General features: G+C 38.9%; 1 protein-coding gene across 5 annotated transcripts; it reads right to left on the bottom strand.

Moving 5' to 3' along the window:
* Positions 1–2353: 2353 nt before the first annotated feature.
* Positions 2354–121942, bottom strand: LHFPL2 (LHFPL tetraspan subfamily member 2). 5 transcript variants are annotated; one of them, XM_063180492.1, is made up of 5 exons: positions 121802–121862; positions 61301–61353; positions 24987–25096; positions 20228–21008; positions 2354–6814 (listed from the first exon to the last, which is right to left on the bottom strand). In XM_063180492.1, exons 4-5 carry the CDS (start codon positions 20655–20657, stop codon positions 6558–6560), a joined length of 687 nt encoding a protein of 228 aa, XP_063036562.1. In that variant the 5' UTR covers positions 20658–21008; positions 24987–25096; positions 61301–61353; positions 121802–121862; the 3' UTR covers positions 2354–6557. The 5 variants fall into 5 exon arrangements, with proteins under 5 accessions (XP_063036562.1, XP_063036561.1, XP_063036565.1 ...); XM_063180491.1 differs by lacking the exons at positions 24987–25096; positions 121802–121862 and adding an exon at positions 121882–121942; XM_063180495.1 differs by lacking the exon at positions 24987–25096 and having other exon boundaries at positions 2354–6775; positions 121802–121873.
* Positions 121943–122160: the final 218 nt, after the last annotated feature.

Here is a 122160-nt window from a genome sequence, read left to right as displayed (position 1 = left end):
CTCTGGTTTGCTTAGGTTACTTCCCTCAAGAAGTTGTAAGCATGGAGTTGGAAAAGCATCCACACACTGACAGAAAAGCATGGGTCAAGAGAACTGTACTTAAAAATACTCAGTGATACTTCTGGGAAGATATTTCTGCCCAAGGAAAAGGCACACACCTAAAAAGTAATATTCTGGTTATTAATCTGTAGTATGGCACAGTAGGTCACATAATTAATTAGGTTTTTCATTAAAACATGTATGCATTAGTTTGTACTTTTTTCCTACAAATTAATTTTATGTCTGCAAGTAGCTTTTATTTTCATAATTAGAAAAATCAGGAAAATTGGCAAACGTAGTAGTGCAGATCTAGCTCAGCAGCAAAAGCCAGTGAAACTTTATACAAGGATTAAACTAGGTACGATGTCACATGATACTGACGGGAAAAGAAAAAAGGCATTGATAGGGATGTGTAACTTGTGGCTCATGCTGCCATACATTTTGTTCTGGAAAAAAAAAAAATTCCAGCGGTTTAACGGAAGAATATACTGCTCAACTAAAATAATGCTTTTTGTTGGATGAAAGTGATTACATGGAACAGTTGTGGTTTCAATAGTCTCTCAATACACTTGGAGCTTCCTGTTGACTAAGAAATGAGTGTATGTGTATATATATATATATATAAAAATAAGTGTACTGTCCTGCTTTTGGTGAGTGCTCCTTCATGTTCCTGTTACATTACACTCAGATGTGAAGGAAAATACTTCAATACAGAGGAGCTGCTCTTCACAGCATCGAGAATACCAGGTTGTACTTTATATCCATGATTTAAGAAGGGAAACCTCCAGCTTGAGAGGAGAGATGGGAAGTATTTGGGACTGATTTTTATTAATAAAGTTTGAGGCTGTATTAGTCAAAACAGGGCTGGTGCAGGCCTGGAAGACAGACTGGCGTCAGTTACTTGTGGCCCTGCACTCGGCTTTTCTGCTCTGTGACCCTGTACAGCTGGAGTTGGGTAGGCAATACTGGCTGGAGCCCAGACCACTGTACAGAACAGCTGCCTCTGACCTCTGGTGCCTCTGTGGCATCAGCTGCTCTGCCACTGTTCCAGCTGGCAATGCTGCTAGTAAATTTTATCATGTTTCTAGCCTAATTAAAGAATTGTGTACGTCTGAGCTGTAGTCATTGTACACATGCCAAAACATGGTTGCTGTTTTGTAGTGCAGAAGTGTTGTCTTTGCTGTGGCTGTATTTTTTAGAAGAATGCATGATGTTCTTTTTAGAGGAGCACATGATGTTTTCAAAGAAAAAATACATATCCTGGGTTGGGCAGTGGGGTGACACTTTTTGCCCAAGTTAAGAGAACAACCAGAAGTTGTCAGAATACAGAATCATGGAATCAATTAGGATAGAAAAGACCTAAATATTCCTGAGATCATTGACCCCAGCCTAAGACCTATGTGATTAAATCTGGCATTCTTTTTCTTTTACCTTGGTCAGACCATGTTACTGATCCCACCACATCTGAATGATACTTTAAGCCAGATATGATTCCTACGCTCTCATAATTTCACTGATATGAAGATATTCCAAGTAAAAGGCATTTGTTTGAAAACGAGCTTTCAGTGAACTGCAGAACAAGACAACACCACATCTTTATATTCCTGTCAATCTGATAATAGACATCCACTTAGTGATTACTCCACTATTCTAAACCCAGCTGGAGCTTGGAGAATAAGTTACAAGAATACGGAAAAGTGTAACAATACACACAACTGGAGACCTGGACTCTGTGCTACTGCCAACTCCATTAACTTCACTGAAAAAGGAAAGTAATATTTTTAGCTGTTCAGGTCAGTACTTCATAATTTCTTTAAGCAGTGTTTTATATTTGGAGACTAAGTGCTCTATCTATACCTGTTTTGAAATTCATAAATTGATGGTGGTAGTGGTGCATTCAGTGGCATCTATCCCCTAACTTCTGGACTATAGGTTTCTAGATGTTCCAAGCCGTAACTAAGAGCTACTTCTCAGAAGTAAGGAACTGTTGGAAGTGTAATTAAACTACACATGAATAATTATATATAAATTTAATAGAAGTGGACCTTTGCAACTGACAAATAAGTGACATGCTAACTTTTCTTTAAACTACTGAAAGCCGTGCTCCTGGTCCTGCTATTGACTGGCTTTGTAACACTTTCTCTTGTGTTAGTCACTTCACAACTGAAAGCCAAAACACATTGTGGCAAACATAATTTTAAAAATCTGTGTGTGATGAAGCAATATTTGTTTTAGAACTGTTACTACCTTTTTTCATGAAAAAGGAAATGCAGTGCTTTAGTTGCAAAATGAAACACATTTTGTCAGAGCTATATTCAATTAGAAAGTCTCTTTAATGCAACTGTATTGTATAACACATAGTTACAATTTCAGATCACATACTTCTTATCAGTAAGCAATAATAAATGTTTAAGTCAGATGGGAATCTGAAATACATCATTGGACTGGGATTTTAAATGCTATTAAAGCTACAATCAAAGCTCACCTTGGCTCAACTTGTCCAATATGTTTGCATTAAGGTAGTCAGACTCCTGTTAAAAATTCAAAAACTCACATTTAATTGAAATTTAGATTAAAAAGCAGACATTAGGTACATCATTCATGCTAACAAATATACATAGTGGTGAGTCAAGAACAGAAAAACAGTACCACAAATAAACCATGGCTCAAAACCTACTCTAGCTGGATCGCTGCAGCCACTCTTCCTATACCGAGGAGCTGTGTATGCGTTGCTGCCCTGCTCTGCTGTTGCTGGACTCTGTCCTTTCCTTGAGGTGTAGACACCAGTGCCCATGGCTTTCAAGGAAGGCCTGAACTCATCTCCATTTACCACTAGGATATGGGAAACTTCAGTGGGGGGGGGGGGACGGGGCGGTAAAAATGCAAAATGGAAATTATTTGGCTGAAAAAAAATTTCTCAGAATCCAGAGAACTTTATTGAGTAAAATAGATACAGAGGTGATATAGACAACCCAGAAACAGCTCAGTAGCAATGTTTTCTGCAGTGCCACATTACAAATAAAGCACACTAAGAAACCTTGCTGAGCTTTTTCAGCTTTTTGAGTGTTAATGGCAAGAGGTGGACACAGCTTCCCACTGAAAGTGGGACTCTCTATTCTGAGTAATTCAAATCAATCTAGAAGATATTTTTGTTAAATCTTCAAGCTGCTGTTACTACTGTTGTATTGATCTTCAACATCAGTGATTTTATTGCATTAGGCAATATCCACACCATCAAACTCCAGACACTTCTTCCCTGGGAAGTCCCTTTTCCAATCACTTGTTTAAAAGCAAAAACTAAAAAAAAAAAAAACAACAAACAAACAAACAAAAAGAAACCAAAAAAACCCCCAAACCAGCAAAATAACAAAAAAAACCCCCAAAACCCATTCCTTGTATTGCACATCTCACACAAGTCTGTGTATATATATATATATATATATTTAAATATGCTACAATTTAAAAAATGGTCTATGGCACTTTATTGGATATAAGTTTAAGAAGTTGATGAAACCACAGATGTTTGAAGAAATCTTCAATACCACAAAACAAAGTTAAACTGAACTAATTGGCACACAGGTTTTAAAGAATCCACAGAACATTCCTCTAGATCCTATGCAGTGCATGTACATTAAGAAGCAGTTACACTCTACAGCCCCCTCATGAAATCAATTAAATTAGCTTTAAGCTGATTTTGGTTTTTTTTTCCCAGAGTGCCTTTAAAAGCTGCTGCTGAGGTGAACTTCAGGAGCAATTTAAACAGCTGTGAAATTTAATGAGTGCACCCTGCACCTGAAAACCTCATCCAGGAAAAAAAATCACTATATATACCACCTTATCACTTGCTAGAAAAACAGAACCCTGAGAAAAGAAATTCTCATTATTTCTCCTCTGTATTTCTTCCCAGCCTGTCTTCTATCTGTACTACATGAACATGGATATTCTTGCAAGTTAGGTAATTATGCTGTTGCAGAGCAAGCTGATAATATACCAGCAACAAGCAGAAAAGCTGGTTCTTCTTGGTTACGAATGCAAACAAAAGCAAAATGTGCCACTGAAAATCTCTTTAATACTTAAAAAAGCAAACCCAAACAAAATGTACTATTGAATTTTTTTAAGCATCATGTGGATCACAGCAGATGTCAGCTAGTAACATGAAGGAAGGTTGTTCATTGTTTACTTCTCGAGCAGAGTATGCTCTCTCAACCTTTGTAAGGACTAACCTGACCTGATTCTGGCTAATCAAGTGCTTAAGCCAGTGCAGCATTTTTCACCCTAATACTGTGTCAAGACTTGTTGGCAGTGGTGACCTGGACTTTGGATTGCTACCTACCTAAGGAAGCTAAAACCATACATCTGTTTGGTAATTAATTTTTAGCTGGTTTATATGGTACTCATACAACTGCTTACCCCCTCTTTTCCAACTGCAGGGCCCCGAGGGCAGGGCAGAGCTGAGCTGGTGGCCCAGGTTCAGTGCATGCTCCAGAAGGGGCTCAGGAGGGATGCCTGGAGGAAGCCTTGCTGAACCCCAGGTACAAGCCCAGTGCATGTCCTTCAAGTGTGGGGGATGTGTATGGGGCAACACCAATGAGGACACAGGTCTGGACAGGGTGTGTCGGCTCTGATTTTCACCCTCAAGCATCACTTTGTGCTGGTAATTTTGCTTCATTAAAATCTTGATTTTTGCAGGCAGTTGGTCCCAGACCATAACTTTTGGAGGGGATTTAAATTCAATATTTAAAAGAACAGTGAGTTCCCTGTTTTAAAGTAGAAGATGGTGGATGGGGGTTGCAGGAGCAGGTGAATGCAAGAAGAGGCTGGGTTAAAACAATCCCTTTTTGAATAAAGGCGGAAGTTGACCTTGTTGCACTGCATCTCCGAGGTCACCTGTGTATCTGTCCAGCGCACAGGAGGCAGGTGCCATGCGCACAGAGGCACAGGCTGCAGCTGCTCTCTCACTGTGGTGGGCAGTAGGTGCTGGAAGGGGACCCCAGCTCTGTTTGCCAATCCTCCAGGCAGCCCCGGGCCCGCCACCAGGACTGCTGAACAGCTCTTGTCTTGTGAAGCACATCAGCAGTGCCTTGAAAGCAGCTACCTACCTGGACAGTAAAGATTTTAATAATAACTAATGACACATTTTAAGGGACTGACCAGGCAAAACCAAGAATCTCCGTTCTGTGTAATAGTGAAGCAACATTGTCACTAGATGATGTTAAACTACCAAGAAATAAGAAAAGGAGCCTAAAATTCACCTAGTATTCAATTAGAACTACTCAGATCAGTTATCCCCAATGCTCCTATGGTACAGTTGCATCATTCCTTAGTTTGTTAAAATACCTTACAAACTTGGTATCAGAAGTAGTTCTAGTAAGTGAAGAACCACCACAAATAACACGAGCTGGCTTTGAGAAAAAATGGCATTTGTGGCAACGTCTGTTTAATTTCTGCTGATTTAGTTGGGAAAAGTTCTACTACTACACAAACAAAAAAAAAAAAGAAAAAAAAAAAGAAAAAAAATTCTTCCCAGCCATCTAGAATTTGTAAAGTCTTCCTGAAAATTTTAAATTTCCTAAAGACTCATGTGTGTCTGGGTCATGAGACAGACTGATCTGTAGGCTGGGAATGACGTTTCACTGACGAGAGAAAAGGTACAATGTTGAATTACAATGTGGAATCCACAGTTGTAGGAGAGGCTGCAGCCCAGATAAGGCTGGTGCTGTGGGGAGCTGTTATCTGCTTGAGATTTCAGAAGTTTTAATAAAGGCTGTAGAAATATTTCAGTTTTATCTGAATCAGGTGAGAGCCAGTCTAATAACAGCTTCTCTGTCTAGTCAGTGGAAACTATATTTACCTGCTAAGTAATAAGTTGCACACAGCTTGTGCTTTAAGTTTCAAGAGAGAGAAACCTGGCAAGGACTTGACTGTCTAAATGCCTTGAGATTGGTGTAAATGTCAGCTTTGCTCTCTCAACATAGAATTAATATCAAAGAAGGCACTGTACTTCTAGGAAGTTCAGTACCAAAAAGCACCTCCGTGAAAATGGTACCAAACCAGATGATGGTGAAGAAATACACACCAGTGAAGGGAGCCCTTGGAAACAAAGCCTCATTAAAATAGGCTTCTCTTTTGCTTAAGAAAAAAAAAATGTGCTGGCTTTTATTACTCCTCAAAGTGACCAAGGAGGGTTAGGCAATCCGATTAATCACAATTTTTCAGTTTTAACAACATTCCTGCTATATACATGTGATTACTCACATCCCCAGTCGGATTAATATATTCCACTGTGTCCTGATCACAGAATGAAACTAAAAATATCCCCAAGTATTTACATTCTGCTTTCCTGGGATCCTTTCTCTGATCCTCACTGCCCAGCAAAGAAGAAAGACCCTTTCAGTAGTTCAGGGTTGGAATGCATGGGGCTCAATCACACAAATGTTAAAAACAGGTAAATAGATCTGCTTGCCCAGTCAATGGAAAGCAGATAAAGATCCAGGTGCTGGTATTTTTCCCCACTGGAGTTAAAGGAGGCAGATAAGGCTTTTTCCTTCTTCTATTTCTTCTTGCACTTTGTCACTGGATGTGGCTATTTCAGCTTGCGCCGAGAAGACCGCGCAGATGAAGGTCAGAACGGTGCCGCCGATGGCTGTGTAGAAAGCCCAGCCCAAGGAGCAGTCTCCCAGTTTGTAAGCAGAAGCATAAGGTCCACAATAGCTTATCGCCTTCTGGCATCCCCAACCTGCAGGGTAAAGTATCAAGCCTAAGATAAGGAAGAGCCCTAGAAATAAAAACAGAAAGAAGTTTTACAAACAATCAGTCTAACACCAGATGCAGCACATCTAGTAATTGTTATTATGGTCACTAATATTCATAATTTACCAGGATTAGGAGAAAACTGCCATCTCATCCATCCAATCTTCCTTTACTGATTGTTCTCTAGTATATGCCATGCAGGCTTTTAACTAAATCCGAAGCTACCCTATGATTTATGTTGTATGTGAAAGGCTTACTTTTTATGATAATGGGCTAATTCCTTATTTTAATCTCTGTACTCCCCGTACATCCTTTCCTCTCACACATTATTGCTACAAATACAGAGCATACAAAATATTCAAGCATCTCCACCTACTGCTTATGCTTGCACTTCTTAAAAATGTAGGAATACTTGCATTCACTTTTGATTTTGTATTTAGCTAGCCCTCATTTAGCTTTCTTTAGCCATTCACCATAAATGTATTTGCCTGTCTTCCTCTGGATTTTGCCTACATTGATTTTCTTGCCTGGAAAAAAACAAACAAACAGAAGACAACAAAAAAACCCCACTCAAAACCAAAACAAAAGAAACCCAAATAAAACCAAAACCACAAAAACCCAGATACACTTCGACTTTTTTGGCCACATTAAGACATAGCAGAGAGATAATACTGCCAGTTCACTGAGCTGTTCTCATAACAGAGGGATTCTGGAGTCAGCCTCAAACAAGCAGATCCAAGTACCCATAGCCAGTGCATATGTAGCCCTCGGATCCTCCAAACAGTTGACTAACTACTTTAGAAGGAAAGCACTTTCCCAGTAGTGACAGGGGCAAAAGCCTCAACTCCCCATCTTGCTAAGCATCCCCAAAAGTCTGGTGTGCCTCAGGCTGGGAGTGAAAAGCACAGACTAGTTGTTCTGCCCATGTGATTGTCTCTCATATTCATAGGTTTCTCTATGAGGACATCTAAACAGTGAAGGGCTTCATTAAGGAAGTTGAAAGTCACATTAGTGTCCCTGCACACGTGTCTTTGAACATGGAAAGGAAATTTAATCAGAATGCCTAAATATGGTAGTGGCTACAGTGCTTTCTTATGGGCACTAAAAAAATCACAATGAATTAAACACATACCTCGCTCCTACAAGGAATGTAAGAAGGAGCTAAGCATAAGAACAGCTCACAGTATCAAAATTTGCTTTCTGTTTACCTTAAAAATCTACTTAAAAGAAAAAGAAAATTGTGAAAAACAATTTTTGTTTAAATACAGTCAGTTTATCCAGAAAATTAATATAGCTTTCCAGTTCCCATAAATATTTCTGATTTACATTTCAGGCTCTTTAGAGCCCTTTATTTAACCTGGTATGCTGATGAAAACAGCTGCTAAAAGTGCTGTCACCTTCTAGAAGTAGGCTAAAAGTTGTGCACTAAAACCAGTCTTTTTTTTTTCTTTCTTGTAACCAAGAGATTACAAAGAACAGGTTTAACGACTTGTTTTCATCATCTTCCATTCAGTCAGACTAGCAGTTAGACTTCTCTGCAGTATGTTAGGGCTCCTTAATTGTTTGTTCAACGAAATTTGGCCAGATGCATGACATTTTCCTCACTAACAATGTGGGTCCTAGTTAGTAAGCAGTTAATTTACACAAAATGCAAAAACCATCATCCAACTGTCTAAAATTAATGTCTGTGAATGCCAGACATTTCACAAAAGAAAGTCCTTCCTCCAGCGTTTTTCTAATGATGACACAACACCATGGGCATGAATGACCTAAATGTCGTTACTCTTTGGGGCGGCAAAATCCATTAGTGAGTGATATCCGTTCTCTGTGGAGGGATTTCATCACTGCTTACATTTAAGAACCAGTGACAAATTTCATGCAGTGTTTCCTGGCTGGTTGGCCAAACACATTAAGTATAAAGTATTGCTTTATCTTGGACAAGCCTGGATAAGCTGTGCATTCATCCTGCTGAGCCGTGCAGCCATTTCAGACTAAACACCAGCAGTTCCTTCTCCTCTATTCATCACTAGTTTCCTGTTCTGCGCAACCAGTATGACCACACTATGTATCTTTCTGACTGCACATTGGTATGGGCCAGTTGCTGCTCTCTCTAACGATCACAAGCCCTTTGGTAGGTAAAAATCACCATCATTGAATTAAGAAGCAGGATCTGAAATGCCAGCATAGCTGCTGCCAACATGGAAGGTTTTTAAGTTTATCACTCCATCACTCACAAACCTAGGCGGCCTGTGTTTAACAGCAAACCCAGCTTATGGCTGGCTGAGTGTCACAAACAGGACCAAGAAGACACATCCATCACTTTTTATCAAAACTAGAGCACTGAGCGACTCCTGAAAGCTACTGGTTCATGGAATGTATGCCCCAAGATGAAAAGCCATTACCCAAAACTCAGGCTCTCAAAAGGCACAGCACTGCTGCCAAATGTAGTCATTAGGACCTTACTGACTTAGACCTTTTTTTTCAAAAGCAAAGAAAGTTCTTGGATATATAAATATAATAAATATATAAAAAGCCACATTTTGATAAACATCATATATTTTCTCACAGATGAAAACAAAACCTGGAGGAAAGCCTTGACTTTGGATTTGAATACAGTTAGAGTATGTACCTGATTTCAGGCAGCTAACTTTGTAACTCCTATACTGGACCAGCATAATGAAATCAAAAAAAGTAGTATTTTTGCTACCAAACCTCTTTTCTACTTCTCCATTTCAGTGCAGATAGAAAGTGTTTCATGAGCCTCTTAGCACTATCTAATATTTATCACAATTTTTTATTTCATTAATAACAGGTTCCTGCTTGACAGGAAAAGTAAATAAAGATGATTCCATTAAGTCAATTCAAAATACCCACAAGAGAAAGGCACTCCTCTGGTTCACGCTAACAGGAAGTGGAGAGGCACAGGCCTCTCATCACGTATTCAGCTCAAAGCTCCCATATCCAGAGCAATGGCTGAGCTGTGCAGGGTCCCTTCCTGACTCTCCCAGAAAGGAGTGTTCAATTGAAGAGGAGCTTTGCCTCCTGCTACCCAGTCTCTCAGAAGAGACAGCTGCAGAGCCCATCTCAATGACTCCTACAGCTTGAACAAAACATGCTCCACCACGCACTAACAGTGCAAACCATTGCCTAAATTGCCTAAAAGAGCAGACAGCGAACCAAAGTACTTAACTGTTCAACCACTTGCAGTCAGACACCCCTCAGAAAGATCCACCCCCTCTCCTCCTGGAAACATGGATGCAAAGAGACAAGGAGAAAAAACTATCTTCTGTTGACAGTTTGCCTTGAGACATGTCTATTTTTCTTAATAAATCAGTTTTTGTTTGTCCCTGTGTCTTTGAAGGGAAGCCAATACTGAAGAAAAAGAACAGAGAATAAAAATTGAGTGCTCTGTCTGAACAAGTTTTCTACAGTGAATCTTTTCAGTTCTTTGTGCTGCTGTACAATAAATGATTTTTAATTCACAGCCAACCTACCTGTGGAATTACTGCTGTTTGTTCACCCTGCTGGGAGGAACAAATTCACTCTGAAAACATAACAAGCTGTTTTCCACTGTGCTCATCTACAGGCACACCACAGAGTTCATGCTTGCACTAGATTTAACTCCCTTAACTTGTTCTAGATTTAACTCCCTCTCTGGGCACAGCTGCATTGCTGAAACTGCAGCTTCTGCTGTACACATACTGTGTACTGTTCCTACTTTTTAAGCAGCACAATCCCAGTTCTTGAAATCAGTTTGATTATTTTTCAAAATTTCCTTTTTGTTAGTTGTTGCCAGTTCTCAGTTACCTCTTCTCTGAGAAGTCCTCAAAACAGAGGTATGAAAGAATGTCACACAATGCTGCCAGATGCCTAGGCATGACAACAGAAAACTATTCAAATTACTTTTTTACCCAGAGACCTCACCTATAACTCTTTGGTGTAAGTTCTGTCAGCAGAGAACATTTTTACATCTTTCACATAACCTTTTATTATCAGGCCCTAATTACTTGCTTTTGAAAAGACGTCTTTGTGAGATTTAGATTTTAATGTTACTATTAGATTACTATGTATCTCCTGATTACAACAGCCTATTAAACATCAGGCATTCTTTACTTAAATTGTGTAAAAACAACTCCTTTCTCCTAAAACACCAAATCAAAACCTTACAGCACACTGAGAACATCAGTATCAACACAGCAGACTGCACCACTGTGCAAAAAAATTTCAGAAGACAGTTGATTAATACTTTCTCCTATAGGAGAAGACTTTTTGTATTTGTGCGCCAAGACCTTTTCTCCTTTTACAGGCCTGCAGCTGCAGCAAGGTATTGCTCCTCCTGGTTTTTATACACTGCAGCAATGCTGCCTGGTCAACCTTGTAGAAAACCAATGGATAAGCCTTTCATTGTGGGCATTTTTATGTCACATTATGAGCTGGGGTTCAGATCTGAGGAAAACATTTCTTCTTCCTTGGAAGCAACCCTTGAGACAGGAGTTAGGGCAGAGGCTTGTTCAGCCAAATGAAGGCATGCTATTTAGTTTTGACAGTCTCCTGTGCAGCTGCTGTTGTGCCATATTAAACAAGAGTGTATACTAACAAAGCCACTTTCCATTGCAAAGCCTGAAACCATCTACTCATTTCCTAGCAAAATAGTAAAAAAAGCTTTTAAATACTGCTGAAGAAACAGGAAATTAAGCAGCTGTGATCAATGAGGTGGCACTGCAATAGGCTCCTATGGAGCCGCACAACTGAGCAGCAACATTTTAAGAGAGGAAAAAAAAAGGGTAAAAGGGTAAAAGACGGAGGGACTAGCTTTGCACTGCAGTGCAGGTGGGCTGCATCCCCAGTGGCACTGATCCTGATTGTTTTAATCTTCTGCAAAACCACAGGGGAATAAGAATCAGCCCAGGGACAGTGCATCAGCCAGGCACCCTGCCTTTACTGCTCACATTTCCACGTGTGTCAATATGCCACCCGAACATTTCATGTGTTAAATATCTGTATAAATATACTAGTGTAGCTTAAGCCAAGAAGGCTTCCCCATATGCAAATTTTTCCTGACAAACCCAGCAGGGAAGCTCTCGGGTTACCTACCACTCATGCACTTTTGATCACTTTGCCCCCTGACAGACAGGTGAAGGGACAGCCTCCCACCTGGCAGCTGCACAACAAACACCTTCAGTCTGTGCAGTGATTCAGTAATACCATGTTAATCAGCTCAAGAGATGGGCTCAGGCCTGCTGACATGGTGTTTCTAGCACTGCACACTGGCTACAGGAAAAGCATGAGATGCTGAATGGAGCACTGCTTATAGTACCCACAGCACAGGGCCCCAGACCGGCCTCTGCAGCTGCTCTTCAGCCCCCTGGATGGCTGCCAGGCCCACCAAATGCAAGCAGCTGACCAGAGGCAGGTAGGTCTTTGGCCAGAAAGAAAGGAGAGATTTTGCATGCCCTAGTGTCTTGGAAATGGCCTCTGGCTCACTCATAAATGCTGCATGAGAAACAAGAGAAAAATTCATAGCATTATAATGATCAGTGCTTTAAAAGTCCTACCTGGACACCTGTACCTTGTGTTACACAGGCTAACACAAACAGGTGTGTTTTGGGGCATGTTGGAAGCATGGCTGTCGAGAGGGGCAGGGTTGCCAGCAGGCAGTGCACTGAGGCAAGTGCTCACCTTCATACCTTCAATCACTGCAGATGGCTGCTCACATATATAGATTTCAGTGTACCTGCGATACCCTACGCTGAGGCAGAAGTAGTTTAATACTACAACCAGGTGATGGTTCAAAACCCACACAGGTTTCTTTTTCCCTTTAGAATTGTCTCAGGGTGCTATAAGGGCCTGTACATACCAGAAGAAAAAAATATTTCCCTAATCACTGCCCTCCCCAAACTGAAGAAGACAATAAGGCCCCTTCTCTCATGTTTCTTCTCTCATGTATTGCACAAATAGTAGATACTTATAACCAAACCTATGCAAACCTCCCATGACATTAGTGCTGCAATCTGGAAATACAGATAGAAATACAGCACAGGGGACTACTGGTGGGACACTCAACCATTATGTTTTACTTCCCTCCCAAAAAAGCCACAAAATAACTCAGTCTGTTAGCTCAATGTTAGGAATTAGGGGGTTGTTTATTATATTGGTATGATCTTACTGCTTAGACTTCTCAGAAGTGAAGTGTGAGCCTACAGACTGCTGTTTTTAATAAAGGAGATGGTAAAGTCACCATTAGTTTTTAGTAATTTTTATGCATGTGGTGAGAGTGCCCATTACTTGGGAGGGAAGAAAATGTGTAGACTCAAAGTAAAATCAGTCCCAAGCCTTGAAGTGACACTGCTGCCTCTTTCCTGGCTGTCAGCCATGTAAAGTCACCACACTCTGGGGGCTCCCATGTGGTGGCTGTCAACCTAGGCAATTAAGGTCAAGATAAAGCATGTTATAAGGGAAAAGCCAAATGTTTAAATTTTTTCAGCAGTACAGAAGTAAACAAAGACTCTCCACTTGTTGGGCCATTGCTCAGGCACAGCCATCTCTCACATTTTACCTTAAAACCCCAAAAAGCACTGAGTGTTTTTAATCTAGGATGACCCAATAAAAGGTTCAGTCAATGGTCCTAATTGAGAAATTCAGTTTTAGGTGGTAAATTCAAGGAGGCTTCTGAATCAGGAAAGAAAGGCCATATTAAATATCTGTTCTTGAAAGACGCAGGGACCAAGATCCCATCTACTCCCTACCACTCACCATAACCTTTTTCACTGCTATTCAACCAGTGAGTGCCATTGCCTCCAAACCACCAATCACTCATGCTGCCTTAGCAGAAAGGGAATGAAATATGACTATAGCTCAGTAAGGGAGGCCAAAACAACCACCTCCCTTAGCTTAAACAGAGGTAAAAGGGCTGCAGGTTGCTTTTTTCATGGCCTTGCATTTCCTCAGCACTGATCCCATAGTACAAACAAAACTTCAGTTTGGGGGTGGGGGAGAGGAGCTGCAGAGGAACTAGGACTCAGCCTGAAGGAAAAGGCAAATGGAGATGCAGGAAGGGGAGAATTTCCTGTGGCTTCATGAGCTATTCAGCACAGTGCAGGACATCTGTACTGGGTAAGAAAGCACAACTCAAATCCACTTACTTCCTTCACCACCACATCAGGAACACCAAAGACAGAAGCTTAGCAAAAGATAGCCCCTTTTCCTGAAAGAGCTCCTTTCATCTTTCTTTCTTGTGCTTGAGTGAGAGCACAGCACTTGCTAAGTTTAAATGTTTTCTTTGTGTTTGCATTCTACATACAAATAGCAGCATCTGTCGTGGCTCTGAGGCCTAGAACCAAAAATCTGACAGAAACAGAGCCCTTGTGCCCTCCTGATATCCCCAGGGCCTCTTGGGGTCACCAGCACTCTTTCCCACACCACCAGGGCAGGGTTGTAAAGAAGTGCTCAGCATTTCACCTATGTTGGTAGAAGTAAGAGACCTGAGTGTGCACATGTACCACAGGTAAAATCTTTCTCAGTGGGTAGCATGGGAGTCTCTCTCACGCTAAGCGTTGTTTGTTGGAAGACATTTACGCTTGCCTAGATAATCAACTGCCAAACTTGATCACTGAAAGCCTGAAATTTTTGTTTATTTTTCTATTCATTTTAATCTGCTGTGTGTCTGCTGGTTTTCAAGTGCCCACCTTGATAATGCCGGAGATGAGTCGACCTCCGAATCTAACAAAACACTGAAATCTGCATTTTATTTCTTTGAAGTTACTAATGGTCTCCCTCAGGCTCAATAGCAATTTAGCACTTGAACTCAGTTTTCCTTCCCTGGCATATTCCAAGACAGCAGTCCCCTTTGTTTGAACTTTCAGCAGCCAAGTGTGTATTAGATATCATGCTGGCATTGGGCCATATAGGTTACAAGAAGCACTATAGCACATACAGCAAAAGCAGTTCAGACTGTCAGAATTTCCATCAGAAATCCCTCTCCCCTCCCTTTTTTCTTTCTTCCCACCCCAAGAATTCAGAATTCTGGCATCGGGAAAGAAAAACTCTGAGCTGAATCCAAAGAGGAAATATGCTTTTTGAAAAATGCATGCTCTGCATTTTAGAAAGACAAACAAGAAGCTTCCTTGCCTTCAAGGGCAAAATCACTCTTGCTTTGCTCTCCTGCTGCTTGGGCTCCCTGGCTGTTCAACAGCTTCCACTGCCTGCAGGCAACATCAGCTCACAAGGTGCCTTCTTCCTTATTCACCAGTTTGTCTCTTTCTCTGACAAAATAATGCCTTTGTAGAGCATGATGCCACCTATAAACAAATACTCTAAACTATGCTGCAACTACTGTAATCTTTTATTTTATGGTCTGAATATGAAAGAGCTCTAGAAGCCTCGTGCCCCTTCTACCACAGCTTGTGTCTCCTGCTTTTTCTCCCCTCGATGATGAAAGGCCTGGCTGACCTCCCACTTCCTCCCCAGCTTCCTCCTCCACAACTCCCACCGGCCTCCTCAACTTCCAGCAGCCAGGAGTCTGCAGTCGCATGGCTGCACACACCATGAGCCCACCCTCTGCGGCTGCATCCCACTTCACCCACCCCCACAAGCAGCTCCAGATCCTCGTCCCCTTCAGATGGTTCCTATCACAACTCTGCTCAGGCCACCTTCCTAATCACCCAGCCTCCCACAATGGAAACGACGCCAAGTAAATATAATAGGCTGAACAATTTCTCAGCTCAAGAGATGTAAAACAAACTCCTTCAGCAGTGAAGACAGACTTATACACACAGCTGGTTTGAAACTGAATTTCACCTCCTCATTTTAGAAAGCTGCAGAGAAGTTTCTTTACATTTGAGGGTAAAGTTGTACTCCTGGCACTGAACTGTTGCCAAGGTCCTGCAGCAGCTCCTGATGGAGGAACTCTCCAAGATACCAAGAAGGGAAAAGGAGACATGGACAGTCATAGAGAAAAATCATGAAAAGGTCAGAAGAAAGAATGCAAAAGAGCTCTTGAGACACCTGAGAAGAGAAAGTACTGTGGAAGAGCTATCATTGCTTGGGACTGAGCAGGGCAACAGTAAGGGGAAAAAACAAACCTCTCAGACCCTGGAAAAGAAGAAACTTCTGGGGTGGCAGAGAGAGGCCCAAAGCTGCAGCATCTGGGCCCAGACAGAGCAACTGGTTTTTTTCTGATGTTTTCAACTGATGTTTTCCTGATGTTTTCAACTAAGCATCCAAGGGAACTTAATGCTCTCTGACCTGCCTGCAGCAGCCTTTGAAAACACAAATCTCTTTGCTTTGGCTGACTGGACATCTACCTGTTAAAGATGCCAGTGGCACAGGCAGCAAAATACAGCCATATATTCACCTGAAAAAACCAGAGACACTCCTTGGTGTGCACCTGGGACACAGCATGTCTTCTGACAGATGCATCCCAATTTTTACATACTTCTGTCAAGCCCCATTACAGCTAGTGGACTGTGAACAGAAGAAGAGATGAGAACGGGGTGACTCATGACGGGCCTTCCAGATGAAGCCATCAGCATCCTGGAAAGATTTTAGAAAAGAGGAACTATTTTATCTTCTTTTGGTAAATGTTCCTGGCAAGGCAGCCCTGCTCCAGCACAGTAAAACAGAAGTAAAAGAAACTGAACTCCCAAACCCATTAGCCTTCGTGATGTGTCAGCTCCATTTCCCCACTGCTCTCCCCAAAGCCTTTGCAGGCACATGATGTCGAGCTCCCCACAAAAAAACACAGAGGCTTGCTCAAGTTCTGTGGATGATATAATGTTGGTGCAGCTAATTTAGCTTCCCCCCTAGTGTGCAGCCAGGGTGCTGCTGGTGCATTGCGGCTCAGCTGCAAGTCAGGCAGACACTGGCTCTGGAGAACAGGTTGTGTCTGCCCAGCCATGGCAGAGACCAAAAAAGGAAGCCAAGTTGCTGATTATGAACTTCATAAAGGAAACTATCAGAGATGAAAGCCAAACTTGGTTTAGGCTCTGTCCTAAGCTCTCCCCATCCTCCTTTGAGGCTAGGTTATGTTTATATTATATTACTTAGCAACAAAGTGAAGTACACAAGCCCAAATAAAACTTGTAAATACATAGGCAATTACACTACAGACTTACCAATATATGTCAGTACCAGATCACCAATTATTTACTTCCTATAGCTACATGATTACTGTGAAAATTTACTTTGAATTGATTCTTGTCCGCTAGAATGTAATAATATCCTTTCTCCTCCAGCCTCTGCATTTCAAGTGATTCACAGACTAAAAGTAGAACACTTTCCCTAAAAAGACATACAAATGAAAGTCTGCCTGGTCTTCCTGCTGCTGGATAGTAATTATCTATTCAATTACATGTATCCATTCTCTGCACTCTCTAATGCAGAGAAAACGTGCTTATCCAGATGAAATAATCTTCAAACATCTACAAAACCAGGGCTATTGATTATTGTTTCTACAGCTGCAGAATAAGAGGCATTGCAGCCTGAAAGTGGTAGAAGTTCTTGCTCCGTAACAAAGGAATTACAGGAGTTTAAACAACAACAGCCATATTTTCTTCCTTTATGGCCTTGTATTTCTCATTTTCTGCCACAAAAATAATAAAAGAATCCCTGATATGGTCAAGATACTTGTATGGCTTCCTCCTACTGATCTAAATGACAGTTTTCACATTTGTCCAAGGGCCATAACAGAAAAGATGTTGCTTTCTGTTCTGTAATTTCACCATAGGCATCATCCACAACTAATCTTGCTAGACTGGAAAGATATATCTGGTGTCTGTTACTGTTTTGTCATGATGAATTCCAGGAGTAAATTAGGTTGTTGTATGTTTTTAATTATATTAAATCTCTACTACAAAGATATAGAGATTTTAAGGGAGGATAAGTCTGCAAGATCCTGAGTTCCTGTAGATGACTCTACCATGTGTGCATCTCATGTTTAAAAAGGAGATGTTTGACATACTTGCAAATATTGTAGTGATATAGGCTGATTAACAAAATTATTTTGTAAATTCTTCTTGTACACTTACTTAAACCATAATTGTTCACATTAGAAAGAATGATGCTATGCTTAAAATTATTAAGTCAGGGTTATACTTGCTCTCTGGTCAGGACATTAGTTTATCTATCATAATGCCTGTCTGAATTAGCCATGCTGACAACTGCCCCTCTTGAGCAACTTGCTTAAAAAAAAAAAAAACATTTTTCAAAACTGAGGAGCTGACAAAATTTAAATTAGCAGCCACCATTAGTCAAAAGGAAAATAATTGCAACTAAGTAAGCAGATGCTGTAATATTCCTGGAACAAAAGTAGCAGTGGACCCACTAAAATTAATCTTGAGAAAACAAGCTGTGAGCCACAAGAGGCCTGGCTGTAAATACTGGCAGCAACGTTTCAGTAAGGTGACTTTTCTCTTACCCAGTTTCATGCTGTGTCATTTATCTGAATTTTAAGAAGGGAAATGCTTCTATGCTCAGTACAGCTTGAGAAGGACTGATCTATGCCCTAACACATACAAAATGCTTTGTCAACTATACTGTTCAATGTTTTAGGCTGCAAATCCTATTCTGGGTACAGCTGGATTGATAATAAAACATTAAACTGTCTTAGCATGCATTTTCTCACAAATGCAGGGTCTCCAAATCCTACTCTAAAATAAAAGTATCTTTTACTTGCTAATCCTAGGTGACAGACTAGGTATTTTGAGACGGTATCAGAGTTGTAAGTAAAGTTATCTTTTCAAAAGACCCAAATCTGACATGCCAAAGATCTATTTATGCTGCTAACCAATCTCTCCCATAAAAATGCCCCTCCGAAAGAAAACAAGTAATAACTGCATCTCCTGGAAAAACAGTCATGGATTATTCTGAAGTATAGAATAAGAAAGGAAACAATTTCCACTGGTTTAATCTGCACTGCCAAGCAGCTTCCTTGTCACACTGCCTGGGGCAAATTCTGTGTACCAGGACTGACTACAGCAAAACCTGTGATGTCCATCTGAAGGACCTGAAATGCTAATCGTATGCCATCATATGAACAGAAGCATCTTTAGCCAATCTAGGGATATAATTCTGCTCCAGAAGCACAAACCTTACATTGTGAGTGACATGAAATAAGCGTTATGCTTCCATACAGAAGATGAATGAAGTAGTCAAGAGTGAGAGCCACTGTGGTAGTGCTTCAGGAGGCAGCATCAGCCAGTGCCTGGCATGTAATGCTGGCTTTGGAGGGTTGCAGCAGGCAGTAAAGTCAGTCTTCACCTACTTCCCCATGTGTATTTAGAATAAGATTATGTTAGGTCTCAACTAAGCAAATGAAACCATCAAGCTTCAGATAAAGGTCTGAATACCTATCATTACATCTCCTGTTTAGGTATAGCCACCACAGACATGTTTGGCCACCTCAGTGGAGGTGAGAAGGGGGAAAGCTGGATTCACATTTCAAGCAAAACAAGTTAAAACCTAATTTTTTGTTGTGATTAAATAATTTTGTGAATTGAAAACATCTGCTTAAGAGCCCCCTGAGATAAAAAGAGGAGGGGGCCCTGCTCATTCCTCCCTCTTCACAGATCTCTGGGGGCTGCCAGAGGCAGGGCTGATGACCATTCTCCTCCTCCAGATGACCACACACACAGAGAGCACAAAAGATGAGATAGGTTTTCCCAGGGATCAGTGGCAACTACAGAAAAATGAATACTTCTCTAACTAAAGCTGTCCAGGGTTGGTTTACTAACAGTCATTTAATCTCTGTAAAATCTATGGGCTTAAGCAGAAACACCTAATCTCTAGAACAAATTCATCTTTTCAGGCAAAGCACAGCTGATCCTTGAACAGTAAAAAGACAAGCTCACTGGGCTGTGTAAATGCAGCTGAACAATAAGGTGGCTAAAGGAAAGGTTTATCTCAAGGTATCACTTGTCAGGCTCACAGCTTTGAAGGAGGCTGCTTCACATGAAATGCTGGAGGAACTGGGTGTGCGGCTATTACCAGTTCTTAGCCCTAAAGTGCTTTTTACTCTCACCACAGTCATGAAGCCTTTGAGACACTAAGGAAACTGCCTTCAGTCCATGGAAAAATTACTAAAGTAGCAAGAGGGAGATAGACTGCCTTAATATGAGTATTAACTTTGTTCTCTGCTGGTAGCAAAGGACAGAAGTTTTTGTAACTGAAAGAAATTCAAACAGAGGGGAAAAAAATGAACAGCAAACAAAAGAATACTGGTCAGTTCATTCTGGCACACATTATGCTGCAATTCTGCTGCCAATGTCAATGTATTACATGCTGTGTAGCTATAAATTTCAGTTATGTTTGAATAAACACCAGCATATAGAATCACTTTAGGTCTGCCTAATGCAGTTTGTCTGCAAGCAGGCCAGAATTGCTATGTTTCTTCATCTGAATCACCCCAAAATTAAAAGTTTAGTTGCTCTCAAAGTGCACATACCTGCAATCCCTTGTAGCAGCCCACAGACATTAAAAATGCTTTTCTTCATAATACTCTGCACGCACATAGTAAAGACAGACACAAATGCCACGGTGCAGAGAATCATGATTCCCATGGCTAGGAAAATAGCGGTTGCCTGCCAGAACCCACTGGCAATCTCACTGAAGTTTTCAGCGTAAGGACCACAAAGCGTGTCTCGTCTGGAGAACTGCATGTGGGAGATCCTGGTGCAGCGCCCGTAGATGCCCAGCGTTGGACGGTAGGGCTCCTGCTGTCCCCCCATTCTGTTGTCCACCTCCTCGGAGCTGGAAGGCTTTGCTTTGCCAATCAGCCAGTCTGCACTCATGAAGGCAATGAGCTCTGCAAAAGCCACCACGATACTCAGGAGAGTCCATAGCATCGACCGACACGTTACAATGACATGACACATATTGATGTCCAGTGCTTGTGATCAGTGCAGCACACTTAAAATCCAGACACAAGGGAGAAAAAATTAAATTAAAAAAGGAAAAGGACTCTAAGAATATCACTGCGGCTGCTCTGACTACTTTCCCAACTCTCTCACAAAGGCCAAGATGAAGCTTCTCAGGAGAAGAAGTGAGCAGCCTCAAGTCTTGCAAGCAGTGCAATCATTTGCTCTCTCTGTTTAGTTCCTCCTTTTTTCTTTCTGGGATGCTGAGCTCTGAAGCATGCGTTTCTTTCTTAACATTCATACTGGCACATGACACTGCAGGCTGGTGGGGGAGGCTACAAGGACTGCCCACTGTTTGATATCATACACCTACAAGAAAAGAGAAAACACATCAGCAGTGAGAAATAAGTCATTTCCACCCCCACAACAAACCAAGATCTGGCACAGATTCACATCAACATACAAAGCTCTAACAAGGGCTAGTCAAACAGAGCCTGCTGGAAACCTCCCTGATTTGTTGCAGAGCAGTAATTAATCTCCCTCCCACTTCTGCCATTACTTACAGTATCTGCTGTGCCCTATCCCATGGTGGGTGTTTGTCAAACACTGCAAGCAAAGGTCTCAGCAACACCCAGTGGTCCCACCCACTCCTACCTCCACACCCCCATCATATTCTGGTCCAAATTACCAAGGGTGCTGGCGGTCACCCAGCAAAATGTTTGGACACGTTTAAGCAGTTTCACAGATGTGCAGCTCCTGCCTTCACTTTGGGGAGGCATCACAGCCCGACTTTGGGACCAAGGCTGAGCACAGCTCCACAAGCTATGGGCACCTAGGTGCAAAGGGCAATGAAGGAACCTTGTTCCAACCTTCCGGGTTTCTGCTGACTGCAGCTGAGCCAGCCCCGCCTCAAGAAGAGGTGAACAAGATTACAGCTGCAGACAGCTCACCCTGTGATGTGGTGACCCCTTTGAAGCCTGGATTTTGCAAGGAGTGGTGCCTCCCTGGGTCTGGGATCAAGGTTTGCACCAGTGTTTCAGGAAAACAATCTGCCTGCAGGTAAGTCACACACCTCATCTTGAACTTCTGCCACCACTGGCAGCCTCTGGTGACTCACGCCACTGTGAACAGGAATCTATGGAAAAGCGCCCCAGTCACTGCCAAGGGGCCAAAAGTGCCAGTCAGAGGGGTTGCCAGCCAGCCGTGAGCCTCCCAACTCCCCTCAATTCCCCTCTTCCACAGCCCTGTGTAGGCTGCAACTGCAGCAAAATGTTCCCCAGGGCTTTCCCAAAGCCATTACACAGCCTTTCAACAGGGGCTGATGACATTCCCAGAGTTACACTTATCTTAGCACAAGAGGCAGAGATCACTATACTTCCAAGTCCTATCCAAATATCAGCCTCAAAATAACAAACAGGTCATCCCACACGCCTCTGCTCTTGAACTGAAACAGTGTTGCCTGAAAGCAAGGGTGGGAGCAGGAAATGCTCTCATGTTACCCCCTCCAGGATGAGAATGTAGCACTTTGAAGTTTTCTTCACCAAACCCCAAATACTGACATTGAACTGGAGGCAAGAGTAAAGAACCAGATCCGGACCTCACTGCTGTGCTGCTTCAGTCACCAGATGCCAGAAAAACAGGCATCCTCAATATTTTTTTTTTAGGTTTTTCATGAGGTTGGTATTTAATTTCTTAGGAGTTCTGAGTCAGGTGGTTGAATATTAGTCCCACTGAATGTAAAATGAAGCATACACATGCAGCTTCACACATTCAGAATTTCATCCAGAAATTTCTACTCCCTTCTATATTAGATATAGTGAATCATCTGCAAGATTTCATCCAGAAATTTCTACTCCCCTCATACTAGTTGTAGTGAATTGTCTAATCTGCAGATTCCTTTGGTAAAAGAGGCTTAAAGCTGATGTGCCAAAAACAGAATTTGTCTCCTGTAGTTCAGTGTTATGGCACTGCCTTAAAAAAGGGCCTTTAGACATAGTGAGCACTTCTGCTAATTTTACATTTTGGCGGGGGGGAGGGGGGGGGGCGCATTAAATTTTCAAGCAACCTGACATGCTAATGACTTGAATACACCCATTGTAATAACAGAGCTGAAGTGTCAGCCTGCCAAAGAAAGTTAATTTGCCCAGTATTTCCACTTAAAATAATGACTGGAATGTAGAAAATGTCCATTACAAACCAGTATTCTTCTGATGTCATCTGCATGATTAGAGAGAATTTAGTTGAAAATGCTTTTATTTTTTTAAAATATGCTCCAGAAAGCTCTAAAATCTGTATTTCTCTGCAAGAACTACGCCCATATGAACTCCTCATCTTTGTAATTCCAGGATTTTCAGCGAGGTGGAAGGGATGTCAGAGCTGAACACCCATAATGGCTGTTACTGTTGACTCTGTACTGCTAGCTATAAAACACCCCTTACTGAACACAGATGAAAACAAAGTTCATATTTACTTAGGTAGGTGGATATTCTAGATGAACACTGGCAGCCATAAAAATTATCATTGATAACAAACATGGAATGCTATACTAGAAGAAAAGACCAAATCATGGGGTTCTTTCCCAACTGAAATGTAAGCAAAATAAATTGCAGCAAAATTTTATGACAGTATCTCCAGAAAAGTCACTGCATGAACAAAACAGTCTGTCTAAAGCTGACATGAAGGTCATGCCAAATCTCAGGAGTTCGCTTCGCTGTTGTTCAACTAAAGGACACTTTACAGCATCTAAAAGTGAGGTAGTAGATGTCATTGAGAACAGCAATTCAATTCAAAATACTTTGGTTTGGCTTCTCCTAGGCAATGAGTACTTTATTCTGGTGCGAAACACCAAGAGTCAATACATATACCAAGGTATCCTCAACCTTGGGAGAACTTCTGCATAAGTTTTTCCGTGCACTAGTGACATAGTCAAAGAAGAGCACCACTCATCTGCAAGTCCTTTTTCGTCAGACAGACAAAAATATTTAAAGTAGGATGGCAAGCTCAGAGGAGGGGCAGAGGCATTTCTTTCTGAGACTTAGTAAGGAAAGATTGCAGATGAAGCACTGAAGACAAGTCCTAGCTCAGTCATGTTTAGATAATTAACCTTTTCCTCCCAACAACCTCTTCCCCCTTTTCCTCCCAACAACCTCCTCCCCGCTATGGCTTTCCCAATGAACCTAACCATCTCTCATGTGGCTCCAACAATATGTTTGTGCTATACATGGAAGCCTTTCCAGCTACAGGCTGTACTAAATAACTGTGCTTCATAAAGCTTCACTCTGCTCACCCCCAGCTTTTTTTTTTTCTCCATTTTTTGCTCAGCAGAAACTCAAACCAGGCCCTTGCAAGGCTGAAAACTAGCTGTTTATTCTTCCTCTCAGTTTCCCATCCCTCAACAAGTTTTTTCCATGACAGAGCCGTATGTTCTTCACAGCATGCCACTCAGCATCCACTTCTGACCGACTATCAAAATATTTGCTTTGACAACTCAAATTCAAAATACACAATGGTTCTTTAACCCTTTTGGTATTAAGTCATTCAAAGTAATTCCTGCTGAAGAAGCAGATTACAAGAAGTAGCCTCACCTCATAGTCATTTGGGACTCTCCCTATTTTTACTACTGCATTCAATCACACTGGTGTGGAAGGAGGCCACTCATGCTGGAAAACAGCCCTGCACAGAAAGTGCCCACATGAGCCACACACCACAGCAGCATGAGGGTCCTGGCAGTGCCATTCTGGCCCACCACATAACCCACATTCCTCGTCTGGACAGCACAGCTCTTGGATGGCTCAAACTAAACCTTCAGCCTCATTTACCTTGGCTACCAGAACCATGCTCATAGTCACGCTCTGCATGAAGTGAAGTTTAACACAGTGATCAGATGTCAACAAGAACATCAGATCCTCAAAGTATCCAAAGAGAATAAGAGCTCTCAAATGCAAAATTCTTTTGGTTATTTTAATCTAACAGATCAAGCCAATTTAAAACATTGCTAAAACTTTCTTTCTCTTCAGATTCAATTTTGACAATTAAGCCTCCAGTCATACTTTCACATCTCTAGCTAGGACTTTTCAACTGTTGCCTTTTACTATACAATATGTCTATGTTCAAAGTATATAAACAACACATATTTTTTCAATGAGATAAACAAAGAAAACTGCCTCCATCTTACTTACAACTGGCAAAACCAGAAAGTGAGAATCCTCTCCAAATTATAATATTTGAATTAAGGTTTTGATTTTGAAGATGTCAGGCAGATGGAAAGAAACAGCTGCAAAGTACAAATCTGAGGTTGTTTATTTTAAAAAGGTAAAGACAAGTAGTGTACAAGAGAACCACAAATACCTTGTAGAACAATGTTGCGGCCAGTCCTTCATGCTCCCCTTATGATTTAACTGAAGTCCGAGGCTTGGACTACGACTCAGCTTTTGCCCTTTCCAGTCTGGTTCTGCCAGCTCAAGAGTGAGAATAAATAATTTTTAGATAAGTGGCTTTTGGCTTGATTTAAGCAAACAGCTGAATGGAAGGCCACACAGACTGCTGAAGCCATCCCAGTTTATAGAATAAATCCAAGCATAGTTAGACATTTTCTGCCAAAGTCTGTTGGGGTCCAAAGTACAACCACATAGAGGAATTTCTAAATCTTGTTTACCATACACAAGCTTGAGCATCTCATAATGCAATATGTGCAAATCTTGGAAGCCTGTGTTCTGCTTTCTCTGAAATGTGTTTCATTAGCAGTAATAAACTCTCTGAATATGCTTTGAACTACGAGAGTGGAAGTGGCTCCTATTTGTGTTGATGTTTACTCACTATTTAAAACAAACAGAAAGAGGCTTACACACTAAGACTCAATTATCTTAAGCTGACCCCCACCCAGGCTGACATGAGCTCCCCCTTTAAAAATCTTCCATCCTTAGGTGTTACTGGACAAGCAAACTGTTCAGTTGTGAGCTCACCCAGCCTGGAAGAGTGAGGCAGCCATCAAACCATCGAGGTAAGAGGGACTGCGCTTAAGACAATGTGGTATGACCACTAGAAATTGCTCATTTTCTGGGTCAGGGATAAATGTTGGTCAATAAACTTCTCCTCCCATTCAGTCCTCTCAGCATTCTTACAAGAACTGCTGTTCAGAAGGAGATGGCAGGCTTCTGCCAACTTCCCTGCAGTCTTCAAAGGAGGAGACAGAGAGGTGCACCGCCGCATTTCTACCCCACAGACTTAGAGATGACTTGCAAATGTAAAAAGAAGTACATTAATCATACTCCCCTGTCACAAGAGAACAGCGACAAGGATTAGTACTTTGGGAAAGACCAGTTGTCCCAAATGGCTTGGTGTGGGCTCTCTTTGCAGACCAAAAGGGAGCTCTGGTGACACTGGTTTCTGATAAGCACTGCATACTCGCCACAGGAAGCACCTGGACCAAGAATAGGGAAGGACACTTCATTGTGCCTTTGTTTCATTTTCTAAATGCAACCCATTTCAAAGTGATCAAAAAGATTCAGTGTCAGATAACAAAATGGAGAAGGTGCTTTAAAGCTGAAGTGGTTGCACAGCTTCAGACAAGTAGCTGAGAATAAACAAAGGATTCTCCATTCACCTACGAATTCTCATCAAATTATTGCCAACCTAAACAACATTCCAGAACAGAGCTTTTTACTTGAAGAACAAAGAGCAAAGTTTTTATTAGTCTTCACTTGTGAATCAAAGAGAGTGACTATTTGCATATCTAATGAATATTTAACCATTATAAACCTGCACAGGCGTATTAATAAGTGCATTATTGTGACAGGTGGTTGAAAACACATCAGACTAAACAGATGAATTTTACTGGTAATGGAAAGAATGTAGACTTATGATGCATCATGTCTTATTCCTGCTGGCACAATGTAAGATGCTGGCAAAAGATATTAAATGGAAAATGAAAATATTTTTCAAAATAGTCAAAACTCACTGAAGTATCCTAATCAAAACACTATTTCCTTGTCTTTCATTTAAATTATCTCCATACCAAAGGAATGTAGATGCAAATTTTAATTAAACTATCCCTCATGTGCCCAAATATTATATACATCAAGCGAAAAAGAAATGTATAAACAAAAGAAAATAATTATGACAATGACTGTTGGTCTCCTGAAGCTGGACATGATGTTTATTCCATTTTATCTTGCAAATGCTATGGAATATGACATCTAATTACAGGTGGATTTGTTTCTAGAATACATCACTGTAAAAAAAACAAATATAAAACTTCTTTCCAACTTAAAAAAAAAAAAAGCAGCTGAAATGTACTATTCTTCTGACCTCATTAAAAGCCATGGCAAAACTCCCACTGACTTTAATGGGGCCAATACATCACTGAAAAATCACTACAAGAATGAAAGTTTCCAAATTTTCAGACCAACTGCAGGGGAGGTTTAAACACAGAATTCATTTCCCTCTTCCCTCATCCAGACAAAACTTTGCTTATTGCCCCCCCACTAAGAGGATATCAAGCCAACTCAGATTTCCAGCATTGCCTCTGAAGCGCAAATTCTCAAGCTGGAGATTTGTTCCATTGCTCTGTATTTATTGACTTACAAAATTCCTTAAATCTGCAGCCATTATGTTGTGTTTTGAAAATTTACTTGGTATCTTTTGTAATTCCAAAATTTATTAAAGCCTACAATGTTAAGAAAAGCTAATGTGTGTTATTTCTACTGTTGCTTCTCAGGAGAAAATTACACATCACATCAAAAATCATCACTAAGGGAGCAATCTTGGCTACAATTAGTGATAGTCTAACTGCTCAGGAATTTACCAACTGGGAGCAGAATCATGATTTTTCTGTCCTAGTTTGATTCCTCAGAACCTCACTGAAGTCTCAATCTTCAGAAGTTTCATCTGAAGCCCCCTTTCTTGGTTACCTACATTATCATATATGCAAGGAGAGTCAAATATTCATTGTGTTGTGATTACTTCATAAAACTCTGAACTAGAGCTCCTAAAGGAGTCTGATCAGAAAAAAAGGAGGGTTAGGAGAAAAATGGGAAGTCAGAAGGAAGGAACTACTAATATTTATAATATTTATAACAAACCCTCACTATTTTTTACTAAGGATTTTTACCTTACCAGACTATGGCAATTTAAATAGTTAATGGTGTGTGCATAAACTAGAGCATCAGACCAAAACCACATGTAATCTATGCTTATTGTAAAAAACAGTTCACCCTCATGACTTCATTGTGACAGATTTGGAACTATTCTTAATAATTTATTAACATTGTACTAAGATATTTATTATACTAATACATTGATTATTGTTTAAAATGAGACTAGTGAGAAAAACAGGCAGGAAAGGAAAGGATGACTCAGTTGTGACACTTCTCAGCAAACCCTAGGGAACTGCTTACTAAAAAGACAAAACTTGCTCAGGAAAAGACTCACAAACACAGCAGATCAAAGACCTGAGGATTGTTTAGGAAGGAACAGTCTTTCAAACTGGAGGGAAGAGAAACTGTTTTAGACAAACAAGCTTAAGAGAAAGGCACCTATGGGATGTACCTATTGAAGTTAGGCCAAAATGGAATACCATACTGGGCTCCTCATTTGCCCTTAGACAAAGCAGAACAGCCTGCAAACAGCCTTGGTTCCTTGCATGAAGGAAACACCACTTCAGTTAATTCCCGAAAGGAAACCCCTGCAGTATCTCCTTTCGCTTCTGAGGCTCTGTTAGCAGAGCAACCACAGAGGTTATGGCTCCCTAGCCTGTCTGAACAGCCAGGGGTGGGTCATTCTTCTGCTGAGACGAGACCTAAGGCTGTAGACCCAAGAACTGACCTTTCCCAGCAGGAAGGACCCAGAGTTGTTTGCACTGTTACTCACTGCAAACAAGCTTCTACATCAGTCCTTCCAGACTGCTGCCAGCTAGAAAGACACCTGGCAGGTATCGACTGCTCCCCAGGCTCATGACGTGTAACACTCTCTCAGTAAGGAAAAGACACACTTTTGGCACAACAGGATCCTTGCACTTTGGATCCAAGACACACAGCTCAAGCAAACTACCTGCTATGACAGCAGTGACTGATCAGATGGGGAACCGATCTTGAAACAAAATGCATGATCATTCTTGTTCCTCTTAATTCAAACTGAAAGTGAAGCATCGTTCAAAAACAATCAATACAGACAAGCCCCTCAACACAGTAATGCATAAAATATGTGTACATTAGAGGGAACACTTTGACTGTAACTTTTCATTGTACTTGAGCTGAGGAGAATCAGCAGTGTCTCAGGTAAGTGAAAAGGGCTGTGATGGATAAGAGCTGCCAGAGTGGCTGATCAGAGCTGCTGTTCCTGTACTGGCAAGGATGTCTGAAGTATCTGGGCACCACATATAACAGTAAACTTTAAATTGTGCATGAAACACCTTTTATCCAGGAAACGGCAAAGCACTCCGACACTGGCATATCTCTGTGCACATCAACTAAATGTATAGAGCTATAGACATTTTTAATGGTTAACCTCTTGACTGTGGCCAAAGAGAAGAACTGAAATGACATATTTTCAATACTGCATATTTCATTCATCAGTAATTACAGGATTGCAGTATTTAGTTGGGATCTCTGAAATGGAAGCTCACTGCAAAGAGCCTGGAAACACCTAGACCAATAGCTGAAATTCTGGAAACCCCATTTTAGAGCAAGAAGCAAAAATTAACAGATTATTTATTTTAGCAACTGGATTTAATTTTAATGCCAAGATTGAAGATAATTCTAGAAGTTGAGCCATGTGCAAAATTCTGGCTTGTTTTAATGCAGTTTGACTTGCTAGACTAGATAATGCTAACAGTTCTTTTCTGTCCGTAAAATGTATACAATTAATAACTAATGCATGTTTGTAGAAACTGAAAAGGGCTTTCTCAGCTTCACTTTCTCCTAAAATGCTGTCATACCTCTGTTTATGACGTCATGTGGCTTGTGTCACAGAAACACTTAATGTGCACTAAATGTGCAAACTAAAACTGGGCCTGTGTGGGGATATGCATATAGGTCTGGTGATGATTCACCTTACTGCCATATAAATACATAGGCAAAAGAAGGGAAGAAAGCATAAATAACCATTCCAGATGGGATGTTCCCTCACTCAGGTAATGAAGTCAGTAGCAATACTGTGAACTGAACCTCAATGCTACCACTAGAAACCCTACAACTCTGGAGATTTAATATATTCTGCAGTGTCTTGCACTGTGCCAAACACTTTTCTTGTCATCCTTCTAACACAAACCTCAGGTATTTTTGTGCCACTTTGAATCTCTAGCCCTGACACACCACATGCAAATGTACCTTTCCTTCTCCACAAAGGAGGACTGTAGGACTGTGGACATGGTCACGTCTCCAACAGTGACTTTGATTTTCTGCTCACTGAGAAATGGTTTAAGTATTAAACTGAAAGGTTTTTTTCCTACAGTAACCACTGCTGAATTAGGCAATTACCACAGCAACATGTCAAAACAGTTTCAAACAAACTCACTTGTAAAGAAACAAACCTAGCTCTATGACTAGCTTTCTCCACTTGTGCTTCAGAGGAAGATAAACTTACGCCTAATACCTGTAGCAGAGGATTTCCCAAACATGTACCTCATTGAAGAGAATGAAGCTACAGATACTCACGGGTCCCACTAGACTGTAGGGAGTGGACTTACACGACAGACCACCTTTTTAGTTATTGGGTTGGTTTGTTTCTTTCAGTTCTCAGTGACATTAATCCTTTTGAAAGCAAATGCAGTTTACAGAATGGTGGAAGGGTAACATCTGATTCTACTATTGCCAAAAGGCAGAAAATTCTTGATTATGTCTTTCCCATTGGAAATGCAAATGAATCAAAATGCATATCTGAAGATCTCCCAAGGAATAGGCAGGTAATTATTACTAAGAAAATGGTCCCTGCATAAGCTTTTTAAAGCTTCCATAAGCTTTATAGAAATCTGTCAGCTCTGTGAGTTTCAAACATTTAACTGAATTCTGAAAATTATCTTTAAACATAAGATTATCTATTAGATCTCCTTAATGCATTTCAAGTTTTTCATGGTAAAATTAGAAGTACAGTACAAGAAACAGTTTCATTAACTGTCCATCATGGAAGTTGCTGTTTAAAACCAATTCTAAATGGTGTACTCATTGCATTCTGTAGGTTGATACTGATTATTACTAGCATCAATTGGTTCTTTAAAATACATGGTTGCAAATTATAAATTTTATCTTCTTTTTCCTAATAAATGCTCTCCTAAAAACCAACCAATTTCATCAGAGGCAAAATTAATTAGATTTGAATAAATTATTAACATAACGTATAAAACTAAAAAATAATATGGTCATTCAGACTATACATGAATTTAAATTTATCAGAATTTTACTCAGAATTTTGTACCATGACTCCCTTGTCTGGGACAAATGTCCCAGTTTATGTTGAATATTTACCTTTATCTCAGGCAAACAGGACATGCTCTTTTGCTAGTCTTTTTCTCTTTTGTTATGCTAAGATTGCAGAATTAAAAGTTCTGATAATGCAATCACATAAGCAAAATCATTTCAGCCTAAAACAGAATATACTGGAAAAACCCGCATTTTCCCTGGTTTTTGGTTTGTTTGTTTTTTTAAAAGATGCTTAGTCCAATGTTCTCTTACTTTTCAGCAAAAGAGCTGTGAGATGTCCGAAGCATCAAGGGAGAGAAAATAATGAAAATAAATCAAAATGGACTGACTACTTAAATATAGAGAGGACAAAAACATGCAGGTAGAAAGACCAACATTATAATCTATAAAACAGGCTTGGGGATGGGAGGATTGAGTTTTTTCTCTAGTGAAGCACTGCCTAATGTACTGAAATGTTTTCCAATAACTGCTACCCCTTATTAAGCTCCAGATCTCTGACAATGTGTAACATCTTGCTATCTGACACAGTTGAAATTTTGTCTTGGGTGTATATACATGTATATATAAACACACACACATTACAAAAAGCTTGGAAACATTCTGCCCTTACAAAATAATTTTACAGTCCTCCTGAATAAAAGTTGAATCAGGAGATTTATCTATTTCAACAGATATAAGATTAAGGACACCAAAATTCCTACTTTATTTAACCAGCATAAATATTTCTATAAAAGTTAAATTTCAAAAGTTATAATCTCAAGACTTTTAGAAAAAATATAAAGTGCAACAAATTCCACAATCCATTGAATAAATCAAACAGGAAGCAAATCACCTTCAATGCACACCCAGTACCCTGACTATCTCCCAGCACTATTGGATGAACAGTGTCTACAACACTTGCAGGTCATCAATTTGGCATCTTTTGTGCCAAAATGGTACAATGGGCTCCCCTTTTTATCTTTATGTCAGAGAATACAATTCTACAGGAAACTGGAAATAAAACTCATTAATCTGTGTTCAGTGAATACCACCTTTAGAAAAAGTAAGAGATTGTTTCTCTTGAATATTGCTTATCTTTTACAATTTAATTCACTATGTAGAGTAGGAGCTGATAGATCCATCTGGTGTTCTGCACAGGATAAATTCCAAGAATACACTGGTTGGTGTACACTGCATTTTCTTCTTGTTTACTAGGGTAAACAAGAACTTTAAAAGGTAAAAACCAACACCCAAATGAAGCATCTGATTCCTTGCTTCTGTAATCACTTTTCCCCTGATCTGTCATGATGGCAGGAGTAACAGAAAAGAAGCTCTCAAAGCTTTTTGGTGCAGCCTGGTCTATTTGCAGCACAGACAGAACAAAAGATTTAACTGGACTGACTCACTATTTGGATAATGATCTCATCTGAATTGAGCTGTGAAAATACCAATTTGCTTGAGATGACATAACTGCTGTTGCAAAATCTAGATTCCTCTAGTAGTAGCTCTCCTAGAAAGAAGGCTTTGTTGTAAGACAGAAGGGAGAGGCTGTTCAAGCAGATGGTCCAGCAGGCACATGTGCACAGCCAGGTCAGAGCTGCCAGCAGTGCTGCAGCAGCCTCCTCACATCAGGCTGTCCTCTCACAGCTGCAATTGTGATCTGTGCCCTTGCAGGTTCTGCCCTTGTGGGGCTGAGCTCCACATCAAATGCTCACCTTTGTGTTTGGAAAAACTCAGCATGCACCAGGCTTTGATGGTGAAGCCGTCACCACTGGCTTCGTTGCTGGTGTCATCTGCACTGAAGGTGATCCCTGTTTTGCAGCATTATTTTAAGATGCTGTCTGAGTAATTCTGGATAGATCACAAGAAAAATTGCTTATCTTTCACCAAAATTCACAGAAAAATCCATTTCCTCTGGACTGGAAGAGACATACACAAACTGGTGCAGGAAATGCCACAATCGGTGGCAATTGTGTTTTTCTGTGCCCAAGGTGTGTGTCTTTGGCTTCAAGAACATTCACATTTGTTTACTGTGCATGTTTTTTCCAAGAAAGGAAAGAACTACTTTGTTCACTTTTTACTATAATCAAAATCTGCTATCCTATTTAGGGAAAAGGAACATAGAAAGCAGAAGATATTAGACACCAAAGTTATCCTTTTTTATTTTTCTTTCTTAATATGGCGCTGCTAAACACTTATTTTTTACAGTTTCAAAACCAAACTTAGGGTAATTCCTGCCCTATAAGCAATATTTGTATTTGCTCATCATGATCATGACCTTGGCAGTGTGATTTAAGGCTTCTGAGTGCTTGCAGCTGTACTGACCTCTCCAATGCTTTTACAAAATACTAGAATAACAAAAGAAGAACACCAGTATTAACTTAAAAATGTTTAACAAATTATCAGAAAAATTCTAAAGCCTTTAGCAGAGTCTTAGTCCTTTTACCTAGGATACATCCAGTACTTGTCTCCCCACTGCAGGCTGAAATAGAAAATTGCAGAAATTGTACATGGAGCGAAACACTGCTTGCAGCATGTGCACACCCCAATCCTCTGTATTCCACAGACACTGTCTTGTATTCAGGAGGGCTTAAAAACAGTTGAAACTACAATGAAACATGCTGAAAGAACAAGAATGCGCATAGCTCCTTTCCCCAAATGTCGAAAAACCTGTGTGAACCAGATTTCAGGTTTTTTATGACCTGTTACAACAAGATAATATACAAATGGTCTAGTTGGTTGGTTTATAAACAAACAAACATGACAGGTTAGGTTAGATTAGATGTGTGTGTCAGAAATGTCAAAATAGCATGCTGGTCACAGTCATACCCAGTAAAACAATCCTCTCCCTTGTTTTCAAACTCAGTTTTGTTTAAGGGTTGGTTTTTTAGAGGGGGGGGGGGGTTGTTTTTTTTTTTTTCCACAGGAAGCTATAAAAAGAAACAATAAGCAGAAAGTACTTAAACCACAAACAAATGCAAGGAAGAGATAAGGTGAAATACTAAAAATAAATCTGGAGCAGTTGCAAGCTGGTGAGGAAGCAAAGTAACAGTAAAACATCCATGTCTTTATGCAAATGCAGTTAAAAAGAAAATAAATAAATAGGAACCAGCTGGTGAGAGGAAGACACGGTAGAACAAAGCACACTATGGGAATGAAAACACAGGCTGTTATAATAACCTGTACAGGAAAGCTGCATGCATAAGAGAAGGTCAATGCAGTATTACTGTAATCTGAGACAACAACAGTGTGCTAAAATATGAAGAGGAACAATAGGAATGCTGGAAATTCCACTGTACCTGTGTGGAGACTGGTAGCTTGTTCACACTCTGAGAGCCTGACTGCTGACAGCCAACTCAGAGAGTCTGTGCCATTCCCCAAGAAAACCCAGCAGGCCACCTCAGCAGCACCACCCCTTCTGGGCAGCACTGGAGCAACAACAGTTGGACTGACCTGGGGAAGGTCTGACTCAAGAAGGTATCCTTGCACCTTACAGATTGTTTTCAACACCCACCAGTACAAAAAGTGACATTACCAGAAGTCTTATAATACAAATGTTAAATGATTACATAGGAAAAGTGATACTGAATTCTACAAGAAGCTGTAAAAGAATGGCAGATAATTTAAATGTGTGCAAAAGAATGGTCAATCACTGTTTAATCTTTGGAAACTCCTGGGGAATTTGTAAAAATAAGTTTAATACAAAAGACTGATATTTATCAAACAGCAGTAACATATCTGTATTGAAGAATATAATGGTGGAGGGTAAAAAATTCAACCTGTACTCAACTAAGACCAAGAAACAGGAAACCTATAAACTCTTATAAGCAACTCTCTTAAATCCATAAAGAACATGAGATTATGGAAGTAAGTCTAACCTTTAAATTGACTGTTTCTTTAGAATGACATACTAAATCCCAAAACTTAAATTACTATTCCTGTGGAAGGAGAAGACCAAGAAGGGTATTCAAGCAGGCAGTGATCCCTCTGTGCAACTTAAATTATATTTTGTCTCCTGAAAATACTATGAAAAAATGCACAGAAGAATGCTGCTAAATATGGATTCATCATCCCATTTTCAAAGTCCAAATAACCCAGTTTCCTAATGGTAGGCTACCATTGAAAGTCTTCTAAATGAGGGATCACAGCCTTCAAGAGCTCTATACAGCTGCTAAGATTAACAGCAGCTTCCCTTCACTCTGCAGAGTCATGTCCTGAAGATCATGATGAGCTAATACTAACATTGCTCGGAAAGCCGGAATTACCCTAAGCTTGTTTGAAACCATCAAAAAACAAGTGCCTAGCAACACTGAGAAAAATAATGTCAACTTGTCCATTCCCTCATTTGCTTTCTAAGACAGCAGAGGAAAAAAAAAGCATTCATTTAGGTTTGTCTGCAGTGTACTTATGTACACTTATCACTCACAAATAAGTAATTCCTTTATAAGACAAATGAAGGATGCAAACAATTAACAGAAAACCTCAATTTGTCTTTTTTTCCCTCCCTGTCTTGTAGACATAAGTTGTATTTGCATTAATAGTTAAAAACTGGGGATACTGCACATTTTTCAAAAGCACGCCATTTTAAGAATATACTATACCTTGGTTGATTAAGTGAGGTAGCATACAAAGAACATAGTTTTTAAAAATTCATTTTTAACTTGATAAAATTAGCATTAGCATGGAGCAGATTTTTAAGTCTGACAATAGTAAAACACATCAAAAGTAGTTCAAAGTCGTGCTCCGCCAGAGTTTTGCAGGGAGATACTGCTATTCCAATATGCATAAACTGTCACGGATGCCATCAAACTGATGCTCTGTAAAAACTAGACAGAGAGAAAAAGGAGAATACATCCCATCCACCTTTTCTTCCTGCCATGAAAACTAGAAATTAAGGCCCGTTTTTTTCCAACAACAAAATTCAGGCAATGCTTTTTGATGTGGAGTGATGGGAATATGTATTTTGTTTTATTTTGAAAAAAGTTGTTAGATATATTCTGCAGATGTAAAGATATATTAATGCATAATATTACTTAGCTCCTAGTCAAAATTGTTGCTTAAAGCACAAAACAAATACAGACTATGATAGTGATCTCTGAGTTGGTAAAATGCTTTCATGTACCCACCAGAATATTATGATACAAATCCCTCTGGTCAGTGACACTGTCTGAATTCAGTTCCCAGAAGACAGTAACACAGAACACCAAGGCTATAGACATGTCAGACTTCTGAACTACAGTGAAGATTTCGAAACAGTAAATAGGTTTGCACAGATTTTTTTTTCCTCCTGCAGAGAAAGATTTCATAGGATATTGTAAATGTTCAGTATAATTTAAAAATTCTAATTTAATTGCCAACAGTTTATGAACTCATCATTTCCATGAGTCTTGCCTTGCTATTTGATCACAGGAGTAAAAGCTTCTTTGGACACAAAACACACATCTACAACTGTAATCTTAGAAACTAAATAACAATGTGACTCAGTTACTATGTTTTCACTTAGATCGGCTGGTATTCAGGAAGTGAGACTCCGATTACTAATTATCTGAGAGAGCCCTTGAAATGACGAGTGACCTTTTAAAAGTTCTGAAGAATAAACATGCAACATGAAATCACTGGGAAACAGCTTCTTAAAGAAAACAGGTAATGGAGAAACTTAGTTGAGAATGAATGCATATCTGACACATCCTGACTTCGGTGTTTTGAACCCAACAAGGCTGAGCACTAGCCCTCTACGGAAAGCGGAGTTGCCTGTTCTTCCTCAGAACTAAAACCCATACTTAGATTTTATTCACATTCCCCATATATGCTGTTATCACTAGAAGACTACCCATGTCACAAAAATTCTTATGCTGTGTTGCCATATTGTGAGCTCAGACAGTAGTTACACAAAGTCCATCAAACAACCATCAGAAAATACAATTAGGGGTTTTCCAAAACTGTATTTGGAAAAGACAGTAAAAAAAAAAATAGAGTATGCTAAAAGTGATTAAACCAAAGGTAACCCTTACAACCTTTCACTGTATGCAGACATGATCATTAGTAGAGAAATCCAAGAGGCATTCATGTAGAGGAATGCAATTTATTGAAACAGAAGTCAGTAATTGGATCTGCCTGGAGTAATTGCATATCATAAACACAATGAACTTGAAGCCTTGGTGTATATCAAGGGCTATGAATTAACTAACACCAATGAGATTAACTGAAAAAAAAGGAAAAGGCCTAATAGGATACTCATGCACTTTGAAACAGCTATGCTGCTTTCTCAGCTAGAAATAGTACATGAGAAGCAGATAATCTTTTGCTATATCTCAAGAATGTATGTATGTGCTCAGATGTCCAGAGAACTGCAGACAGAGAGAGATCTGGAATTTTTCTGGCAATGGGGAAAAAAAAAAAAAAAAAAAGAGGAGGTGGGGATGGGGTGGGAAGGGGATCTTAAAGGGAGATAGGATCAGAATGAACCCTACATCAAAACTGTTCCATTCTCCCCCTGTCTGAAAGGGGACAGCAAATGAAGTTTTATTTTTATTTTTTAAAACCAATTGAAGCATCCAGGAATCTGGACATAGCATAATTCAAGTATTTCCTAAAAGTACAACATAAACTAGCATGAAATCAAAGAAGACAACATTCAATGAGGGCAAGTAGCAAGAAAGAGAAGAATATAAATACAGACTGCAGAACAGCTAGCAGTACTATAGAAAAGGAAGAGAATGTAAAATGGGTCACAACTGAGTAGGAATCAAAAGAAAAAGAGGACAAAGACAAAACTAAAATGTTCTAATTCAGAGATGTGTTCATACTCCCACCAAAACACAGAAGGCAGTGGTTACATGCACTTTCAAAGCATCCAGCTTCTTGCTTAACATTTCAGCAAAATACACAGAGATGGCAAGAGAGATCAATGGCCAGAGGTCTTAAAAATGTGACATGAGGGAAGATATAAGAAGCCTTGATTCATATGGAAGAGTAGATATGATAGTAACTGAAGTGATATTGCTAGGACCCTAGAAACAGAGTTATGGTTCACAATCAGCCCATAAACCCACCACAGATTATCATTTTGTCCAACAAACAATTTTGACCTTAAACACAAACCAGAATCCTATATGGGTAGTTGTAAAAACAACTGCAGCACTGAATAGAGCATAAGAAACATAATGGAACAGAAAAAAATTTGTGTAGGGTTACCATTAAAAAAAAACCATATAAAGATTTTCTCTACCTTTCTTCCAGTTTCAAGTTTCAGCAGGAGCTATGAAAGCAGCTGTGGTTGGGGTAAGCCTGAATGGCTGGACAGAAGTGTGGTAAGAATTTCAGGGTGAACTGAAAAGAGCTTTCTTATACAGTGCAATCAGTCAAACTTGAGGTTCATGCCCTTCACATGGCCACTCTATAAATTACAGGACAATAAATCAACCAAATCAAAACAGGATGTGCAGGGCAGTTGCAGTGTTTCTTGAACACCTCCTCTGGGATGCAGATGCAAGACACCCAAGGGGGTTTGCAGTAATTTCCAGCCCAGGTGATGCATATGCTCAAAATGGTCCAGAAATAATTATAAAACTAGATCCTATAACAGAATCTTCTGCTTGTCTTCCTGTCGACATTTACAGTGTGCTGCAGGAACCTGCAAGAATGCCTTTGTATGATATCACATTCTAAGGTAATTTTTTCCTCAAGTAATAGTTATGTTAGCCCAGAGCCTCTCCATATTCCCTGTGGTAACAGCTAAGGCTGCATAAAGTAACTATGTAAGTGCTAGAAAAATGTTCAATTGACACAGCTGTTTGATGGCAAATTTCAAGTTGGGTAAGGGCATCCCTTTACAGGAAAGTGGAATGAAAGTTGTTGCAGTTCAGGCTCAGACTTCATCACAGGTTCCCTTTATCCACCAAAATGTAAGTTCTGCCTTAGTACAAAGATTATTCAACACTTTCCACTCTTAAAATGTATTTTCATTGCTTACAACTTTGCCAAAATAGCAGTTTGGGCTGAAACTTTCCACACCAGATGCCTGCCTGAGGCTGAATTTTTTTGCACAAGTTTCAGCCAAACAATTTAGATGTTCTGGAAAATGAGGATGTGTTTTTCAGTATTAAAAGCATTTGGTGAGTTTTTCTTCAAGAAAGAAAGCTTTGTAAGTGTACATAAACTCTTCTACTCCATCAGATGGTTCATCACACTGAGGGGTGCATATCTACTCTGATTTGGCAGCTAGAGGCCTTTTGTAGGCTTGCCCAGTGACTCAAACCTCCATAGTCTGCATCCTTACTCTGTATACCTTTCTGTCAAGCTGGAGTCCTGCTGAGACCAGCAGAGCAGTCACCCACCCTGGGGGACAACACATGATTTCAATCAGCCATGGACCATGTTGGATCAGAGCTGAAATCAAAGCTCAATTCAGAGCATGCTTTTCCTTCTCCTGCCAGTGACTGAGCTATGCAAAGGGCCATGCTGGGGGGTTGCTTAAGAAGGAAACAGTGAAAGAACTTCAAAAACTAAACCCAAGAAAACAACCACCAAGCACACACAAAAAACCCAACAATAGCCACACCATACCTGGAGACTGGGTGGGCTGAAGTAATGAAGTGAGCTGGAAGAGGATGGAGAATCTGGATCAGTGAGACAGAGCTCACTAGTGAAGAAACAGTTAAGGTCTCTCCCAGGAAGCAGCCCAACCAACTTACTCAGGGATAGCAAATCAGTGGTAACAGTAACAGATGAAAAGCACCTAGAAGTGTTCAGAATTTATTTTGCACCCTCAAATCTGGCATTTCCTTACATTTTAAAACTCTGCATGACAGCATTCTCAAAGGTCCCTTGTTTTACATCTGAATCATGACTTTACAATGTCCACACACGCACTGTAATTGTGGAGTGTTTAGATGCTACAGCAGAGCCAGCCCGGCAGGGACTCGTTGGAGACCAAACACGATCCTTTTCCTCCCATTCCCTAACAGACTTTCTTCATTCCTTTTACCATTCTGGTAACCACTGGATCCCTCCATGAGGTGACTGAATCTGACAAGCCAGTAAAAAGTTAATCAAGAAGAGAAGGGTAGGGAAGAAAACCAGGAAGGAAGTACAGAGACATTTTCTCAGTGTGCGAGTTGCACTGGCTCCCAGTGAAGATGAAATGCACCCCATTGGGCAGAACCAGACCCCAGGGAGCACAGGGGAGAAAACCAAGGCCTCCCACTTCTTGTCAGATAAAGGCCTTCACCATGACAAGTTGGAGGACGTTATTACAAAAGTTACAGTGGGACATAACAATTGCTTAAATCTCCCCATTGATTGGGGCCCCTAGAAAAAAAAAACATGTCCTTCCAGAAAACATGTCAAAATGACTGGTATTTCTTCATTCAGAGTCACAAGTCAAGTCACATGCTAGAATTATTTCACTCTAGCAATGCTTCAGTGACTCACTGGCTGGTGTGCAGTATATTACCCACAGAGAACTCATCTTTATTGTTTAGCTCATATCTATGTGGTTAGAAAACAACATAGTTTTATGCAGTCAGTCTTATTTTTCTGTAGTTCAGTCACATTGGTCCAATTTTATCCAGGGGCAGCCCACCCACTTCCAGATTAAAACTAGAAAAATAGTTCTTCTGTTTTCATCAAAAGTTCTTCCTCCTTTACCCACATTACAATTGTACCCATACTCAAACAATACACTCCAGACAAGCTCTGAAGAGTTCCCTTTCTATTCTTCACACATAACAGCTCATTGACCCACCACAACACCAAATCCTGGCAACCCTTCCGGTTAAAATAAATAAATAAGCCCTTAAACCCACCTCAAAAAAGAGATGGGGTGATCCAGCTCCCAGATGCAACACTTGGTTTGAAAATTACAGCAGCAAGTGGTCTGGGAGCAGCATTTCTGCCCCTGCCCTGAACAGCCCAGCCTTTGGCTCTGACACTGAGCAGGTGGGCTGCTGTGACCAGCGTGGGTCACACAAGAAGCCTGTGGTCCCCCACATACATGTCAGAGAGTGCTAGGCAAGACTCCCCAAAGTTTCAGAGAGACCTGGGAAGAACAGCTCTCTTCACACCATGAGTTAGGAGCGAGGATGCTAATTGTAATAATGAAGCTGCTGATTCTCCTGAGCATGCAGAAAGACGTGGACGCCTTAGCTTTCCAAATTATTCCCTGCAGATCAATCCTTATTGCACAGACAGACAAATCTGGCTGTGGCCTCTCCCTTCCCCACAGTCCTCTGGACAGAGCTGGGTCTGCATCACAGATCTGCAGCATGAAATGTCCTGAAATGGGGAACGGCTTGCCACACCACTCTCCAGCTACAGACCAGCATCATTCATCACAGCAGCTGACAGGTTAGACTTGTGCACTTGGGAAAAAACGGGAAAAGCAACAAAAACCCCACCACACACTGAGCAGTCTGCAGCAAGAATCAAAGATTATTGCATCACATTCTTGTGCTGCATTCAGGGCTTTTTTGGCCTGAGCTCTCTTCCTGACATCATCTACCATGACTATCCTCCAAGTTCTGTCTCAGAGCTCATTTCCTCATGGGAGCTTAACAGAACTACAACTACACATGCACGTTAGAAAACACTAAATATACACACACTGGCCAAGTAAGCTCTCAAAGAACAAATTTCCAGTTGGTTTGCTTATCTAGTACCAGCAATCTACTTTTTTCCAGCCTTTGTTCTTACCTTCAACATACTAATTTTATTGCAGGATGCTTTTGAAATCAGAACATTAGATATGCCTTCCCAACATCGGATTAGTGACAGGAGGCCTCTGGTGGAAGCTTCTCTGGGCTCCTGGAAGGTGGAATATATTTTTTGAGAAACTCCATCTCTTTCTAGACTGTCAAGTGCTCAGTGCTTTTAATATTACATGCTTAATTGAAAACACCTTTACACTCACTCATGTAAGTTGGGTATACTAATCCTGAACACAAAATATGTCCTCTCAGAGTTTTAAATAATCAGTGTTAACATTTATATTTAAGCATTCCAACTGCAATAAATATTTAGTTTAAAAACTGTTTCAAGTGTGTATCACATAGAAAAATAAAGTACATCTGTAAGATGTCTTTAAGGACACACAGTAAAGAAACCAACAAGACTCAGCTTCCACCAAATAATAAGTACATTAATAAATTTGTACTTAAAAAAAAATCACATTTTCCTTTTTCCCTTCAGGAAGAGTGAATACTAACTTCAGTAATTTGGTTTCTAAATAACAGACAGGAAAGAATTTCTCTGAGAGAGATGAAAGGATTTAGGTAACACTGTATATGCAATTAGAATTCCCACATGTTTGTATCACTGGGAGTTCCTGTGGGTGCTGGGGAAAGATTAGGCTTGATTAAACTGCAGACTCTGTGAGTTTATAAATAAACTCAGTTGTGAAACACACAATAAAAATCTATTTGAGACAAAATTCAATTCATTTATGAAATATCTGAATTAAGTTCCTCAGTTATTTTCAACCTAAAATTCCATTGTGTTCATGTGAGCTGAAAAATAAATGAAGTCCCTTGAAAGTGTTAGATGAAGAAGTAATGGAAAGAGAAAAAACTACTTCAGTTCAAGATTTCAATGTAGATACTTCACTGCCTATTTGGACAAAACAGAGATTTCAGATGTGTTTGTCACATGATTCCACTTCCACACAATAATGATCTATTCAGTTCAACTGCCATTTATTTTCAGCAGTAATTACTCATTAGCAGTTGCATTTTGTCAAGACAAGATTTTGCTATTGTGAAAATATTTCCTGGGTAGTCAGGATGTCATACCATATTCTAAACTGTATGTCCCAAAGGCTGATTCAAAAATTGAAATTCTAAGGGAAAAACTCCCCAGCAACATATTTCAACAAACAAGTTGGAGGTCAGAGAGGGAAGGACATATAAGTTTAGCAGAAGCTTCCTTTTGGTCCATGCTTTTCTTACGAAATGTCGAGGTCAATCAGACAAACAAGCAGTCCTATTCTTAACATGGAAAATTAAGGTACTCATTACTGACAAAATAGGTTACAAACCAAATCCAATAATACTGAATATAGATTTGAAACTTGCGTAAGAGTTTACAGTCAATCTTGAAGAAGTTGTATTTAATCTGTTCAACCCACTCCCCAGAATACTTTACAGGGAGGAGCACATTCAGCCATTTTTTAGATTTCAAATCTGTCAGAGAAGTATCTGATATGTATTTGGGTTTAACCCACTTATTACACCATGCTGAAGAAGAAAGTACATTATGTTCCTAAAAGAGTTCAGACACTCCAAAAGCAAGCATTTCTTTTCAGGAACTTGGATTTAGACAGACAATCTTCAAAATGTAGGTAAAAGAATAGCAAGCTTTTGCTGCTAGCTTGGCATGTGAGAACAACAAAAACCCCAAAACAATTAAAATTACAAGTCAGAGCATGAAATATTCCCTTCTTTGATTTTTTTTTTTTTTTTTTTTTGCATTGTCTCGGTTTGTCTAGGCTTTGAGAATGTCCTACATTGCCTGTGTGCCAGAGAAATTGCCTTTTCAACCCACAACTCTAAGCACGCTTGTTTATGTGAAATACATTGCTGAGTCAGCCTTCATCCCTCAGGTCTAATCATAAATTATACTGCCAGGCAGATTTTGTAAAAGCTTTTAGCACAGATTTAGCCATGGAGATTGAAAATAGAATACCAAAATGGAAAAAAAGCAATTATTGATGGAATATTCTCTTACTTAAGCCACATATTAAGGCTCTCTAACAAAATCCTGTTTTAGTCACCTACACAAATGACAAAAGTCAGCCCTTCAGCACTTTTCACAGTGTAACAGAGGCTGAAGAATTAATTAACAAAGAAACCTTGAAAGCATTAAAGGGGCTTGCGTGGGGTAGAGCTAACTGGCAAGAAGTGTGCATAGTACATGCCAATATGGGAAATGCTCTGAGGTGGGCCAAACTGCCATTTGATGCCCAAAGTCCCAAGTTATCGCATTAGCAATAAGAGTAAGATCCTAAGTGAAACTCAAAGTTTTCACAATCTATTTGGGATATTTTCTCAGCCAGCCACCTCATTCTCCTTAACAGAAGCCTCTGACAGTAAAGAAAGTAAAACATCCTTCTTTACTTTCATTTTTGTAATGCAAACATTATTCACATAGTAGACTATAAGAATATGCTTCTTTTAAATTTCTCCTTACTTACATAATAAATATACAAATGTGCCTGGGTTTTGTGTCCACAGCAATTAATCCCAGTCTTGCAGGATTAAAGATTACTGGGGTGGGCTACTTTAAAAAACCCAGAACACAAACAACCCTTTTGAGAGAAAAACTGCTTTTTGCTATGAGGAGCTCTGCAAGTTGAATTTCAATGCTTCTAACATCCACTTGCTGAATAACACCATTCACAAAGCTGAAAACAATCCATTACTCTTCAACTGCAGCCATCAGCTAGAGCTGACAAATGTTTGAAACAAGTCTGAAAACAATATTCAAAATGTATCCAATTCCAAGAGTACTGCATTACATACATTAGAAGCTACAGAGAAAATATACTCTCTAATCTCATAGAATTAAAAGAAAATCACATAGGAAAAATATGTACAGCAGTTGAAAAAAGTTTCTTCTCTAGTGTAGTAAACTGTATTCAGCTACGAGACACCTTACTAATTGAAAATAACCTTTTAATGACCTTTAAGCTCAACATTAATTCATTCTGTTGGTAGCTGTCCTTCCAAAAAAATAAATAAAAATTAAGCTTCCTAGGTGTGGATTCAGTTGATTTTCCCGTTCTGTTTCATTGTCATTTAAATTCAGACTTCTCAATTTCTGTCTAGCTTCTTTCTATAAAGTTAATACAACATTTGGCAAAGAAAAAAGGAAGGACACTTGTATTTACCTTTCCTTCCCTGTCACTCACTTCTACCCCATGAAGTGCAATCTACAGGCTCTCCATTTGTCACTGTTGTTGCTATTATCCTAAGAGCAAGGGAAAACGTTTTATATCTTTTAAGACAAACTTTTGGCAAGTCAAAGCTAAGTCCTTACACAAGAAGCTGATGCCTGAAGTCAGATTTTTGTTTTAAGTAAGAAGCTTCTATTTAAGTAGGAAGAATGAAAGCTTAATTTAAATTTTCCTTACACTGTTTCACGGGTTGATGAAAATGGCATTTAAAGGCCAGAAGTTGGTCCTGACAAAAGGAAGAGATTTGCCATGCTCATCAAAGGTTTAAACTGCCTTCTTCAATAGCTAGCATGAGAACATTTTAACAAATAATTAAAGCAGATTAATGCAGATCCAGTTCAGAGGTCCTTAAAAAATAAGATCATACTCTTCTGTAGGGGTGTATTTGACCTTGGTCTACCAGTATAATCATAAAATGGACCACTGAACCACAATGGTAGCAAGGCAAAGCAAGAATTCCATGTGTTGCCAGTCCATGCGCTTAACGCTTTGTGTCACAGATATCCATCTGTCCCATTTTCCACACATCTCTAGGAAAAAACAAATTACCACTGCTCTATCTCCTCTTTCAAAGAAATCCTGCATTAACTTCTAGAAAATCAGCAACAAACTTCCTTAGTCTTTACCCAAAGGTATCAGCTCTTTGTAATCATCTACCTTATCCTCCAAACAAAAGCTCTGCTGCTACTGGCGGACCTGACCTTTTGCAAAACTCGCTGCATGAATGCTGTCAGACTGGAGCAGCTGCAGAAGCTCACCCTGTCACTCAGCCTGCCTGTCCTGTTGGTTGTTCTTCCCTGCCACTGTTGAGATTCATAATATTTAACTACAAATAAAAGAAGCAAATGTCTCCATTTTGGCTGGCATTAGAAGAACAAAGGAAAATTATAACAAACTAATGAGGTAAACAAGACAAATTGAGGAAACATGTCACGCCTCATGTGAAGATGGGAGAATGCATGCTGAAAACAGAAAGCATTCAAGTGAATGAAATACTGGAATATAAAGATATTAATGGCCTGAAAAGTATCATGAAGATAGCATATGTAATCATCTAGCCTTACAAAATTTTCCGTTTTTTTTTAACAAAGATAATCACAATGATTCCATGTTTGGGACTCGCAACCTTACTGAATAATGCTCTGCGTAATTGTTTTTCTCCTGTGCAAATATTTACATTGTATTAGTGGAAGAGAAACTCATACTCTTCCATCCCTGACTTAAAGCATCACCACCAAGTTACACAAGAAGTCATGGCTAACTGGAAACAGCTGCTAAGCCACTTGCATCTCTGTTGTTTTATAATACCCACTAGTAACTCAGAGAGATCACATCTTACATCTGCTTCTCTTCACTTCTACATCAAAGTCTTAAATAGATAGATTGTAAGAGAAGCTGTCATTGAAGCTAGGTCTTGAGGAGAGGCACAGAAAGTCATGCTGCAGCTGCTGCAGATGTTCCTCTGTATGTTTACTAATAGCTGCCTGCTGAGTTTTAACATATTTGGAGCCAGGATTTCCAGATGTCTCCTCCAAAATTAATACAATCAACCAGGAAGTTTACAGAAATAAGTTGATCTAAAAATTTCTCCCTTCTCACAATTTTACTTCTGATTTCTGCAGAGGAACTGTACACCACAAAACAGATTTGCTGGCCTAACATAAATATGCACAACAACAGCATATGAAATAAAAGTGCTGCAGAAGATCCCAGATCATACATCACCACTTTCATGTACCAGAGACAGTCCTTGATGCTCAGCAGCACTGGTCAAGCCACTGCATTGCCTCTTCCACATGCTGTTCATATGTTATCAGCACACCAAAATAGAAGCTAAGGGTTTGGCCTGACATTGATGCCCATCACCTCTGAGGAGACATTATCCATAAAGTCTGACAGTATAAATGAAATACAAACTCAACACACTAAAATCCAATGAAAATTCACACCAGCATAGACTTGGACAAAATGTTTCTGTCCACCCTCTCCTACACTGTCCTCAAGCAAACTCATTTAGCTTGTTTCCCAAATAAGTTATTTAAACAAAAAAGGGAAACCAAGGTATGATTAACTGCTCCAAACTTTCAAGCCATGTTTTGTTATAAAATGAATCCCTGTCAAGTCCCTTTATCAAATTTATCAAGTATTTTCCCACTCCTATTGAAGAATTAATGTGCAGCCACTCTTTCTTAAAAAAAAATTAAAATAAAACCAAACAAAAGAGACTGTACAGAGGAATCCAGCTTCAGTGTACGCTGCATCTTATTCAAGGACTCAAACTGTTTTCAGCCAGCAACCCACAACAGCCTCTGATTATGATAAAACAGGCACTTATATTTCAGTGAAAATTTTGCAAAGATGTACACATACAAAAGAGGTGTGTGTATTTACAGACTTTCTTACCTCCTGCCAGAAATTTTTCTTTAAACAAAGAACTACCCCTTTTCCTAATGGAATGGACATTTCTAAAGTCCCCAAAAATCTAGGTGCAATTAGACAATATAAATCAAACCACAGTAATGAAACATACAGATGACCCAGTTTTCTAACCAACATAGCAAGAAGTTTTTTTCAAAGTATTTTAGTGATTTTTAGCATTAATATGCAATTTTTTTTCTGCTGGACAGTTATTGTCCCTTCCTGGAAATTTTTTTCATTCTGCACTGGGAGAAAAAAAAATGTCCCCAAACCAACACCCTACCAAAACAAAGCAAAAAACAAAGCAAAACAAACAAAGAAACACTTATGCACTACAGCTAAAAGACATAGTCTATATGGGGAAGAGAAATCATTCAAACTCTCCTTCAACACAAGAGCTAATTAGATCAAACACAGATAAGACTTTCAAAATCTTTACCTAGTATGAGTGAACAAGGACACAACTCAGGACTTCTGGATGAACCGTGTCCAGTTTTGTTTGCTGTTTCAGAGAAAACTAATCTCTCTAGTTTGTGCTAACAATTCCATTTTTGTCGAAGTCTGTAATACAGACCTGTGAAAAATACTGATATCATAAAGTTTCAGGTTTTAAGAAAGTTCACAGAAAATTCTTCATGAGTTTGTTATCAGGCAGCATCAACTGGTAAATGGCAAGTTGAAACAATTGCGAACTGTTCTGGAGAACACTAAGTTAGAAGGAGATTTGATAAAAGGACATTCAAAACAGTCTTGGCTCAATATCCTTTTCCAAACAAGCATAGTATATACTTGTTATTGACCAACACTCAAACCGCTGCTATAGGAGCTTATCTATCAGCCTCCCATCTGCTCTGCATCTCTATTTTCTTTCCCTTTCTGAGCTAAAAGTCATCTTGAAAATGTGAGTAGGATAGCAGTAAGACTTTGAATCTGAGAACATCAGACTTTGTAAATAGCTAGTGTTTTCTTATTAACCCTGGGTAAGAAAAAAACCCCAATACCATCACTCACTTTCAGGAGGACCATCTTATAACTTACAGATCAAACTTCACTGTCCCCATTTTGGTCATGCATTAACACTACCAAAATGGTTGCTCTCACTAAAGGTACAGTAGCACCCTCTCTTTAGATAAAGAACTACAAATTGTCTCTCAGACCTAAAATCATTGCTTGAATACTAATTATTTTTATAAAATGTAAATGTCACCTTAGAAAAAGAAAGAACTGTATGAAGCAACTCTGCATTTCAAAGGTGGCAGCTATGGGTAAACAAAATACTGTGGTAGAATACTGCAGTGACAGAAGCTACATAATTTATAGTTTCTACAACACTGCAAACTCTGGAGTGTATTCCTACAATGGCTGAAAAGAAGCAGAAGTTAAGCAGTATGGAATGCTTTTCTTTGAATATAGCTGTAGGAAAGCTTTCCACTTACCAAAGAAAGGACTGGAATCTGCTCTTGATTCACTAATGTAAGGCATATAACTTACCAAATGTCTGTGTGATTTAGCATCTCATGATTTTTTTTTCTCCTTCTGCAAAACTCTAGCTCCCCTTAGCCTCTTCTACTTTGAAAGGACAATTCACCTACCCAAGAACTGCTCTGCACTGCTCTGCTCTGCCTTGAAACAAAGGGGCACAGTTCAATTTACCTTTCAAAAGGAGCAAGGAGGTAATTCTGTTCAGCTACAACTAACAGATATAATACTATCCAGTAATAAGTAACATCAATGCTAACATTTAAAAATCAAAGGTAGTAATAATTATCTGGGGCAATGCCTCTAATTTTATAAAAATTATAAAGCCAGTATGTTAATCAGTACAGCTGCTGTCAACCCTTATTGTGTTAGCCATCATGCACAAGTCAGCAAAATGCTTTAGCAACTGGAAAACTCTGTCTAGATCTTTATCAAGAGCTGATCAGAATAATAAGATCACAAAGACTTGTCCATTCATTTAATTAAAATAACATATTCCTTACTGCAGCATGTACTTCATTACATGTCAGCAAACCACTTCATTCCATCACTTTTAAAATAACTTTTCCATGGCAAAACCATCTATTTTGCTATAAGAAATTTATATCAAATGATACAAGTTTTACTCAACAGACTTTGTTCTAGACTGTGTCATAGAAATATCAAACTGTTAATGCCCTGAGAGAGTTCAGTCTGACTAGATCTTTTTCTTGATCCTCAAATCAAAGAATTTAAACAAATTAAGCTGTGAGTTGCAAACTATTTATAAATTAAAAAGCAGGAGAGTATCAGCCATTCACAAAAGATTCAATGGATTTTTCCATCTTAATATACTCATGTCCCAAAGATGAACAATGCTTTTGGTCCAAAAATAATTAGCACAATGACAAAAGGTCCAGTGTTTTTTATACTGTTCTCTATCTCTTGCTCTCCTCTTCTCAGACTTCTGAAATATCCATGGCTATTATCTGCAACATTTCTCTCTGAGCCTCTTTTAACCCTGTGATTTATGGACTCCCAAAGTGAAAAAAAAACTCTCAAATATAATGAGGTAGAAGAAATAAAGCTACTTAATAGTATTCTAGGAACAACTTTTTGCAGGATTTTTCAAATAACATGCGAAATTCTGTGAAGTTCTAGAGGACTGTTTTATCATGAGGTGTGTTTCAACATATACTTCACTACTAAAGGTGTAGTAGCTCTCACTGCAGCCAACTGGAATTTTACACATACCTTCAGAGAACACTGGGCAGACGTGTACCTGTGTCACTACAGATACAGATACAACCTTCCTTGTTCAAATGTAATTGCATGCACACAAACAGCACATGAATAGCTCTTGAAAAAGCCACAGCTGTTTCTCACTTCAAGTATTAAATCCAGGTGGATCATATAACGACTCTTACAGTTGTGTTGACCATTCTAAGTTTTAACATCACCAACATTTTAAAAATGTGTAAAGAAATTGGGTGGATTAGGCCACCCTGGTTGGAAAATCTGACAAAATATGTAACTTCACATAATTCTCACTGATTTAGGCATGATGCACATTGCTGGACCTATACAATAGATACTCCATCATTGCACTCTTTGCCAGTTAGCAAATGGGACTAACATACACAAACACCTGAGAATACAGAACTGATCTATAGACTAAATTCAAGCGGAAAATGGTCTCACTTTCTCTTCACCCAAGAGTCTGCTATTCTGTCTCCTGTTTCTGCTAGATAAGATTGTAAATATTCATAGGAATATCTAAAGTCCAGCTCTATGGATCTATTTTGGAACATGATCCTGTTACTAAATACATTATGTTTTATATTACATTAGCTTCCAATGAATCACACTGTAAAATTCTGTATCACATTATTGAATATATTATGTTTTGCAAATATTAAGTCAAACTTATACAGTCCCTTTGCGAAGCATTGGGTATAATTGCTTAAATAAATACTTATTATTTCATCAGCTGGCACAGAAAACAAAGTTCCATCCTCAAAATACCACTGCACAGTTCCCAGTGTTATTAATTTCTTTTTTATTAGCATGGATAATACCACAAAAATATGCTGCTAGCTGAACCTACAAGCATGATCCTGTAAAGAAATGTGCAACTATAGCCGATACCTATCGAAACCAAGTGAGCTCAAATGATTTCTAGCTCTTGTGATTTTATCATGAGTCATATCTAGTGTTTTCTTTGAGTCACACATTTAGGAGCCTCAACCATGGTGCCCATAATTACATTTTACAATTTCATTACTGCGGTGAGAAAGAGAGGAATCTGTCAGTTTACATATATGCATCAAGACACTAAGCATGCAGGCGACACCCTTGGTCTCATTCCAGACTATTTTGTATCAAATTTTGGTGATACAAGACAAAGACACAGTTACAAAAAGGTAATTTCTGAGTGAATGCCCAACAAGATCCACATACATGAATTCCAATGTGTCTCCTTTGCTGTGTAGAAATTTCAGAAATTGAAAGAACTTCCATTTTTTTCCTCACAGAGAATAAAAAGTATTTATTGGACAGCTTTTGATAGCAATGGTATGCAATTCCACCCATGTATCAGATGGAACAAGCCCAAAACTGCAGGGACATAGATGAAGTTAAATCTTATGTTTGGGTTGTTTTTTCCTCTACCAACCAAATAAAATTAATGAGTAGTATCAGTAAGTAAACAACACTGACTGGGCCTTGGTTGCTAAAAGCTGTTATTCTCTTCCATGATTTCAAAATGATTCAAATGTTATTCAAGGTACAAGTGGGCATGTAAGAATCAACCATTTATAAATCAGAAGGTGACTGAGAAAACAAGTGAAGACATAGTTTTATATTTCAAAATTCATCTCCTCTGAAAAGCCTTGAAACTCTTACTAAGTTTTTGAAAAGCCATAAACAAACTGCCTTTCAATATCCACATAAACATCTGTAAATCGGAACCATTGCTGAGAGCAGATTCTGCCACTGCAGCACTGACCAAAACAACTTAAGGCCGTAGAGGAACAAGGAAAAAAAACTTCTCCTGCCCTCATTTGCAACACGTAAAACTTCCTCTCAGGTTGCACCCAGCAGGAAGTAATTCTGATTCCGCAATGGATTAAGTAGACGAACAAACAGACCTCTGTCACATCAAACTGTTACGATATTTCATATTTAACTAACTTGCCATTTAATATGGAAAACCAAAAAGAGCCCAAAATAAACTCTCTCCACAAGACATATTCAAGCAAGCATGAACATAAGGGTTCAACAGAGCTTAATGCAGTATGGGAAATTTGCAACAAAATCAATGATGAGCTTCTAGAACATGCTGTCATTTGTTAAAATAAGTAAAAATGTGCTCTGGCTGCTATTCTTAAAAACATTCCCATCTGGCCTCATCAAACAGGAGAAAAGTCATGCAATTTTCATGGCACCCAAAGCCTCAAACCCAGACACTCATCACCTAGGTGTTAGCAAGCCCTTACACACGGCTTCTCAAATTACTGCTTCCCACCAAGACCTGAAACTGGCTCCCTTTAACATCTGTTAATCTAATTGGTTCCTACGAGCCCGTAACAATTAAACCTGTTGTTGCAAGGAGCAACAGGGAAAGGGGATTTTATATATCCACAGCTGGGCTGTTAGCAGAACAAATGGACAGCATCTTACTCAAGGGCTCTCGCCAAAATTCAGTTACTAAACTGTGAGAAAAAGAACAAGCCTCAGATGAAGCTGATGGCCTCAGCAAGTGGGCTGAGCTCAACATACTAATTAGCTGCTCTGTCACAACAGCAGTCACAAATGGGGACAAAGGCTGCCCCATTTCTCCAGTTATCAAATGCAACAAAGTTAGTAAAAGGGATGTCTATATCCATGGCAAAGATGGATTGAAGAACTCATTCAAAGAGTAAACAGGATTTTTGCAAGATCTATTATGAAGCTGACAATTTTTGGTTAGCCTGTAATAAGAAGGAAAATAATGGAACCAAAATCCTTGTTTAGATTCAAAATATTTTTTCAAAAGGGAAGTAACGCAACAGCTGAAGAAACTGAGCTCTTTACTTATGCAAAACACTTCAGTGTATTTCAAGTAGAAATAACTTTTTTCCTGTAAGAAGTGAAAATGAAACTAAGTAATAGCCAGCTCAATATCAGCCCTGGTCCCTTTTCCAGACATTTAAGTACATCTCTGTTTACTCACAGCAGATTGTCACCCTCAAAAGGAATTTTCATACATCTAAGCAATGTGAATAAAGGCTTGCAGAGCAGGAGCTGTAATATAGTCAGTATCATTAGCCTACAGAAGAAAAGGAATGAAAACTCTGTAGTAGGTTTTGCAGATGTATAAGCACAAACATCTTACACTCTGAGAAAGCAAGTAAGTCCTGTGGTTTTCTTGCAGTGTACCAGAGTAATAAAGCTTATTTCTTCTCCTTTCTACAGTCTAGTTTTAAAATGATTTAACAAAACCCCTCTCAGAAGTGTATTTGCTCTGTGCTCTCTGCTATACCTTCCACCCTAGTATTAAGCCCCAAAGCAGCTGGGCATAACACTGAATTGAGGTGACCTCATCACAACCTTCAGAAGTTTCTCAGAAGCTCCTGCAACAGTCTAACACTTTAAACACCTCACACTTGGGCACCTGAAAGTTTACTATCTCCCATCTTGGGGTGTAGGAAGAACAACTGTTATTTACTTTGAGGGAGACGGGGAATTCAGCTTTCAACCTTTGTGTCCTTGCTCTCTAGCCACTGGCTTTCATTTTTAAACTCCTTTGCTTGCTATTCATCCCTTTTTTAATCTGCTTCTCTAATTTTCATCAACCTTTGTAAAACTCCACAAAGTAAACTTTTAAAAACAGAAATGCTTTCAACAGAGGAGTTGAGACTTGATACTCAGAAGTGAATGCAGAAACTTCTCGTTTTTTCATGTGTACTATTTCCATGAGTATATTTTCCACAGTATTATAGAAGATCTATGATCTGAAAACCCTTTTCCCCTCCCACTTTATGGGTGCTTCCTTAGATCATGACAGCTACAGACAACTCCTACATTCCACAACTTCAGCCAAGAAACAATTTCTTTTCTCTGATTATTGCAATACACTTCAAACATATAATACTTTGGCCATTTTGAATTGAACTCAGGCAACATTAGAAGGTTGCTCAGGTTATGTAGAGATATCTGATGCTTTAATAGGTAAAATTATTAAAAGTGTGCCAACATAACCAGATTACTTCTAAGGATACTGAAATACCTTTAAACACACAAAACTTCTGATAGGCTTTCCGTAGGTTTAATGTTTTGAGCTGCGCCTCCAGACGCATTTGGAAAAAAGAACATAGCAGTCTTTCAGACTGCCACACAACATGCTAAAAAATATGTTTTTGCACATCTAATCCTAATTCCTATTTTCTTACTGTTAGTTGAGCACCATCCTAAAACAGAAGTGATGAATTTTTGAAATGACTTGCTGAAATGCAGCACAGATTAGTGTGCTATTATTGTTCATGCATTTCCTTTAATAAGAGGAACTATAACACAGATTAGTGATTAAAAGAAATAAAAATAAATGGGATAAAGGCTTCCCAAGTGGCATCTGGTCCACTTTCTTTTGATTCACTTAGATTACTTAACATGCAGACAAAGCATCATCCCCTCTACATGACAGTCTCAGTATGCTAGTATTAACTCTGAGGTAGAGTTGCTCCAGCTGCCAGGAAAACAATCATTAAAAAAAATACAGAAATACAGCAACAAATAAAAAGAACTTAATAACAACTATACATGAGAATGCCGGGGAGGTAGACTTAAAAAAATGCTTTAATTGCACTAAATATAATGTCTTTACATATGCCCATGCAAGAGTATTTTATTATCATACGTCCAATGGATTTGACAGTTTCAGGAAGAAATATGAGCAATAGTAGCCAATTTCATGAGAGAAATATGCTCAGCACAATCTGGAAAACTAGTTGGGCTTCAATGGATGTTTTCAACCTCCCTAATATAGAATTTCTTTTTGTTCTTCTCAGATTCAACTTTTCCAATACATGAAAAAAAAATTATCTGCAGGGAAAGATTTCTCCCTCATTTAATAAAATCCATAAATCTTTAGAGATTATAAATTTTTTTCACTGTCTACTGCATTAAATTTTACCCCCAAAAGAATCTTTAGGAAAATATTTATCTTCCTGTATGATTTCTATAAGAAGTGGATTAGAAAACAATGTGGTAAAGGACTATGGCAACCTTCTACAAGTAGACAAAATTATTTTGCTTTAGGGAAAAACAAAAGATTTAAAGAGATACAAAAGCACAAAACCAAAGAAAATAATCAGCCTACATTTGGTACAGCAGTTTTTGTTTTTTTTTTTTTTTTTAATTACAGCAATATAGAATTTTATCAGGCTTTTAAACTATAACATTTAATATTTAGAAACAATAAAACACCTATTTTAAATTTTTCATGGGCATATTGAAGTAATTTAGGAGGCATATATAGCATAAGATTGACCCACCTTTGGGTCAGGTATGTTGCCTCACCTCCTCCCATCCATTCTTCCCATCCATTACATGGCACTGAAAGTTGGTAATGTTCTCTCACTGTGATATGGGCCTTGTCTCAAGTCCTTCTGCACTACCTAGCAGGGATCTGTGACTAGTGCTCTGAGGGAAGCACTACCCCTATGCAGAACTGCAGCTGCATGATCAGACCACAGCACTCAACTGTCAGGGATACCTTACTACATACATTAGTATATGTCCTCAATTAAGTTACATCCAGTATCTCATGCTGATTTAAAAATCAGTGAAGGAATTCTGGTGATTCCCTGGCATTCGTAACAAGTTCAGCCAGCAACCTTCACTCTTTTGTAACTATCATTGAATGCTTTTTCCATCGTCTGCCTCCATAAATTATTGGGGAAAAATATATTGTATTCTTACACTCCAATTACACAATTTTAGATGCACGAATTTGAACAGTCGTCAACAGGTTATTTTCCAGCTTGCTTAGAGGCTGTAATACCTTCCTCCATTTAATTGCTTTGGGAAGTAATCTAACAGCTCCAATAGTTTAAAGCAATAAAGGCCAGAAGGATGTAAGAGAATTCCCCCAGGGGACATTGAAGAAAAATGGAAAGATAGCTTCAAGAAATGCAAAAGGAATTCATTATTTCAAGCAGCTCAGTTCTAGTTGGTAATAAAGTACTTGGCTCCACCATTGAGCTCTCTGCTCTTACTTTCTTCATAAAGTCTAGTCATCCAGGGTTGAAAGCAGGTTTCAATGAAACTGTTGCCGAGTTCTGTCACAATTTATATAGATTTCACTGACAGTTTCTCTTCAAGAATATTTCTTTTCCCAGACATCATGATGGCCCTGTTTTTAAAAGAATTATTTGCATGCACAAAGATAACACATCTGCTCATCTCCAGACACATGTTGAGCATGCAACTCACAGATCCTGTACTTGGAAACAAGTCAGTAAGCTGCAGTATGTGGTAGAAGAAAGAGGGTGGGGGGGAAGGAATAAAGGTAAAATGTAGTCTATTTAGCACATCTGAAAAATAAGCTTAAGCTCCTTCTAGTTCCAGCAGCTGCCTATAATGGAAAAAATGAAGACTGGCCGTTGCCAAAGAAGTGGGCAGTAAGAAATAACAGATGTGAAATTTCAGCAACATCATTGGCTAGGTCAGTTTCACAGATGCTTGAGAGCCAGGGTCCCTCTTGGGCTGCAGCATTCTCAGAGGCACACTTGCTTTTTCTGCTGCTGAACTGTTGTTCCTCCTGCTTAGCTGAATTCACTCAGTAACCCTGCCCATGAATGCAACTGATGGGAAACATCCATGTCCTCACAAGCATGTGTAAAGGCTCCTCACTTAAAGTTAGTCACTCCATTTTCCAAAATCATATTAATATTTCATGTCTCTCTTCCTTAGTCCTGTTCATCCCTTTTCTTGTTTAATGGAAACTTACAGTGAGTGGGGAAGACAGGTCCTTCAAGACAAGATCTTAGTACATGAGGCTCACAAAGAAAGCAAGATCAAAGAAATCAATTTAATCTGTTTTGCACATTTTTCAGAGAAAGGGCAGTGAGTGAAAAATGCCCCTCAAAGAGTCAACTCCAATTACACAAGTAATTTTCAAGGATGAATCAAGTTTCTTGATGGAGTTTAAAGGGGAAATTATGAATATAAGGTCTATAGAAACTATCACATCAAGAGCAGCTCCTGTCACCCAATTTGCAGGATTAAATTGACTTCAGTTCAAATTAAAATAAAATGAAAGGTTATATTTAGGCATCAGAAATATGGCTTGAAATTGTAATGCAGATAACAAAGATAACTGTTACTTTAGGGAAAAAAAACAATTAAAAAAGTTGTATTAGAAAAAAATACATCTAGTACCAGCAACTAATATAATCAGAACTGTAGCTAGGCTGTCACAACCATTATAAGACACTTTTCTGTTGAGTTCAAAATATGGTTGTAAAATGCAGCTCTTAATAAGCCTAGGCTTCCATGCTATGTTTCATCTGGTATATTTATTACCTGTTGCTGAAAGAAACAGCATCACTCTTCCCATCTACTTCCAGCTGCTTATTGTGGCTTTGTCCCTTTTGTTGCATCTAGTAATTTCTCACCCACAGGACAAGCCAGGCCAGCTTGTTCCTGATAGGTTCCTGATTTAGTTTTTCTTCACTGGCAGTTAGGGGTTTTTTTCTGAATCAGCTGCTTACCTTGAACTCACCTTGGGACTGGGAGCTGATGCAAGAGAGGGAAAGAACAGGCTGAAGTATCCCTTTTGGCATCAGCCTGAGTTGCACAAGACCAGATGCAATATTAAACCGTGCTGTGGAAAACATTACTAGTTTTCTTCTTGTAGAAGAAATATTCAAGTGTTTTCAGGATTCCATATAATACAGTGAGTTTCTGAGAGCTAATGGGAAACTCTCAGAGGAAAAATTGTAATACTATAGCAAATAAAGGACTCCACAGGACAACAAAGCACAGTGATAAGGACAGAGCCTCAATATGTGGACAATAGATTTTGCAATCTAAGTCGACAAGAGAAGTAAGAAATTCATTACCTTTCCTAATATGACTTAGCAGGTTAATAACAGAGGCAGAAGTCAAATGCAGGAGTTGGGACAGGCAGCTCTATGCACTACATCACACCTCTTCCTGTAGCAGCAATTGCTATTTACTCACTGCTTGTGATATGCCATCTCCATGCCAAGAACCACACTAGGTTCCATTAATAATAACACAAAAATGAACCATTGCATTTGCTAATCCATAAGCATATTATTAGTTCAATGTGGTTTACTCCACCTGAAAGTTCCCAGTGCCTTCCGAAAAACTTGAAAACGTAATATTTTTCTGAATCAGTAACATGTCCTTTATTCCCTCTAATGACAGACAAAATGAAAGAAAATGGAAAAAAGACTTCCAATTTTATTTTTGTTTCTATTAAATGGAAGTGAGGTGAAATTTGGAATTAGATTTCAGATTTTGGGTATTTGTTTTTTGTTGTTGGGCTCTACAGGGGGTTCACCGGATGGGGCAAACTTTTTTGTGATAGTTTTGTGTTAGGAAAAAGAGACACACAGGACTTTTTTGGTCTTCAGCTTTTTGTTTACTGTTATATTATCTAAAGTTTTGCATGCTGTCTAAACTAGACTCAGCATGCAGGAAAAATCTACTTTTGCTGAGTCATCTCACTGGAGTGTGGATTACCATCAGCCGTGACCTGAGGTCCTGGAAGGATCTTAGCACCCCTGCACTAAGAAATCACTTTTTTGCCTAATATTATATGGAAAACGAAAATAACTGGTGCTTTCCTGCCTAATACAATTTCAGAGTCTAACCATTATGTTTATTAAAAAAAGCATTAATAAGCTTCTATCCTACTTATATTTCAACAAAAGGAGCACACACAAGTGAGGTACTATATGAATGTTCAAAAGAGTAGGCAAAATACTGATAATTTTATTAAGAGATTAGCAGAAGGTAATCTACTCCTTTCGAGTTTTATCTTAGTTGTTTATTTATTGCTTCCAGTAAAAAATCTTATTAATTATTTTGCTACAACTGAAGATTTTTATGCAAATAAGTGCTTAACTATTTCCACATGTTTCCCCAAGACAAATTATGCAATGCCTTTGAATAAAATGCAGACAACTTGATTTTGCTGTGTTCACAAGAGAGACAACATTATTTACATATTTTGTTATGAAGGAAAAGTTATCATTTCAATTTTCATTTAAACATATTAGATCCTCGCTGTTAATCTTATCAGTTGTGCAGTTTTATCATCACCACTACACTTAACCCTGTACACTGGTTTTCCACCTGCTGCTGCTAACAGTCACTCAAGTTGTTTTTTAAATTTGGTTATTAATGCACATGCTGTGTTTCTGTTCTGCTGTAAAGTGTCATAGGACTCTCCCCTTAGCTGGTCTGAGGCACATTATTATTATATTTATATATATAATACATATAATCTGTATATAATAATATACAGATATAATCTGTATATAATAATATACAGATATATATTATCTGTAACACTATCCGAAAAGCAATTCAGAAGCATTTAATAAGATGTGTTTGAATAAGAGTCTCTTCAATTCTTAAGCATCTCGTTCTTAAACAGCATCAAAATTGGAGAAAAGAATATCTGTATTTTTTGTTGAATAAAGATTTATGAACTGACTATAATGCTTTCATTCTGTCTGTGCACTGATGATTACATGGATAGAACAGTTTAGTCGTGGTAATTGTCAGGCAGTGGAGGATGAGAGCAAGGGGCAGATTAAAATGTAGGCAAAAAAGAATTATCCATAACTAGCTGAAAAACTTTAAATTCACTTATCTAGTTTTTCTAGTTAAATGCTAGCAGAAATAAAGAGGACATAGTAAATATACACCTACATTAATGCAAATATTCTAAACTGAGATGCCTTTTCTAAGTTGTTACTAAATGCTAATTTTTGAAAGGAAGAGTAAACATACTTTTCAGAGGTCATTACAGCAGAAAAAGAAAAAAATCAAGGCAAAGGCTTCTCACTGAATTGGTCACCAAAGTAAAAAGCACATGGAACAAAATACATGGGTTCTAAACATTTGCTGCCAACAGCACTGAAATCAAACAAAATCCCTTAAATATGAAATATTTCACATAAGTTGGCTCTGCCATGGAAACCAGACAACTAGAAACATTACATTATTCCAAATAACCATCTCTTGATAAGAAAATGCAGTTGCTTTTTGGAAGTATTATTTTACTCTTCTTCCATTGGTCTCTTTCCCCAGGCAGCCAGTGACAAGAGGAAATGGCTTCAAACTGCACCAAGGGAAGGTTCAGGTTGGACATTAGAAAGGATTTTTTTACTTAAAAGGTGGTTAAGCATTGGAACGGGTTCCACAGGGATATGGTGGTCACCATCCCTGGAAGTGTTCATGAAACAACTGCATGTGGTGCTTCATGTCCTTAGCTGATATGGTGGTGTTTGGTCGAAGGTTGGACTCAATGATCCTGGAGGTCTTTTCCAATCTTAATGATTCTATGATTCTCTTCTATTATATAATTATTAAGCACAAGTAACACTGATTTTATCTGCATGTTTATAAGGCTCTCTTTGACAGCCTACACCTACAGACAAGGAAGGGCAAATAATATATTTATGAAAAGATTACAAAACTCACTTTTTAAAGTATTTTAAATTTTTAAAATTCTTTCTTAGATCCTTCTTGCATTCTTCTCTAGTCAAAATGATACATATTTGGCACACACAATGCAAAGAATCAGCAATAAGCATAAGGGATTGGGAAAATAATTTAACTTTACAAAGGATACCACAGTTTGCAGAGGTGGAGTTAAAAACTACAAACAAAGACTGCAGTTTAAAGAAAAAAAAATTTGTCTTGTAAGTTGAATTCGATAAGTAATTTATTAACTTACTTCAGGTTTCTAGAGTGATATTCTATAATGATCTATTCTAGAATGATATCTCATTTTATAATTGCTAAACATATAAATTTACATTATTCTGAAAAGCCAGTTCAGGCATCATTATTTTAATACGATAATTTTTTAAGTTACCTTCAAAAATTATCATATTAATATATTTCAACATATAATTTTTGAAGCTACCATTTCAAAAAGTACAGGTAGAACTGTTACTTTAAAGTTTTTTCAAAGTCAGGGAGATATGAGGAGAGGCTTCATTTATCAAGAGCAGCCAATGAAACCATCTCCTCCTCTCCTTCTTAAAATTTCTGCTTAAATGCTCTGGACAGGAACTTGCTGCTCAGCAGAAAATATTCAGAAGGTATAAACTACTGAACAACTTTCATCCTTCCTTTGCAACAGTAAAACTTCAGCATGTGAAAACACAGAAAATATGATCAGAATTTCATTGACTCACCACTGCTCCAAATCCTTAGGTCTTAGTCAACCACTTCAGACACCTGGCAATACCTACAGAAAAAAAATTATATAAAACATAAGAAACATACAAAGACAAAAACATCAAAACAATATTCATGATTAGTATTGGCGGCTGGAATGGGAAAAACTGTTCTTGTAAGAGATTATGTGCACATGAGTAATGTTTCACTACAAGGCCACTTTTGCTTGGCTAGAAACGCAGCTACTCTAGACATCACTCCAGACACGAAGGCACCAAGAAAAAGCACAAACCCTCGACTTCAGGAGGGTAGACTTCAGACTCTTCAGGGATCAGTCTGAAGAAGTATCCATGGGACAAAGCCCTGGCTGGGAACAAGACCAAGAAAACTCACTAATATCCAAGAATCACCTCCTCCAAGCTCAGGGACCATGCGTCCCAACAAGAAGGAAGTCAGGCAGAAATGCCAGGCCTGCATGGATGAACAAGGAGCTTGCAGACAGACATAAACCAAAGGGCAGAAGCAAGGACAGGTAGCCTGGGAGGAATGTAGAGAGAATGTCTGAGAAGCCAGGGATAAGGCTAGGAAAGCTAAAGCCCTGATAGAATTAAACCTCTCCAGAGACATGAAGGACAACAAGAAAAGCTTCTTCAACAGGTATGTTTGTGATAAAAGCAAGATGGGAAAATGTGGTCCCTCTCTGCAAGGAAACAGGAGATGTGGTTACCCAAGACGTGAAGAAAGCTGAGGTACCCTGTAATTTTTTTGCCTCAGTTTTCACTGGCAAGTGCTCCAGCTATGCTGCTTGAATTGCAGAAGGCTAAGAAAGACAAGGAACTACTGGAAAGGGTGCAGTGAAGGACTACAAAGATTATCATAGGATCATAGAATATCGTGAGTTGGATGGAACCCACAAGTAGTGTCCAGCTCCTGGCTCTGTGCAGGATAATCCCCCAAATCACTCCACATGACTGAGAGAACTGTTCAAACACTTCCTGAACTCTGTCAGGCTTGGTGCTGTGACCACGTCTCTGGGGAGCTTGTTCCAGTGTCCAGCCACCCTCAGAGTGAAGAACTTTTTTCTGATATTCAGGAAATACAGCTTCATGCTGGTTTCCCATGTCATACCACTGCTCAGCAAAGATAACAACACTTATCCATTTCAGCTTGTGAGGAAGTTGTAGACTGCAGGGTTATGGTTAGGGGACTGGAGTATTTTTCTTCTGAGGAAAGGCTGAGAGAGAAACCACACACTGTAGGACAAGATCAGGTTTGCAACCATCCTCAGGAACTGAAGGTGCACGTGTCCATGGAACCTAATGGTGCAGAAGTCCACGGGACCTGATGAGATACATTCTGAGTAAACAGGACACTATCCACCGCATTTGAGAAGTTGTGGCAGTCTGGTGAAGTTCCCATTGACTGAAAAAAGGGAATTGTAACCTCCAATTAAAAAAAAAGGGGGTAGAAGAATAAGACTACAGGCCAGTCATTCTCACCTCTGTGCCCACCAAGACAATGGAGAAGATCTTCCTGGAAACTATGCTAAGGCACATGGAAAATAAGGAGGTGACTGGTGACAGCCAGGCTTCACAAACGGCAAATCATGCCTGATGAATCTGGCCTTCTATGATGGGATTACACTGTTGTAGATGAGGAAAGAACCACTCATTTCATATACTTGGACTTGTGAAAAACATCTGACATGGTCCTTGTCTCTAGACTGGAAAGACATGTATTTGACAGATGGACCACACAGTGGATTAAGAATAGGCCGGATGGTTGCAGTCAAAGAGTTTCAGTCAAAACTCAGGTCCAAGTGGAAACCAGGGCTGGTGTTCCTCAGATGTTGGTTTTGGAACCACTAAAGCCTAACATCTTTGTCAGGGACATGGACAGTGCAACTGAGCACACCCTCAGCAAGCTTGGTGATGTCACCGGGCTGTACGTGGTCAAGACACTAGAGGGAAGGAATGACATCCAGACAGAACATGACAGGCTTGAGAGGGGGGCCTGTGCAAACCTCATCAAGCTCAAGAATGATGCATCCTAATAAGCAAGAAATTGGGCAAATGGGGCTAGGGACCTGCACAAATAAACAAGGAACTCCTGTCATTAATCAAGAATAAGCAGGAAATACACAGGAGATGGAAGCAGGATCTGGCCATTTGTAATGAATATAAAGGGAGGCTGTTAAAACTAAGTAGAAATGACACAAGGAAAGCCAAGGCCTACCTAGAATTAAATCTGGCCATTGATGTCAAAGACAAACAAGAGGGACTTCTTCAAATATATCAATAACAAAGAAAAATTAGAATTTTGTGGTCCTGTTGCTAAATGGAGGGAGGGACCTTAGTAACAGAGAATGAAGAGAAGCCAGAAGATGACATTTCACTAAATGTCTTCTTTGCTTCATTCTTCACTGACAAGACCAGCCCTCAGGGTTCTCTGACCCAGGAGACATGGGTAAGGCAATTCTGGAGTGAAGACTTTCCCTTGGTCCAGGAAGATAGGGGTAGAGACCACATAGGTAAACTTGACATCCACAAGTCCGTATGTCCTGATGGGATTCATCTACAAGTGCTGCAGACATGACTGCAAGGCTGCTCACAATGGAAGAAAGTGAATGTCAACCTAGTGTTCAACAAGGGAAAGAAGGAGGACCCTGGAAACTACCAGCCTGTCAGCCTCACCTTGATCCCCGGAAAGGTGATGGGAGCATCTCATTCAGAAAGGCTATCCACATGGGTGATCAGGAATAGTCAGCAAGGATTCACTCAATTAAATCCTCCTTGACCAACCTGATTGCCATCTTTAATGAAACCAGCACCTGGAGGGATGAAGGGAGAACAATGGATATTGTCTACTTTGACTTCAGTAGATTTCCTTACACAAACTCAGGGATGTGGGCTGGATGAGTGGACCGTGAGGTGGAGCAAGGACTGGCTGAACAACAGATCCCAGAAGGTTACAACCAGTGTCACAATCAGTGGGTCGAGTTGGAGGCCTGTCCCTAGTAGTGTCCCTCCAGGTTCAATGCTGTACTGTTTAACTTCATCCGTGAGTTGGATGAAGGGGAAGATGCCTGATCAGCAAATTCACTGATGATACCAATCTGGGCAGTGTCCAATACCTCTGAGTGCTGGACAGGCTGAGGCAGCTGGGCTTGCTCAGCCTCGAGAAGAGACAAGTGAGAGGGGACCTCATGAATATCTATCAGGATCTGAAGAGAGGTATCCAGACAATGGACCTGGCTGTTCTCAGAGGCGCTGAGTAGTAGAACAAGAGGCAATGGCCAGACACTGATGCACAGGAAATTCCAACTGAACATGAGGAAGAACTTTTTTACTCTGTGGCTGACTGAGCACTGGAACAGATTGCCCAGAGAGGCTGTGGAGTCTCCCTCATTGGACATAATTTAAGAACTGCCTGGACACAATCCTGTGCCATGTCCTCCAGGACATTCCTGCTTGTGCAGGGAGATTGGAACACAGGATCCACTGTGGTTGGCCCCTTCCAACAAAATCCATTTCATCATTCTGTGACCTTCTAGCAGACTTCCAGTACCTGAAGAGGGTCTAAAAGAAAGTGAGAGAGTGCCTTTTTACCATGTAGTGATAGAACAGGGGGAGAGGCTTTAGACTGAAAGAGGACAGGCTTAGATTAGATGTAAGAAAGAAATTCACTGAGGGATTGACACAGGCTGCCTGGAGAAGTTGTGGATGCCTCAATCCTGAAATTTCCAAAGCCACATTAGATAGGGCTTTGAGAAACCTGGCCCAGTAGAGGATGTCCCTGCCCACAACAGGGGGCTGGAAGCAGAAAACCTTTGAGATCCCTTCCAACCCAAACTACCATCCTGTGAACTTATGATTCTATGAAGCAGTGACACATAAACTAAACACATAAAAAAATCACATATTTTTCTGTTCCTCTATTCTACTAATGAAGTATACCTATCAAAATCTGAAAATACATTTAGGATTATTTGTATATTCTGTGGCAATTTATAATAACACTTTAAAATCAAGTATGACTTAGGAAGAACTCCAAAAGATCCTAAACCACTGCAATAAAAACCTGACCAACATAGCCTGGTCATTCCAAAAATGTACCTATAAACTTCTGCCATCCTATTTCATGGAATTAAGTAAGGACAAACACAAATTCTTGTACCTGAGATGGACAAATCCCTTGGAGACATTGGGCACTGGCCACGCAGGGCACACTTCCTGAAACAGAGCTGGGGTCCAGGCAGAAAGTGGTCTAAACACAAGCCAACAGTTTGCCTTGGCGACAAGGAAGGCCAAAACCATCCTGGATATGTCTACAGGCTAAGATTCCACTAATAAGCTATTATTCACCTTCAGCCAACACTTTCAGGAATATACATCTTGAACAGTTTTGAATCCCCACTAACAAAAGGCAATAAATTAAGGTGACAAAAGTAAGATTAGGTTGATTCAGCAATATTGAAATACAGAATTTCCCATGGTAATAGCAAATCCTGCACTATTTTACATTCATCAGGACAATATATATGAAGAACCTCCCCTTACATAAACAAACAAAGTGAGTCAGAAAGTCAGTTCACTCTTACAAAGGGAGATAATCTGGCCCTGGTGAAGATGGTTTAACAATAGAAAAGCTGGTGCAGAACTTCCAACAAAGTGTGCTTCTGAGGACAAAGGAAAGTGTACTAGAAGCTCTGCAAAGTCAAACATAGCTTAAAATGGCCTCTGAATTCCTGGCACATAGAATATTCCTACGGGAAAAAAAAGAAATAGCATCAAAAAACACCAACTGACTGGACCAAGCAGCTGTGATTTCTTCAGCTTTTCTATCTCAAAAACAGTTAGCACAGCAATGAAAACATAGCAGCATTAGCAGAGGCAGAGACTATTTTCAGGAACAAAAAGTGCCAAATTGTTTTACTTAAACTCAAGTACCAAAAAACACAGGATCAATTTTAAGTACACGTAAACACACCTAATTGTCTGAATAATCCATCAGGCGCTGCTTATAAGGAAAAAATCCTTGCTTGGAGTCTGAGCTCCCTAAAAAATAGTACAGTCAGGGTAAGACAGGATCAGCCCACAGAGGAAGCTGTAGAAAAGCCTCTCTTTCACAGAGCCATTCATCTGCCAACGGCACAGCAGTGTTCTTTCTCACATGCACACAAAAACTCAAAAAATACTAAAACTTTGAAAAAAAAGGAAAGTAAGTATAATATCTTAAGAGTCTCCTTTTTGTCACCACTTTTGTGACAAAGCAAACAAGAAGAAATTCCACACACCTTCCACTACCCCATCACCACACAGACTCTTCCCTTATGCTGCAAAAGGCCTAATCCTCCCAAACAAATCAAAATGAGAAAAACACATGTATGCTTTCATTCTTTCTCTCAGGAGGTCTTACAGATTTTGCAATAGCTCAGACAGATTTCTAGAACAGCTGGCAAAACCACATAAAATCTGTTTCTTCCTTTCTACTCATCTAGATGTAAGTTTGATTGCATTATCTCCACCCCTCCAAAAAAGGTGGAAACACCACATTCTTAACTTTTAGCTCCTTTCTCATTTGCAACAGATAAATGTCTTAGTGTAACTAAGAGAGAAACAGTCTCTGTAACAAGCTGAGCCATTGATTTAAAGTTCTCTTATTTATAGCCAACAGGAGAATCAAATAGACTGGATACTGCTAAGAGAACACAATGGGTTTGATAACATTCCCATGTCACATACCCTGTCTTTGTACACAGTAGGAAGTGGGTATACTTAGACTACCCAGCACAAATACAATAAAAAAAGAATACAGATATATCTGCTGTATCTTAAAACATCCTTTTCAAGTAGCTTTTTCTTCAGATATACTACTGTGTGATACTTCCATGTATTATATAATGGCAAGTACTGAAATCAAAGAAATATTTGCTTACTTCAAGAAGGTTTGTATGACCAATTATGTCACTATGAATAGAAATAATGCATTCAATGGGTTCTTTGTCTTTTGCTATCAATGCAGAACAACATAAAATGAAATTAAAAAAAAAACAAGTAGCATTTCATAGGCGTCAATAAGGCTACCTTCAGAAATAACAGCAAAACAAGAAGGACAAAGTATGCTCTTTAGGGATACTCTGATAGTAGGTTAAAAAAAACCCCTCAAGTAATAGTGCCCTCTAAATTAATGAGAATGCTAAACACCACAGGAGGATAAAAGCTAAAGATATATAATAGATTTTTTAACATTTCTTCTCAGGCTCATTATTTTCTCTTTCACACAAACATACAAAAGAAAAAAAATCCAGTTTTCCTTTTTCTATAATCTTCCTAATTTGTTCAATCTAGATCATGCTATGTATCTATCTGTATGTAATTTAAAGCAAATTTAAATGAGTCATAGAGAGCAGTCTAATTTACAAGCTGTTTCAAAGAGAACAGAAGAAAAAATCCTATTTCATACTACAAAAATATTTTCCCCTAATGCACCTGTCTTGAAGTTTACACTTAATAAAAGCCAGATGTACTTATAATACACTGATCCCTGTTCTTAATGCCAGTTTTCCCAGTGCACCACCTTTACCAAGAAAGCAGCATAGCATAATTTTATACATCATTAAAATGTTTAAACCAAATAATACATTTTTTATAATCCTAGCAATTCTCACAATACCAAGCAGAATAAATACAGAAGCATTAAGAGACCTGCACTGCAGATGAAAGATCCCTCTTAGCCTTTTACCTAATACAATAACACTGAGTGGTAAATGAATCAAATCACATTTCTTAAACAAGCCAGTCATTACCAACCAAAGCAAAAATATGCAAATTCGGCTTTAGTAAAGTTATTATGTAAAATTTGTTTTGGTTTCTAAAGTTTGTTTCAGCTAAGCATAAATCTTTATTTGAAATTTGTAATATAGAACATCAGCCATGAGCTTGATCCCACATTCACTGAAGTCAGTGGGAGTTCTCATCTTTAGCATTATCCATGAGGATAAAAGGACATAAACTGTTTATTTTAAAGGCAGTGTAAAAGCACTTAACAAGTCCACTTTACAACATGCTTCTTGAGTCACATCTCTGAATCACAGGGACTACAAAGCAAAATGGCAAGTCCCCCTTCCACAGCTGCCCCATGAGTTACACCACAGCCAGCGCTTCGATCTTCCTCGGTATAACCCTCTACCCACTCGAGGCAACCTAAGCTTTGCAGCACTAGCTCTACTAAGTACATCTACAGTCACTAAAACTGTTCTTTGGCTCCGTTTTGGTCACAGAGCTGCTCTAGGTGGCCACCACAGAGAAGAACCAGACAAGAAGTGATTCAGAAAGCAGCTTCACCCTGAGGCCAGCACTGCCTGTTGCCTGCATGCAAACGATGAGAGGAACAGGTCCCATGGGCAGCCCAGCGACCATCAGTCACAGGCAGGCTCCAGGCCAACACCACAGCAGCGGGGGCTGGAACAGGAACACTGGCAACACAGCTCTAACACGGACCGAGGGCACCAGGCTGGGCTGAAACACACTTCTGGGTCCCCAGGCAAGAGCACAGGCAGGCCCCAGGGGAGGCTGAGTCACAAGAGTGCCCTGGAGCCCTGACATGCGGTTGCTAATCAAATGCTCTAACCAGTGGCATGCTCCTTAGCAGTGAGCTAAAATCACTTGGCAAGCTCAAGCCATTCTTCCTAAATGTCAGCTGGCTTAATAAGTAACAACTTTTGAGGAGTATTTATTAGCATTTGAATTACTGCTCCCAGATTACCACACACTGGCCTGCAAAATCCTAAATTTACAAACAAAGCTGTCGTCTGGCAGAAGTGAAAGAGAATGTCACCAAGGGAGACAAGTTAGTTATCTTTTCCTGAAGGTCTAGAGGTGGCAACTGCAGAGTTTCATTACCTCATAAGCAATTAACAAATTCTTTTATTTATTCTGTACCACACATGCTCTTTAAAGCAACAGCTGCACGGTTTTCGTTGGTTTTCAACATCACACCTCCTGCTCCAGCCAAATACAGTCAGAGTATCATCACAGTGATGTGACTATTACAAATCAATGAAACAATTATTAGATGGGCCAAATTGCCTGATAACATTCCTGCATTTTCCAGTAAAGCTGCATTATGACTGAATTAGGAACCCATTTATTTTGTGGTTTCATCCTAAAAAAAAAAAAAAAAAGGCTTAAGGCACCATCCTTCTCTCCCTCCAAATAAAAACAGACCTGCTTTAACACTTGAGCTTTCCTTACATTTGGGACACAATATCTAACAAAGCAACCAAACACAGAATTAGGGCCCAACTTACTGAGACACAAGCTGTTAAGAGTTCTCAAAAGACAAATTCAAACTTCTCAATGGTGTCAGGAAAACAAAATTGTTTATGCATATGTTCTACATCGAACTAACTTCCATGCCTTCTTTGCGGTTTTCATCTACATTGAAGGAACAAAAATATATACACAAACAGTAGTTTATCAAACCAAAGCACCCAGAGGTATAACCTGTGACCTTCTTCTATTGAAAAACTGCTTTTTAAACCTGAAAGACTTCAGTGATTCATGCAATGATTTTGTTAAGTGACAAAATCTTGATCTTAGGCCATTCATAGTTTATCTGGTCATTATCCACCTAACACACCTATCATGCACTCAAGACCTTAATTCAAAGCTAAAAATATTACACATTAATCACACATTAAACTGTAGTCACATCTGCTACAGCAGATGTCCCAGAACCCTTCTTCAGTCTTGTAAAAAAACAAAACCCAAAATCCAAAACCCAAACCAAGTGTAAGTAAAACTAAATGAAGATGAGACTCTGAACAACATTACACATGCCTTTGTTGAGCATTTCAGTAAAACCATATTATAGAAATGAAAATCCTTACTCAAGGACTATCTGCCCAGTTTTCCAGCTCTGGAGGACACTCTGCATTTTCTGCAGACCTCTGAAAGCCCTGAGCCATTTCCATCCAGCATACTTTGCCACCTGGACCTTACAAACCCACTCCTCTGATGCTAACCCGAAAAGAGGAAATAAGCAAGCCACTGCCTGCTAAGTGTTAAAGGGCATATTTAATCTGCAATGGAAGAATTAACTAGCCCTGGGGATGGTGGGAATTGAAGAGCAACTAAAAAATACATTAACTGTGGTTTTGTATACCACAGTGATTTTTTTTTATGCCTTTTCAATTTTTTTCATCTTAAGCCTTTTCTGAAGCAAATTTACTTAAAACACTACTAGAGAAACAATATTTTTAGAAATGTTCTGGCAATACAAACAGAAAATCTAGGTTTAGTTTTTGCTGTAGTCAGTAACATCCGCTTCAAAGACTGTCACAGTATGCATTTTGTAAGAACTTATAAATATTATTCAAACTCCCTTAAATAATTTAAAAATTATTATTTAAGATCCATTTCTGAGTAAATCAGAGATATAAGCTCTTGACCATCTGAAAGAGCAAGATTTTGACAGCCGGAAAAAGAGCAGAGATAAGAGAACTCTCTAGTTCTATGTCAGAGGCTGATGATATGATGAAACAAATTCACAAAATTAACAAAATTAACGAATTAACAAAACATAATATGGGGAACAGTACAAGCATAATAAGTGAACAAACTTCCTTGCTAAAGGCCCGCTCATGCAAAGATCTTTTTTTGAGGTCTATTATCATACCTCCCACACACCTCTCAGCAAAAACATACTAAAGAGCCTGAAGCTGTCTCAAATCCCTCTGTCAAAACCAAGACATGCAATCTAAACCCATTTAAAATATTCTCAAAATATTACTCATCAAAAATCCTGTTTCTCATTTGAGTTTTACTAGCACCATGTAGACCTTTTATCTGTATCCCAGGCTTTTGACTATTTAAGGCAGAAGACAACTACTTTTCTACTTTTTATTAAGTCTTGATAATGTACACAATGTCTACATCGACAACATCCACTAAGTCATGTTTAAAGAACATGAAATACTTAGCCACATATTTCACTCTAGACTGAGGCTAAAAAACAAGATATGGGGGTATAAAGATGTTTATTTTGAATGTTATTATATCTTTTTTTTCTTCTGCAAAGCATATAAACAAAACAATATCAATGATAGAAAGTTATTTTGAAAGAAAACATGAAAATTTAAGGTCAAGCAGACCTCCCCAAAAACAAAGAAAAGCAAGAAATTGGTCAGTTCACAAAGAACAAGCAAAACAGCCCTAGGAAATCCATATGAAAGATTTGTTTAAAGAATATATAAACTCTGGTCTAAGCTTCATAGATCTCTCCAAAAGTCAAGCTAAGAGATAACATGGCTCTGGAACACAACAAACATTTCTGAAAGTTCATTCTGTTCTCTCCACCTCTCAAAACACTCTATTTTGCTATCTTAGTAGGAATTAACATTTTAATTGGCTTTGGCCATTTGCTCACTACCAGAATAAACATAATGATGAACCTGATGGTGAAGAGTTAAGGAACAGCTAACGACGCAGTTAGGTGGAGAACTCTGTGGGAGGCAGTAAAATGCATCATTACTAATCTCCTCAAGCCCTATTTAAAGCTTTGGGGGCAACTCTTTTGTTTTCAAGCCAAAAACCATACACAGCTGAGTTCATAGCCTTTTTAACCTTTCAATATAATACAAGGCTAAACATCTAAGGGAGTTTGAAAACTTTCAAGGATCTACCATTAACCCTGAAATGTGACATAATCTTGTCTGCTTAATCAAGTTCATCAGTTTTAAGAAGCGATAAATTTATTAGATTCTCTCTTCACACTCCCACTCCCTTTTATTTTGAAGTGTCAGTAAGGCAAATTATTTCCAGGCTACACTGGATCAAGTAACTGAAAATAATCACATGTATGTAAACTACACATTTTAATAACAGATTCAATTTGGCAGCAGCAGAAAATGCAGATTCCTATGAGGAGGTACTATTTTTCTAGACCTATACTTACTTCAAAGAGGGCAATCACACAAGGAACAAATATCAACAGTTCTTTTTCTATGAGTTTTCTTATCAAGTAGGGAAAAAAGTATTTAAAAGAAGAAGAATCCAACAATTCCTTAGGTCTGAGTGACCTTCTAATGCACTGATTCGTAATAAGAACTCTGTAAAGTTGAAGCCCTAAGCTTCAGAATCCCCAAACAGAGATCCTTCCTCCCCCAAAACTAGCCTTCTGAAGTATTTATATGAGCTGCGATTTTAAGTGATTTTTCCAATGAATGCTAAGGTTTAGAACACAACATGAGGAGGTTTTCTGACATAATTGCTTTCTTATGGTTTTCCAGCAATTGAACATGGACTTTAAATCTCTTACAGGCAAAGCTGATTGGTTTAAGTTATTGTTTTTGAGAGCACACAAATGATATGCAACTACTCCTCAGTATTCTTTACAGCATCAAAAGAGTTCTCAAATAAATGAACATTTAACATACATATACAATCTCTCTTCCAAATTCATCCACACAGTATAGGCCAGCTCCATTCAGATGGTCCCCTAAGGTTTTGGCTCTCTAGAAAGAGTTAAATATCTGAAACACACCCTTGTCATGTTCATATATTAGTACTGTTTGAAAAAGGGCTGTTCAGAGGATGAACACTGAGAACAATGCAAAATTCTCCACTCCATGCTCAACTAACAAAGCACCCAATCAGTTCCCACTGAGTTCCAGTTCATTTTGTGCCCAGATGTAAGTGATTAACAGTACATTGTTTGAAACTTAATTCCACATCTGTTCTTCTGTGGGACTTGGAAAACAGATGAAGTTTTCTGACAATTGTTTGCAGAGTAGATAATCACAAGCATGTGTAATAGTATCCCAAAGTGCAAAACACCATGAGTCTAAGAAGCTTTTTTTGCTGAATGTTTTTGTTGCTTTTCTAAGTGAGATAAAAAAGTAAGATGCTCTCGGATCAATACATTCTTTAAAAGTCATCATCTATAACTACGAAGGCAAAGCAAAATTGAGACTTTCTTCCTAAAAATCATCATTTCACATCCCAGTATTCCACCCAGTCAGCAAAAATTAATTTTATGGCCTATCAGTAACTTTTAAAAGTTATGCAGAAGTGGCAAATTCCTGCAGAACTACAACACACAAAATACATTGTTTTGTCATGGAGCACTGTAGTAGTGAGAGAATGTTCTGGGCTATAACAGTATGACAGTCAGCATCTTTTGAACAAATCTTTTTTTTATGACAGTCAGCATCTTTTATCACAAATTTAAGTGATATGGCTGAATTTTCTTTTGATCCCTAGAAAATAGATAAGCACAGAAAGGAAAACTAGATAGCAACTCTTCACTGTACTTTCCAAAATAAGTGCAGACAGCATCAAAGCATATTGGGAAATGTCAGGCTCATGAAGGCACTTCTTCTATGCAAGACACAGTTATACCGAAAAAATCTGCCACAGTTTCCTCTGGATGCTTAATTCCATATTTGCTCAAGAAATGATGGAATAAATTACAAAATAAACGATCCACTGATAGACATTAAATGTAACAAGCGCTTCCTCCAGTAAGTCCTCAAGAAGAAGAGCAGTAGAAACTATGAAAACATTAGTCCAAATTTCCTCTGTATTTTAGGCAATTGGCCTAATACTTCTACTGACCAGACAGTTCTAACTGCTTTATTTATGGTCTTATGATATCACCTTGGACCTTCATCGGACCTCCATATATAACAAACACAAGAGTTACATTATCTACACTGATTGAGAAAAATTCACAGGGAGGGCTCAAGGTAGATGAAAGACACGGTTTTTAAAAAAGATTTTCCAGTTAATTCTGGGATTAAAGTAAACTGCCAAGACTAGCTTATTTGGTTAGAGCAGTGTGACAAGGCTGTGCGTTTGACCCCCTAATGGGCCATTCACTGAAGAGTTGGACTTGATGATCCTTGTGGGTCCCCTTGCAACTCAGAATATTCTGTGATTCTGTGAACTATTAGTTAGTTATATATAAGAATGCCTCTGAGATGGGCCAAAATTTCAGTTTAGTCACACACAAAGAAACCAGATACTACTTCCAAGGGCTACCATGATACTGTAAACTTCCAAATACTTGGTGTTTTTTCAAAAGGGCACATATCTGAGAGATGGAATTAGCTCACATTGGAAAAGGTGTTTTCAAACTTTTCTATGCAATCATTATGATTAAAAATATGGATGAAAACAGAAGCTCAAAAACAAACCCAAAAAACCCCAACGCAAACAACCAAACAAAATCTTAACATTTCATTTGTAAAATAAGAAAAGTCATTATTTTGAGTTCTGTTACACACACATGTATGCACGCACACACACACACTCCCCAGTACTGGTGAAAGTGGAAACCAGGTTAAACTTGGGTAGTTCCATATGGCCAGTGTGTCACAGCAGATGAAGAACAAGAATGAGAAACAGAGAAACTTCCTAAAATCTAAACAAAGAAAAGGTGCGGAAGAAATCGAGTTCAAATAACAGAATCCATATAATTTATGTAAAAATAAGCTATTCTGGTAAGGAAAAAAAAGGTCTGTCTTCTATAGAAAAGGACTGTGATGGGTCCTAAAAGTATTCTGCTAAACACAATTGCTGACACTACTTAATTTGGACAGCCATTTAAAATGCATATGATAACTAATTACACGAATTAGAAGGCACAAAGAGGATGCACTGCATGTTATAATTATAAATTCTCATTTTCATTATGTAACTTAGAGAGTATCAGAAAGGCAAGATTTATAATGCAGAGCATGTGATCAGACAGCATTGTGCTTTCAAAGAAATGTTTCTAACAAATCTGAATTAAAGTCACTACAACACTAAAAGGATAGGCAATGTGGCTTCACTAAAGACTAAAATACAACAAATATCCTTAGTTATACAGAAAAAGTAGGCAGGTTTTGCAGATACAAATGCCATGTCCATCAACAAACTGCAAACAATAATGACTCTGAGTTTCATTCTATGATTATAAATGTGTTTATGTAAAGAAATCACTGAAGGCTTTCTGAGGCAAGTGAAGATCAGACAAGTTATTAACTGTCTGCAGAGAGTAGCAGGTGAAAAAATGAAATTCCCTGCAACACATACAATCCTGCTGATGTCAGAACAGCACCAAAGCTAAGTATCCATGCTGATGAGTTAGGCACCAGTCCCATGCAAGTCCACTTCAGCTGTTGGGAAATGTCCCAAGGAAGGGTCTTCATTCTTCCATGTGCTGTGGGCACTGAAAGAGAGGTACTTATATTTTTTTAGTTTGAGTACCCTCTGCCAACGTAATTTCCTAAAATACTACTGCATAAATATAAGATATACATGCATATGTAAAAAAAAAAAACAAAAAAACCCAAAAAGCACCACATCCCCATATTTATACCCAAACGGCTACAAGCACACCTACTTTAAAGACTGCTATAGGACTTTTCTCCAATTGTGACCAAAAAGCTAAACAAAATTCAATACACACACGAGTCCCATGGGTCCCTCCCACTTTGTCCTTCTGTAATTGTACTAAAAGCTTGTCTGGAGTCTCTCCCTCAGGCATCTGGAGTTGACACTTCTCCTATTTATCTAGCTAAAGAAAGGTCCCCTGCTTCCTCCCTGCCAATACCATGAAGAATTTAATGTATCAGCAGGGACTTGATGCTTGAAACTCGATCCACTATTTTCATAAAACGATTCACAGACTTACACTAAGTTTTTTGACTTAAGAGCAAAGGATTTCCATAGAGCAATTTGGGGCTAGTTTAAACCATTCATGTTTCCATCAGTGGGGGAGGGAGGAAGAGGACCATAACATGCAGCCAAATTGATTTTAACATCCTGAGACAGAAAAGAAATTCCTACTCAAGTCCCTTCATACCTCCTTAAAAAATCACAGCTATTCAATGACTCCTGTGAAGTAAGGGATGAACATAAAGCAATAAAAAGCAAATTGAGGAAATGAAATAAAATGGGAACCAAAAAATATTTTGTTTTTACTTTATAGGAGGGAAGACAGTGGTTTGGAACTTAATTTTACTCCATACCAATACAACGGTATGGTATGGATACATACAGTGGTATGGATAACAATAAAGAAAAATCAATGGAGAATTTGTATCAAAGGAGCATTGATGTGCAAAGCTGAACCAATTCCTCTTTTCATATCTACAAAAGATGACAGGTACTCAACACAGAAGGACAGAATATTCTATCATATATACTGAGGAACCTGTAGGCCGACTTCACTTCTATTATACCAATAAGTAAGCTGAACAACAGCAAGGCTAGTTATTCTAATTTTAGGTTTTTTTGAGAATGGAGTACTACTTTGATGGAAAAATTGCTTGCTTGTGCAAAATGGCATCTTCAGTTTCTTTGAAACTCTAAAAGTCTTCAATTAACACATCAGCCAAACATCCAAATGTGTAAAACATGGAATCAACTTATATTAAAGAGCCTTATCCCAGGCTCTCTGAAACAGATAAAAAATTTACAGCAGGTTTTCTTCCCGCTATTTAAACAAATAGAAGATGATAGCTCTCAAAGATGTGGTTCTTTTTGGCCACCAGAAATCAGAGAAAACAGCTAGTCATCTATACAGTCTTAAATAATACTAAGTCTCCAAGAATATTAAACATCTTTTTAATTGATAGGGTACCCATCATTGAGATCCTAAAATCTGTTTTCATCTTCCAAATTATGAATCAAAGTCACTAAGATATCTCAGAGAGTTGGGAATCATAAATACCATTTTTTGATTTTTAAGGAAGAAGCAGGTTGTTATAGAGACTACTCTAGAAGCACAGCAGAAAATAAATGCATCACAGGATAAAAGTCTTGGTTTACATATAACGATACATTCACAAAAATCTCAGAATCACAAAATAGTTAGAGATGGAAGGCAGCACTGGAGATCACCTTGGTCCAGCCCCCTGCCAAAGTAGGGCCACCCAGAGTATGGGACACAGGAATGCGTGGGTTTTGAATGTCCCCAGAGAGGGAGACACCATGGTCCTCGTGGGCAACCTCTTCACTGCTCAGCCACCCTCAATATAAAGAAGTTCTTCCTCATTTTGAGGTGGAACTTCTTGTGTTTATTGCCACTTGTCCTTGTGCAGTATCTGGGCACCACTGAAATGTCTGGCACCATCCTCTTGGCACCTGCCTTTAAGATATCTATTTGCACTGAGGCGATCCCATCTCAGTCTACGCTATTCTAGACTAAACAGGCCCAGCTCCTTGTAGGAGAGATGTTCCAGTTTGTGGCCTCCACTGAAGCATAAGGATTGAGGATGGACATTGGAAGTACGAGCCGCCTGTAAGAGGAAGATAGTTTTCACTAAGAGGAACTATGTGTCTTTACGAGTCATAGGCAGGATAGCCTTCACAAACACTGAATGCCCAGAAAGGATACCAATATGCTAGAATAAACACTGCCAAGTTTCTGCAACTATTTCCTATTTTCTGGAAACAAAGTTCATCCAGGTAAGGCCATTTAAGATTCTCCACCCAGGTGCAGTGTTCAAGCTCGCAAAACTGCAAGTCATTTAGAGGAAACGCTACTTTAAAAAATTCAGTCATTACACAGTATCTTCCTTTCTTTGTCTTCTGAATACGATATATCTGCAATATTTCAGCACTTACAAGGGGCTTATAAAAAAGAGGGAGAGTGACTTTTTACACAGGCACATAGTGATAGGACAAGGGGAATGGTTTTAAACTAAAAGAGAATTTTAGATTAGATGTTAGAAAGAAATTCTTTCCTGTGAAAATGGTGAGGCACTGAAGCAGGCTGCCCAGAGAGGTTGTGAATGTCCCATTCCATGAAGTGTTCAGGGATGGTGCTTTCAGCAACCTCGTCTAGTGGAAAGTGTCCCTGACCATGGCAGGGGGATTGGAAATAGATGATTTTTAAAGGACCCTTCCAACTCGAAGCATTCTGTGATATTTCTGTTAAAAATACTTTGGATGCTAAAAGTGCTTTTAGAGAGAGACTAGTCATACTCACATTGATGAAAGATTATATTTAATCTTTATAAAACTCAACTGAACTTTAAAAAGAGCCACAGAAACTAAATAATGTTAATTTCTAGGTGTGTATTTCAGGCATTTGTAACATTTGTCTCAGATATTCATGTGAATTAGCATCTCTTACAATAGGTTATATATAGTACATACATACTTATCTGCAACACATGTTCTTCTGAAAGACTGTATTTCTAAAAGGAGGACTTCATCTCTTTTTTTAACTCTTGCAGCCTAAGCTGCTTTTAATGAAAGACAAGTAGGTTTGGATGAGATGCCAGCATACATTGCTATTATGCTTGGCTCTCACATCTCTGTGCCTAATATAATGGCTTCCCACAGACTCAACAGGAGCATCCTGCTCCTGAGACAAGTTTTTTTTTTAATGAATAGAATCAAAGATTAATTAACTAAAGGCTACTTTATTTTCTGTAATCATCAACATCATTGTCTTTCTAAATAACACTCAATATTTCTGCAATCACATTACAATCAAACTCCAAAAATATTTGTATGTGATTTTAAAAGCCTAATCAGGGAATGTTCTTCCTGATCACTTCGGATTCCTCAATCATTCCTTCTCACAATATTAAAAGTCCATTAAAGTGGACCAGAAGTAAAGAACCTAAGAGTACACGGATGTAGTTTCACCTATCCTTTAGTCATCTTGGGGTTTTTCTTCATACTTTGAGTAATACTAAGATGCATATCACATTTGGCTTAAAATTTATTGCCTGCAATTATCAGCTAGCAAGAATGAAATTCAGAGGTAGCTGCTACTACTGAACAAGAAAAATAGAAACCTTCTCTTTCTGTATCTTCAAAATCAGAAACTCTGTGGAGCTTTCGTAAAATTATATTTATTTAAAATAATAATGTTAGGCTACAAAAAGCAGGTTCTTCACTAAAATAAGTTTTCATAAGTTTTCATAATTTTCAGGTTTATCTTAGCATTGCAGCCAAAATTATTTTTATTGAATTTTTGTTAATTTAAAGCTTCAATTTAATTAATAGTGTTAACTACCTAGCACTGAACAATTAAATTACTAACATTCAGTGAAACTACTATTCTGGTGTGACTTTTTTGATCAAAGACTATATTGCAACACCACGGTCAGCCTGAAAGGCAAAGCCCTGCTTACTGACAAATTTTCAGAGTTTTGTTCAATGTCCACTTGCATTCAAAGGACTGAATTGCCAAGACAATAAACTGATGAAGAAGAGTGAGCACAATGGACAGCCCGAGAGGTGCTGTCTGATGATGACCCTGGAAGATATTCGGATCTTTACACCTGTGATTCTGTGATCCAACCATATGTGGACAAGACTTAAAGAAGTTCTTAATAGCAATGAACTCGTTGCATACAAATGCAAAAATGCCTTTCAGACAGATAAAATCTAATCTGCAGTACTAAAGAGCCTGTGGCCCAACAACTCATCTCTACACCAACAGTCTGGTCATAGACAAAAATTCTGTTTATTTTTCCTTTCACCTCTATGGAAAACATCCAATTCTTTGGGAATCTGGTCCTAGACTTACAGGCTACTCCCATCCTTCTGTCTGTATGAAAAGACAACCTTGTTCAAAAATTCTTTTGAACCTTAACTTTGGAGTAAAGTTTTTCAATTTGTGGCACAGATTATTTAAAGTGAAAATGACATAAGGTTATTTAGCATTTAGAAAATTATTTAAAAAATAGAATGAGAAGGAAAAATACAGTGGCAGAATGTGTTTCATTATTTATAAAGGCAAAGAGAAGCAAAAATCCTTCTCTTTAATCGCCCATTTCATTAATATCTATATAAAACAAATTGAATGCTTTTGTCTAGATTATAAAACAACAGTCTTTGTAATAAAATTCAGCACAAGATCATAATTATGCTTAACACTTCCAGCAGAAGAATGGAACAACTTTGAGACTTGTACAGGAAAGTTGTGAGGCCAACCATGGGGCCAAAAGAAATTTTTAATATTCCTATCAAACGAACAAAAAATCTTTCATGGCATCTTGCTGTGACATATTTATGCAGCAGTCATGTATGACTTTTAAGCCACAATTAACATAAGTAATAAATCGAAAGCGCTGATACTTGAAGTTCTGAGAATAAGAAAACATGAAATTACTACTAGTGTTTTTTCATATATAAGAAAACAGCTCTTTAGTACTGAGGCTGTGTGCAGTAAAGAGACGAAAGACACTCGTCATGAGGAAGAACAAATAAACCCCTTTAGTCCTTTACAGTTTATATTGCTTATTGTATACATAGGTTGTGTAAATTACTACTACTTAAAGTAAAACATTAATTCCTAGGAAAGCAGGAAGGACACACTTCCTTCATTGAAGTGTTTTGGATAAATGATATGCTTACATTGTCCCAAACAGTTTTTAAATTAGCTATTTCTACTGCCTTTTACAAAACAAATAAATTCCTCTATTCAGTCAAAACAATATCTGTAAATTAAGAGAAGTTTCCTGGTTCAACACAATGTCAATGGGATTTCCACTTGTTTCCTGCTTGAATTTTAAGGAAGAGTTTTTCCAATAAATGTATTTTTGCTATTTCTTTGTATTACACAAAAAAAAAAAAAAAGAAAAAAATGTTAAGGATTTCTGTCTGCCAGGCAAGGTGAGACTCTCAGCCAGGTGAGTGACAGCAACTCTACTCACATACCTGACACCATGAAAATGCACCTAGCTGAGATGTTCTGATGTGCATATAGTTCATTTTATATGTTATGCAGTTTAACTTCACACCCAATTATTTTCATTTTCTTTCTTCCTATATTCAGACACAAACTATGCTGCAGCCACCAAAACCAATCACAACCAGCTGCCACAGTGATTTCAAAAGTATACTTTGCCCTGAGAAACTAGGCTAGCAAAGTAAAACTGGTTTAATAACAGTAAGCTAATGGATATCCTTCCATGGACACACATACCAGGTTAAATTTGTGATACTAGGTCAGCTTGCAGCAATTTCCTTACTCACATCCCCCCAGTACAAATGCAAAAAGCAAATGTTTAGATCAAAATGAGATCCACGGAGAGGTCTGCCACTGTTCAATGTCTAAGGCCATAAGAACTGTGTCTGCAAGAGAGATGAGATGACCACTCTGTTCTCCTCCAGTGCTAGCAACACCATCAGGGCCAACATCCCTTTCCCCACCACGCCAAGGGAGCCCAGCTCCCAGCCGGGCACTGGCACAGCTTCAGTAGCCCCAGACAGGGTGGCCACATGCTAATGACCAAGGCAGTTCCAGCCCCTCTGGCCAGGAGAGGTGGGACAATCTGAACCACCTCGAAGCAAGGACAGAAACACACCTCCACAGCCAAGTCCCCTAATGATCTCTTGACCACATACATGGGGAGCAGAACAGCTTCTTAATACTTAAGTAATGCTATTTTTTTCTTTTCCTTTGCAAAACAATAATGCAGAAATTTTTTTTCAGGAAAGGGTTACAGTGCTGGCTTCACTTCCAAGCCAGTAAAGTGTGAGATCATGTGGAAAAGGTTTCTTCCCCTCAACATCCTTGTCATGGACCATTTACTCCTCAAGGAGATGCAGAGGCTGAAACATACCTATGCATTTTCCTCCAGCATTTTAATATCTCTGTTCTATGAGGCAAGGAAGAGATCTAAATTTTAAAAATTTACTTTAAAAAGAATAGAAATACATTTGATTTTCACATTAATATTTTAGACTATACACATGTTGCTTGCAGTTCTCCCAGACCTGAATGTATCTGGTGACCAGATCAAGAAATTAATGTACAGCCAAGATGCCTCACATGCATGTACTACTTGCCTTTTAGAAGTTTTCACTCTGCTTGCAATCAGCCTCCTTCAGTTGTGTTTGGCCCCTCAGCTACAATAACTCTGCTCCTTTCAACAGCTGTTCTCTCTCTCTCTCTCCACTCTAGCAACCCACCCTCCATGACCCACTCCACCACCGTTTTTAAAGGACTGTATCAATGGCTTTTATCTTTGTTCCCTTTCCTGTGGAAACTAAAATTTCTGGAAATTTTATACCTCCAAACAGCAGCAAAGGAAACTGATTTTATCCAGTGCGTGATTCCCTTCGCTCTGCCCATCCGGAGCCACTGGATTCAGCAAGTCATATAGGCCAGCTCCTCCACCCAAGTCCCCTCACAGAATCAATATACAGAAAAGGGACGTAAAAATAGTTGCAAAGATACAAAGAGCTTATAAAAGCATAAGAGTTTTCTAACATAATCTTTAGATTGCGCATAGACAAATTCCCCAGTGCTATACAAATAGTTGTGATCAATTTTAAACCGTTACTTAAATGTATTCAACGGCTTAGTAATTTCGAGATTACAATAAAGAGAGGGAGCATAAGTGACGCTCTTTTTACTTTCATTACATAGTTTTAATCTCTGTCCTAATGTATGTTCAGAAAACAAAGAGCTTAGCTAAAGCATACATTTTCTAGAGAATTTTTTTTAGTTTGCTTAACACTGAAGGAATCCACGACAAGCTCTCCACAACATGGAACAATGTTCCCACCAGTCTCTCTGTTACAAATTAATGAAAAGCTGACTGCTCATTCTCTGCCTAAAGGCATCTACCACGCATCATAAATTTCAGTCATGGGCACTGAGGAGCAGATCAGGGTACTACCTCACCAAAGCAGTCCAAAGGAAGCTCTCCACATTCATTGCAGCAAGATGATACCTTAAGCCTTCTACACAATCAGTTCTCATGTACTCTCCTCTTTCTCTCATTACCAGATTTCTCCAAAAGCATCATACGTTCAGAAAAAAATTGACAGGCTTACTGACCCTCTTTAAAGCACAGTATTCAGGACAAGCTATGTATTTTTAACAGCCAACTCCACTGCTGAAATGTCACGTTGAATTTGAAGGAAAGAACAAGTAACAAGTATTTGCCAAATGGCATCAAAAAGACTCAACAGTGATCTTTCCATTAAAGGTCCTGCTCTAAACCAAACCTATGAAGTATTTTAGCTGTGTACTTTGGAACAATGCCTAGAAACAAGGCTACAAAGATCCCCCCACCCAAACCACTGCTCTTTGACTGGTATTTATCAACAGCAAAGGAAGTATAAAATTATAATATGAAATCACTTGCCCACACGAAAACAATAACCCAACCTCTAAAGTAACAACAAAAATGTTATATATGATAAGTAAATTTTTGGAAGTGCTAAATACTGCTTTAATTCACTGCTCCTTCTTATGTATGTGTGAATAACTTCAGGCTATTACTGGCTACTGGAGAATGACTTAATTTTGAAAGACAAAGAAAATTTAAATACTATACTAAATTCAAGGCTTATTAGCCTTTTCAGTCAGAATTCTCTGTTCCCAAAGAAAAGGAACATCTTACAATTTCAAACAGAGAAGAGTCAATGGATTGTAATACTCTTAACTTGAACACTGTGTAAATTATTAGTTAATAGTACAAGCTATTTACTAAAAAAACTGCACATTTTAGCTCATCATTTATGATCAAAGGGCTAGAAAGCATTAGTATACCCACCAAAACTCATCATTTGGTTTTGACTTCTGCAACTCGAAACAACATTGATAAATGTGCAGAGGAAAGACCCATAAAACATTTCCCCTTGACTATAAGTTTAGTTTTTTCAGAGTAGACCATATATTTGTCCCACCTTTTGCCTGCCAATCTGGCCTATTCTGCATTCTGGCAGTCTTTCCTGGAAATTCTTCAAGGTATGCAGCTCCAGGTTTACACATTATAGACCATCACAGGGTCAGCACAGACTTGGAACTTCTAGCCTGAAGCTGAAAACTGCACAACACATAGTATCTTTCATGCAACCTAGCAAGGACAGATGAATCATCTCTCCAATCCTTCTCATGCTAAGGCTCCTAATACAATATATGAAGAAATCACACAAAACAAAGAGAGCTATATTTCATCAAATTTTAGAGGAGTGAAGTCTGAATTTTTTTAGTTAAAATTTATAGTGTTTGTCTGCTAATGAAAAACTTGCATCTGAAATAAATCCTTATTTGGCAAAGATTTCCTCAGCTATGGAAACATAATTAAAGCAAGCACATCCATGAGCTCTACTACTAATGAAGCTTACTGTTGAAGATACATGCTTCACAGCTGATCAAGCTTTCAGAAATCTGCCTTTCTGCTGGTGGCTGAAGTCAATCAACTGAACAAAAAGATTACATAGAGAAAGAAGCACCTACAGATCCCAGCACAGAAATCCAGGACAATGCCTTGCATCAGGACTGCAAAATTACACTGGCAGGAAGGTCTCGCTGCGCATGCTCCTCATCCCCTGTCACCACAGAATTACGTGGTTTCCAGGCAGAAGTGAAATACTAAAGAGGACTCAGACAATTCTCCACCGTGTTCCAAGAGCTTCTCTGTTAAGTCTTCTCCCAGTGCCCACTGTCTCAGGCTCAACATGCTCACATTCAGCAGTGCTGCAACGTCCAGCCCTGCCCACTGCTCCCTGTTCCATAACCCTTTGCACTGCACAATGCTAATGCACGAGCCAAAGCTGCCACAACAAACACCCACAGTGCCCTCCCCACCACTGTATGCCAAATACACTCACCCCTTCCTGCAAGGCCACAAAGGTGCAGCGCTGCTGGATGGGGACCAATAGGGCATTTGATAGATCACAGACAGGCCCATATGAGGGTCAATAGGGAAAACAAGAGGCACAACTGGACAGCCAGGACACCTGGAGAGAGTTCTTTTACAGGCTCAACAGACTGGTCACAGTTCAGATCCAGTTCATGACCAGGTAAATGGATGATTTTCCTTGGAATGAAAGCAAGTCTTTGGTGTTCTTTTTTAATTTAATTTAGCTCCTCTTTAAATGAAATTTATCTAACTGAATTTGTATTTCAGCCTCACCAGCTGTTTGTCAACATGCTTTTCAAACAAAGTAAAATGCTATAATAAGATTGCCTTCATTATTCTCAAATTTTTACATAAAAATAAAGGGAGAAACCATAAAAATACAATTGTTGCAAGTGCTTTTGGCACCAAAAAAAGCCTGTGGAAATAACTTTCATCAAATAACAGCAGCCACTGTTAATGACTATGTACAGGATACAAAGGGAGGAACTTCAATATTGTACTACTTGTAAAAATTACCAAAATTTTCCCAATCTCGTTCCTCCTTAATTTATATATGTCACCTAACCCATAATTCATAGGATCTTAGTTAACTAAAGAAATCTTCACTCAGTTTTACCGATAACAAAGTAAAAAATTTCAGTGCTTTGGCCACCAAGTGGATGGTGGTACTTCCACAGTCTTGTGAGATTGACTCTTCATCAGAAGACTGTCAGAGCTTCCAAGCCCAAGTGGTTAGAAGTCTTCAGCAAAGAAAAATCACCAAGGAGAAGTGTACAAGAGATTGACAGAATGACTGATGCATGGAAAAATCAAAAAGGATCTATTTCTCACAACAGAAACTATAATGATAGATCTGTAACAAACTAGGAAATGCTTTTTCTTCACAATGTACACCTGAATTAGGGAATCATTGCAGCAAGACACTGGACACATATAATGCACAAACAGACTCAAAAAACCCCCTAAATTCTTGAGTGCCAGACCCACTGCTGGTTATTGAAAACACAAATGCCTGTGTTCAACCAAGGAGACTCCTAAACCACTAATTAAGGGACCTAACCATGGGAAAGAATTACTACATATACTTCATGCATTTCTTACATTTTTCTCCCTAAGCATGTTTACTAGCTGCTTACTAAATAGACACTTGGCCTGACTGGAACATGCCTAGTTGTCTGTTCTCATGAAATACAGGAAAATATGCCAAAAACCAGATGAAGGCAGACAAACCAACAAGCGCAGAATGCATGCAGACATTAGACTCTTTAATTCTCTACTGGTTCACAAACAGCATTAATCACTATTTCTGTGAACAGCATCATATAATGTAAGACACAACATATTTAGACAGAGTTATGTATAATTACTGTGAGAAACAAAAATTGCAAATAAGAAAAATTATTTTGCTTGTCTTATATGTGTGATTTTATTTGCTACTGGGAAACAAGCCATGATCCATAGCCAACTCTGAAATAGGAAAACAAATTAGGTACAGCAACTTTTAAAAGCCAAGGCTGTATTCTACAAAGAGGTTAAATTTTGGTCCAGTTTTAGAAAGATTTTTTAATTAGTGGTAATTAAGCCTGGAGAGGTGGACCTCATACCTGTGGAACAGAACAGTACACAGCTCCCAGTATAAGGGAGGAAGTAGTAATTTAAGCCAACTTCTGTTCCCTCTGTGTATTAAATGTCGCTTTTTAATATGGTTAACTACTGAACTTCCATGAGGATCAATAATCCCTTCAGATTTATCTGAACATTGGCAAACTGGCCAATCAAATCCAGTTACGTAGCAACGGGGTGGATTTGTGGGTGTTTTAGGGATTTATTTAGTGGTAGGGCTATTTATTGTGTTCTTGTAAAGCAAGAAGAATTAAGTTCACAGGAATTTTTCAAAACCTTTTCTAAAGATGAGGCTAAATCTGACATCTTTTTTATGGGGAAGACAACACACCAATCTCGATTTAATTTTGTCATCACCTGTTAATAATGAAATAGGATTTTGGTTTTTGGACAGAGTTTGTTGCCCAGATTCCATTCACTGCTATGCTCAAGAGCCATCAGAAATTACAATAACCCTTCAGCCTGGAAAACTAGCATGACTCAGACGCCTACTGTCACTGAGACTCTCTATCTCCAGTTATGTGACATGTGAGAACCTGTCCCTTCTAATAAACAAAAAGAAATGAGGTATTGAGAATATGCAAATGGATAAATCACACAGTAGACACCAAGTATTAGGCAGCTGCCACAGAAAATGGCATATCTAAGACAGTTCTTACTTTTCTATTATCCATTCAAATTATACTATTTTTTCTGCCCTACTCATAATGAAAAACAATATGTCCTATAAAGATATTAACTTTTTGTGAGAGGTTTTCCACAGCTCTCTTTTTTTTTCCTGTGGGACTAAAGAGTCACTCCCTTCAGAATCTTCTTGCACGTCATAGTATTAAAGCACTTTATTACAGCTGCTATGTGCACTACTCTACCCAAGACCTCACCAGTGCTAAACAGAAAATACCAGCTATGTCCCCTTACATGCAGCATTCCTTACTTACATATCTCAGATGCATAAACAGCTGTATTTGCCCTTTAACTATACACTTCAGATTTTCACTCACTAGAATAATTTAAATTTTTATTCCTCTTCCAGGAAGCATGCAAAACATAGCAAGCTGTGCTCACCTTTTGGAACTTCAACTCATTTTGTTTGCACTGTCTCTCCAAATTGTCAAAGCAATTGCCTTTCAGCCATCCTTTTGACCACATGAGATCCATCTAAATGGATCTAAATTTTCCAATTGAGGCACTGGAAATTTTCCTGTAGAGTGAATCTGGGCCATCTGAAAATAGGATTGCTTTTGCTACTTATATGCCATGACTACTTATATGCAACAAATGGATTCACAGAGTCTGCTCAATAGCCATTTATCATATTCTCTGTGTTCTACTAGCCAAGTACCCAACAAAAATACAGAACAAAACCAGAAGATATACTGGACCCATCCAAAATGCCTTTTCAGTAGTTAGTAAACCATTAATGACACTTGGAGACCTTTTCTCAACTTGGAGACCTTTTCTCAACCACTTGTGTGTTCATTTTACAATGATTTCATGTGGAGTTCCTCACCTTCTTCTATAAGTGACATATGAGGTAGTCAAGAATATCACACACAGTCACTGCATGAAAAAATAATAAAGTCAAGATACCTCATCTATCTACCACTCATCTTCTATCTGCTAGGTTAGCTATACTACTAAGGAAGGAAATTAAAATTGCCTGATAGAGTTGACTCTTGACAAATCTAGACTGGTTGTTTATCAATTTTATTATTCCAGAGGTGCTTTTGCTATTAAAGCAATTGTTTAATAACTTGTTTAAAAGAATGTGCAGGGATTAAGGTTTCATTGACCAACTTGTAATTCCTTTCTTCTTTCAGGTTTTATTGACTGGCTTACAATTCCCTTCATATTCCCCAGCACCTTTACAATATACATATATATATATTTATATTTATATTTTTAAAAATAAATAAAGAAGCAGGGAGTCTAGGTTCACATTTTGCCCTACTCAGTCTTCTGAAGACTCTCCTGTTTCAAAGACTTTCTGAATATCTGGACTAGTACCTGACAAAGAGGTAAATCATAATGTCGAGTTTTCAGTTTAGCAAGCTTCCAGTTCTTATCTGAGCTATTAAAATCAGTGAAAGCAAAACATAAGTCGATCACACCAGACTTTAAATATGAGAGAGGGAAAAATTATGAGATCCGGACTTCATTAAGAGTGACTCCTAGCTATCTAGGTTTAAAAAAAGAGAATTAAAAAAAAAACAAACAGACAAACTCCAACAACAAGTCACTAGTTTTAAGCACTTATAGCCCCTAAGGCAGTAAATGTTTGTGGTTGGTTGTTTAGGTTTTTTTATTTCAACTAAGATAGTAAAAAAGTGGTCTAATCCACTAACCTTACTGCTCAGCTTCAAAAGCTTGTTGAGGGGCAATAAAACAGGGTTGTTCAATACAAGTTTAAAAAAACTCCTCTGAAAAACCTACTAAGCCCCTTTGGGCAGGTTTGGCAAGTGGAGATCTAGTCAGGCAAGCATTGCCTTCATCTGCATTGCTGGGGAAGTGCAGGAAGCTGATGTCTCCACTGTTCTGGTCCAAGGTACTTCTTACTGCTACAGTAGAAGGACACTGGGCTAATGGAAGTCCCCTGCTGGCTCTCAGTTACAATCAGCACAATCACTTCCCTGTCAAGTTTTCCCAAAATATCAATGCAGCCTGCCAAGACACAGGGAATGCAGCAGGAGGGGCAAGAAGGCACTCTGTCTTTCTGCACCTGCCTTGAAGTAAATGGAAATGTCAAGTTACCTAGCAAGTGGGCTACACACTGCATTCAGCACACAAAAACATGGCTCCACTAACAGGTGTTGTTACACACTGATCAGTTAAAGTGACCTGTGGTGCTGCCAAAAACCACCCCATCCTTTGTGTACTTATTTAAATAATTTAATTATAAAAGGTCCCACTAAACTAGGCATATCAAAAAGGTGTTCTCTGTCTCTTCCCCTCTTTTGTTATTTAATAGAAGAAAAATTAAAGAGAAGGAAGTTTTTTAAAGACAAATAAAACCAAGAGTAAGAGACATGAATAAAAAAGTAGGTCCCCAGTTAAGTAAATACGATTTCTAGAATTTATGCCCTCTAGCTCTATTCTCCATCACTGTTTACTGACACTACAGATGCTGAGTTAACTCTTATGTTGTAGCTTCAGAGTTCCTTGTAGCCCAGAAAGTATAATAGTAGAGTCCCTCCTTTCACCAGTACCCCATTCACCAGTAAAATATCTATATTCCTTCTTTTCACTTGATAAGCTTTCAGACGATGATACTACTTGTGCAGTTTCTGCACAATTCCAGTTTGCTGTGTTCAGTGCATACATGAGACCTGAGAAAGTACAAACAAGGCCTCACATCTTCTGTGGGTTGCCAATATAGTGCTGTACCTCATCTGAGAGCATACCACTGGAACAGTTACGTATAGAATTTAGAAGAACTAACACATTTAGAAAAACTAACACGTTTAGAAAAACTGAAATGAATACTAACAGACTAGAGAAAAACACTGATCAGTTAATTTCTTAACCCTTATTTCTCACAGATGTCTACAGTGTCCACATTTCATTAATTAAATTTGCAATTCGATTTTTTTTTTTTTTTGGTCAGCGGTAGCTATTTACACCTTACCATTCAACAAAGACTTGAAAAATCAGCTATGTCTTAATATTAGTCATCCAGAAACATAGCTGACAAGGGATTGTCAATTCACTGGCAAAAATCAATTTAGGCAAGCAGAAATCCTTCTATTGGGATGTGGATCAAAATTCTACTGAATAGGATCAAGGTTATAGTATCTACACTGTACTTCAATTACACTGCACTGAATTGAACCAATTGTTCTTGACTTTTTAAAGTTATGTATTAGCAGAAAGAAATACCACTTTGCACAGAACATGGCAGTTGAAGAAACTGGATTGCACAGACTCCTACTAGCTTAAGAAAAAGAAAGAGGTACTGACTGTGTGACTCTGAGCGACCCTTTGTTCAGGAGCAACACGCTTGCACTGGCAGACTGCAATGTGCCCACGGGAGAGATACACCTCACACCGCCTCACACTGGCCCATCCAGCTCCTTCAAATATTCTGTAAGGAACTAAAGCCAACAGAGAGGTGAGTTGTGGCACACCTGCCTGAAGTACAGCATGAGGAAAGCCAAGCCAAGCATTTAATTAATTTGTTGTCTTTCTACTGCTTAAAAAATATGCAGTTTCTATTAACATGATAAAACATTCTGGAAAAGAAAAACTGTGTCGATCCACAGCCCATTCCATGTTTTCCCCTTCTACAATATATAGTTTTTCCTTATGTATTTCTTTCTTAAAAAAGTCCTGTGCAAAGAAATACATAAAGGATCGTTTACACAGATCCTTTAGTCTAGAAGGGTGGTTTATAGTTCCCAGTTTAAAGAACTACAGTGGTGCCTACTTGGCTATCAGATTCTCTTAGTAGACCTTAACAATTCAGAAACTTGCAGAGAAAACATCACAGAGGCAAAATTGCCAGTGTTTGTATTGAACAACGGCAAACTGAGGAGTAAGCATCAGCATCTAGTTTTACATTGTAACAGTGACCCAAATTAATTCAATTGTATTTTCCCAACAGATAGCTCAAAACCAGCAGTAATTCCATCTCCTTTTTTTAAATTCTAGGATCATTTATTTCAAGACAAAAACATATTTACCTGTGCTGAATAGAGATGAATGTTTTTAATAAGATTTTGTCAGACAAACCATTTTCAGAACCATAAAATATATTTATTACCCAATTAACACACATTAATGCTACATATTAAGACAGACTCATGTAATTGGAAAACTAATTAACATGCTTCTAATGACATGTTAATTCATGTAATTAGAAAACAAAACGTATTTCTGATTTGGACACCATGCCCTCCACACATCTCAACCAATTTAGCCTCCTTCATTACTGTTCTTTTCAGATTCCATGTGTTTGTACTGGTTGTTTATGTGACTACACTAGAAAAGCACTGTAACTTGTTTTATCTGAGGCAAAGAAAGAATATATACATACATATACATCCTACATACACATACACGTTAGATCCCTACCAAAAAAGTAAAAGTTGATAGCTCCCATTCAGAAAGACAACTTATCTGCCTTCAAAAAGAAGAAAGGAATTTACTTTTCTTGATTTCACAATACAGCCTGGCACCATATGTTTCATTTGGATTTTTCTTCTATTTTTGTTTTTCTTCCCTCTTGAAGGACTATAGCAACCTCTATTATGCATGGATTCAGAAACTACAAGTCAGCCAAAAGTCGCAGATCTCTCAGGATAGACATGTCCATCTGTCATTTCACAGCAGGAGAACAATAGCAGCTTCAATATAGACACAACAAGCTCACACAATCCTTACACAGCCAGACAGAAAATCTGCCATAGCTGATAGCTAGCTGCCTTTGAAACTCCAGACAGATGTTCCTGTGTAACACCAGGATGAATTGCTGCTTTCTTGTTTCTGTATTTTCAAATTCCTCATTTTTTCCATAGCAACCAAGAAACAGTCAGTTTACTTCTTGTAACCTCTACAGAGCTTTGGGAAAATCACACTTCAGAAGCAACAGAACCTAAGACATAGAAGCATATTCTTTAATCTGTAATTTTTCTGCTCTTGGGGCCTATTTTAAAAGTAAGTTATTCATAAAGCTTGACAGAGACTGTGCTTGTATAATGATTTTCTAGAGCTTTGCTTAACAGCCTTCAATTATCTTCTCCATGAATCTGTTTAAGAGCATACTGCATTACCTCTTAACTGTTGGGAAAAAAAATCCACTTTGATTTTTTAAAATTATTTATTTCACATCTGTAGATCTTGAAAACAAAATTTATACACAAAAAAGAAATATTTATAAAACACTCTAATTTAATCTTTGAGTGGCTATGCAGAAAAAAATTGACAAAGCATTGGTTGCAGTTCAAGTAAGAAAAGTGTTACTCCTAACATTTAACCAATTTACATGTCTGAAAATAATCTCAATAGGCCCATCTATTAAACTTTTGTTTCAGTAGTATGCCATGGAGGTTTTTCCTGATGAGTCTCATTGGGTTTTGATTACAGCAGATCTGCAACACTGGCTCCTTCACAGTTCTCATATTTTCCAGAAGTAAACAAATTAGTCCTTTCAAATAACAGAATAGTGCCTGTATCCTACTGTGAAGTTTGGTTCATTTAGAATGAGCTTCTAAAATGCTGGACTTCTAGTAACTGAGGGCACACTCAGAAGTCCATGCTGGGATTTAAAATTAACCAAACTCAAAATTAAGCAAAAGAGCATCAAAACTTATGTAACTGGACAAGATGAAAAATGACATGTTACATTATACTAGCTCACCAGTTTTTGTTTAAGAACAATACCATCTGAATTCCTTCTTTAAGGACCTCACAGTCAGAAAAAGGTAACAGTCCAGGAAAGGAAAGAAAAATAAAGAAGCTTGAGAAGAAGCAAGAATAAGATACTCAAAAGACAAAGCTAGAAGGCATGTATATGCATGTGACTGAAAGAATGTATGCTTTTTACAACATCCAAATTCCAAGGTTTCAAATCAAAAACTTACCTGTGTCTCTCAAATATTTCTGGAAATTTCACAGACACTGGATGTAAAGTTTTCCTCAGCAAAATCAATATGCTATTTGAAACTATAAGAAACTCATTTTCTTGTAACTTTCCACAAAGATGCACTTCAGTCCCACCCAATTGGCAAAGGCAATTAAGCCTGCATCAACTGTAAGTCCTTTAAAGTTTGTTGGGTAGAAACAGTATTTAAAATTGAATAAAGATCTCTCAAATATCAAGACAGAATATGTATGCCACAGCAGGGGGAAAAACTACATGGAAAACTCTTCTAGACAGACTTTGTTTTAGTTTAGTTTTTGGATGGCAGGGGTTGTTTGCTTTCTTATCTGTACTGAAGCTTGGAATAGCCTGAGGCAATGAATAGCACAAATTAAGCAGGAGTAAGAACACAGCTGGAAAAGTCAAAAGGTAAGATCAAATTGAATTCCTCACCATTAAGCAACGGGAACAATAGTTAAACCTGCCACAAAGGAAAATTAAATCTGAAATACCAGCTTTTCACTTGTAGACAAATCTGTTAACATGGTTGGTGTTTTTCCTTTTACAACACTCCTTTTTGTGAAACTGTTATAGTACATAAGCCCTGTATTTTCAATTAAGAGGTGGTTTCCTAAATAACAGATTACTTAAAGCATGCATCAATTAATTTCTCATTCTACAAAACAGGCTATGTTCTAAATACTCAACTCTAAAATCAGTTTCCATTTCTTAGCAAGATTAATTAAACTGAATTAGGTGATACAAAGTTAGTCTGTAAAGAAAACAAAGTTTCTGCTAAACATTAGAGCTTTCCTTTTCTTCCTTACATCAGGGACATGCGCCTCCAGGAAGCAGACTGGAGTGAGGAAGAGTCTGCTTGTCAAGGAAGCAAAGCAGAGCAGAGTAGAGCAGAGTGTATGTCCATCCTGGACATACAGCACACTGTAAATGTGTCTGTCTCCTGCTTTTCTCACCATACTGCATTCCTTCAGGTATTTTAGATATACCAGTAACATCTGCAGTAAATAGGGACCAAGGCTGAAAAGTAAAAGCACACAATATTTTCGTCTGTCAGACAACTAGATTCTTACTTAAGTTGTACAGCTGTTCAGGGTTGAAAATTACTAAGGAAATACAATGAAAGAGTAACAGTTTTCAAATTACACAAGAGAATGAATGGCCATGAGAGTTAGAGGAAATGGTTTAGTGAAAAAGAAACAATTCTTTTTCCTAGGAAAGTTCTTCAATTCAAACAAAATCTCAGACTAGAGATTCAGTAAACCTCATGATACAGCAAGACATTTTAGTGTAGTGTTGGGAGAAATTAAGTCACAATCTATAAATTGCAGGGCAGGAATAAAATTTGTACCTTAAGGAACCATTTCATGCTGGGATCCTTGCAGAGAATACTTCTCCTGCATGTGTTAATATTTGATATATTACCATCATACTTTTACCCTAAACTCTCATAAAAAGCCATTAAGGTTATGCTTCACGTGCTTAACATGGGATTTAACTGCCGGACTTTACAGACACCAGTGCAACACTTGTTGACATCTTTCTGGAGCCTAGCTCAGCAGTGTACCACATCATCAAAACACTCTTTTAAAGTCTACACAAATGCAGATGGAAGCCTGCTAGTCACCAGGAAACTCCCTCTGCCAAGGTGCATTTACAGAGCCTCTGAGTTTTGTTAAACAAACCCAAGAGCAAGCAGTTCTCCAGACAGAAAAGTACAAAAACAGTGTCAGGGCCACTCCCCTTCTCCTATCCTTTGTTCCATTACGGATGATCACTGAAATTTTTTAAAAATGCAGACTTAAAACACAAAAAAATTAAAAACAAAACAACCCAAACAGTTTCCACTGTGTCTTCACGTAGTGGCTGGCAGAATGGGATTATTACTAGTAGTTTCCAGATGCAAAGAGACTGGTCACAAACCCATTGGCAGGACTCTGCTATGTACTTTATCCCAGCTGCGAGAGCTGCTCTGCCCCCCAGCACTGTCACACAAGAACTGGTCCATCTTCCTTCATGTAAACACAAGAAGTGCATGGACAGTTCACAAAGCAATGGGAAACTGATTCCCCTGAAACAGGAGGATTGCCCTGCAGGTCAGGCATAACTGCAGCTTTCACAGCAAGCACAGATGAACACACCGGCACATTCCTGCTATTCCTGCAGGCAGAAGCAGTGTGACACTCAGTGAGCAGTGTGAAAGTGAAGCAGACCCTTAAATGCCCTTTGCCTCAGAAGATCCCTTCAAACAGAGAATATCTTTACTGCCTACAGATGCAGAAGTGCATGACCCCAACAGGAGATGAGGACCCAGATGGAAGACATCTAGAGTATGGCAAGTAACTCAACCAGTCTGTCTCTGCAAGACAGCAAGTATTTTGATAGATCTCAGAATGAGCAGGCTTTGTTTCTGTGATATCACTTAACTCCTCACTGCTGACAACTGTCTTCCATTTATGTTTTTCTAGGGCACTGGCTTGTACCTGGAAACATTCATCTAAGCATGGCCACTGCCACATCTGCCAGTTACTCCTCAATCCAGAGTACTATGTACAAGGGCCACAGCACCATGTCTCCTCTTTCCATAAAGCACTACCTCGACTTCCAGGAACAGAGCAGTTTATTTTCCTCTTTCCAAAACTAACATTACTGCTACTGTAATCCTGGAAAAAGAGATACCCTGGGGAGAATCAACCAGCAATAACAGAAGTTGTGAAAACAAAATGGCTTCCTTCCATCTGTGAAACACAACCACTGGGGAGGGAAAAGGCGGAATGCTTTGAACAGGAATCTCTGCAATAAGAGTTTATTTAGATGTGTCACACAGACAGTGTCCTGCTGTGCTTGTCCCCAATTATCTGGAATTAGAAATAAGATGGGGAGAAGACGGTAAACCTTTGATCTGAAGCAGAACAACGCCAGTTTCATGGTATCAGTCATGTCATACCCTTAGAGGCAGCCAAGCCTGAGATCTGTTCCTAAAACTCTCATACATCTTATCCTGTATCCACTGACCTCCTTTGATCCAAATGATGAGTAACATACACAAAATGAAAGCATTTTGTAGAAGAAGATGAGACCTGCCTGTAACCCCATGGCTGCAGCTTTGGGAGCAGCTGAACTAGTTCAAAGTTTTTTGCCAACGAAAAGGAACATCAGGACGGGCTTCCCTTCCTCCCCTCCCTTCACTCTGCCCCTATACCTCAGCAGACAGTATCGTCCCTCCTTTACATAATCACGACAGACCATCCTAAGCCTGGGTTCTTTTTATCTTGAGTTAGTCTGGGAGAGGCAGAGAGAAGGGCTGGTCAGGAGCAGAGCAAGGCGATGCCCTCTTTCAGTTCTGGGGAACCAAGACACTGGATCACCCTCAGTACTGCCCTCCTTGAATACCATTGGAAAGGTTGCCCATCTGTGTCACTTTAGAGCACCTCTAATTTGCCTCACCTGTAATATTTTTTTAATATTATTTGACTGGAGTTAGGCTCACACATTATTTTTTTCTGATTACTCCAGACATCTCTGCTTTCTATTAGGACTGCAGTACTGCACAAGCACTCAGCCCTGGCAATTGCTCATGTTTTCTGCAATCATCGCAGAAGAGAAACAGAAACTCAGATTTAGGAGAGACCTATCTAAAAATGTTATTAGCTTGCTGGTTTATTTTAAATGATGAAGGGCACAATCGTTTTAACTTAAAACCATTTTCTTATTGAGAAGGACAAACACAGTTAAGTCTGTAGCACACATTTCATTAAAATGATATATCTGTTCATTAAGTAACAGATGTTACTGTTAGCATTGTGAGTCCTAAGTATTTTAATGCACATGTTCACAGTATTTTGTGTAGTAATGTACAAATGCATATACTTTACAAATGTATGTACAACTATCCAACTTCAGGGACAAATGATATATTTCGCAGTTCAGTCAGAAAATACAGCTCTTCCACAGAATAATATATCCAGTGCCTGACACCTATCTTCACTTATTTGAGATAACTAAGTTTAAAGCATAACTGCTAATAATATACTGACCTCCCTTTTTAAGGATACTTAATGTCACAACAAAACACAAACCTTCACTTTTCACTTTCACCAGGAAAGCATTTGAGATCTCCTAGATCCGACATGTATTTTAAACAGAAGTTTAGAATTAAAAACTTGATTAAAGAACAGGAATTTAAATGGCCTAAACTCATCTATCAGTTCACAAACAAATTTATGTGGCCATATCTGAACACACACATCTAACCATTTGAACTGTGCCAAGAGATACAACACTTCCTTCCTGTGATTTTTAAACCTAGAGGGACAGTGAACTTAGAAAAAATTGTCCAAGCACCACTGTTTCGAAAATCAGCAGAGGTTTTCAATGATCAGATGACCAAAAAAGCAAACAAAAATGTTACTGCCATCTGAAAAAAGTATATATAATTTGAATACTCCTACTTAAATGAGAGTGTTATAATAATGTCAGGATAAACTTCATACCCAAGCTTCACTACCTGCAAGGGTGAACACCTACTGAAGCTAAATTGTCTCCTAAAAAAAACCATCAAGAGATGAACATTGCTGAGAAACAACTTTTATCTCTTTAAGTGGTAGCAGAATAAATTGTGACACAGGAGGAAACGTCTGTTTCAACCTAGATAAAGAAGTCTTCTTTCAGATAAGATTTCATTTGCATCTGTGTTTAGCAGCAAATTAATTCACAAGCTCATCTCTCAAGATGGTGGAGACATTGGGAAAAAACACCCAAATAAACCAAATCAACAAATCCTCCTACCCTTTAATAGAGAATTTCCAAGGTTTCAAGCACAGCACCCAGTTATCACAAATTTAGTGCAAGCTGGTAATAGAGATGAAATTGTCGTCCTAACAGATGAGCTAAAGACACAACAACCTCTGCAATTCTAGGAGTGACAAAAATGTATGTACACAAAAACGGAGAAGGGGAAGAGGAAGGGGAAGGGGATTAACTTGACTCTTCTTCCTAGCTTTTCCTCTCTGTAATAAACTCCTATTACAGGCCTTGCAGATAAAACCTGAGAGACCTATACTTTTAATTAGTCCTCATGTGGCCAGGATACTATTTTTCTACTACATACAGTGTTCAGTTTTCAGTAACTACAGGAAAACTTTGAAGCAGTCTAGAAGTTAGTCCAAATTTTAAACCCAGACACAGATGAGCTGGATTTAACTCAAATGAATGCACGTCCAAGACATATGTATCTGTGTGTCTGTGCATCTGTCATCTATATCTCTAGTAAGCAAAACCCCACAGATATTAAGTTACCTATATTAGTAACTTGGAGTATTTTCAATGGTTTGAAAAGGAAAAAAAAAAAACAAAACAAACAAAAACCCAAACACACCACAACACTTCTCTGACAACCACATGAAATAAAATGAGATCCCACTGTACTTCAGAAAAAAAATCTGTTAAACCCAAGAGTTCAGTCAACAAACATTAGCCCCTTACATCAAATGTAGCTTATAAATGATTAAGCTTTAAAAATCACACCCCACTCTAGTAGGTCAGATAAAATCTGCTGCTTCTTAATTGGCAAAATATTTCACCAGTCTGACTAATCACTTAACAGTAGTTAACCCCCTGATTCCATGTGTTTAAAGATTAATATTTACAGTGTTCAGAAAGTATAAGCCAGTTACTTAAAAAAACCCTATTTGCAGCTCATTTCCTTTGATCTGAAAATACATACAATAGCTACTAGCCAACAACAACTCTACACAGAAATAACTTTTTTTAAGATTTACATTAATTACAACTAGGAACCTGGTGGTCTGAATTCTATTTCTGATTCTTTATGATCCAAGAAGCTAATTCAACTATTTTTCTCAATTAAAATCTTTACAATCATACCTAACAAAAAAAAAAATCCCTGTAAAAATTACCTGCTCAAACACATGAACTCTACTGCTGGACAAATCTCATTTTCTCAACAAGCAAAAAGCAGAGGCTTTTCTTATATTTCTTCAAAAGAGGAATACCAATTCCAGAAAGCTAAACTTAAAAAAAAATGTTTCTGAAAATCTCTTTGGAAAAACTGTGTTAACATATATTAACACAGCTCCAAGTAAGGATTTTTAAGCAAGCACCAAAAGCAAAAGATGTGCTAGAGAATAGCTGAATGCTACCTTTAATCCCAGCATGTTAAAAAAAGTTTTTTCCTTTTCATCTACAATAAAAAGCAGTCATGTATAGCAAGCAGTACATCTTCCATTGCTTTTTACTGGAGCCATTGGGTTTCAGCTCCCTGGAGATAATCAAGCCTTGAGTATGCAGAATGCATCACAGTGACAAACAAGGGAGGCATCACATGACCTACTTCCAACACATTCTAGCAAATAACACAAAATTCCCTTCTTCTGGTGATATTGTGAGTGAAATTTCTAACACAGCTGATAATTCAGTGTGCAAAGTTAACATCAAGTTGCTCATGCTGTAGAACTGGGAGGAAGCTGGTTTCTGAAATACACATCTAATGAGACAGTGGTGCAGCAGCCAGCCTGCCTGCCTGCCCCACCACGCTGACAGCTCAGCAGTCAGCTCTTTGTTGGGCTGGAGACTTCCTTTCACTGATGCCAAAACATGGGCGCTCATAACATGCATTTTTTTCTGCATCAGAAACCTAGCACCAGCCTTCATCAACAACTGCTGTAAAAAAACTATGTTCTGAATAAACATGAGATGGCTGTCATGCCTCACATTCTCCTGACTGAAATTTCATACATTTTCCATATATTTAAGAAGTTGCCTAAAGCCAGCCATGCTGCTAAGTAGAGGGCTCAGAAATTGTAATTTCCAACTCCTAACTGCAGGCACCAGCTAAGTCTCAGAAAATCAGGTTCTTCAAGCATTTTCTCTGTCCTCTTGGCTCTCTTACTCTCGAGTAGGTCAGCTTCAATAAGATGGGAAAGTCCTCCAACTCCTCTCCTGACAATTCTGTGACCTGGTGGTGAGGATACTTGGAGGTGGGGATGACAGGTGGGTTCCCCAGTGTGCAGAAGATGGGAACACAGGTCATCCACTTTCAGTGGAAGCACCCCAACTGGGAGGCAAGGGGTGGCTACAGGACTACCTCTTAAAGCAATACACTGTGGGACTACAGGGCAGGCCCAGTTCTTTTACCTACACAGCCTCCGGAGAGAATCCTGAGCTGGTAGAGATTAATTAATTAATTAATTAATTAAATGATTAAGCTTTAAAAATCACACCCCACTCTAGTAGGGGTTTGAAAAGGAAAAAAAAAAAAACAAAACAAACAAAACCCCAAACACACCACAACACTTCTCTGACAACCACATGAAATAAAATGAGATCCCACTGTACTTCAGAAAAAAAATCTGTTAAACCCAAGAGTTCAGTCAACAAACATTAGCCAGGTGGTAGCACCATGTCAGAAGTAGGCAGGAGGTGAGCAGCAACACTGTCCATGGGCTAATCCTGCAAGACTCACCATTCCCTTGGAGATCTCTGGTTCTTTCTACTGACTCTACAAACATTGCAGACTCTAAGGTAACACAACTGAGGGGGCAAATTTTTCAGTGCTACGTGGGATTCAAACATGGAGTTGCTTTGAAGCTGCACCTAGCACTTTTACGACTGAATACACTTGTATATCAATTTCTGGCAGAATTTTAAAGCATGCCATTCTGAAAATAAATTAATAGAAGAAAAATGAGTCAAGGGAAAGATTCAGTTTCCTTTTACATGCATGACTCATTTTAATTATCATCCTGCAGGCAGATCAGTTAATTGCTAGAAAGAACTGATTATTTACTCCTTTTCTCATTAGGTAAGAGCCACTGCACACTCAGACTGAAAAATCATAACATGAACTAAAACCAGACCTTGCTTTATATTTCTAGCATTTTTACTTCCTTTTCTGTTTTACCCTATTTCCAAACTATATTTTTTGGAAAATAACGATAAGCCTGCACACTGCTAAGGCATGTTTTTTTATTTTTTTAACATCTGAACTTGGTCACATCAGCTAATAAAGCATTATAGAATAATTTTTTTTAAACTAAGTATCCAGATGCATCTCTAAAAGTTTATATTTAAATCAGTAAATGCTATTTCACAGCATAACTCAGTACACAGGATTTTCTTCAAAGCACTTATCAGATCAAGTTTATTTTTATTTTACTATACTGTAAGGGATCTCAAATTAAGCTAATTTTTCAGAGAAGAAAAAAGGACAGAAATTTTAACTGCATATTAGGGTTGTGTGATATCCTTCAGGGTTTTTTTGTGATTTAGCAGAAGTCATGCTAGAAAGAGAAGACAAAAATCAAATTGAGCCCTGGTGACATGGCAAGTGCTCAGCTAATGAAATCATGCCAAAACTAGCACCTATAATTAACATACAATGTAAGGGTAATGATGAAATCTCAAAAAAAAAAAAAGTTATCTTTCATTCAGTATGAAGGAGTTGTATATTATGGGTGGGAAGGTATCTTTTTTTTTCTAAAGAAATGAGATACATACGTTGGTATTTCAGCCTGGAAATATGACTGGTATAAATAATGCAGTCCCCCAGCTGCCATGATTTATTATTGAAGAGTAATATATCTAGAGAAATTACCTGAATTTATGAACATTCTCACTTATGCTGAGAATCTTAAAGGATTGCATTATTTCAAGGACATATTATTTCAGAGAGGAGATGTCTCCAAAAAAGCATTCAAACTTGTGAGTGGGCAGAAACCCTAGGCCACAGGTTGCTGGCAAGGTAAGCACTGGTAGGATCCGTCTGGCCAGCTAAGTGTGGCAATGACTGCATTGATGTGGAGGTGACTGCACTGCAGGGAGGACTATCCCACAAGCTAACAAGGGCAGAAAGTAAAGCCAGGCAAAAAGTACAGGTGACTCTGGCTGACATGGCAACACTGTTGTGTTTCAACAACTTTCCTTGCCCTTGCCCTTTCCCTTCCCCTTCCCCTCCTTCCCCTCCCCTTCCCCTTCTCCTCCCTCCCCTCCCTGGAACTTCCCTTCCCAGAACTTCCTTCCCTTAGCACAGGAATGACATGGAACTGTTGTAACAATTCCAGAGGAGGCCACAAAAATGATGAGAGGGCTGGAGCACCTGTCCTGTGAGCACAGGTGAGAGACTGACTGTTTCAGCTATGAGATGAAAAGGCTCCAGGGTGCCCCACCTTACAGCACGTTCCAGTATTTAGAGGGGGCCAACTGAAAGCTAGAGAGGGACTTTTACAGGGGCGTGGAGAGACAAGACAAAGGACAATGGCTTTAAACTAAAAAAAGGGCAAATTCAGCTTAGATATAAGGAAGAAGGCTTTTACAGTGAGGGTGGTGGAACACTTGAGCAGGCTGCCCAGAGATGTGATGGGTTCCCCACTCTGGGAAGCATTTAATATCAGGTTGGATTAATCCCTGAGCAACCTGATCTAGTTGAAGATGTCCCTGCCCATTGTAGGGAGGTTGGACTAGATGACCTTTAAAAGTAGCTTCCAACTCAAAGTATTCTATGATTCTATTAAACAGATTCATACCTCATCAAACTAGAAAGGCAGAACTGCTACATAACTCAGGCCATATGACTTCTCTGAAATAATTCAATAGATTTTTAGAAATCTAGAAATAGATTTTTATGGCTCTTCTCTGGTAACAGTCAACATCATCTTATGATGTATCTCATGATACACAGGCATTAGCAGGTTATTCCAGTAGCAATTGTACCAGTGCCAAATACATGATATAAACTCTACTCCTAGGCAGAGCACCTAATTTTTATTCTCTGGAATTGTGACAGGTGTTTCCTCTAATCCTTGGATCTTCCCTCTATGTTGACAACTTATGCTGAGCTGATTATCTGCTGTGACCCTCTTTTCAGAGTTGCCACATTTCCACATGACATGCCAATGGAGTTATTCATACTTCTCATCAGGATGACTTCGACTTCAGAATTTCGAACCTGTCCACACTACCATCTCTTTCTGTTATTTGTCATTCCACTATCTGCTGTATGTTACTGGCATGGAAAGCATTAACTTTTTCCATCACTGGTGATTTTTAAATTCTCTTTTCACGTTGCAGGTTGAACAAGAATTAATCCAGAAATATATAATGCCTCCACTGCCCTGAAAGTCAGGCTGCCTGACCACAGCAGGGTCAGAGCCTTGCAAGCTCTGGTTTTGTGTCTCTCCAGAGGTTCACATGGGTAATCTGATTTTTGTCACCAATAAAATAACCAGTGAAGAGACAGCAGCTTATCTGCAAATCCAGCTAAACAAGAACAAATCCATATTTACTGTTACATTAGGCACCTGTCAGTTAGCCAGATCAAAGCTGATACTTTGATTTTGCTTCTGTTAACTTTGTGAACAAAAATGGTTGTTGAAAGGTTAAGTACTTCACCTAAGTCTATTACACAACTTGATCCATCAACTGAACTTGTCACTTCACATAAAAAACAACCTAGAAATTTTCATCAGATGAATCTTCCACAAGCCTGTAACAGTCAGCATCAGTTTTATACACTTATTCTATTGCCTGTTAACCTCAATCCCACCAAAGACAGCCCAATGTCATGTACACAGCCTGCCTCTTCCAGCATTTCTATCCTGTCCACCCAGCACCGTTTCCCTGGAGGAAGGAGAGCATGGTTTCCAAGGCAGTACCCAGTGCTTGAGGAGTGAAATATTGCTGCCTACCACAACCTGATGCAGAAGGTCAGGACTGAAATGACCAGCGATGGGGCCCAGTGGCCATGCCTAGTGTACCACTGCCTGCTACCTTCTCAGGCAGCAAGGGCACTCTGTTCAGGGCTGAAAGCACAGTCACTCACACAACTGTACATTCAGCTCTCCTCCCCAGCAATCCATAACAAAACACAGATCCAGCCCATAAGTCTATTGTACAACATTAAGTCATCACATGTAATCTAATAAACCAGATAAACTAGAGGCAGAACACTTATGTCATATTCTGGTCCCTGAAACTTCTCCAAAAGAAAAAAAAAATTGGTGGGAAAGGTGAAGAGGGATGGAGATGCAAATAGCATTAACAGAAGAAAGAACTTGAATGCTCAACTTTTCCAAATTTTCTGAATGCATTTTCTTTGGCCTTGGTGATTTTAATGGATTCTGTTCATGGCTGTAGTTATTAGACTGGAGGCTGTTTTGTTACGGATTTCAGATAAGTGCTACAGTGTCTGTTCCAAATACTGAATAGCATTAATTATAAATATCTTGTTGGTTTTGCTCTCTCATTTACAGTTATGCCATTCATACTAATACCCAAACTGTAATGTGCAGTTCAATTAGTTCTTATAGAAAAAGCTCAACAGTCGTGAGCACAGTGATCAGGACAATCATACTCAAGCGGCAGAGTTTTGACTTCTCCTAAAGAAGATTTGTAGGTGACTCCTCAATATCCAAAAAACTGAAGTCATCTGTGAGATGAAACCGGTGTAAGACTAAGTTCTGATAACACTGATTACTATTCTCCCCTAATAATTTAAACCACAAATGATTAATGTAAAAAACTACTATTTTTGTAATTTCAGATTTAATACAGATATACTGCGTATCTTAGAAATGAAAAGACATCTAAAGTTTAATAGGTGGCACTGGGAAGCACTCTGAATTGTGTCATGATGAGAAGACATACTCTGCAAAGCTCTTAAAAATTAAGAATCTACTGTATATGTGCATACAGTGGCTAAAGACCAGACTCTGGGACCCACAAGCCCTCCAGCAACTGTATGCTCTCAAATAATTTACAAAAAATTTGATGTTCTTTCAGAATTTTAAGACAATTGAAAATGGGCATGGAGCACTTACTATTGGAAAAGGGCTTTAACTGTGACTACATCAGCTATGCTGGATTTGGGTTTTTAATTAAATTTCCAGCCTACGATTTCCATTTCTGCACATGCAGAACTAATTTCTTCTCATCTATGTGATCCTAAGCATATATACCATGTATAATTTTGATGGGTGGAAGCCACACATTTCAATTCACTTCCTTTTCCCCTTCACAGTACCTCTAAATTTCAGTCAGATCTCTGTGGTACTGCCACACCATCACTGCCAAATCGGTCATTTGTCTTTCATCACTTTTCAGAAAAGTAATTTTTTTCAATTTTAGATCAACAGATCCACCTAAACTTGAAACCCAAATATATACCTAAAGGCTGTCTACAGTTATTCTAGTTATTAAAATTTTCAGCACCAGTTAATATTATAATTGATGCTGGTATTTTCCTAAAGTGTCAGGAAGCAGAGTTTTATAAAGGAAAGGAAGATTATATCTCATAAGTGTCAGTCATCTTCTGAGGTAACTTTAAAAATACCCAAAACTCTCATCAGCAGGAGCTCAACACTGCATCATGGGGCTCTCTACAATTCCATACAGCTCCAGACAACATTAAACATTAATTCCTCCTGAAGAGAAAGAGAAATAGCTAGAATGTTCATAGTGTTATTTAACATATTCCAGTTCCTTTTTGTTTTTAAAACCCTAAATGAAAGCTGTGTCATGTCACCATAACAACTACAGTTCTCCTGAAAACATCTGAAAGTGTATCTCAGATAGCTCATGGTGTATCTGTTATACAGTCTTACCATGTTTTAAGAATTGGAATTTGTGTCTTCAATGCCATATTAAATAAATAAATAAGTTAGTTAAATGAATACAATTAGGCTTTTGTAAGTGACTAAAAAATTAAACCAGTTTGGTTGGTACCTCAAGACAACCTCCCAGTACTGGACACCCTTTCCAAAGCTGCTGACTTGCAGACTCGGAACATTCTACTTCTACCAAAGTCAGATCCACCATAAAAAACAAACAAACAAAACCCCCCCAGAAACCAAAACAAACAAAAAACTCCCAACAAACCCTTCAAAAAGCTGAAACAAAAAAACCCCAAATGAACAAAAAAAATACAACCTAAAAGCCTCCAAAACATTAAAAAAAACCCAAACACGACAAAATAAAAAAAAAAACCCAAACAGCAACATATTTCTTAAGTCAATCTCTCTCTCCTTTCACTATTATCTACACCCATTTCTTTCTCAAATGCTTAACACAACTTCATTACTTGACTGAAAGAATAATAAATACAGATTCTGAGGAACTGACAGGAGTAGGAGATTAAAAAATTCAAGATACTAAAGTGAACATGCACCTTTTTGAAGTGATTATCTTCATTTCAGCTGAAACAAGATAGATGCTCCATTTAACAGACATAATTTCAATACAAAACTCAATACTTGAAATTTTATCAAGAAACTGACACCATTTAATTTTCTGCTATTCTGGTCGTATCAAAATGAAGTCCAATCTAACATCTAATTTTGCATCATCTGTTATGAGAGGAAAGCAAAGATATTGGAGTCTGTTTCAGAATGAAACCATTAGACCGCAGATAATGCTTTAAATTTTCATGTTAAAAAAATCCCTAGCTACAATGAAAGAGCAACTGATAACAAACATGTTTTCCTAATGGCAAAACAATGTCCCTCAGTTATGTTCCAGAATACTGAAGTTTCTTAGAAGCACTTTTTCTTAACAGCAGCCATGCCAGAAAATGGACAAGTTGAGGAATTGGTTGCTGCTTTAAAGTCAATCCATTCAAACCATTCATGCAACTAACAAGCCTAATAGTTCAGCAATGCAGTGAAAAAAGTAACTGTAAAAAGGGATGATCTAACTTTGCTTTTACAAACTTTTGATTGTTATAATTTTTTGGGCAACATTTATCTTTCTAAAGCATCAACCATAAATGCACAAACTATAAATGAAAGCAGAAAGAATCACAGAAAGCTTCCTCAAATTATGAAGTGAGCGAGTGCCTCATGACTTCAAATTTTGTATTTACCAGGGATAATTCATTTAATGAACCACACTTCCTGAGAGTGTGCCAACCCACCTCTTAAGAAAACACCAGAAGACTGTATGACTAGAAATGCAGTTGGTCACTGATTTATCTGAGAAGTAAATTGTGAGCAGTGCTCATTAATTCATAAGAAGAGATATAGTTATGAGGTTCTGGAAGAGGAATGGAAATACCTCAGCTGTTCCTTTTATTCAAAAAATTCTGCTTACCTATTTTTAAAAACAGAGGTCTTATTCTTTTGTTTTGTTTGACCTAGTTCATTGCCTATTGGTTAAATTTAAAATTTCCAGTGACTGATAACATTAATCATCTGACATCATCACATTAAAGTTTCCCAGACACGGAGAATGAAAGGGGTTAACGATAAACCTACACATCTAAGTATCACCATGAACATTCTGCACATCAAATCAATATTTGGTAAATATTTCCATTACAGCTTCTAACACAAGTTCAAAAACTAATAAACTTTAGCACTAATGAAGCTAAAGTTCATCTAAAAACAAAGAAAACCCACAAATGGTTCCCAGAAATTGGAGGTAAGGAATAGACAGTCTACACAGTGTAGGTCAATGCAAGACTGCTCATTACAGCACTGCTTTCTGAACAAAGCAACTCACTTAATTTTATTTTATCTGACTAATGCAATTTTTGGTATTTGATGGGAAACAGTTCCAGAGAAAATTATTTCAATACAAAATGTAACACTGACAAAGAGGTCACAATTTTCTTCATTTCATTATCACCTTGCTTCTTTGACCTAGTTTCACCACTGTTCAAAAAGTCTATTAAGAGTAGTTTTGTTTTCCTCATAAATCTTCCCACCAACCCTTTGATCCTTCTAACACCTTCTTCTTAATTCCTGTGAGTCCATCAACAACTTTTCATAACAGGTACCTTGAAATGCCTGCAATTCAAACAAACGTAAATGTAAATGGACAAAGAAGAGTTTATAAAACAGGAAAGAAACATTTTGTCTCTCCTCGCCTTTGTTGGTCTCTAAAATATTTTTTGCATACAACTGGAACTCATATTTTTTCCTTACTACCTCAAACTTGGATCTTACAGATTTTCCTAGTTCTTCAATAGTTTTTAGGTTTCTTGGACCCATTTTCTTTTTAGTTTAAACTGCATAGCTGCATAGTATTAAATAATGTATTTCAATATAAAACTCAGTTTCTTCCTCTTACTTTATTTGGGACACTTGATGTTCAGTGAGAGATGATAATATGATGTCTATATCTGATGATATTTTCTTCACAAATTTCTGTCATGGAAAATCATGTATTTGGAGTTCTGCATGGCAATTATGGTCAAACGCTACATTTTTTCACATGTCTAATCAATCAAACTTAAGACTGTGTTTTTTTCTGAGACTCAAAATACATCACAAAAGTTACCAATGTAACAAACAATCACATTATTATAAATATTAAATATCATAAAAACTGTAACACACAGCCATTTGCTTTTATAACATTTTCCAGACAGTACACATATTCAAAAATTTAACTATTCACATATTTAAACAGCTATCTATCTTGTGCTGGGATAAACCAATGTGTAGGTGGTGAATCTTCCAGCTGAGCTGCACAAAAACATTAGTACACAGAAAAATAAGTGAAAGGGAGCCAAAATATTTCCCCTCTACAGGCAGAAGCTCATTTAAGCCTATGAAAAAACATAGTCATTAGGGAAACTTAGTTTATCTTCTGTTTCTGAAAGGATATAATAAATAACAGACATAAGTACAGTGTGGGCTGTGTTCAGGGAATCTGTGAGGTCTCTTGGACCACACACTCCCTCCAGAAAGTCACACATATTAGTGATGAAGCAACTCACCCACCCAGGGCAATGCTCAGATCACTTACATATGGCTGGAAAAGGAGAAAGAGACATTCACCAAATGGTTACCAGCACCAAGAACTACCATCATTGCCAGACTCAATGCCAGTGGCATTTCAGGATGCAGGAATAGCTACAAGCCTCTTCACAGGCTTGAACTCCCCAATAATCCAATGCAAACAGGAAAAACAAAGTCTTCTGTTGACTGCTTCATTTACTTTTCAAAAGTTCAAGATGCAAAAGCCCTCAGAGCTACAAAGGTCTCTGAGCCACAGTCAGCAACCACAAAAGTGAATACGGATGATATTGTGCCAGCCTACAATGCAAAGGAAACCTACATGCAAAGGAAAAGGAAAACCAACTACTTCCTGATCATGTTAAATTACAGAAGAAGAAATGTGAAATTTTTCGTACAACAGCTGCTTCTCCTCCAACTGGCTGACAGGTTAGGTATGTCAGCCCTTTCCAAAAAACAAATGTATCCTATCTTCAAAATAAGATAGGTCACATAGGAGCCATTCAAAAACTTGGCTCTCAACAGATCCATAATCCAGGGGGATGAACCAACTACTGAATCATTTATTCCACTGTGAAGGCATGTGAACTTCAAAGAGAAAAGGAGGGGGAAAAAAAAAATCAAGCTTCTCAGCCTAGACAGTTTCATGCTAACTATAGCCATATATTGTTTTCTGCTTTAAATCTTTATGTCAGTCAAATGAAAACACACACACACACAAATTAAAACAACTAAAATAAATTATGCATGGAGAAATTAAGATTCAAAGCTTAAAATCAGCCTCTACTCACTAAGGACAATGCTGAGCAGCAATGTTCATTCCTCTCTTGGTTCATAGAAAAGACTGTACTACATTATTAAACCATTAATGGCATGCACATGTTAAAACAACAGAAAAACACAATTTGAACTAGTTAAATTTGGAGCTATGAGGACATGTAACTCATCCAGGATCAAATAATTAATTTAGTTTTATGCAAAAACAAGAACTGTGGCATACAGCAGAGACTTTATCAAGTTGCTATTTGTAAGCAGCAGACAGAAGAGGTTGATGAACCTATGTTTTGTTCCTTAAGCAGGACAGCAGCTTCACTGCAAGATCAGCACAAAGACTATTTCTATTATCAGGTAATGAGATAAATGCAAATAAAGAGATACACTCTTTGCTTCTCTCAAGCAAAATCAAGGTGCCTGTGGCTACCCAAAGACAGAATGCTCCCTGTCCTGAGCAAGGAAGCTCAGAAAGAGGGGCCCCTTGCACTGGCACTTGGACCTCTCTTTATGACTACGGTGCCCCATGCACAGGACTCTTCAAGACATCTCTGTATACTAAGCCCTATTAAATGCTTATTTGTTCCTATTCAATGTAAAGCATTTTTTGTTATTCTCACCAATTACAGTTCCTTTAGGAAAAACAAATATTTGACCAAACCTGCTTCCTTTTTAAATAAGAAGATACATAGTGATGTTCCGAACTTCTGAGGCTATGCAGAAAACCACAGGAAACAAACTTAAACACAAGCCTCTGCTTTCTAAAAAAGAAACTTTGTATTTCTGAGAATTTGACAGAGGAAGGACACATAATGGCCCGCAAAAATTAAGTAGCAGATAATTGTGTTTCTCCCCAGACTGCAAACCACTTCACCATACGCTGGGACTGTATGTGCTCATTCCTCAGCTATCAGACCAACTTCCTCCTATGAGTTGTAACAGCTGAAGGCTTTGGAGTGGATGTGGAGTGTATTTCACTTTTGTAAAGACGGCTAGGTATAAACTGCTCACGTTAGCTGATAAACTTGTGTCTGTCTCAGGCCAGACAGACACAAGTCTGATGTACTATTACTACTAGATTTTAATTAACCAGTGCTTCTAAATAGCATTTCACATTATCAGACAGAGAGGAACACAAAAGAGCAATGACAGCACTGATCAGTTTTTGTTCAGTCCTTCCAGTAAAGGAAGGTGCATTGGAAAGGGAGAGATTTGTTTTCCATATTATTTGGTTTGTTTGACTCAAATATGAGCTTTTCATCCTCACTGGAAGAAAAAAAATTACTCAGTCAATATATGAGGTCAATGAACAATCAGTCATGATAGCTACCTAGATACAAAGGCTCTTTTTTGTTCTTTTTTTTTTTTTTCAGCATAACTCAATAGCAAAAGGCTAAATGGAGAAAAACCATTACACAGATTTTTTTTTTGTTTACTGTTTTCACAGATCACATTTACAGTGTGAGCCTCTCCAACACATTCCCCAAATGTCTGGCAAAGAACCTTGCACTATTCTTCAGCTAAAAGACAGTTAGATATCTAAACAGTAGCTTCATGTTACCTGGCACACTTGTAAGTATAATCAGTTAAAGACAGGTGAATCTTTCTCTGTCCATACAAGAGAGGTGTTTTAGTCCGACAGAAGAACTGGAAAACTTTACTGCCTAAAAAGAATAGTTTCTTTTATCAGTTCCAAAATACCCAGCTGTGATGCTGTTGACTGTGACTAACTGAATTTGGCATAGTTTTAATAATCCTTCAGAGAAGAGAATTCTATTTGCTATATGCAAATACATCATCAGTTCAAATATTTGCAAGTATCAAATGATCATATTTGAACAAAAGAATTCTTTTAGGGTTTCCTACAGTCTATTCTTAAAGCACTCAGAAAACAATTTTACTGTACTAGCATTAACTAATGTTCACTCGCTGTGTAGAGATCAAAGTAGTTACTATACACAAATATCCCAACAACAACAGAAGAGCACTCACAGTTATTTACAACAAACTTCAACAGTCTCACCTACACAAACCAAAATGTTGCCTTTCCCTTCCCACCTCCAAAGCCACACACTTCAAATAAAGCCCACTCTGGTATGTGAAGCAAAGTGTATGGAGTAAAAGTATGATCTATTCACCCAAACAGCAGATGTAGTTAGAGACTAGAGAGTCTCAGAGAGGAATTTCCTAATACATACATGATCCTTTCCTCTTCAACTTAGAGTCCACTGCAGTAGCACAGGACAAATCTGGAAAATCAACCACTAGTAACACAGAACAGCCTAACACCTGGCATAAACCACCTTCACTGCCACTAGGATCACTGCACAGGCTTTCCACCTCCTGGCAAAATTGCTTTTCCTTATGCCCCAAACCACTGAGAGGAGGAGAACATAAAATAGTTTACTTGATATTACAAGAACAGAGGAAACATTTATGGGGTAAAACATGAAACAGCCTATAGATAGCATCTGGAGGGAAAACACTATTAACTTAACCCCCACACTCATTTTAGAAAACCCAGCCAAAACATGTTAAACATATTAATACATGACAGAAAAGTAGACGTGCAACAAATGGCTGTGTCTTCATTAATGCCAGATTACCATTTGGTACATTACCATTTTGTATGACCACTATGCAATACAAATTTATGCCCAAGCAGACACAGGCACAAGCACATTTCTCTCAAGTTTGCCTGAGTGCAGGATGCTGCATTCAAGCCGACTTCCATCAGCTGTAAAAGTACAAATAATATCTGTTTAGGTATTGTCAGAATCACAGCGAGATGAGCAACATCTGATAGAGCAGAAAATCTACTAGTATAAGGTTAACATTAAAACTGGAGATGAAAAGTTACATTTACATGAGACATTTGCATCGTGTGATTTTGGGGTTTTATTCACTTACAAGTGCCTTAAAGATGCATCATTGAATTAACAATCTAAATCAAGCCAGTGAATCAGTGTCTGTAGGGTAAAGAGCAACAAAGCATCCTCCTCCCTCTATACCTCTCTGTCCCCATCAGAGACATAAAGGCTTTCAGTCTTCCCTCTGACTCTGTAGGGAATCTCATGTAACATGTGTTCATGTAAGTAGTTAAAATGTATCTACAGTAGAAGGGGAGATGGGCAAAAAACCAAAAAACTTTCATATTAAATACAATTTCACACACACGTAGGAGAAAATAATTCAGAAAAGCCAAGTTAAGATTACAGACATAGCTGCCTAGATTGCCTAAATGAGACAATATGTATTATCTCATCTGGCAGTTTAGCATGACTGAAATGAAACATAATTTGCAATTGACGCCAACTGGCAGGAGACAAATGTTCATGGTAATCTTTGTGTTTTATTAAGAAAGTTCTTCTGTCTTAAATTACATGGAAAATGGATTGGAGGCTTTTGGTCTAAAAAGTACAAGGGTTGCAGATGCTACCCTGAGCTGTTAACTCAGAAAAATGTGTCTTGAGTTTTTACAGTTTAAAAGGACAAATCTAAAATTATGCCAGGTCAAATTGTCTACCCAGTACCTCTGTCTCCAAGAGCAGCCAAAAGCAGATGTCTGGGGAAGAGCATGAGAATAGCGTAATCGTTTAGTCATACTTTCCCCAAATATGCTTGTCTCCAATAATTTGCAGCTCAGGGACTTCCAAAGCCAGAGGTCATGCTTATGTATTTAATAATCCCTCACAGACTCTTTTTCCCATTAATTTTGTCCAGTTTCACTTCAATTGGTATAAATTTTCAGTATCCACAACATCCTGTGGAGTTACACAACTTAATATATGTGCATGACAAAATTCCTCTTTTTGCTATTCCAAACCCAACACCTGCTAGTTTCATTTTCATGCTCATTAGCTCTTGTACTGGGAGAGAAAATGAACAACTTATCCCTAAGCCCCTCACAACGCCATTCATGTTTTTATAAAAGTACCATCACATCCCAGTTGTCTCCTCACCAATTTAACTGCTGAAGAGAGTCATAGAGCTGAAAATAAGATCCTCATCACATCAGTAAGTATGAAGAGGATCCCATTCTGTTTCATTCTACATGATTAGAGCATCAAAACAAATATATTCTTAACTGGACAAACAAAATAGATGTGAAGTAATGAAAGGTAACCCAAAGAAAAGCAACAAAAATAACTGATGTACAAAACTCAGTGCCTGTGAAGTGAAAAAAAGCAGGCTATTATATAGCTAAAAAAACACAACAGATGAAAAATAATTACTTGCTTTGTCCTAGACAGATGTAGAATGAGCAACTGTAGTATCAAATTACTACAAGAAAGGAATTAATTGGTTAACACACAAAGAAAATTTTCACATGTCATGACGATGTTCCTAAGGAACTCAGTTCCTTAGAAAAAGTCACAGATGACAGATAGGGATGATCCTAATCTGAGACAGAAGAATGGGATAGATGATGCCATAAGGGCTCTTCTAGTCCTATCTTTATATGATCTTCTTGGGATGTCAGGTGGAATCTCTTCCTCTCAATGATTTAACAACAGCAAAACAAAAAAGCGGAAGGAGTAGAAGGTTAAATGGAGCTACAGGGTTGACTGCTCTGGAAAATAAGAAGTTACAACCTGCTCACAAATAAATTATTTGTTGAGACCCTTTCCTTGTCCAACTCCAAGGAGCCCGTGGAAAGAATGAGGGACCACCAGCCAAGAGTTGGACAAATTTTGCTGAAAACATGGACTTCTATTCTCTGACCTTGCCTGGAGATTCTTTAAATCTGCTTGAGAAGCAGAGGCATACTATGCAGAGTACACACATGAGTAGGTGAGACAGCCACAGTGCACTCTTAAGGATTGTTTACCTACTGTGCAATGCATGCAGTGAGCAACAGAAAAACAAGGTAAACTGCTGATACAGGCTAGTCAAACACCAAAAAAATGGACTATTCCTAAAGCTCTGTTTTAGACAGGACCTTCACTCTTTCATGTACCACTTTTGCAGTAACCAAGATCAAGAAAGGCTGGATATTTCCATACTCCAAATTCAGCTGCGATAAAAGACAAGGTCTAATTCAAGCTGCCAGGGCTGTCATGGAATGCGGTCTGGGCCACTTAGATGTAAAGATTGGTTGAAGGTAATTGCACTGATTTCATGCAGTCATGATCATGACCAATGATTGAATAAACATGTATACGCAACACAAACCTCATCCACATTCCTGCAAACTGGATACCTCTGCTAAATGATCTACCATCTCAGCAGTGCAATCAGCTGGGCAGTCTGTGGAACATCTTATATGCCAGCTGTCATGTACTATGTCTATTAGTACCTTTAAATGCCCCAAAACAGAGAAAAATGAGACCTTTGTTAACTCCTCAAAGGGAAACCACACCAGATAAAAACTAGTTGGAGAAAAATCAATGCACAGAGACAGAGAGAGAGAGAGAGAGAGAGAGAGAGAGAGAGAGATGAGATGGATGAGATGTGAGAATGCATGAAACTTTTACTATTATGCCGTATTCATCCCACCACTTATGTTAACTTAAAATTATTTTCTAAGAGCACAGAATCATATCCACAAATATGACTGAATAAAAAATTAAAATACATGTGACTATTTCAAATTTATGCAAAATAAAAGAATACATTACAGTATTAAAACTAGAACTTACATTTAAATTTTTCTTGTAACCTTTAAATTACTCAGACCTGCCTGTGCAGAATGGCATTCAGGTTTTATCAGGTGGCTATTCTGAAATAGAGTTACAATTGCCAAAATTTTCATGATGACTATGAATACCTACTGCCTTATTTTCTGAAAAAAAAACTAATAGAAGGCTGCAAGAACTGGAGTATTTGCACAAGATATTATCCATTTTTTTTTATTTATTTCAAGCATATTTATATTTCAAGCATATTTCAGTATGTACTATTCATCAGTATTAACAGTTGTGCAGAAAGATGCTGCCATTCTTTGCACAAAAGAACTCTATTGAGGTACTCTGTACAAATATCACTTTAGTTGACATGACTGTCACTCACTCTCCCTCATGGGAATAGAGAAGAGAATCAGAAAAGGGAAAATTAGAAAACTCATGACACTTTAATAGGTAAAGCAAAAGCCCTGCACTTAAGCAAAGCAAACAGAGAACTGAACTAATGCTTCACATGGGTAGGCCAGTGCCCATCAATCAGCAGTGGAGCTCCATCACAGGTAAAAGTGACTTGGGAAGACAAACGTCATCACTGCAGTCCCCTTCTTCTTCTTCCCCCAGCTTTATTACTGAGCATAATGCTGGTTTCACACCATAGGACTTGGTGTGAAACATCCCTGGAGCCAGTTGTGGTCAGCTATCATGGCTGTGTCTCCTTCCAACTTCTTGTTCACCCCAGTCTATTTGCTATCAGAGCATGAGAAGCTGAAAGTCCTTGACTTGGTGCAACTACAGCTCAGCAACAACAAAAATATCACTGTGCTATCAACATCAGTCTCATACTAAACACAAAACATAGGACTATATCAGCTGTTATGAAGGAAAATAACTCAGCTGAAATCAGAACATCAGTAAACTCCTAATATCTGATAGAATATGTACTCTTATCTGCAGCACCTTCTCTTCTGCAGGTACTTTAACAGCAGGAACAGTAACTATATTTACAACACTGCATATATATATGACTTATTAAACATAAAATAAAAAAACTCACCCCTTTATATGAAAGTATTTTTGGCAGAGCCTTCCCTCTACACACTTACTGTTTGCAGATGATGTACTGAAGTAATACACACATACTAAGTGACAAAACAAGAACACATAACCATTAAAGACAAATGTATCTACCTACATGTAATACTGGTGTATTATCACCACTACACACTTCAGTGATGAGGTCAGGTTTAGACAAATGAAAGTTCAATGAGAAGTCTGGAAAACTTGTTTACAATGGTGCCGGACAAAAGCCTTGCAAGCTGCAATTCACTGACCTATGTAAACTGATTTGGCTTTGAGATAATCTCCTAGTGAATACTATTGCAAAATCTATAAACACAGATGGCACCAACTGGCACCCTATCTGCAATCTCAGCAGAAGATCAAATAAGTACAGAGACTGAATTTATCTTCCCACATCACAGGTAATTCTTTCCAAACAGGTTTAAGGGATTATCATTGACAGCTGAACCAAGAAAGTCCTGTCACAGCTAACCAAAGTCTCAACCACCCTGAGAAGTCACACTGCTCAAACAAAACAGATTTAAAAACTGTATGGCTTTTAATAAAGTAATGCAACATTCAATTCAGACCAGGCCCTGGTTATAATTGCTACAATCACGATACTGACCATTTCTATTAGCAGTAAACTCATAGGATTTTCTCCTAAAGCACCCTCACAGAAAACCTTACTTGGGATCAAGAGGGATGAAAAGGCAGGCAAGCTACAGTCAAACTTTAAGTTAAAGTATCAGTTGTACTATTAAGGCACAGTATATTATTTTATCTACAAAACTTACTGCTATTGATCTGGAACAGAATGACAGCATTGATACTTATTGTAGAATTTCAGAAATTATCTACTATAAAGGCATATATGTGTGCAATGTCAGGCATCAGCAAGCAGGAAGATCACTTAGTCAACTCTAAAGCTACTACTGTTTGTATAATTAAAATCCAAAACATATTCATCAGTAAGATGTAAGATACCACATAGAACGTATCAGTCCAAAATACCTTTACCGTCTTTAAGATTACATGAAGTATTAAGATGAAGAAGACTGAAAACACAGCAGTGACACCAATGACAAAGGAGACTGAACAGCTGCTTCAGCAATATTGCTTCATTGATTGTTTCTCAGCAGTAGAAACTGTTAAAGGTGAAAAAAATCAGCTAAAATAAGCCTTCCTCAGGGGCTAAAACACAAAATTATGCTTTCTTCAAGACATTCTTTGCACTTTTCATAGTATTTCATTCTCATGGCTCCTCATTTAGTTCCTATGTTTTCCCCATGGGCTTCAGAGAAACCCTTAAAGAAACCCCAACCAACAACATCTAAAACAAAATACATAAGAAGTATTTTAGGGAACAAATTGCAGCAGCATTCCTCTCATGCATCAATGTCTCAAATATTCTGGATTCTCCTTTGAAGAATCCACATCTAAGTTAACTATAGAGCTCTAAACTGAAAAAGACAGTATGATTATGAGAACCAGAAGACAATGAGAACTGGAGAAATTAATTTTTAGCAAAAGACCCTGCTTTTTTTGTTTTTTGTTTGATTTTTTAAATCACATTAATGAATCAGAAACCGGAACCTACTGATTATGTGAACAGCACAACAGTCCCTAAATATCTTTTGCTGTGATTTATTCATACTCGGTCATGGATGCATATTGTAAGTGTCCAACTGCTACATATATTGCCACAGTTCACAATTTCAGATACGCTCCCAATCCATTCACAGGGATTGGGTACATTTACAATCAGCTGTCTGCTGTTGCAGCAAATTTATAATTTAATTAATTTTCCACTGTGCATTTAGTTTTCTTTGGAATTACCTACCACAAAAATGTCTTTTAGGAAAATACTTCTAGGAAAACTGATTACTCTCTGATTAACTGATGTTGAAATACTTATTCATGGTTAATGTCTCACCTGCTAGAGTTGTAAAGAGAAACAAAGGCAAATTAAAAAGAAATTAAGACCTCAGATCTGCAGGTTTTTTTCCCAAAATGCCTCATCTTCTGTCAGCAGTACAACATGACAATATCACTTTTCTTACAAGACAGCAAAACAGTACCTGTTTAGACAATTTCACAGTATCTGGCCACATCTCCTGAGCAATTTTAAAAGGCAAGGGATAACAATACTATTTTTTTTTAAACTGGGCTTTACAAATACCTTACATTCAGCTTTATTCCAATTCATCCATATGTATGTAGGACAGTGATTTTGGAAAAATGCATCCTGTTAGTTCTACTTTCCCAGGGCAGATTTTAGGCACCACAGCTCGGGAGAATCCTATCAATTTTCAAGAAAGCTAGAGAAATAGAAGGGAAAGCTGAAAAGCCAGAAGGGAAAAGTCTTTGGTATTATTTTAACAGACTTGTCAACTACAATCACATCAGCAACTGTCTTTGCATCAAAAAAGGGCTCTGAGAGTCAGTAACATCTTACAGCAACTTGCCACCTCTTTCCTTGTTCCCAAATGAGTTCAAAATGCTGACTCCCCCAAAATTATTTATCTTGTAGGCAGAAAGCAGAGGCATGGGAACTCTTGATAGGGAAGGGAGGTACTGAAAACACAGAGGAAAGCAGGACAAAGGAAGACACAGAAAGCCCTTATTCACAGAGAAGGAATGGGGACATAAAACTGTTTCTCTTATTGCTACCAGCAGTGAGAAGCTGAGCACTGCTCTCCTCCCCACAGGCTGGATGGTGTGAACGGTCAGCCAACAAGAGGAGCTGTGTGTGCTTGTGCCTGGGCACAAACACACAAACACACACCTGCATGTAGGAAGTGAGGACAGTTAGGGACAGCGGGGCAGCCATCCTCACCCTCCCACTTTAAGCTTTAACAAATAGCTCTGAGGCAAACAGCAGTTTCACCAGGGGCTCTTTCTATGTGGAGAGACTCTTTCCTTTTCATCTTGTAACAAGCTAGTTTAAGATGCTGAGGGTAAAATTCCTAGAAACTGTTTTTTTGCCTGATTTATTTTCCTTCAGATTTGCAGAAATCTTACATTAGCTAGGAGCTGCCATCCTGTGTTCAACACGTCCCCTGCATTGCAACCACCACTTCTCTTTTACTGGGGAGCCCTCCAATGAGTACTCAATGTCTAACAGAGTAGAACCTTCTGGAAACACAAATTTTGATGAATAATAATTCTGTTCTCCAACACACTCAAATAATGAATCATTTCATTTTCATGTAATTATTATTGAAACAGCAATGTCTACATCATAAGCAAAATAAAACACCAAGTTTCTTGCCTGGCTGCCAACTAAACAGTCACCTGCAGCGCAGCCAGGTTCTGCAGATGCAACAACACAACACTGCAACAGCAGTTAATAAGTCATTGTCCTACTGTCTTATAGAACACCACAAGCAATCTTCACAGCTACAAGCTAGAACACGAAAAAGGATCATGGCAATTATTGGCTTCCTTTCAGTCTTTGCCAGCTGTACTTCTGATCCTAACTTACCAGCCCAGCACAATCAAGACTGTCTTAGAAGATGTGGAGGAATGATGCTTTGATTAAGTAAGTAGTAAAAATAACTGTAACATCCTTACACAGCAATGCTGCATCCATTCCCAGGGATTTACAATCGTAAAAGCAAATGACACACTACTACTACTTGCCTGACATGTGGGTACATCATCATGCAAACATTTCCCAGAATGCTTAATAAAAACAGACGATTAACTAAAAAAGAGATAAAGTGGGCAATTTCCTCCATACTGATTAAACCCACTGCATGACTCAGAGGGAGAAATCCTGTGAAAAAAGCAGTGTTGTGATTAAAGCTGAGGTGGCTGCAACTAGCGTATGGAATGAAAAATTGAGCAATGGTCCCATGAAACCGTGTCTGAGATAAAACCATCTCATTAACAACCATCTTAACAGTCTGCCTATACCCTGACCTAACAATGCACGAACATGGATAGAATACTCAAGAAGATCCCAGAGATTAATTTGGTTTATATTTTTGTAGTATGTTTAGAAAAAATAAAATGTAAGGTCACTGACATTTCCCAGTTAGCCACTCTTTGTGCACAGCATAAATTTAGGTCTCTATGAATTACCATAAGAGGCATAAGGTTTCTGTCACCAAAGCAAACCATTGGAAACAACAGGGCCCCTTGCACGTATGAGCTTGAGCAGTCAGAATCCACTGCAGGATTGGGACCAAGAAGACATCTTCATTAAAGGATCAGTAATGGTGCCTAAAAATGCTTCCCTCAGAAAGCCAAACCTTGTTAATAACATGTATAATATTTTCTTCTGGATGAGGTCAGCTGGAGCTCTGTAATTGTGCTCATTTATTCCTACTAATACATCTCTCATTAGGACGCACACATTCGCAGGGACTCGTCTGCTTAGTTCTGGCTTGGCGTAAACTTACTATGATGGTGCAACACTGCTGCTCTGCCACCAGGTACTGGCAGCGTGTGCACTTGTCTGGACACGTCACTGCCAGCCCATGCTGCTTTACTTGATGTTGCTCCAGCGCACCCACAACTTCTGAATTATGGGATCCAATCTCACCGGTGTGTCACTGGGTGCCTTTGGAGTGACACCTAAACTACCAAAAAACTGCACGAGTAACCTGTGCCACCGACTTCCTGCCTTTCCCTGAAGGGCCCTAAAAAACTAAAATACACCCATACATACACGCAGACACACACATCCCTTTCTCAAAAACTGGTCCGAGAAACACGACGGGTATGAAGAACTCGTGTCAGCGATGTGAAGGCACCCAGGTGAGCTTTGAACGGCCGCTCCCAGAGGCAGTTCGCGGAAAGTCAGGAAGCTCCCGTGCCCGCGGGGAGAGGCTGCAGGTGCCCGGGCCAGGGCAGCCAGAGGCGGCCCGCCTCCCGCTACCCGTCCCGCACGGAGCCGACCGGGGCCCCCCGACGGGCGGTGCCCGCCCGACCCGGCCCCGCCCCGCTCCTCGGGGCGCGGAGGGAGCGCGGCCGCCCCGCGGTGCCGGACGTGTGCGCGGAGCACGGCCGGGCGTCGCGGAGCCCCTCCCGCTGGCCAGAGAGAGCCGCGTCCCGCCGAGAGCGGGGCTCGGCAGGACCGCCGCGCGGGAGGGAGGGGAGCGGGGAAGGAGGGAGCGAGGGAAGGAGGCAGCCTGGCGGCCGCAGGCGCCTTGCCGGGTCGCACCCTGGGTCCCCGCCGCGCTCCTCGCGGGGAAGGCGCCCGGGTGCCGTCCCGCTCCGCCGCTGCCCCGGCGATCGCCGGGCGGCTCTCGCCGGCGCCACAGCCCCGTCCGTGCCGCCACCTCCGCGCTGTACCCCGTCCCGCCGCGGCTGTTCCCCGGCCTGTCGCTAAGGCTACAGCCCTGGCCCAGGAGAAGCAGCCGCCCGGCCGCCGCTCGTGCAATGAATGGAAGCGCAGCCAGCGGTCCAGGTCCTCCCTCCCGTCCTCCCAATCCCACACAACTTCAGCGGTGCCGCTGCCTCACCGCTCTCGGGCAGAGGCGGCTCCTCCGCGCTGGGGCTCCGCTCTCGCCGCCGCCTCCGGCCCGCGCCCCGCCGGGCTCACCCTCCTCCGCTCCCGCCGCGACCATGCACCGAGGGAGAAGGAATGGGATCCCGGCGAGGGCCGACCCGGCCGCCCCCAGCCAGAGGGAGGGAGCCGCGGCGAGGGGCGGGGAGGGACGGGACGCGGGCGCCCTGCCCTGCCCAGGACCGGCCCCCTCAGGCTGACGTCCCCCGCTCCCACACCGCCGGCCGCGGGGGAGCGCCCAGAGCGGGGCCGGGCGGGAGCCGAGCCGGGGCGTGGAGGCACCGCGGCCATGGGCGGGCTGGCGTGCCCCGGTCG

The sequence above is a fragment of the Melospiza melodia genome, chromosome Z (assembly GCF_035770615.1).
Source record: "Melospiza melodia melodia isolate bMelMel2 chromosome Z, bMelMel2.pri, whole genome shotgun sequence".
NCBI classification, from domain to species: Eukaryota; Metazoa; Chordata; class Aves; order Passeriformes; family Passerellidae; genus Melospiza; species Melospiza melodia.
Note: the sequence above shows the minus strand (reverse complement) of the source record. Positions and strands in the feature narration are given on the sequence as shown.

Excerpts from the sequence above, each read along its gene's own strand:
- LHFPL2 (XM_063180491.1), bottom strand. The coding sequence starts at position 20,657 with ATGTGTCATGTCATTGTAACGTGTCGGTCGATGCTATGGACTCTCCTG. Across the intron at positions 6,815-20,227 it reads GCTGCTACAAGGGATTGCAG|GGCTCTTCCTTATCTTAGGC; the intron begins GTATGTGCACTT and ends TTTTATTTCTAG.